At 47.1% G+C, this 144179-nt stretch overlaps 1 protein-coding gene and 1 long non-coding RNA gene across 2 annotated transcripts; both read right to left on the bottom strand.

Moving 5' to 3' along the window:
* Window positions 1-64565: 64565 nt before the first annotated feature.
* LOC144132513 (uncharacterized) lies at window positions 64566-65418 on the bottom strand. The gene is made up of 2 exons (XR_013314835.1): window positions 65185-65418; window positions 64566-64637 (listed from the first exon to the last, which is right to left on the bottom strand). It is a non-coding gene; the product is annotated as an uncharacterized LOC144132513 (long non-coding RNA).
* Window positions 65419-94028: 28610 nt separating this feature from the next.
* Window positions 94029-134986, bottom strand: LOC144128742 (uncharacterized). Its single transcript, XM_077662433.1, has 3 exons — window positions 134805-134986; window positions 121698-121865; window positions 94029-94194 (listed from the first exon to the last, which is right to left on the bottom strand). Exons 1-3 carry the CDS (start codon window positions 134984-134986, stop codon window positions 94029-94031), a joined length of 516 nt encoding a protein of 171 aa, XP_077518559.1.
* Between the last annotated feature and the right edge of the window lie 9193 nt (window positions 134987-144179).

The following is a 144179-nucleotide window of genomic DNA, read 5'->3' as shown; positions in this document are numbered from 1 at the left end:
GAAATGGGGCGACGATTTAATCGAGAGTTTGTGTTTCTGGATTTGAAGACTGGAATGACCTTCCCATTTTTCCAGTCTTGAGGAAGTTGGCCAGAAGAGAGTGACTGTTGAAATAACAAGCATAAAAATCTGGCACTGGTGGGTTTAGTATTCTTAAGAAATTTGGCGTTGATATTATCTAAACCGGCAGAAGATGAAAGTTTCATTTTATCGATTAGTGACATGATTCCAGAAGTGTTAAATTCAGCAGGCGACATGGAATCAAGAAAAGTGTTTGGCATAGGAAATGGCACATCAGATTCATTAGTGAATACTGATTGAAATGCAACATTGAACATGTGAGCACATTCGGCATGACCAAGTACGTCACCCGCTTCATTTGTGATACTGACATCGCGTTTGTGTTTTGGGTTGATAATGTCCCAGAATTTCCGAGGAGTAGTGTGTAGAATTTTAGGCAAGTCCTTGTTAAAAAAGGAACGTTTAGCGTTAAGAGCAGATGAATTATATGCCTTTTCAGCAGCGTGATACTTATCCCAGGCCGCCTGGTTATTTAGTGCTTTGGCTGCGCTAAAAAGGCGCTTCTTTCGATTCTCCAGACGTTTAAAGGTTTTTGTGAACCATGGCTTCTGAAAATTCTCTCGGAAGGTGAACTTAGGAGTGAACTGATCAGTTAGTTCAATACTTTTGTTATTAAATTTAGCCCAATTTTCTTCGATAGACCGACTATGGAAATAAGTGTGGAAAGATTCAAAGAAGGCATCCAGTTTACGTTTGATCTCTGTATAGTCATCCTTGTCGTACAAACGGATCGTCTTTTTGAAAATATGGCTCCGAAGCGGAGTTAATGCTATGTTGGCATGAATTACTTCGTGATCGCTTATTCCAGGAAGAATCGTAACCGACTTAACACTTTCGGGGTGGCTGACGAGTAGTAATTAAGTCTAAAACGTTAGCGCTCGTTTGTGTTATTCTTGTTGGATCCGGGATAACTTGTGCAAGGCCAAAGTTCAGGCAGACTTCTATGAAATTCTTGGCTTCCACCGTGCCTGATGCTGTAATAGTGTTAGTATTCTAGTAAATATCCGGGAAATTAAAATCACCAAAGAGAAGTATATGTGACTTTTGATATTTAGCAGTAATTTCACACAGCAAGTTATTAAGTTTCTCTGAGAAGTCCGGGGTAGTGTGCGGGGGGCCTGTAACAAACACCAACAAGTACTGACTGAGGAGGACAACGGCAGAAAAGGCACATTATTTCGAGATCTGAAGAAATGGAAACGATCGAAAATGGCAAATTATTAGAAAACCCAATGAGCACTCCTCCGCCACGAGACCCCTGACGATCCTTGCGGAAAAGCTTAAAGTTCGATAAGTATGCCAGGATTTCACTGTCGTTTATTTCGTGAGTCAGCCAGGTTTCGGTTATTACGAGAATGCTGCTATTGGATGAGCGAACAAGACTGGAGATTTCTTCCCTCTTAGGAATAAAACTGCGGATGTTCGTGAAAACTACGGAGAAAGAAAGTATGGACTGAGGTGTTAGTCGAGACGCGGGCCTGGAGTGATGCTGTGGGGCGCTTTTTCTAGGTGGCTGCTATAATATTTCTTTGATAGTGTCCGAGGAGTCGTCATAAACGTATCGTGCGCGGCCAATAAACAAGGTTTTGTAGCTCAGCATATAAGCCGTAGATCTGCTCTTTGCAAAGGCGATAAGTTGCTTTCGAGCCTTCCTAACAGCAGGCGAGAAGTCCTCACCGGCGCTGTATCCAGTATGTTTGAATTTTTTTTTCCATTGGACAGAATATTCAGCTCCGTTTTGTGGGAGTGAAATTTGACGATTATTGGTCTTATTCTGCCAGGTGTGTGTCGGCCGAGGCGATGCGTGCGTTCAATGTCGATTGGATCAACTGTTATATGTAGGGTACCGGAACAAAGACTGATTACAGCTTCCTCAGATTGTGCGTAAGTTTCTGCAGGATCAGTGTCAGGGATGCCATAAAATATTACATTGTTCCGACGTGACCGGTTCTCAGCATCATCAACACGAGCTTCAAGGTTCTTTATCTAAGCGCACATTCGCGTTGTCGCTGTCTCCATCGAGTCAAGTCGCGACTGCATCTCAGTGATAAGTTGGTTTTATGCCTCAAGGACACACATGCGTGCTAATAAGTCAGCGATTGTCGCATCTGTTGCCGTAAGTTGATTTTTCATGTCTTGTATCTCTGAGAGCAGTGTAGATTGCCAGGTAGACAGTTTCTTTAGCTCAGCAAGCACGGTTTCGAAATCAGGTCCCGGGTTAGATTCAATATCCCAATATCCCCAGACAAAAGTAACAAAAATCGAACGACATGAACCCATTCAATGCCAATACAGACACAGCTCTGTGGGCTCGGTAGCTGTAGTAAGAGATAATTGCTAGTTTTCTTAGCAAATAGGCTGTAGAAATTACCAACCTGCATGACGAAGGCGAAAGGGTTAGACTTTGTGGTTGCACAGCCGCCGAGTCCACAGAGCGGCGCGGATGGACGCTGCTCCTTTATAGCTTCCACTGGTGATGTCGCTCGCAGTTTCGCTTGCCAGAGGTACGGTAGTGTTCAGTGTTGCTCGAGGGGCGTTCCGGAAAATGGCGAGATGATGACTGTGGGGTTTGCAGCAGGGGCTGTTGCTGTTTCCGGCATCAGCATGCGTGGGAAGCACTGCGGTTCCAGGGCGCGCAGACAGCAGGGCGAAAATGGCCACGCTAACGATGACCAGAAGAATGTGCATGATGAAGGCGAAAGGTTTAGACTGTGTGGTTGCACAGCCGCCGAGCCCACAGAGCGGCGCGGATGGACGCTGCTTTTTTATAGCTTCCACTGGTGATGTCGCTCGCAGTTTCGCTTGCCAGAGATACGGTAGTGTCCAGTGTTGCTCGAGGGGCGTTCCGGAAAATGGCGAGATGATGACTGTAGGGTTGCAGCAGGGGCTGTTGCTGTTTCCGGCATCAGCATGCGTGGGAAACACTGCGGTTCCAGGGCGCGCAGACAGCAGGGCGAAAATGGCCACGCTAACGATGACCAGAAGAATGTGCATGATGAAGGCGAAATGTTTAGACTGTGTGGTTGCACAGCCGCCGAGCCCACAGAGCGGCGCGGATGGACGCTGCTCTTTTATAGCTTCCACTGGTGATGCCGCTCGCAGTTTCGCTTGCCAGAGATACGGTAGTGTCCAGTGTTGCTCGAGGGGCGTTCCGGAAAATGGCAAGATGATGACTGTAGGGTTGCAGCAGGGGCTGTTGCTGTTTCCGGCATCAGCATGCGTGGGAAACACTGCGGTTCCAGGGCGCGCAGACAGCAGGGCGAAAATGGCCACGCTAACGATGACCAGAAGAATGTGCATGATGAAGGCGAAAGGGTTAAACTGTGTGGTTGCACAGCCGCCGAGCCCACAGAGCGGCGCGGATGAACGCTGCTCTTTTATAGCTTCCACTGGTAATGTCGCTCGCAGTTTCGCTTGCCAGAGATACGGTAGTGTTCAGTGTTGCTCGAGGGGCGTTCCGGAAAATGGCGAGATGATGACTGTGGGGTTTGCAGCAGGGGCTGTTGCTGTTTCCGGCATCAGCATGCGTGGGAAGCACTGCGGTTCCAGGGCGCGCAGACAACAGGGCGGAAATGGCCACGCGAACGACGACCAGAAGAATGTGCATGATGAAGGCGAAATGATTAGACTGTGTGGTTGCACAGCCGCCGAGCCCACTACCCCTAGAAGCATATTTTTGTAAATTTTTGCTAGTGTTCGCTGAAACACCCGGTATATACCGGCGTGGAAACAGGCAAACTAAGCACGCTACAACTCCCCTATCGCTTCGCAGAATGTTCAGTTGGGCCAGTTGGTTGGTAAAGGTTCGTACTGAAGAAACGGCGAAAAAAAAAACTAGAGAACTAGAAGAAAAGCGGGAACAGGACGAGCGCTGGCTTTCAGCTAAAGCTTTATTCGCAAAACCTGCCATTTTAGAAAAACGAACATTCAAAGATCTGCACACGATCATATAGGGTCAAAACACGTAAAAACCACGCGCGGATGCACGCTAGGCTCATGGGTTGCCAATAAACGCTATGAGACAGGCAGATGGACGGTTTGGTAACGCAGTTTTGCTGCGCCTTCACGATGTGAAAAGCTTCAATCACTTCCCGTGTGGACTGGTCCTTGTGCAGTGTATATGCGCGTGGGACGAAACGAAACAAAGCAGTGCACACTCCCTTCGCCTAATTCCCTGTATGTCGGAATGTCTCAGTAGAAAAGAAAACCCATGCGCCTGGGTTGTCGCGTTCACGTGACAGCGTGAGGAGTCAGCGTGATTCAGGCGCTGGTATCTAACCTTTGGCACTGTATGCACCGCGTGCAAAGCAACTTCCTGCGCTGTGAAGCCGCGACCAGTTGACCGTAGTTTGGTCGCCAGTCATTCCTATCGGCTTGTATTCCATTCATGAAGCTCAAGCGATCCGGAGTAGGAACGCATCGCGAGCTTGAAAACGTTATGTGCAGCAGGCGCGATAGTCGTTGTCGTGTTGCGATCTTGGGTGCCAAATTGACCTCTCTATCTTGCGCTGAAGATCTTTAGCGAGTCATTTTCAGCGCGGCTTGTTTCAAGAATTCGTCTCACTGTAGTCAAGACAACACAGCACATAATTCAGTTTTAGCTCGCGCAAAGAGCTGAGGGATTCTACGTTGATTGTTTAATTTCGTCGGCATTTGAAAAATTAAGGTGTACTGAACACCGAGTGAGCATGCAGGAAGCGATTTCACGCTAGATCCTGGAAACATGACCGCTCTGAAAGGCGTCCCTTTTCCATTCTTTGCGCACAGAAAAAAAATTAAGCAAGGTCAAACGGGCGCGACACAGACGAGTAATATGATGCTATGAATATCTCTACATTCATTACACAGGAAACATAACTGCCGATGCAGCAACTTCTGAAGAACAGCCTGAAACAACGTGCTTTTGTCTTATCACCGTGTCGTTCCATCTGTAAAGTTTTAGTCGCATGTCGTTCCGCTGTCGAATAATTGAAAGAATAGTCGATGGCTGGGCAGTATAATGGGCGCTGCGTCCATTGTCGGCGACAATTTGCCCCCGATCTCTCGGCTACGATCCCCAATTAAATCTAACGGGCACGAGCACAGACGCCGAACTAGCAACCACGCATACTGAGAGTGGCGCCACTTCATCAGTCTCCCATTTTCGCGGTATTCCCACGAATACAATTCTGCGAGGCTGTAGCGTGAAGCGTATAAAGGTACAAAGGACAAAGCGCCGTGCGTAAAATAAACATTTAAATAAAGCGCGAGCGTGAGCAACACAGCCCCTAAGCCGTGATATTATCAATAACAGTCGCATGTGCCAATAAAAACCTCGCTTCGTATTGCATTGCGGGAAGTCACGTTTTGTTGGCCTCTATGCTGTTGTATTAGGCTCCCTAGACGGCAATGCATTTGCGAGTAAAAACAATTTAACGGTTCGCAAATAAGGACGAAATAGTTATCCGCGGGACACTATCACGCGCCCCCTGTGACCTACAAGCGCGCCCAAATGGCAGTCCAGTGCGTGCCAGCGAGCCGAATTACACATACACTCGTTGTGCGCCTCTTCGCCCGGCCGCGCATACAGCGCTACGATGCGGCGATCGATTCCGAGTGGCGGCGAAGCCGGGTGGCGCGCGGCCAGCGAGCAGTCTGTGCCGTCGAATCTCTGCAGGGCACGTGTGTGCAGTGTAGTACGAGCGGAGAAATTTCTCGCTGGGCTGGAGATGACCGCGTTATGGCTGTCACAGAGCGCCTCTTCTTCGCGGTACTTGACCCTCTCAGCGTGAAACGTCGGTGGGGCGCCAGGCGAAACGACCTGCGACTACTGGAGTCGCACGGGATCGGGCGAAACGAGTGTTTGGGCCCCTTCTCGCCCCACGCCACGTTGACGATGATACGTTAGGCGGCTCGCTGTGAACGCGGTATAATCACTGCGGCCTTAAAGGGACTATGCAAAGAATAAAAAGTCGCTTGTAAATGTTTTCAATGCTTAGGAATGATGCTAAGCAGCATTCACACCAAGTATGAGTCTTTGGAACTGAGCCGGCAATTTATTTTGCATTTTTAAAAACCGTGTTTTTCGTTTAAATTCGCGGGCCGATTGGTGTGCTCGTAATGACCGATTTTGGAACTAAAATCGTGAAAAATAACGTCACTATACCCATGACGTCACAAGGCCACCACACGCTCTCATTCGCTGCAGCCACGGCAGCCACGACGTCACGGGCACACGTCACGGGTAGCCGTAAAAATCGTCTGCTCGTTCCGCCGCGCGACCCTCTCGGGCAAGCGCGAGCTAGGGCATTGCCTTCGCGCATATAGTTTCAATTTTCCCCTGCCGCCTCCTTCTGTCGGGAGTTCCGGCGCTACTCGCAGTGGCTCGCCGAGTCGCTACTGTCGTCGCTGTCGTTCAGCCGGTACGGCGTGAACGCATAGGGCTCGATGCCCATCGCGGCCGTAAGAACGAGCAGTCGCGCCTAGCTCGAGGTCCGGGTCCATTACTGCTGACTACAACAGACGACAAGCAAAGAAACCCGACGCGCGCCGCAATCACGCCGCCGACGCTGCTGCTGGGGTGCTAGGTGCGACAACCGGAAGTTGCAAAAGGAACGTCATCTTATGACGTATTCATGGGCGGGGCCCAGTCCCAGAGCTGTTTTCTTTATTTTTGTCTGGTGGCCCGCGTGTACGAGTTGAGGGGGGAGAGGAAGAGCGTACTTTTTAATCGTCTATATCTTCGTTCTTACTGATGCTAGCTTAAAAATTCTTGTGTTGGGGTGACGAGTGATGAAATGCTTATCTCTCGCCTGCTTTACGTAATCTCAATTAATTTATTGCATAGTCCCTTTAAGAAGAAGATAGCAAAGATGCACACAAGTGAAATACGCAAACTATTCGAGTGACGCCCGCCAGGCAGGCGCATCCTCAAATCCATGCCGTGCACCCTCGAGAGAATGACTAACTACGCGAGCGGATGCGCCGAAAACCTCGCCTCTTGCAGCGGCGCCAGCTTGCCAAGTTAATATGAACAGATGCGAGCGTCCCTCGACGGCGCGTTCGCTCTGCTTAGCTCGCCGAGCCTTTGCCAGCAGGCAGAGATTGCGCTCTATCTCCTCCGACACGCATTGGTGCAGCAGCGCGCTTTGGTGAGTAAAGTGAATTTACTACGCGCTCGACGACAACACAGCCTACCGCTTCGGCGCGCCGACGAAGCGCCGAGACCGGTTTCGTGCTGTTGTCTGCACGATAGCAACAAATGGGGAGTGCCGTTAGCAACACTGCAGTTCTCTAAAAAAAAGTAGTAATAATAACGTACGAGCTGCTACACTACAGGCCTATGAGGTACATCCTAGTGGATCGATATATGTGGTTCTTTAGGATATGTGGTTTTTAGGTTCTTTACGCTTTTAAATTTCATCCCCGTTGAAAGGCAGCTGTCGAGGACAAACAACGTGCCCCAGACTCGTGCTTGAAAGTAGCGCGTGAAACAGACGCCAGGCCACCACGCCGGGTAGCAGCAAACTAAAGACAATATTTCGCAATTTTATCGTCATGATATCAACTGCGCATGGGATTCATGCGCGTGAGTGAGTGCATGTTTGTGCATGCTAAAAAGCTGAGCCTGTAGCCGTATTTCGCAACCTTTCGCTTCGTTTCCGTTACAGCTTGTGCGTGACGTCATACGTTACGAAAACAACACAGGGGAGCAAGCAAATAGCCTGTCTCAGGAAAGGCTGCTAGCCACCTATTGCCGGCGCACCCAGTTGTCACGGAGACCACAGTTTGCCCTTTAGTCCCACAACCACCGCGCGCGCGCGCATGGTGTTGTGTGTGCGCGTGCGTGTGTGTGTTTGTGCGCGCGCACACACACACATAAATATATATTCGATATTCACAGGCGTATAGGCGCCGATCCATCAGTGCGAGGCTGCGTGTGTGCGCGTTTTTGCAAGTGCTATCATGGGCGGGTCCCCCAACAGCTAGACGTCATCCCTACGACCTGCGTCACCGGCAGCAGCGACCAATGGTAACGATCAAACTTAAGAGAAACAATACCAAACAGCAAGTTTCATAACGACACCCCTCGTAGTCATTCACTTTTCTTGCCTTGAGCTAAAAGATACGGAAGCTTCAATGGCCAGCGACGCCTCCTCACTCACAACTACCACAGCTGCGGCGCAACAGATGCGCCAAAGTAAAGTAGACGCAGCCCAGCGATTGTCCTCATTTAGAGCTTCAAATTGTCTCCGAAGGTGTAAAGGTTCCGGGTTAGCGTTACACATTTATTTTAGAAACAAAAACACAAATACGCTGATAATACAAACAACCAGTGAGTACTTAAATGCAAAAAAAAAAAACAGTGGTTACTGATTTCTTGCTCAACCTTTTGACGAACCCGACTTGCCAATTCAGCGCTGGGTTTGTCTGTGTCTCCTTCTGAAGCATTTTTACGTGCGGTCCTTCGTTACGATAGACCGTTACCCCAAACCCGCTCATTTAGCCGTTCATGTAAAGATGCTCCTTTCCTTGCGCAGTATATATAATCATCAACATTCGAAATAGTTCATCGCGAAATAAACTGCATATTTCTGATAGCGTCCCAAACCACTCTGGACACACAATATTTGGAGCTATAGACCGCCATAATATGCATATGTGGCCTCCAGATTGAGTTAGAATTACCGGCCGCTGAGTGATCGAAAGACCTCTTCTACAGTGCGTGCGATGTCGCGTAGGCTCCATGTGCGTTCTAGTGCGCGAGTATAGAATCTAGACCACGGAAGACAAGAGTAAATGGCCCTGACGCAGCGTGAACACGACCGTTAGTGCGGTCTACTCAGTCTCCTGGGAGATATGTACGCATGTACAAAGGAAGCGAACTTCCTTTGCACTTCAACAATTCATCATCATCATAATCATCATCATAATAATAATAATCAGCAGCAGCAGCAGCGGCGGCGGCAGCAGCAGCAGCAACAACAACAACCTGACTACACCCACTGCAGGGCAAAGGCCTCTCCCATGTCTCTCCAATTAACCCTGTTCTTTGCAATCTGCGCCCACCCTACGCCTGCAAACTTCCTAATCTCAACCGCCCACCTAACCTTCTGCCGTCCCCTGCTACGCCTGCCTTCTCTTGGAATCCACTCCGTTACCCTTGAAGACGAGCGGTTATCTTGCCTTCGCAGTACATGCCCTGCCCAAGCCCATTTCTTCCTCTTGATTTCGACTAGTATGTCATTAACACGCGTTTGTTCTCTCCCCCACTCTGCCCGCTTCCGGTCTCTTAACGTTTCACCTATCATTTTCCTTTCCATGGCTAGCTGTGTTCTCCTTAACTTAAGCTGAACCCTTTTCGTTAGCCTCCACGTTTCTGCCCCGTAGGTGAGTACTGGTAAGATACAGCTGTTGTACACTTTTCTCTTGGGGGATATTGTTAACCTGCTAGTCATGATCTGAGAGAACCTGCCATATGCGCTTCACCCCATTCTTATCCTTCTAGTTATTTCCTTCTCATGATCCGGATCAGCTGTCACTACCTGCCCTAAGTAGACGAATTACTTTACCACTTCCAGCACCTCATTGCTAATTGTGAGGTGCTGTTCTCTTGCTAGACTGTTGAAGATTACCTTGGTTTTCTGCATGGTAATTTTTAGACCCACCGTACTGCTCTGTGTCTAACTCATTGATCATGATTTGCAGTTCATCTCCTGAGTGACTCAGCAAGGCAATGTCATCTGCAAATCGCAGATTATTTAGGTATTCTCTATTAACTCTTATCCCCAGCGGTTCCCAATTCAGGCCTCGGAATACCTCCTATAAACATGCGGTGAATAGCATTGGCGAGATCGTGTCCCCTTGCCTGATGCCTTTCCTTATTTCAATTTTATTGATTGCTGTAAAGTTGCGGAAATACAGCGTGTTCAAAATTAGACGTTCAATTGCTTTTTTCAAGCAAATAAGCAGCCGTTTCTGTACTTAGGCTATGCGGCCATTTGGATACAAACTGAGAGAATAATAATCGCTGTCACGACGCTTTTTTCACGACGTGGCCACAGGTGCGGAAGCGGGAAGAAGCAGCCGGAAATTTCGGCGATGCAGACGGGTTTGGTACTGCCATTCCGACCTCAGTATCTTGCACAATCGCAGCCCGTGGCTCGCCGAAGGTTGAAAACCACCAAGCAGGCCCAGAACATCGGGGGGCAAGAACCGATGCTGGATGCAGAACCCTAGAATCCTAGCCTTGCATGCTGCTGTTGAGATGAGGGTCGCTGAACGGCACGGTTCGACACAGAACGAAGAGAAAGGGCCCATTGTACTGGAAATTAACTTAAACAGGGTGTGTTGCTGGGCGAGTTGGTTTGACATTCTGAACACTGAAGCGCGGGCAGACGACAGACAAAGGGAGGACGAGACTTGCTTTGCCTAAAGTGGCAAGTTGCTAAGTTCAGCGCCCTGTGTGTCTCGTCCTCCTTTGGCCGTCGTCTGCCAGCGCTTCAGTGTTCACAATGTCAAACCAACTCGCGCAGCAACACACCCTGGTTTAGAGCTGTGCTTGTAAATAGATATCGAATCTTAATTTAAAAAGTAATAAACAGTAAATGGTAGAACTCTCAGAGAAAACCTCAAGTGGAAGTTTACAGCCAAAAGGTGAGCTGTCATGTTAGCGTTGGGTGTTGCGCTGGGTTGAGCGAGAGGATGGGGCATCACGCAATCTGCCTTTTAAGGGCAGCAATGGAACTGTTACTTAATCCTCACGGTACCAGAAAACATTTTTTTGCCGCTCATGCATGGTGTCGCGTCAGTGTCCTTACATGCGCTGGAGAAACCTACTTAGCCAAGTAACTGACCAAAGCGGGTGATGGCAGTGAACAGCGCTACGCTAAGAGACAACATCTGGCGAAGAGGTTGGCCCTCCCACGGTCTTATGTAACCAAGCGGAGAAATGCGTCAAAAAGCATGAGTGCGCTACTTAGTACAACGGCGGTATACCACCGTCCGACCACGCCCCAGTCTTGCGTGCTTTGTCAGAGTTCTCCTGCTCAATAGCCAGCTAGCAGTAGCTTTCATGTAAAAGGACACTGACATTTTTCGACTCAAATCGAATTTCGCAAACTGACTTTAGTAAACTATGCTATCGCCGCAGCCGATCACGCCTCGTGTTAAATTGCAACACACTATCGCGCTGTGCATTGCACATCGTCGTCTCCATAAACTGCCATCTGCGGCGCGAACAGATCAATACGCAGTGACAGTAAAATAGTCGATATTACTGGTTATAACCGGTTTCTTCAAAATCGGTCTTATGGGCATGGAGTTGGCGTCGCAGTTTATGCTAAGGGTAGCCTAACTTGTGAAATAATCTCCAATTTCACTGTGACAACAGATGACTATGAGCTTATCACCTTGCGTCATTATAATGAAGTTGTTTCCGTCTTGTACCGTCCTCCGCAAGGAAATATCAAAGCGTTTCTAAATAAACTTGATGAGTTATTGGAATATGCCAGCAGAAACAAGTTTTGTTTAATTGTTGGAGGTGACTTTAATATTAACGTTTTATCAGATAGCAATCATGCAAATGAACTCATAAATATGATTCAAGCTTCTGGCTTTACAAACTTGATCACCTCGCCGACCCGTGTTACAGTGTCAAGCTGCTCTGCCCTTGAGTTTCTAATTATCACGAACACATGTATTGTTACCAGTGCTGGCACTGTTACCAGTGACATCAGTGACCACTGTCCTGTTTTTATGACATATGTCAAAAACACAAAAATTAAGCCAAAAACTCGCAGAATTTCATTCAGTTCTCAGCATATCTCAAACGACTCGCTCGAGTCGTTTAAAAACAGTATTAGTACGTGTGACTGGAGCCCTGTGTTTAAGTCAACTAAAGTTGACGAAGCATACTTCGAATTCATAGAAATAATTACGAGAGTGTATAAAGCACATTTCCTATTTAGAACACTAAAACGTTCTAAAAAGGCGAAGAAACCTTGGGTGACACGCGGGCATCTGAAACAAATCAAACAGAAAAACCGTCTGTACTTTCAGTTTCTTCGCACACGGACGGAGGTAAACCTTAAAGAATTAAAAACTTTTAGGAATATGCTAAATACTACGCTTAGGCAGGCAAACAAAGCTTATTACGAGCATCTTCTTTCCAACATAGGCAAAAAACGGCCAGATATTATTTGGAAAACAATAAATAATGTACTCGGCAGAGGTAAAGCCGATTCGTCTCCTGAAACCTTAACGGTCAACGGCACCGACCTAATTGGTGAAGCTCTTGCTGATCATTTTATTCACCACTTTACCAATGTCTCAAATCATTACAACTACAGCTTAACAACATTGCCCAAAATTAGCATCAGTACCCCTGAAACCATCTTCCTTCACCCTACTGACGAAAATGAGGTACACAGGACATTTTTATGCTTAAAAAACAGCAAGGCCCTTGATTATGAAAACATATAAATAAAACCAATAAAGTACTCGATTGAATTTCTGTGTCCAGTACTGTCTTATATATTTAATTTAGCAATAGAATCGGGTACCTTTCCTGAGGGCATGAAGCGAGCAAGAGTTGCTGTAATCTTTAAAGGTGGAAACAGAAATGAAGCAACTAATTATCGACCGATTTCTATATTACCTGTTTTCTCCAAAGGACTACAAAAGATCATTTACTCACGCCTAAAAAATTTCTTAGATAAAACTAGGGCGCTGACCGATTGTCAGTTTGGAATAAGAAAAGGTAAATCTACGGAAACGGCGCTGCATGCAATAAAAGATAATATACTACAGAGCATTGAAAAGGGAACATATACGCTAGGTATTTTTGTTGATTTCAGCAAAGCTTTTGACAGTCTCGACCATAACATACTTCTTAAAAAACTCACTTCATATGGCATCCGCGGAAAATCTCATGATTTGCTTAACTCGTACCTCAGCAATAGAAGCCACTGTGTCTGTATTAGCAACCACCAGTCATCCTTACTTCCAATATCTTGTGGTCTACCACAGGGGAGTGTATTAGGCCCGCTTCTGTTTAACTTATACATAAATGACATAGTTCATATTGACAACAGTGTACAATTCATTATATATGCTGATGACAGTACTGTGCTTATTTCTGGTAATGATCCCAATGCCCTTGTGTCACATTGTATTGATGTACTTGAAAAATTGTGTCTGGTCCCAATTAAATCGCATAGAAATAAACACCCAGAAAACGAAAGCTATTTCATTTCGAGCCAGAAATAAGAAATTCATTCTAGAAAATTCCCTAATGATTCAAGATAAAAATATTGACCTTGTCGACACTCACAAAATTTTCGGTGTCTATTTTTCGTGCCATTTGAGTTGGGACACTCATGTCAACTATGTTGCAAGGAAAATCTCTTCAGTGACTGGAGCTATGTCGCGATGTGGTACTGTTCTGCCGCAAGAAGTTAAACTTCAGTTATATAACGCATTATTCGCCCCGCACGTGAGCTACTGCAGTTTGGTGTGGGCAAGCACCACAGAGCAAATATTGAGAAGATAATAGTTCTGCAAAAAAAGGTACCTTCGCTACTTAGCCAATATTGATCATCACTCTACGACAAGGCATCTCTTTGCAAAATACAAAATTATTAGTTTTGACTATCACTACGAACACCGATTGCAACATGCTTTCTATTTTTCTCAGCATGATAGCCAGAGTTTCCTTCGTTTCGATGGCATTGCTGCAACCTAGAGCTACTCCTTCTTTAACTCGAATTTCCGAACCCTGGTTAGTCCCATACTTTCGCACTCAGTACAAATTGCAATCATTAAAACACAATATGCCAGTCTTATTAAATCAACACAAACAGCTAGCCTTCAAATCCCCAAAAGAGTTACGAGTACACTTTTCTCAATTGTAATTGATAAGAATCTATTGTTGTGATAAATCATGCAGCAGATCTGTATTTCCTGATGCCTTCTGCTACTCAGTGCTTGTAATTAATGTTAGCGCATTCTGCCACCAATGTCTGCTGCCGCTTTGTAAACGGCTCCAGGGCCCCAGTCAAGTTGTAGGCAGCAACTTTTAGCCCTGGAGACCGTCCAGGTTTCTGGTGAATAAAGGATTAAATTGAAAAAAAAAATTGCTTAACCTCGATCAGAGCTTAGCATGAGTCTAATATCGTCGCCAGAGATGCCGACCACCCACCAGAGCAAAACCATGAGCCAATCAGACTAAACACATGCTTTTGCACGCCTACTCGGTTTATTTAGGCTAAAACTTTACCGTTTTATTTTAACACGACAGCATTAAGGAGCTCCTGTAGCGGAAGAGCCGGCGTTGGCGTTGTTGGCGTTGCTGGCGTTGTCGGCGTTGAACGAGAACCTCCAAATAAAAAATCTTGTAAAGACACGAGGAATCGGACCCAGGTATTTCCGATTGCGAGGCGAGCACGCGCAGAACACGCTACGAACGATCTTTTTTTTTTGTCTTTATTGTCTGTTTTGGCAGTTTACAACAGATCACAAACATGTTCTGCGCTGCACACTCAAACATCAAGAGCGGACATGCGTTTCACTCTCGTGAGAAAATCAAAACTGTTTCAACGAACGCAACTCTCCCATCAACTCGATAAGTTCGTCTCCAAAGCATAGCTCCTTGTACACTTTACGCAGCTTAAATATGTTTTATCTGAAGTAATCTCGGACCGACCGCGCATATTCATCGCAGTGTCGGACAGCCATCCAGCTTCGCCAAATGCTGTGCAGGCCAAGAAGGAAAATTACGTCGTATTTATAAAGATCCGGCTCAACGTCCAGGAATCGTATCTAATACGGCGTCAAGGGTAAGTCCTTCTTTATTGTACGCTGGAGCACGTCCCAAAAAAGCAGCGCATCCCAGCCATCAATAAAGACGTGTTCTATTGACTCTGGTTTGTGACACAACAAGCAATCAGCACCCCATGGTAAAAACGATCCCTTCTTCTCCATCCATGTGTTAACCGGCTACGTACCAGTGTGCAGCTTGAAGAAAGGCGTCTTCACACCCGTTGGCACCACCATTTTCCTTACTCTTTTTAAAACATTTCCTCCTCGGCCTCCACTATACAGAGATCGATGCGGAACATGCTGAAAAAGTTGTACAAAAGAACCTAAAATACATGTTGAAAGAATTATAGAGGAAAATAGAGCTCCGGGATCTTATCAGCGAAGTTAAAGCCAAGCTTGAGGCTATCGACGTGACTAGGTTTCAGGGCGCTGCAATCCGGGCACGAACGGATCGCTTGCTGGCAGATATGCCCAGTAGGCGGAATTTGACGACAGAAAAAAAGATACGCTAGAGGAAAAGACATCGTAGAAATTGAAAACAAAGGCACTCTGACGGACGATCCGAAGGTGATAAGGGAGGCTTTCAGTCAGTATTGCCGTGATTTCTTTTCTAAATTGGCAGATGTTCAGGCCTTTCAGGCTGAATTTTTAAATCTTTTACCGCAACTGACCAGTGAAGACACTGACATCCTGTCTGCCGACTTTTCAACAGCGGAATTGGAATACGCTATTGATGAGCTTCTTTTGGAAATCGCCAGGTCCTTATGAGATAACAGCGGAATTTTATAAGGCGTTCAAACGCGAAACTGCTCTCATTTTACATGTTTATGAAGAGCCATTTAGAATAGGTTTTTACCCCCGTCGTTTTCTCGTGCGCATACAGTACTTATACCGAAAACTGACAATCCTGCTAAGCTTAAGCAAGTTACTGGTTATCGGCCGATAACGCTTACTAATGTCGATTTTTGTGAAAGTATCAGCCAAACGTTTACAGTCAGTTATGAACACCTTGGTTGCCCCCCCCCCCCCCCCGGACGTGTGGAATTCAAGGGCAGACCATCTTCACAAATGTTCATGTCACTCGGAGTATACTGGAATGCTGTGACGCTGACTCTAGGCGAGTCGCAATGTCGCAGATTCATTTAGAGAAGGCCTTTGACCGTGTATGTCATGACATTCTTTTTAAAGTCCTCGAACATGTCTGTGTTGGGGAAGTAATTTTAAAAGGGGTTAAAATGGCTTATAGTAGCTGTACCACGAATCTGGTTGTTAACCGAGAGCTCACAGACAGAACTGCCGTGAGAGCATCCGTGAGGCAAGGCTGCCACTTGTCACCTCTAATTTTCGCTCTGTATGCCTAGAGCCACTTTGCCGGAATGTAATAAACAACAACTCTAATCGAAGTTTTGAACTAAAAGCATGTGAAATTAAAGTACTGGCTTATGCCGATGATGTGGCAATTTTTTGTAGCGACCACAGCAGCATAGAACATGCGATGTCGGTTGTTCGCAAGTTTTGTGGTGTAACCAATAGCGTTGTTAATCTGGACAAATATGCGGGCCTTTGGCATGGAAAATAGACATCAGCGCCTTTGTTTCATGCAAGTGTAAAATGTCACATGTCCCTTCCAAATACCTAGGTGTTCCTCCTGACAAGTATCCAGATAGCGATGACTTTTGGAAGGAGAAAATTCAAGAACTGTCCACGCGTACACAGAAATGGTCGGGAAAGGAACTGTCCATTTTCGCGCGCTCAAGCATATATAGTGTATACCTGGTTTCGAAAGTGTGCTATTTGTTGCAGGTCCTTTTGTGCTCTCGACCTAGCATTCAAAAGTTTCACGCTACGAAGGATCGTTGGTTCGTATTGAATAAAAGTGGACCTAGTGAATGCGTTGTGGTCTTTGACTTCGTAAAGTGTCTTTGTGTACTGATGCTTGGGTGAGTAATTATGAGTATGCGAATTTTGAAACGGGACCCAATAACAATCGCGTTCTACTCTATAAAGCATTTCAATTGACTACCATGAGCTGTGGCAAAGCAGCGTGATCTATGTTGTGCAGATAAAAGTAAATGCAAATAGCTTGTGCTGAGGTACGGTAGGTGGTGTTTAAGTTTGGGTTTATGGAGTTTTTTTTAAGCAAAATTTATTGCCCCAGGGCATCAATGATGGTTTAAGGTGTGGTGAATGATGTAGTAGAGGTTAAATTAATGAAAAAAGGCTAGCTGATTTGATGAACTCCAACAGAGAACGATGGTACGGTCCCTGCGTCCAGGCAATGTATGAAGATAGGTTGCTTGGTGAAAGAACCGCTACCATCCGGTGCCGGATCCTTATAGGCTTGAGAGCTGGGCAGTCCCACAGTAAGTGATGAATGTCGGCTTATATGTGCTGGTGTTTACATAGCGGACACCCTGTCCGAGGAAACAAATCTCGGTACTGAGGCCACTTCCGAGTGACGGCTGGTGTGAGGGCAACCCCGAACCGGATCCTCTGAGCGCAACCTCCTCTGCACGGGTAAGACCGCGGGGGCGGGTTACCGCACACGGCGGGATGGAGTTCTACGTTATTAGTGCCTAGTGGAGGACGGCGCAACTCAGTGACTTGTTTTCTCACAGCTGAAGCGAACCTACCTCTTTTGAGAAGCTAATAAGATGCTTAGGTGTTCTTCGATGTAACAGCAAGGCAGGAAAGCAAACGAAAGAAAAAGACAACTTGCCCAACGGGATTCACTACTTTTTTCCTTGTATAAGCGGCCATTTTTAGCTTAGGAACAAGACGTTATTAGTGCCTAGTGCTTATTAGTGCCTAGTGGAGGACGGCGCAACTCAGTGACTTGTTTTCTCACAGCTGAAGCGAACCTACCTCTTTTGAGAAGCTAATAAGATGTTTAGGTGTTCTTCGATGTAACAGCAAGGCAGGAAAGCAAATGAAAGAAAAAGACAACTTGCCCAACGGGATTCACTACTTTTTTCCTTGTATAAGCGGCCATTTTTAGCTTAGGAACAAGACGACGAGAATAGAGAATTGGTCCCATTCTCCGCTCCGTGGCCAGATTCCTCGCGCGATTTCTTTGAAGGATTTTCTTCTCTCTGCTCTCATTTTTGGCAGACGCTGGTGATGTATCGAGGGCGTTGTCAGGTGCCGTACAACAGCTGACCATCAAAAAGGACAACTGCCGTCGACGCAGTTCCCCCTTTTTTTTTTCTTGCCGCGTTGAAAAGCGCGCTAGGGAAATGCGATGAACGCCTAGTCTCAGGGCACGACATCCAGAATTATACATAATATGTATATAAAAAGAAACATGCGATCACATGAGCAACATTTCCCTCTTCGTATCCTGAGCTACAATATCGCTCATTCACATAGTTTTGGTCGCTTCTTCGCCGCTTTATCCTCAGAACTTGCGGCCGAGCTGTTGTTCTAGTTACACTGCATGCGAAGAAACATTAGCGCAGCCATTTTTTGTATATTTGCTTCATTCAAGGCGTACTTCGCAGATAACGAATTTTCCATCAATACTCTCCCTCTTGAGCAATAACATAGCTGCCCACTGATGCCGAAAAACAGCTAGTGTCGAATTCTCTCTATTAATAGCGTAGCATAAAGAACCGGCTAACAAGAGAAGGAAAACAGAAGCTTATTGCGAGGACAGAACAGAAGCATCTGCATGGGAACGAAAAAGGAAAATGTTGCGATGTTAAGCCAGGAAGAAAAAAAAGAGCCAAGATCACATCCAACCCTATTTGTTCCACGCACGACACAGGCGGTTAACGTGGGTAGAGGGTATACGGGAAAAGCCCCGCCACAACCACGAAAAACGCTCGCGGCGGGACGATTCCAGCTCGCTGGGCCCGCCGCGCGCTCTGCCGCTCCAGATGGGGCATAGAGCCGGTCGAGACGAGGAGGGGCTGGACAAAAGCCAACCAGCCGCCACGCGAGACTAGCCTGCGCACTGCTCCGACTGCGGTCCCGCACTCCGGTACAGGACGAAATTCAGCACTGCAGCGGGCGGCGAGGACGGTGCCCGCTGCAGTTCCCGTTTACAGTCTAACCGCTACCTACCCTTCCTCCTTCCTTTATAGCGGCGCGGCGGCGTCACGCTCGCATCGATTCTAGCCCGCCGCCAGAAAGAAAAAAAAATAGCGAGAGAAATGAAGTGATGGTACCAAAATTCTGGCCTCTCAAAAGCGGCCAGGACGGGAGAGAGGCTCGCTTGCGTGCAATAAATTCCCGCCCGGGTGGTCGATTGAGTCTCGTTTATCTGCGGCCGGCAACGCACGACGCCGGCGAGCGTCCGAAGCTTACCTGCCCTGCCTTCCTCCCCCGCTGCTTCGTATCAAGATATGCGTCCGGCGCAAAACCATCGCGGACGGCGCGACGCGCCCTGACCCCCGGAGAGAGGCGAACGGGGTCTGTTTTTTTAACCTGCAGAGTATGACTTTCCGAGCCGGGTGCCTGGCTCGAAACGTGAGGGAAAAGGCACCCGTCGGGAGGGCGCATAAAAATCCTCGCTGCGAATCGCCATATTTTTCTTCGCAGCGATGCTTGGCTCGAAGTAATGAGATTGCAGCCTGCGCGGGCAAAGAAAAGACAGACATCTCCTACGGCTAAATTCAACTTCCGCTAGTACTTTTGAACAGCAGCCATGCCTTATCGCCTTTTTCTTGCTTTTCCGAGAGAGACATTCCATCTTCAACAAGGTAGCCATACGGGCTAGTTGATGTGGATCAAACATAACTTGATAGTAGTGCGCTGTAGTGTGCTTCTTGTGTTTCGGTTTTCGTTGCTGGTTAGATTACATTTGCTCTTCCTCCAGCCGTTAAGTAAAGAGAGGCGAAATGTCTAGCCGCTAAGCTCAGCTGCATTGACACTGCGTTGACCTGGCTGCCGCCATCGCCATCAGCTCTTTCCAGAAAACAGCAAAACGTAGCGGCGGACCGGATAAATTATGATTATCGTGGGCCCAAGAGTCGCTGCTCCTGACCAAGCTGCGTGGACAACGCACAGGGTCGACTAAAAAGAATGCCAACAAAACCGAGTGGTGAAAACTGTTAGGAATGCGAACCGTAAACATCGTGCTTTGTCGCCGCAGCTTCAAATGAGAGATATAAAGTAATAGAAGAACCAAGCAATGATATTTCAAGCGACGTGTATTTGGCGCTTTGTGATGCCCCTTGAAAAAACTTTTTGAAAGAGAATTGTTTCAGAACAGGAAAAATAACTCAATGAGTACTTAATTTGTGTTACTTCCTTTTTTCTTAAGCACTTCCCTAAGCAGGAATATGCATCATCGCAAGACAGAACTTACCGACTACTTGAAACGTTGTAGTGTTTCATTCGTCGACGATAGTATGCGTTCCACTCTGCGACACCATTCAACACTTCAGCACGTACACACGCATCATGGTCAGCATCCACACATCCAGCAAACCACAGCAAACCTTGAGGCTGCCGTTCGTTTGCTCTTCTTACCAACAGCCGCCGCGGTGGTTCAGTGGTTAGGGCGCTCAGCTGCTGACCCGAAAAACGCGGGTTCGATCCCGGCCGCGGCGGTCGAATTTCGATGGAGGCGAACTTCTCGAGGCTCGTGTGCTGTGCGACGTCAGTGCACGTTAAAGAACCCCAGGTGGTCAAAATTTCCGGAATCCTTCACTCCGGCGTCCCTCATGGCCTGAGCCACTTTGGGACGTTAAACGCCCGTAAACCAAACCAAACCAATCTTCTTACCAACAACCCTGTACAGTCTCCGAGTTCCGTCCCAAGCAATGAGAATAGAGGCAAGCTCGATGGCTATAAAGTTACGTGAGGTTGGGCCTCATTTGGAAGCAAGCACATGAGAGCGGTGCCGTTATACTTTCGTGCACTGCATCGACCCCCGAGCGAGGCGGCATCAAGCTGCAAGCCGTGACATGCATGGACTGGCATGCGCATCAGACGGCTGTCCGCCGTACACGTTACGCACCAGACAGCCGAACTCCCTACTGTCGGATACAATACAAGGTGCAAAGGATTCATGAATTACTGAATCAATCAGTGTCTCAATGTTATGCTGCAAGGCACCAAACACTGACACCCATCGTCATGTTTCGCTCGCCCGCGCCTAATACAGGTGCTATGGCTTATCGTGGTTTCTTGCACTTGAGCTGCCAACAGAGAAAACAGACGGGGGGGGGGGGGGGGGGGGGGATTCCAGGCGACAACTGTTACTGACGAACGAGGCGGTTAGGCGTATAGTTACCACTGATATTTAAAGAATCTCTGAGAGTCTGTTGTCGACCTAACACACAAAACCGAATGAACGGGTGACGCTAAGTGTACGCCCAAGCGCCCATAATGACACAATCGTGGTTTGCTTGTCTCTTGAGCCTAGCCGAACGGAACCGAAGGGCGATGCTCGGGGAGCGGTACAGTCTTCGTAAAACCACCGGGCGCCACAAGCAGAACACAGGAAGGCAAACGGGTTATCGTTAATATTGACGCCAGAACGAGACCGTGTTTCAATGGTGATTTACTTACTATCTGAGTGAGTCTAGCAGCTTTGTTCCCGCGAGTACGTGCATACCTCGGGATGTTGTTTCTGGCGTCTGTTCATGGCAGTTTCACGTGGTCGCATTTCATGGTCGTTTTGTCAGTTATGCTCCCGATCTGTTTCACGGGCACCTGCCTCAGGGTCTTCCAGCCGTTGACGCATGCGCCCACGAGCACGTTCACGACGACCATGACCCAGAACTATTCGCTCTCTTGAAAATGCGTTAAACATCGACAAGCTCCAAAGGAGGCCGGGTAACCTCAGCGGCCATCCTTGGCTGGCCAAGGATATCTAGGCTTCCAACCAATCAATAAAGACCTCATCGTTATTCTAAGGAATGAGAAAGTGGCTGGGGTGCACCAAAAAACTAGCGAAGCAGTAAGTCAGATCTTAGTGAAGAAAACCAGCTTCTCTTAAAAAGCTAAAAACACGAGACATGCTAAGAGTTGCGTTATCACCTAACAGCATCACTCAGTGAAAATTAATGCATTCACTATAAAATTAAGTAGTTAGTTATACTGAGTTTCATGGCGCAAAAGCTCCTAAGGCTATGATGCATCAAAGACAGGGTTAGAATCATTGTGTTAAAGGCGGCACCTGTAGTTTGTATAATATACTGGCTTCCTTTAGAAACTTAAAAATACTTGAAAAATCAACAAGTGCTTGGTCACCTAAAAGCAACATGGGGTGTAATTGGGTGTATTCATTGTGAAATGAAATGACGTAAAATATTTTTTCTTAGTTCTTCAAGTTTTGTATATGAAATTGAAACGTAGTTTACAGTGAGTTCACTAACACACATCACGCAGAGAGGTTTGTCTTGTTTTGTCAGTAAGAATTGTGTAAAATGTATCCAATGTGTAGTCGACATAAAATAACTTCAGTAAAATGTTCTTGATGTCTACATGATTTTTCATTCTCCTGAAATAGACTTTACAGAATGCAGTTTGTTGTTTACCTGATCTTCTCATACAGCCTGCCAGTTATTTCTAAGTTTACTGTGCATTAACTTCAACCAATACCTGTGTGGTATGTTCACATGTTTTATTTGACCAAATTGTGCTTCTGCAGCGTATGCATCTGCTTTTTCCTTACCCACAATTCCGACATGGCTAAGAACCGAGCAGAATTTAATGTTATGTTTTTGTGGTGTGACTTTAACTGAATAAGAAACTTTTTGTGTTGTGACTACAGCGGTGAAAACGAAACTCAACAACCAAAAAAAAAATCTAATCCGTAGCACAGTCAACAAGCCGCCAGATATCAATCCGAAGCGTTGTCTTCCCGGCATGCCTCGTGCGTCCATGGTGAATGAAGTGTAGAGCCGCCAGATTTCCCTCTAGTAAATAGTAAGAAACTCTATGTAACCGATGGCCCTTAAGTGTAACGGTACGTATTCCAAGAGAAGGCAAGCGTAGCAGGGGGTGGCAGAAAGTTAGGTGGGCGAATGCTATTAAGAAGTTTGCGGGAATAGTGGGGCCGCACCTGGTACAGGTCAGGGTTAATGAGACAAAAATATGGGAGAGGCCTCTGCCCGGCCGTAGGCGTAGTCAGCGTGATGATGACGGCTATTTGGGTTACCTTGTAGGCTGAGCCCAAGGCATATGTCAGACATTTTTCAATGATGAACCGGGGTTTTATTCCGGCAGAGCTTTCTTCTACATCGCTATGTAACACATGGTATACGGGGAAAGTCTCTTTTGTTTCGGGAAGAGCGGGTAGTCTCAGCGGTGCGCACTCTTTTTTGAGGGCGATCATTTGGTGCAAAAGGAGGAGCCACGGAATGTGTATGTTCGGCCACGGCGCCAGCCGCCCACCGTGAAGAGCAACTAGGGGACGTGACAGGAACTTAAAAAAGTCCTGCCCACACCAGCTGTGCAGCCAAACTACAGCCTTTCATAGCGTAACTCAGGGTAGTTACGCTATCATACCAAATATGGTTCTCAAGACTGGAAAGTTTTCAGAAAGAGGATATGACACTGAAAGATGGACAGGAGGACTGGAAAAGGCGGCTGCCGATTCCCCCGATTGGGTGAGCCCGGGGTGCCACCGGAAAGAAGTGGGGGCAAAGTTTTGTGTTGCCACCGCCGAGTGGCCTTAAAGGTCCAAGCACCCGGCGTCGTCGAAATGACAAAGATCCCCTATTCCCGGACATGGTTTAGACGTGGGTGGGCCGAGCCCACGTGTGTTTGAGAACGCGTGGAGTCGCGAGTCATCATCATCTGCATGCTAAGGATGCTCTGCAGGGAGAAAGAAAGAAGAAATAAAGAGAAGGTTGAAAGAAAAGTACAAAGAAGCATTAAGGATCAGGTATGCAAGCGCACGCATCAACCATAAGCACATGGCCAACCTTCTCGGAACAGCTACTGCAACCAAAGCTCAGCCGTCAAGGCTTTATTAGGCGTACAGGTGGAAGTCATCCCTCTTCGTGTTCAGGTGTAAATGCCTCATTTCTATAGGTTCAAAAACTCACACATCAGAAAAATCACATAAAGGCAGCCAAAGGAAACGCACAGATTGCCGCAGTACTGCGGTCCAGCAAATAAACCGCGTAGTCAAGTCACTGGCTACCCAAGCAGAATTCATCGCCATTTCGCATACCCGACCACGGTGGCGTTCACGCAATACTGTGCTAGCTTAGTGATATGGAGGGGGGGTGGAGCTATTCAGAACATTCACACCATATTTGCTGCGCGAAATAGGAAATTCTGAGCACAGACTGTGAAGAGAAAAACAATTTCTGTGGTGGGTGCCGAACGTTGAGTCTTGATAAAGCAGCTTGCTACTGGACCCATACACTTGCTGAGATTCAGAGACAGCTACCAGCTCGACTGAAGGTGCACCTGCAGACAGAATTACCAAGTGTGCTGGTCTTGAAAGAGCAAATGTTCTCATTATGCCACCGGTTTGATGCAAACGATTCTCTGACTTGGAAAAACGTAGTGGAGCTGTTTGCGTGCATATTAAAGTTCGAGTCCATGAGCCCATTCCAGGTCAGCGAAAGTGGTCTCCAAGCTAAGGATCGTTTTGTGGGAACGTAAAAAAAAGAGCTACGCCAGACATGGAAGTGTACAAAAAATATAAAGCAAGATTTGTTTACAACATACTGCTCGCGCATGTGGTTACGACTGCAATGCTTGCATTCATAGGTGAACTTAAGGAAAATGATTGGTACCATTGACGACACATCATGCGAAGCAGGAAGCACCGCAAGGACTTCACAGTGACATACGCGTATTTTCTTATAGGTGCCGGCACTTAGTTACACAAGCCGCCATTTCCGGCGTGTAGACTACATGCAGCATAAGCAAGCGATGCAAAAACTTCCCCAGAGGGTACACTTGTAAGCATCTTGATTGCTGCTCGACAAGCATCAGCTTCTTTATCGCTTTTTTTTTCTGGACAACATGTATCTTAAGCTTGCAAGCGGGGTTAAAATGGGTGAATTAAATCGCGTGATTACCAAATCTGAACAAACATAGGTTTGCTATCCGACAAGTTTTGCGAGAAACAACAATTCGGCGCAATGAGGAGTCTAGTCATCGAACTAGCAGCCCACCCAGCGTAGGCGATGACCAAATATTTTATTACAAGCACGTTGGATTTCACTGCCTCTTCTTACGAGAAAAAGTAAAAGAAAAAAATTACACCAATCAACAATCCCAATGAGCAACACTTAGGCTACAGCGGCAAGTGTAGTAGGGTGGGCATGGGGGCTTTGCTACGATGCAGGCCACGAACCCGTTTCACCTCTGCCTTTTGCAGATGTCAACCCTAGTCAGCGCGTGCGCTGTTCCTACGCCTTATCGGTGCTTCAGCGATGATTCCCGCTGCTTGTTCCGAGAGCCCGTACGTGATATCTGCCCCGGTACTGCTTCATATGTCGCTGTGATGCAAGTCCTCGTGCCTCCCTCCGGATCGTTCGTTTCATTAGCATTGACATCAGCGACACCATCCTACATAAATGCCTACCATCGTCTTCAGGATTTCAGTGGGCATGGGGGCTTTGCTACGATTCAGACCACAAACCCGTTTCATCTCTGCCTTTTGCAGGTTAGTTACACGTCTTCTAAGCGTTCTAACGATGTTTTTTCTCATTGTGTTCCCATGCCCACAACTGCTTTTCGACTATGCGTACGAGTGTTTCTCTGTGCTAAAATATTTGTTATCGGGAGATGTGGAATTGAATCCGTGCCCTAATTATGGCAAAAATACCCGAGCGGCCGTACAGAATGGCGGAGTCTGATGATGACGACATTCTTTCATTGGTTCGTGACCTCAAATCACATACCTCTAATATTGAGGAAAGCCAAGCACGCATCCTCGACTCAATTCGAACCCTCACAGACAATCAGGGTGAATTAAAAAATAAAATTACAGGTACTCATGGTAGACTGGATTCTGTTGAAAGCAAACTTGATGCATTAGAGCACTCTCGGAATGACCTAGCCTCAGTGAAAGAATCCACCGATATGTTATTCAAGGAGAACGAAACACCCAAGGCACGTTTGAACGATCTTAAAGATAGGTCCCGCAGGGATAATATATTGTTTTACAATATTTTAGAAGAAGCAAGTGAGACATGGCCTGAGTCAGATGAGAAAGTAAAGAATACAATATTAAATTAAATGTCAATTAATGTACAAGACACCGATTTTGTTCGGGTCCACAGAATTGGTGAAGAAGTTTGCGAGAAGCCAAGGCCTATTATAGCTAAGTTTGCCACTTCTGAAGTGAAATAAAAAGTATTCAGCGCCAGGGCTAAATTTAAGGAATCGAACATCACGGTATCTGAGGGCTGAGCCCAGCTACCAGGCATGCGCGCAAAAAGCTAATCCAATTCGCCATGGAAACGGCACCCAACGAAAAGCTTAGTCTACACTACAATAAGCTGGTTCTAAAAAATAACTGTTTCCTGTACTGCCTGACCACTGATAGCATCCAGGAGATTAAAAGCGCACGTGATATACGAGCGAGGCACAATCAAGCTCCTCTCCAATAGCTAACTGGCCTTATGCGTAGATGTACACAAACGCCCCAAAATATCTCGGTCTTGTTTACTAATATACGCAGCGTCATCCTTATACAGTTGAATCCCGGTACAACGAACGCCGCTTCAACGAAATTTTCGCCACAACGAAGTAATTTGCATTCCCCGTGAAACCCCCATAGGACTTAATGTATTAAAATTTCCTCAAAAACGAAGTACTTTGCGAGCACGTGTTCGCTTCTACGAATTTTTTTTGCGAATTTTCGCGGGTGAGTGGCCCCTCCGTCTTGTCTTTCTTCAGAAGTTTAGTGCTGAAGAGCGACTTTCCCGTTCCCGCCGTTAATTTTTTTGCATCGCAGACTGTGGGGGGGGGGGGGGGGGGGTACGCACACTCAATCGCACATCCTCCTCGCGCACACCCTCGTGTGCTTTTTTTTTTTCTCCAGATGCCCACGTGATTTTTGAAGTGACGTCACGCCCCGCTCATTGGCTCTTTGCTGGGCTTCTTCGATTGATGTAGCTCGCTGTCATGGTGCTCGCGGTTTCCTGTCAAGCACGAAAGCGCGTCATGATCACTTGCTAGCGGTGTTGGCTGGTAAGCGTTCGCGGCCTCCAAGCGAAGAGGGGCTCCTCGAAAGCGCGTGTAAAATGCGCCAGCGCACGCCATCTGCTAGCGTCTTCGGCCGCGTCCTCCGTGGCCGCGCCGTCTGCTAGGCACCGAGCGCGTTTCAGGCAGTCTGTGTGGACCGGTGGGCGGAGCCATCGGTGGGCGGAGCTTCGTGTCCTGTCGGAGAAAAAAAAAAGGAAAACGCGAGAGTGCAGGAAGAAGCCCACTCCGCTTCACCATTTCTTCCTTTGTGTGTGCACCGTTTAGCGTGGTCTCGTCGCGTCTCTGCTCTGCTGAATTCCTAGGATGTCGCCGCCAGCGAAGAAGCGGAAATTTCTTTCGCTAGAAGAAAAAGCGCGTATTATCGCCGAAGCAGAAAGCGGGAAGAAGTCGATTATTGCGGCAGATTTTGGCATCGCGCCGAGTTCGTTATCAACGATACTCAAGAGCAAAGAAAACATCGGCAAGGCACTTGCGTCGGGCACTTCAGCTCAACACAAGAAGGTGACGCAGCCAACTTACGAAGAGCTCGATAAGGCTGTCTACACCTGGTTTGTCGAAACGCGAGCCAAGAACATCCCGCTTAGCGGCAGCATTGTTCAGCAGAAGGCCCTCAATTATGCCTGTTTGCTAGGCCTGGATGACTTTAAGGCCAGCACAGGTTGGCTCAATCGCTTCAAAGTGAGGCACAACGTCGTCGGGAAAGTTTTGTGCGGGGAAGCAAGTTCCGCGGACACTGGCGGCGCCTCAGAATGGGTGGTGGACAACGTGGCTGATATCATGAGCGGCTACGTGCCGTCCGATATTTATAACGCGGACGAGACGGGCCTCTTTTACGAGATGCTGCCAGCGAGGACACTGGATTTTAAAGGGCAGCGTTGCCAGGGTGGCAAGCACAGCAAGAAAAGAGTGACAGTGCTGCTGCGCACGAATATGGATGGGTCGGACAGGCGTCCCCCGTTAGTTATTGGGAAAAGTGCTAAACCGCGCTGCTTCAAGGGAAACAGACGCCTTCCCGTCAAGTACGTCGCTAACGGGCGGTCGTGGATGACCCGTGCCATATTTGCGGACTGGCTTACGGCACTTGACCGCGACATGAGCAGGCAGAACCGAAAGGTTTGTTTGCTCTTGGACAATTGTTCTGCCCACCGCATCGACGACGTCAAGTTGTCAAGCGTTGAGGTGAGATTCTTCCCCGCTGAGGTGAGATTCAGCCGCTGGATCAAGGCATTATCAGAAGCGTGAAGTGTGCTTATCGGGAGAGGCTGATTCAGCGTATTCTTTTGAATATCGAGACGGGCAGGGAGACGAAGGTGGACCTCTTCATGGCTCTGCAGATTATAGCTGCTGCGTGGAACGTGACGCGGTCCACCTTGATCAACAACTGCTTCAAACACGCCGGGTTTTGTTGACACCAGCACAGCTGCAGCCGCGGAGGATGACGCTCCATCATCGTCGACTCCGGGGATCAGTACGACCTGGAAATCCCTCCAGGATGCAGGAAACATCCCCGGCGATATCGAGCTGGACGATTTCCTCAACGCTGATGCGGATGTGCTTGTTTACGAGGAGCTCAGTGATGAGGACATACTAATTAAAAGTGTTCGCGAGCCAGAAGAGCCGCCGTCCGAAGCTGAAGACGACTCCGCCCAGGATTCATCCGCCTTGGCAACCTCGTCGCAGGTGTTGGATGCCTTCGATCTTATCAGGATGTTTCTGGGCTCTCACGACGACGACGTTGCGATGGCTCTCATAACAGAGTGTGAGAGTCGCGTGACACCGCTGCTGGCAGCAAAACGCAAGCAGACAAAGCTTACGGACTTCTGGAAATAATTTTTTTTTTCGCAAAGCCGCCTCTCCTCCTCCTCTTCTCTCAAAGCTCCTTTGGCAGCTTTTTTTTTTCAACGGTCCCTCTCGGGGCCACCAATCGCGCTTCGGCAGAGCATGCAGGCACGATGCTTCCCGCTGTGTCTCACTCGAGTTCCTCTCTACACCAAGTCGCCTATGCGCAGACACATGGTGCAGTCGTTTCGCGCCACGCACTTTCACGTGCGCGGCGACTTAAGAACAGTCGTATGCAACGCCAGCCCGGGATCAGCCGACTCGGGCTGTAATTTCTCGACAACGAAATTCCGCGACAGCGAAATTTTTCGTACGCCCCGCCGATTTCGTTGTGGCGGGATTCAACTGTATATATATATATATATATATATATATATATATATATATATATATATATATATATATATATATATATATTTATATATATATATATATATATATATATATATATATATATATATATATATATATATATATATATATATATATATATATATATATAACCGTGATTGCTTGTCCTGTGCAGCAGACACTACGTCATCTGTCATATTTGTGTAACAGAAGGTTGGCTGCATAGTTCTGTACGCGACAACGAACTTTTTTCCTCGCAAGAAAACTACAGTGTATTTCGATGTGATCGCTCGTCAGGCCGTGGTGGCGGCGTGTTAATAGCAGTGTCCGAACGCACAGAATCCTTCTATGCTCAACTTCCATGAGAAAAGGAGCGCGAAAACAAGACGACGGACGAAGACAGAACACACAGCACGAGCGACTAAAGGAAAAACACGAAACCGTGTCGGCCGGGACTAGAGCCTAACGACCAAACGCATGCGCCAAGGCTGGGAAGCGGAAAAAATTCTTAGGAAAAAAGGAATAAGAAGATAAAGGTTATAGAAAGCCTAGGAATCTCAATTCACGTTTCGATAAGAATATAGAAGGCTGGCTGACACACAGACCACGCAAAGTAGCTATTTGTGTAGCTTCAAAGATTTCTCTTGTCAATTTATCTCTGCTTCTGGCAACGACAGAGCATTTATCCAGAAATGGCGCGCACCCGCACTCTTTGCAGTGCACGGCCATGTTGCTGCCCGTTAACGACTTCATGTTGTTGTGTTCACGAAGCCTTTCGTTGAGGCACCTACCGGACTGTCCCACGTACTGCTTCCCACAGGACAGCGGGATGCTGTACACGATGCCCTCAGTGCACTTTTTTTCCGGTGACGAATGTTGCACTGCGGATAATGGGGACGTTGTTCGGCGGGCAGGGTTCTTTTGCAAATGGCACTTAGTTTATCTGGGGCTGTAAAAGCCACCTGAACATTTGCCTTCTGTCCTATTTTCTTTAGGTTGTGCGACAGGCCAAGGATATAGGGGATGACAGCTGTCATGCCTTGCGTTTTATCAGTCACTCTTCCTTCTTTCTGAAGTTTCTTCTTAAGCAAGCCTTCAGCCACGGAAACGCGGATATCATTAGGATACCCTGCTTCGAGGAATCTTCTAAGTTGTGCTTGAAAGCTGTAGCTGCTAAGGTGAGGGCATGACTTTTCAAGAGCATTTAGCATGCATAGGTTAATGATGCCTCGTTTTACGAGTTTTGAATGAGCTGACTTGTAAGGCAGAAGGGGTTTGTTAGCTCGGGGTGAATAGCACCAACAAACGTGATTGTCCATGAACTTAAGGCGGATGTCAAGAAAGTGGATCTCTGAGTCAGTGGGAATTTCACTAGTCAACGTTAGCGAGAGAAAGGACCCTTGTACAATGGCAAAAAGGTCCGATGACTCTTGCTCAAGTAGCGAAGGTGTACAGTCAATAAGGAATAAAACATCGTCAACATATCTAAAGAATTTTACCATACATGAAGTGGCAAGTCGATCTTGAAGAATCCTATTCAAGTGTGCAAGGTACAGGTCGCTGAGTACAGGGGCCAAGCAGGACCCAATACACACTCCCTGTTTTTGAATATGAGGAGTGCCCTGCCAATTAATTAAGGTGGAGTGGCGATAGAACAAAAGTAATTCCAAAAAATTTTTATCATACAGGCCAGATTTATTTTGAAAAGCAACTGCATCGTGATGAAGGATGGATTCTTCAACAATGCTGAGTAGGTTATCATGGGGCAAAGAGTAATACAAGTCTTTGACATCAATGGAAAACCCGAGAAAACTCCTGTCATTCAGAGATTTCACAGCATTAACGACTTCGTTTGAACTTCTTACAAGCTTTTCTTTAAGAAACACAGCAATAGACTTCTGCCAAGTGTCTTGTTCAGAAATGATGACTCTAAATGGTATGTCAATCTTATGAGTCTGCGCTGAAAAATACTTGTAGGAAGAGGCGCGCTTACTATTAACAATGCTTTTTGCCACTTTATCAAGATTGAGATTTTCACAGAGCTTTTTAGCTTAAGCCTTAAGCTTTTGAACACAAACATTTTTACGGCTCTTAAAACCCTGTGTGACAGCAAGGTGGGCTTTCTCATTGAAGGAATCATTGCTGAAAACAGCAAAACCTCCCTCTTTGTCGGAGGGGAGGACACAAAGCGACTGCTCATTTAGCACGGACACTACGCGATTCACATTAATTCTTGAAGGTCGAGGCTTACAGAAGGACAGGACGTCTACTCCGTCGGCGGTGCAACGGCAGGAGTCCTCTTTGTCGGCGAGGCGGGAAACGCGTCGCACCTTGGAGAGCAGTTCATGCGGGGACTTCGGAGACTCTGTAGCAAACTTGGGGCCGAGAGACAACACCTGAATGATGTCTTGGGGAAGCGATACACTGTCAGGGGATGCACGCTTTGTTGACTTTGCTGCAGCACTTAGGAGGGCAACAGGAGCGAAGAAACTTCAGCTGAACTTGCCAAAGGACTTCAGTTGTTCGGTCAGCCACTGACAGATGCTCACGTAGTTGGTTCTGAGCTGCCCTAGGGTCCAGTGCACGCTGCAGTTGCACGGCTAGTAGCACTCTCAGAAGGCGTGCGTAACGGTGGCATTCAGACTTGATGATTTTGCAGATCCTACGGCAATGCCCTGAGGAGGTATTGAAGCAGAAGAAAAGTCGTCCGACATCGTCAGGTATAGGATACCAGAGCGGATGCAAAAGGCAATGGAACGTGCTCTGCAGACGGTAGCAGCAATCAGGGACACGGTTGCACATGGATTTTGGGAGACATGTACAAAGACGCCCGAAGAACTAGAAATATAATTGACAAGGGTGGAATGTTGGGCGAGTCGGTATTGATCCATGAGACTTGATCCATGAGCCTTGAGATCCATGAGCCTTGGAGCATGCGCTTGAATGTTAGGCTCTAGTCCCGGTCGACACGGTTTCGTGTTTTTCCTTTAGTCGCTCGTGCTGTGTGTTCTGTCTTCGTCCGTCGTCTTGTTTTCGCGCTCCTTTTCTCATGGATCAATACCGACTCGCCCAACATTCCACCCTTGTCAATGTTAAACTTGTCACTTCATTAGAATTTATTAGCGTGCAGGTGACAATCATCAAAAACTTTTATTCTCCGCCTGCCATCGTGCACTGTCTGCCTCCACTGGATTCTGTCGTAATCTTCATGACGCTTTAAATATAATTTATACTAGTTTTCCCAATATTCCCGTTTTTTGTTTGTTTGGTGATTTCAATTTTCCGGATATTGACTGGCCGTGCCCAGCTATCGCAAATAACGGGTCATCCGAGTCATCAAATTTTGCATTGCTTTGTTCGAATTTTTCATTATTTCAGGTAATTACTGAACCAACGAGAATTACATCTTCTACTTCCAACTTAATGGATCTGTTATTTACTTCCCGATTTTCTTCCGAGTGTTAGTTATATGCCTAGAATAAGTGACCATTAACTGTCGCACATTACACTGAACTTACCAGTACCTGTATCGCGTAACAAAAAGAAAATTATCAGCAATTACCCTCAGGCTAATTTCTCTGCAATCAATCAGGCTCTGAAAGTTTTTCTAGACCATTTTATTCATAGATTTCAAGAGCGATCGGTAAAGGAGAATTGGGTATTGTTTAAAAGCAAACTTCTTGAGCTAATTGATCTGCACATTCCTCGTAAAACCATTGTGATGAACCGACACGGACCACGGTATAGCCGGACGCTAAAACGCCTCGCGAACAAAAAGAGGGGGCTGTTTTCTCAATTAAAGCATTCTCAAACGCACAAGCTTTGCTCAACGCTAAAAGAAACTGTCAGAACTTACAAAAACGCCCTGAAAGAAGCGAAGCAAAGTTTTTTTTTTTCAATTTCACACTACCGTCGCTTTTGTCAAATAATCCGAAAAAAATTCTGGAGCATTATAAATAAACAATACCAGTCGGCAATATAACTGCTTGATTCTGAGTTTAACCCAATCTCTATCAGTAACTGCGCTAACATTCTGAGTCAGACCTTTGCTGAAGCGTTTTCACGCGGCCATGGTTCGCCTCTTCCTATTTACAACAGTGCGTCTAAATTTCCCATGGATCCCATTAGATTTGACTACGATGGATTATCGACTATAATCGACCGATTAAAACTATCCTCTTCTTGTGGCCCCGATAATATCAATACCAAGGTGCTAAAAAACACTAAAACTTATTCTGCAATCATGTTATCTAAGATATTCGAACAGTCACTACAGCTTGAGATATTGCCTGACGACTGAAAAATAGACAGTGTAGTTCCACTCCATAAATTAGGCGACAATCATGCGACAAACAAATATAGACCAATACCTTTAACGTGCATATCTAGCAAGGTCATGAAACAAGTCATTTTTTGCACACCTAGCAAGCTTTTTGGAATCTACGTCATTTTTTCACCTTTTCAACATGGTTTAAGAAAACAATTTTCATGTGAAACACAGTTAGTGGCATTCGCAAATGATATCCATGCTTCACTTGACGGTGGGTTTGAAATTAATTGCATATGTTTAGATTTTCGTCATGCTTCTAGAAAGCGTCTCACAGGCTCCTTCTTTACCAACTGAGTAAGCTTAATATTGACCAAAACGTACTAAAATGGATAGAATGCTTTTTAACTAATCGCACCCAGTTCGTTCCCGAAAAGGCTACCTGTCCTCATCAGTTTATGTTACTTCAGGTGTCCCACAATGATCCGTGCTTGGTCCTCTGTTATTTCTTATCTACATCAACGACTTGTCTAATAACCTGAAATCATCAGTCAGACTTTTTGCCGATGATTGTGTCATATATGGCAGTCAGCGGCAATCCGCTTCGTTGTCTAACCCTGCTTTTCGCTCTTGGCAGGTGAGTTTCATTTGCCAATTGCTGTAACTGGTTGTATTGTATTTTTTTTTCGCCGCTGACTGCAAAAATGTCTGATACATACTCTGCTTGCACCAAACCCATTGACGGGAAGTGTTTGCCTTGTACTTGTTGCAAAAGTAGTTACCACTTTGGAAAGAACTGTTCTGCTATCACGAAAAATGCGTTTTCAAAACTGTCCACTGCCACCTGGGCATGCCCACCTTGCGTATCCAATTCAAGCAATCAATCCGACTCAGATGATAGTGGTGCTTCTTTTGGTCATGAATTCTCTGCAGTTAACAGCAAGCTTGACCAACTGAGAGCTACGGTTGAAGCACTCACAACTAAAGTGGAGGAACTGCTTCAATTTAAGGCAACAGGTGAAAAGATGGCTGAAACTGTCACTGAAAGCCAGACGTCAATTGAGTTCCTATCTAATAAATATGACTCTGTTATGTCCACCCTGGAAGCTAACCAAACTGAGCTAACGCAGTTACATGCCCGAGTGGAATCACTTTCTGAGACTGTGGTTGTTCAAGCTGAGCTGCTGGATAAATCAAGGTGTGCAGTTAACGAACTTGAACAGTACAGCAGGCGATGCAACTTTGAAATACATGGCCTCCGTACCAACCCTAATGAGAATTTGGTTTCTTTCAGGGGCGATCTAGCTCAGAAACTAGTTTCCAGAGTTTGAAGCTAATACAATTGCTTCAATACATCGAATGCCAATCAAGGACAGTTTGACTCCCCCTATCCTTGTAGAGGTGCGTGACGTGGCATCTAAAGAAAAATGGCTTGCTGTACGGACAAAGCTTCGCAATCTGCCTACGAATGAGTCTCATCCTCGGCTGTATTCAATGAAAATTTGACAAGGACAAACAAGGAGCTTTTCCGATTGGCCAGGTCTAAGGGAAAAGAAAAGCAGTACAAATTTGTTTGGACACGTAACGGCAAAGTTCTGGCCAAGAAATCAGAAGAAGCGAAGTCTTCCATCCGCATTGAGACGATGTCTGACCTGGATAAGATCTGCCAACCATGGGCGATCTTGAATTCCTTGCATGTACAACATTTTCTCAAGTAACAAAATTCTTCAAAAGTGACGCACAACTTGCGTTTCGTGCAACGCACGTTAATATCCGCAGTATCCGAAAGCACTGGGATGAATTCTTGGCACTAAGTACTCCTTATCGTTCGACATTTAACGTATTTGTATTGACAGAAATTGATATTTCAGCTGATATTTTCAATTAGTACGCCATACCGGTTTACCAAGCAATTTTATGTACACGACCTGCAAAAAAAAGGGGGCGGCGTCGCAGTTTTTGTGAGACAGATGGACCGTTACAGAGCTAAATTTTGACTTCCAGCAAGCAGAAGTTGTAGCATTGCGTATGAGCTCGCCAGATCTCTCTTTGATAGTTTTTGCAGTGTACCGACACCCCCAGCTTCAATGGCAGGCTCTTTTTGGCCGAACTTGACAGCGCCCTCTCAGCTCACTCCCATGAAGACTATATCTGTGTAATGGGCAATGTTAACATAGATACCTTTCGCCCATCTAAGGCTCTGGTCGCAGATTATTTTGATCTGTTATCAAAATGGGGACTGCAACCAACAATCCAGAAAGCAACGCGAGAAGAATTATTGGCGGGGCAACCTGTCGTCTCTTGCATCGATCATATAAATATAAGAGCTCCGAATTTCGTCCTACAATCTGCTATTGTCCAAGCAAAGCTGTCAGATCACTACTTTGTTTGTTGCTCTTTAACCAGGAAATCGAACCCTCCAACAGCGGATCGCGGTAAAAGAGAAATAACCATCTGTGATCCCAAAATCTTCTACAGACTGGCATGGGAATACGATTGGGAAGTGTTCTTGGAAAACGTGTCCCCGATAGACATTTATGCTAAGCTTGTTGAACTAGTACATGAAATTTTTTACAACACAGAACGCAATACGTCTCGATTGGGCGAGCAAAAAGCGCTTCTTTGCTTATAAAAGCTGGCGTTCCTCAAGGTTCCATTATTAGCCCCCTGTTATTTAACATCAACGTGAATGACCTTTCAAATGCTTGCCTATAGGCCTGTATCAGTACGCTGACGATACTGTTCTCGTATCCCAGTCGCCGATCTACTCTGACTCACTTTCTTCTCTTCAAGCTGCAGCAACTATTGCTATGGACTGGTTCTCACTCAACCTAATCAAAGTTAACAGCTCTAAGACTCAACTTATATGCTTCCACAGCCCAATGAAGAAGGTAGATTTAAACCGCTAGCTGTTATTGCACGGATCTGATTGTTCCCAATGTCAGTGTGTACCCCTGAGCTATACAACTATACAACTACAGTGAAGTACCTAGGAGTATACTTCGATAGTGCTCTTTCAAGGAATGATCACTTATCCCACGTCTGTAAAAAGCTCAGAACCGTCTCCTGTGTGCTTCATAACATTAGGTACTACATGCCGCTTTCAATACGCAAAGTTATTGTAAACGCTCTTGGTGATAGCGTACTGCGGTATGGCATAACGGTTTATGGTCACTGTGCGGTTCGCTGGAAGTATAGGATCAATTCTCTCCTGCGATCTTTGTTAAAAAATATTGGCTATGACTTAGGCCTTCACTATAATTCTGATGTCTTTAAGGTATTTTCGCTGCCAGATTTCGATCGCCTTTTGATGGAAACGATTGTCCTGAAACATTTTTGGTGTAGTGACTATATGGTTCCGTATGTTCCCACTCTGTCTCTTCGACCGAAGGAACCTTTTTGTATTCCCCGACGGTCCACAAGATACGGAAAGCGAGTAAGAGATTATTACGTTCCCTTTTACTTTAACAGGTTACCTCTAAGTGTTCGCCGGGCAAAAACTAAATATAAACTAAAAAATATGCTGCGATACACTAATTAGTGGCTTTCGACGCTGTACATATGCTTTACCACCTGTCAAGTGAATCATGATTTGACTTGCAACTGCTGTATTTTTGCACGGATTTCAGGTATTTTTATGCCATTTTTGTTTCCTGTCTATATTCATTTTGCCTCTGTACTAATTTGATATTCTGTAATTTTTAATGTGCGTTTCTGCCTGTGGGTATGTTTGCGCGGTTCCGCTACCTGTCGAGTTCTGCCACTCAAGCCCTATGAGGCTTTGGCAGGCCGGATTTTCTGTACTTTTTTTAAACATTTGGCGCAATAATGTGCTATTACTATTAATATAAACTACTAACGATGTCGGTGTGCTTCAAGTAGATATTGATGCTGTCTCCAACTGGTACTCTGCATGGACACTCAACACGACTAAATGTAAAGTATTGCGCTTTTCTCGTCACGGAATTTTTGTCCTATTTCATATAACCGTAATGGGGCTCATTAACATCTGTAAAGTCATATAAGTACGTTGGCGTTACGGTCGCATTGAACTTAACTTGGAATTAACACATCATTTCCATTATCGCAAACGCTAACCGCATGCTAGGCTATATTAAACGCAATTTTTATATGGCGCCGTCATCTGTGAAACTACTCCTTTATAAATCATTCGTTCGTTCTAAACTGGAATATGCTACGTCAGTATGGGATCCTCACACAGATTTATTAACCAGTGCTCTAGAATTGGTTCAGAATTGACCGCACGTTTCATTCTCAGTGACTATGGTCGTTTATCAAACGTAACAGTCATGAAAGACACATTATCACTAGAACCTTTGTCCCTACGCAGAAAAATCTCCCGCTTATGTGTTTTCTTTAAAATTTATCAGACTAATCCAACCTTGAAAAATTCATTAATCACGCCACCGGCACATGTCTCATCGCGTGTCGATAACACGTGTAAAGTATGAATGCCTTGTTTTCAAACTTCATCTTGTCAATATTCCTTTAAACCTAAAACTTCATCTGAGTGGAACTGCCTGCCTGGAACACTGGTGCTTGCCGACAGTGTCGATAAATTCAAAATAAACATATGTGTAAATTGCAATGTCGCTTGATTTCTCTTAGCCAAATGTTCTTACAGGTCAAGTTGTGTACTTTTCCCTGCTAGTGATCATGTTCTGCGTTGTACGCGACTTCATATCTCTTCATTTCTTGCTTTATCGAGGGCTACTGCCTGTATGTATAAATAGAGCATCTTTGCTTTTTAGGTTGCTGATTCCGCCCTGCCCGGTGTTTCTGGCATCAAATAATTTGCTACTTACGCGTGTATTTTTTGTTCTACTTGCTGTTGTTAAAATTCTATTGTGTAATTTCTGTATTTTCAAACCTCATTGGCCTTCATAAATGTTAAGGTTATGTACCCCTGTTTCACCTCCCCCCTCCCCTCCCTTTATTTTTGGTTGACAAGCCCCACTCCCCTCTATAATGCCTGCCGAGCCAAGAGGGTAACTTAAATAAATAAATAAATAGCTGCATCCATTTCGAACTTCGTAAAAACACGGGATAACTGCGAAATGACTGCTTACATTTTCTGCACCCCGCAAGAACTATTCACCTGCTAATTTGACATTTAATCATCGGTCCTCGCTTCAGATGTCTGCTCGAAAGAAACACGTTCATGCTTATGTCGCTATACGGAGCACAATCTTTAATGTGTGGGAAGCAGAATTGGTATCGCCGCTGTACTACCTGACCATTCTAAGCACGCTACGCCTTACAAGCATAAATTTCGTCTTGCAAGTAAGCCGCGTGCAATAAGAACGTGTTAAAAACGTAGGTACAGCGCACACGAACAAAATAACACTCGACTGCTCTCCGTCGTGGCCGCGCTATACCCTCATCATGGTTTCCGGCCGGCGCCGGGTGGCGGCGCTATCGCTTGTGAAAATTGCTTTTCCAGAACCCCTTTCTCCATAATGAGGGTTCGTTAGCCGAGTTCGACCATGATCATATCACATGAACAAAGAGCATCTGTCGAGGACAAGTTCTGAAAACATTCTTCTTTTTCAAGGCAAGTTGCTCCATTCTTGAAATATAGGAACAGTGCAGACACGTAACACACAAAGGATATAGGCGGGACAAAGCGATGTCCAGCCGCCCGGTATCCTATCGAAACGCTGATTGCATTTATAGGAGCTCGAGGGATTGCTAAGTCACGCAGCGAGTTCTGAATTCCGCGGGTAGCTTAATGCCTCACGAGCGCGCATTTTATTCCGGAGGGAGTTATGTCCTCCTCATTATGCGGTGATGTCTAAATGAGGCCAATGAGTAGCGCTGCGGCTCGGAGCACTCAATGGATGTGAAAACTACTTTGAGAGAACGGCGTAAGCAGAGCAGCCTGAGGGCAGACGAGGCGGTCGCCTCGCCTCTCGTCGCGGAGACAGCAGCGCCGCGGTGTTGTACGGGTTAGGGTGCCTAGATCCAGCGTTCCTAATGGTGTCTTCGACTGGTCGCTTTAGATCGCTCTAGAGCGCTCTGAGAGGCGACCGCACATTCGGCTGGTCGAAACCGGCCGCTTTGACTACATTCGGCTGGTTCTTTCTGAGCGCTCGCCGCCTCTCTATCCTACCTTTTTGAAATAAATGTTTTCTACTACTACTACTACTACTCCAGCTGAGAGCGCTCTGAGGCGCTCCGAGAAAAAAGTCGGAGCGGCTCCGAGATGAGTCCGATTGACAGAGCCACTTCCGCCATTTCGCGAAAGCGGTGCGAGGCCTCGGCGTCCCCTGCGCGTAGGCAGAAGCAAGTGTAGGCTTTTGACGCAGTAGTAGCGTCCTTGCTGTGTTGTGTTTTGCGGGTGCCGCGCTGCGTGAGGCGAAATGTCCAAGAGACGCCGGATAACTACGCTAGGAACGCGGTCTGTGTTGCTGCCGCACGACAACAGCGATTCCAGCAGCAGCTCAGACGAGGACCGACAGTGCTACCTACAAGGCGATGTTCGAAAAATGAGCGTCCCGCGGGACGGAAAGCCGGGGTAGCGATCGACACAGGCTAAGCGGCGACCGCGATGCAAACTGTGTGCGGCCACGTGCGGCTAAAGGTAATCAAGGGACTTTACGTGCGGCTACTGTTGAAATCAGCAGCGGTGCCGCGTAGTGGTTCCGGAAGTTACGTCCCCCTTCTGCCTCCTGCGCTTCCGCCCCAAATACTCGCTGACCATTCGGCTTGACTAGTCTCGCTATGCGCTCAGAGCGAGAGCGGCTCCCACTCTGCCAGATCCTAACCGGATCGCGGGAGCGACCAGTCGAAGACACCATTAAGGAAGCTACATTTAGCCACCCGTGTGTGGATCTTGCAGGCGGCACTGCTAAGCAAAAGCGGCGCCGCGTCGAATAACGCGTTTGAGGGTTTCAGCCGCACGTTTTGGCGCGACTTTCCCAACAACATGGCGCTTGCTGGGTGTCCCATAGCGAGAGCCTCCTGCTGTCCCGCTCGTAAGGTCTAAGTGTGAATATACTTTAAACTTAAATCACCCTTAACAATGAAAACGTATTCTGCACTAACTTCTACAATGTCGAAAACATGCCACCCATAGGCTAAGACTCAGTGATGTCCTGGGAATTTTAAAGAGACGCTCACTGTGGGAACATCCTGCAGGTCTATAGACCCCACGTGCAGTTGCAAAAACGCGCAATATGAGTTTTAGTATAGGCTTCCACGAGGCAGCGACTATTTCAAAGAACAATACCAGAATCTGTGTGCCTAAATGTTCTCGAATATATGATCCAAGTGTGATCTGCAGGTGAACACAATACCGTAACCTGGTTCTGTGGGAGTGTATTTGGGGTGTGTGTAACTGATAACTAAGTGTGACCTTTAACTGGTTTTGGTATGTGTGTCATTCATGACCCTATTGAATTGAGTAAAGTCTGCATATCGCTGTATTTTATGACTGCATATGTGTACGCGGAACTGCGTAGATGGATGAGGCCCACTTTATTCCTTCCGCAGTTGTGCTCTTTGTTTTTGCACGCATTCATTGCAGAGTGCAGTACGGAAGAAATAGCGGACGCCGATAGAAGTCTATGCTCTACTCCCATTAAAAAAAAACTAATCAAGGCTCGCAGGATCTCACTGCGCTGCGGCTGCTGCAGCGAAATGTCCAGCGGCGATATTATTGCTTTTTGACGAGAAAGGGAACGCGACCAACGAGAGAGAAGAAAAATTGAGCCAAAGGTTAAGATGCGCATCGGATTCCACTTTAAATCAATCAATCACTCAATCGGTTTATTCTGCACTGCAAAGTCACTTTACAGATGGGTAATGAAAAGCTATCTTGTTTACGCAGTGGACTTTTATAAACAGAAAAAATAGTTCAGATACTCATTTTCGCACCATAAAAGCCGGAGGTGTATTTAAAGAAGGAAATATTGGGCGCAACTACGCATGACTTTGCAGTGACAGGGGGCAGTCGTCGATCGCAGACGGTAAACAAAAGGCAGCTAGCTTGTTCACACAACACGGCGTTTTACATCTGCCTTGAGGGTAAAAGGGAACGGAGAGGAAAATTTGTGGCATGCACTCACTCGCTGCACAATGTGCGCGCTGAACCATCAAGACGCCATGACGACTTGCAGTCGGCGACATTGCGGAACGGAAGTTGCTGCTGTGATCAGACTGTTGTGCAGACGGTAATTTACGTTTTTCATTGATTTTATGCAGGCACTGAAAACATCGCGAGATGCCGCAGTGAGGTTTTTAATTTTTCTGCAGCACATAAATGAAAGGAATGAGTTATATATATGTATACTTACGAAGGGAGCCAACAGTCACCGCAACCAAGGTGCATAGGGGTATGCTTAATTTTTTCTTAATGTGTAGTGCTAATCAGTGGGATAATAATACTTAGATTAATCTATCGCTTAAAGAAAATTACTTATAAAGCAGCAGAAAAAACAACCATGCCGCCGGAGGGATCCGAACCCACGACCTCCGAATATCGCGTCCGGTGCTCTTACCAACTGAGCTACGGCGACGGCTGTCTAATCTGCTGCTCTCGTGGGTATTTATGTTTACAGGGTGTGAGCGAACCTTGAGAGTGTTCACCAACGCCACCCTCGTCCATAATGGCGGACGTAGCACGTCCTGTATTACCGCAAGTGTGACGTGGAGCGTCATCTAACGGCGAGGGCGAGGGTGATTAGCACTACACATTAAGAAAAAATTAAACAAACCCCTATGCACCTTGGCTGCGGTGACTGTTGGCTCCCTTCATAAGTTTGTCAAAGCGAGTCCCTCATTTCCTTTACGTTGTCTGGTGTGTGTGTGTGTGTGTGTGTGTGTGTGTGTGTGTGTGTGTGTGTGTGTGTGTGTGTGTGTGTGTGTGTGTGTGCGTGCGTGCGTGCGTGTGTGTGTGTGTGTGTGTGTGTGTGTGTGTGTGTGTGTGTGTGTGTGTGTGTGTGTGTGTGTGTGTGTGTGTGTGTGTTACGAACGCAGGTTGCGTTGGCTCCGCAGAATAAAGAAGTGGGCACTAAAACAGCCACGCCAGACCACCAGTGACACAGCAGCAGCACACTCCCCTACAGCAAGCACCTCAGCACAGGCGAGCACATCAAACAAGCCATCGTGTCGAGAGGCAAGCCCGAAGAGAAGTACGCAACCGAGGCGGAAACCTGCCGTGGATTCTGCACCAGAACAGCAACCCATCACCAGCAGCCCGTCATATAACTGTGGACTGATCCCCAGCACCCCTGTTTTACCATATGACCTCCGGAAGCGTTGTGGTTCCGCCCAGCGAGTGCGCCGGGACTGATACACAGGTCGCGTGAGTACCCCGCCTCCCTTGTTCTCATATCACCGGCAGCCTTGTTTCGAATCTTCAGCTTTTCTTAAATTACGAAAAATAATTGATAAGCGGCTTAGACATGACCTTCATGTTAAAACCTTAAAAACGTACCTTCGGGCTAATATCGTACCGAAAGGTCTACAAGTGAAGCTGATACCAGCAATGAATAATCTATCAGAAGGAGACAAAAAGAAATCACAATTCGGCACTCTGAGAAAGCTTCGGTGATACTGGGAACAGAGGAGCGTCGGGCTCGGAATAATCTTCTTGTTTCCGCGCTGGAGGCCGAGGAACTAGAACGTTTCAAAACAAAAAAAAAACTTCAGCAATAGGCATAATCAAAATTAGAAAATTTACATGGGACAAAGTTCCCCATGACGAATGGATGAAAGAAGTACTAAGTGCGGTTGGATCAAATTCTCCCAACCCCGATATCGCTCAGTCAAAGGTCAGCCAAGGGCAAACACTCTCAAAACAGGGCCATCACAGTGTACACAACATCAATTTATCTCTAACACCGCTCACAGAGTATGAGCGGGCCGTCCTATCTAGAGGGCTGACTTTTTGCCCCCGCACAGGCAAATACAATGAATTCCAACTCCTGAAAGATCTTGACGACTTCGCCAAAAAACTTCGCCTGAGAGAATATTTCTTTGATAAGCCCGAAAACCCCCACCAAAACTCGGACTTCCACCCAGCAAACCAAAATTGGACTCCCAACATCGGGCGGGAAAAACACTTGGATATCTATATTAAGGCAGTTCAAAATGACATTATTGAAAATTTTAAGAACCGCAGGTTAGGACCAGACAATCTTCCTAAAAGAGAACGTACTGCTCTCGAGGCGCTCCGCAACCGTACCGACATCGTCATAAAGCCAGCTGATAAGGGCGGAGGCATTGTTATCTTGAACAGGGATGACTATATAGCAGAAGACATCCGACAGCTTTCTGACAACCATTTTTATAAACAACTGCATGGCGACCCCACCGACGAGCACTCAAAAGCTATATCTGACATTCTCCTCGACCTCACAAAACACAATGAAATCTCCCCGAAACTATGCAAGGCACTCACGGCTACCCATCCTTCTCCTGGGCGTTTCTACATGCTCCCTAAATTACATAAAGCCGGTATTCCTGGACGGCCAATAATTTCAGGAATCGGCACTCTCACAGAACCAATATCAAAGTACATTGACACTCTAATTAGCCACATTCCCGCCACACATCCATCCTACATCAAAGATACAAACCACTTTCTCCGCCAGATAGACAATATAACATTACCAGAAGGAGCCTTTCTTATGACCATGGATGTAACATCATTATACACAAACATTCCCCATGCCGACGGCATTGCAGCCCTTTTAGAATCTTATGAACAGCAGAGACCTCATGAATCTCCAAGCTCAAACGTGTTAGGAACACTAGCCAAAATTGCGTTAGAATATAATAGCTTCGAATTTGATCTTCAATATTATCTGCAAGTAAGTGGCACCGCTATGGGAACTAGAATGGCTCCAAATTATGCCAATATCTTCATGCATCATATAGAGTCCAAATTTCTTTCTTCTTGTCGAATTCAGCCGTACTTTTACAAGCGCTATTTGGATGATATTTTTATAATATGGACAAACACAGAACAACAACTTATCCATTTCATTGACAGTTTCAACTCCGTGCACCCAAACATAAAGTTTACGCACACCTACTCAGCCAGTCAAATCAATTTTCTTGACGTTGACATTCTGGTGTACAAAGGGTCAGTTCGTACAACCGTTTATAGAAAACCAACCGACTCACAAAAATATCTACATTTTCAAAGCGCCCATCCCCGTCACTGCAAAACCAGCATCCCTTATTCGCAGGCCCATCGTTTTCGAAGATTCTGCTCTAACAACCTAGACTTTCATGAAAACTCCGAACACATGCGCAACGTGCTCTTAACACAGCGCTATCCACGTTCCCTTATTGATGACGCCATAAGCACAGCTTCAAATCTTAACCGTAGTCAACTACTCCAGGGGCACCGAATAGATAACCGAAATGATTACACTACAAACCTTATTCTCACATTTAACAGTAACGCACCGAACATAAACAGAATTCTTAATAAGCACTTTACCATCCTCCAGCAAAGTCAACGACTATCGAAAATATTTACATGCGCACCCCGCGTGATTTACAGGCGTGCCAAAAACATTCAGAACCATCTAGTCCACTCCAAGGAACACAAACCCCCAAAATATGGATGCCAGCCCTGTGGTAAAGGTCGCTGCAAAGTTTGCAAGCACATGCATACTACGTGTTCCGCAACTAGTACGAGGTCAACTTTCCAGCATTCAATCAACGGTAACTTTGACTGCGACTCATCAAACATTATTTACCTTCTTGAATGCACTGTGCGTAACCAGCAATACATAGGACAGACAAACACTGCATTCCGCATTCGATTTAACAATCACCGCGCACACGCCAAGTCTCTCCCAAACCTTCCCCTATCCAAGCATGTAAACGCAGGACACCCATTTGACCAACTAAAAGTAACAATTATTCAAGGGGGCTTCAAAAACAAGCGAGAACGTGAACAACGTGAATCCTATTTTATCCACAAGTTTAATACTATTCAAGAAGGTCTTAACGAAAAGCCTGGTGCCCTTTCTTTTATTCACGACCTCCAAACAAAATAATACTACACTTCTCGTTAATTGGCTAACTCAGATATATCTTTTATAACTCCTAGTGTATATCCCAAGCAATCATACCACTCCTTACTTACACTATCCTGCCTCGTGCAGTATTGATAAGCTTTTGACGTTCTTTCCTTACATTTTCCGACAATTTGAAATCTTTGTACACAGCTAGCCCAGCCCTCCTCCCCTACAAACAAGTATTCCCGGCGAGGTCGGTTCAACGACCCGCCCAGGGAGAGGGATGTACCGTTCAGTGAAACCCAGACCCCCTGAGTAAGTTCTTACACATGTGCTCGTTAACGTAGCCCACTCCTTCCTTAACGTTCTAGCCATCGGCTCACCGGAAATTAGTGAGGCCCCCAAAAGGCGCCTGGTTTGGCCTGTTTGTCGCTGCCAGTGTCATTTGCGCAGCGGCTCCTCTTTGGCCACGCATCTGCAGCGGCGCCCTTTGTGTTTGTGTATTTTGTTTGTGTGTTTTGTTTGCACGTTTTGCTTTCGTACGCCTGTGGTTGCCGTGCTGCCCATGTCCCCCGTACCGTCTTCCTCTCCCTTTCTCTCGTTTCGCCATCTCCTTTTGTACCCCACCCTTCCTTACTATACTAGTTTTCCCCTTTTTTTCTTTTATTTCTATTTTTTGCTTCCTCCCCCAATACTGTCCCTGTCTGCTCCCCGCACCCGCATCTTTATTTTACTTGTTTATTTTTTTCCAATTTTTTGAACGGTTGTTGCTATTTGCGTGTTACACTCCTTTCTCCCTCCTCTTGAGCTCACAAACTTAAAACGTCCATCTGACGCGAGACCACTACAGTCCTGAAGAAGACCGCACCGCGGTCGAAACGTTGATAAATAAAAGTGTCTTTGTAGAAGTGCCCACTTCTCTTAAATCTTTATATATATATATATATATATATATATATATATATATATATATATATATATATATATATATATATATATATATATATATATATATATATATATTTGGTGTGTTCTCTTCATATATGCGTTGGGAGACTTCGCAGACGAATTTTTCATAGGTTCGCCATGGTACGAAGCGCACGCATGCCCATACTGGCGCCTGAAAACTAACTTTGAAGTTAACTCGCGAGCTCAGAGTAGAGCCACGCCACCGCGGCAATCGAGAAACGTAAGGGACGCCAAAAAACCACCTCTGGCATGTCAAACGCGTAGCGCTTCGCTGGCGACTGACCATCCGTGCACATGAGCGGTTTCACGTTGCCACACATTACACACGATCATGATGCAGGACGCATCACCAGCTAATAGAGAGTTCTAGAATAGATTATGATGATGAATATGGATTTTTATGGCGCAAGGGCATCTATGGCCAAGAGCGCCATGGCACAAGGTATTTTCGGCTACTCAAGGTGGGGTCAAAGACCCGTTTTGCAAGCATTTCAACCCTGGTAAGCCGAGCACAAGGCAGGGGAAAGCTTGTACCCATTCTGTCACCGGTGGGTAGCCGGCGGCATGCGAGGCGGATGGTCCCGCATGCGACGCGGATGCTCAACCACTTGGCCACCGCTGTGGTTTGTTCTAGGATAGAAAATGCATGTTTGCGCGCAGTAAACGCAAGCATTTTGCGGGATATTATGCTTTATGTACTACGGTTACATCATTCAACGTACGCATACGAGGTAACTCCGGTGATAGTGGAGCCATACGGTTTTGGATGAAGAGAATAATTTCTGCAATAAACCGGTGCTCGTTAGGCCTAGGAGCTACTGAATCGACCAACGAAACAAAAAAAAGGGCCAAATTTATCGTCCAACAAAGTTGCTCTAGGCAAGATAAAACGAAGCGAAAGCCACGTACCCAGTTTATAGCCAGTTCACGTGCCGAAAAACGCAGTAACACCGACGAGTTCACTTCGAATCGAGACTCCGCTTAAAAGCACGCCGCCATGTTGGCTGTCCTTGAGCGTCTGCTGCTGGAGGAGTGTACGCTGTGTGTTTGACGTCACCGTCCGGTTTCTTCGACCCTTTTCGCTGCACCAGAACCACCTCATACGCTTCCGGCGTTTCGACCGAGCAGGCGTGGCCGCTGCAGCAGATTATGACGCTTTTTATTATGACACAAACTCGGAATACGGTCCCCATAGAGTTCCTTTAGTGTACCCTAGAGGTAGGGAAAGCTGGCGGCTTTTCCCTTCATCCACCACGGACGCCCGAAGCATGCTGGGAAGACAGCAAACTGGATTGACATCCAGTGGCTTGTTGACTGTGCTATGGATCAGATTTTTCGGTTGTTCAGTTTCGTTTTCGTGATTGTAGTTTTTACTGACGTTTTGTGCGCTTTGTGGTTGTGTAGCGCAGCTACGCAGAAAGTTCATTTCAGATCTGAAGCATCCGAAGGCGCTTGACTCGAAGTGAGCTGAGCACAGTGTCTGGTTATTGCTAGGCCTATATTCCTTTTGCCCCCTCACTGGGCACTTACTTGTGGTAGGAGAGGTTTCGCTTCCTAATTCATGTTTTTCTTCGCACAATCTGTAAACGCCTCCCCAGGACATGCCGAGAGCCGCCACTTCGTGCGCGCAAACTAGCTTCTCATAGAAAAGCGGGGGCTAGGGCAAGTTTCTCACGGCGCGAACATAGCCTATGCACGGAGAGAGGGTGCGTCCCGCAGTAGCAGACGACACCAATGAAACGTTTCTATTTTTCACAATACGAAAACAGAAGCTTCTAAAGCGTACTATTTTAAGCGCTAACAATTTTTTTAAAGAATATTGGCTGTGAATAGTGTGTCTCTTAAAAGCAAAAATGATTTCCCACGATCAGCTACATTTGGCGGGATGAAGAGAAAGCCCTCTCTAGCCATGATCAAATTCGGTGATCGTTTGCTTTTCTGCTCATTTATTTCAATGTACAGTAAGCATATTTTATTACAGGACATAGTGGTTGCAGAACAACGCTTCCTTGCAACATATAATTTGAGAAAATTTGCATTTCTGCAGTCGTAGTCACGTTTTAGGTCGAAGCCCAGTACAACATGAACTGGTGGGCGAGTTGGTCAGACATAGTTCTTGTAAACCAGCGCAACGGCTCGAAGCCAAACATAAAGGGACAAAACCCAGCGCTGTGTTTTGTGCCTTTCTGTTTGGCTTCGAGCCGTTGCGCTGGTTTACAAGAACGAAGCCCAGTACGTCTTGCTGTCTTCCCGGCATTCCCGCGGTGTATGAAGTGCTGTTTCAAGGCTCTTTCAGAAACTCGATCGCATAGACGGTGACGCGAGCTTTCCCACTGGGTAATACTTAGAAACTCTATTACGGAGCCTCATCTGTTCGCGCCGCAGACGGAACTTAATGAAGACGACGACTTGCAATGCACAAAGCGAGAGTGTGTTCGGCTGCGGCGATGGCCCAGTGCTCTCGCGCAGTGGTCTGCGAAGCTGATCTGTGCGCGCCGGCGCGGGTTCAACTCCCAGTCATGAATATTTATGCAATTTTTGAAGTGAATCGACACGCGGTTGGCGAAGAATGTACTAGTTTTATTGAAATGTTAGTTGGTTTTATAGCCCCCCTGGCTAGGGGTGTCGCCGATACCTCAGGCGATAACGTAGCTTATCCGGGGAGCCCGGAGTAGATAAGCACGGCACGTGTCGGCAGCGCATGCGGCTTCACAACAATTTCCTTTCAACATAATACCGCGTCGCTGTTCCTGGGCAAAGGCACAGGAAAGATTGATACAAGGTTCATGGACGGTGTTGGTGAGCGCATGAGTGCTTTCGCAATAAAAATTAGTAAGAGAACAGTCCTGCGAAATATACAGCCTACAAAGAACTATCTGTGCAAAAATGAAGCTTGCGGGAGCTATTCCTCCTCGCATTGCTTTAGAAGAGAAACCTGGGTATCACAAGTCCCACCGGTGACTGGGTTTGAAACAGTCACCTGCCAGGGCAGTGGTACATCGCTTAACCATTGTGCCACTGCGCCGGTAGTGGTATGAGGACTCGACGCGATCTATGAATGTGACACATTTTGCGTCCTTGCGTGGCAGGTGGGATAGACTGGAGAGTAAAAGACAATGCGCAGAAATGAAACTGAATCGCCCTTGAATTGATCGCCCTTATTTCTGTAGCTCAGCTTTTTGAGAAGCGTTCAGCGTCACTCATATCTTGCAATTAAGGTCCCTGCTAATTGTGTGCTAAGTGCATGCGAAGACTTGGCAGCGGCGTTTCCCATCCGTTTCCGACCATGGTAAAGTATGCGTGTTTCCTATGAAAGCGGCGCGGAGCAACGCCGTCCAGATCGTTACACCAAGCGCCGCTAGGGTTTTGCATCAATCGCGCAAAAGGCAGATTGCCTCAGGTTATAACAAGCGCTCGAGATGAACCACTTTAACGCAACAGTGTTCAGGGTCCCGTGTCGCAGAAAAGTCGCCGTCGTCGGCGTTGTTTGCCGTGAGCGAAATATCCAATGGAAGCAAATAATTCACAAAATTGAGCTGGAAAGAAAACTGCGTTCGGGCGGGAAACGCTCCCATAGGCCATGAAGGCTTGTTTGTTCAAGCTGAATAAAGGTCGACCTAGCGAATGCGCTGAGGTATTTGACTTTGTGAAGTGTTTCAGAGACATGTCCTGATGCGTAGATGAGTAATTAAATATAGGCTAACTGGGAACGCTATTGCATTGAGTTCTACACTTCAAGGCGAAGTTTAAGCTTCCCTCAAACTTTTCGTGAGAGCATCGGGACGTATGCGTCAAAGTTCATGCGCGAGCTTTAGTCTACCTGCGCCGGTGGGTACGTGCGTGAAATTTCTATGCGTGCCCTCCCGCTCTGAAGAGTTCGGGCTTACCAGTACACGAGTGCCTGAAAACCTACCGCTGCCCTGCTCATAAGCGCATTTCTTTTTGTTGCCTTCGCCAAGTCGAGGATTCCCTTTCGAATCAATGGATGGATGGATGGATGGATGGATGGATGGATGGATGGATGGATGGATGGATGGATGGATGGATGGATGGATGGATGGATGGATGGATGGATGGATGGATGGATGGATGGATGGATGGATGGATGGATGGATGGATGGATGGATGGATGGATTGATGGATGGATGGATGGATGGATGGATGGATGGATGGATGGATGGATGGATGGATGGATGGATGGATGGATGGATGGATGGATGGATGGATGGATGGATGGATGGATGGATGGATGGATGGATGGATGGATGGATGGATGGATGGATGGATGGATGGATACGGCTGAACCCTTTACATCGGGCGGTGGCTCAAGCCACCTAGCCATGTCTTGTGAAATTTTACTCCTGTCTTGCTTTTAGCCACCAATCAGATAACCTTCGCTTGGTTACTTCTAACCTCTTAAAATCCACTTTCCCTTCACTATCCCTAAACCCCAATGCCTTGGGTAAGTCAGCCCCGCTGCTTTCCACTGTAGGGTGAAGCCCTTTACAGAAAAGTATCAAGTGTTCAGCCGTTTCCTCCTCCTCTCCGCACGCAATGCACAAAGTGTCTATCTCCTGGCACCTGACTCTATACGTCTTAGTCCGCAAAACTCCAGTCCTGGCCTCAAACAACAGAGCTTCCCCTACAATTATCATAGATATTTTCTTTGACAATTTCCTGTTTAAAGGTCCGATATGTTCCGAGTGCCGATTTCGTCAGCATCCCTGTTTTCCACAAAGCTCTCTCTGTTGCTGTAACCTTTTTCTTAACCGATAATTGCTGACTTGCCCCCTTACTGCTGTCCAGATAAAGTAAGGCCGAGTAGCGACACCCCACGACAAAGAGCGCAACTCCGCTCATGGAATATTACTTCAGTAACCAGTGGAGATATGGCGCTTCCCGAGTCAAGGCAAAACTCTTGGAGTGCGTTCGAATACCTCCGAGTAGACGGCGTCTAGCCTACAGTGAACTAGAATACCATCCTAGTGGCGCAAACGGAAAGGCGTGGGTACAGTGAACTAAAATATTGGGTAGTGTGCTCACTCCGCGGCGGCTCCGGGGAAGAGGTGGCCCCGCGAATGTCGACAGGCTTGTGCTTCGCGGCGTTGACACGAGGTAGCGCCACAGTAGACTTCACGGTAGGATTTGCCGTCGCTGGCAGTGCGCCGTGTGTATTTGTGGGCTCGTTGTTCAGCTGTGCGGTTTTGCGCTGGCTTGAGTGCTTCTCGGGGATCATTTCACGTTTTTGTTCACGTATGGTGCCAGTGCTTGTTCAAGCTCCTGTCGACAGTGAAAGTGTTGTTTACAACAAATTCTACTAATAATCCATTTACGTCTGTGTGGTCGTGTTTTGCCACGTGGTTGGACCGCTGTCATGCTTTTCTTTCACACACGGCGTGGTAACAGGACATCTGGCGTTTGCTAGCTGGTTGCTGCACTGGGACTGACTGCTAATATGCCGGCCCGCCGCCAAAACCACTGTTACGCGCCTGGTTGCAAGACTGGTTATGTGCATACCAAAGGTGGCCCAAAGACAGACAAACACTGCATTCCGCATTCGATTTAACAATCACCGCGCACACGCCAAGTCTCTCCCAAACCTTCCCCTATCCAAGCATGTAAACGCAGGACACCCATTTGACCAACTAAAAGTAACAATTATTCAAGGGGGCTTCAAAAACAAGCGAGAACGTGAACAACGTGAATCCTATTTTATCCACAAGTTTAATACTATTCAAGAAGGTCTTAACGAAAAGCCTGGTGCCCTTTCTTTTATTCACGACCTCCAAACAAAATAATACTACACTTCTCGTTAATTGGCTAACTCAGATATATCTTTTATAACTCCTAGTGTATATCCCAAGCAATCATACCACTCCTTACTTACACTATCCTGCCTCGTGCAGTATTGATAAGCTTTTGACGTTCTTTCCTTACATTTTCCGACAATTTGAAATCTTTGTACACAGCTAGCCCAGCCCTCCTCCCCTACAAACAAGTATTCCCGGCGAGGTCGGTTCAACGACCCGCCCAGGGAGAGGGATGTACCGTTCAGTGAAACCCAGACCCCCTGAGTAAGTTCTTACACATGTGCTCGTTAACGTAGCCCACTCCTTCCTTAACGTTCTAGCCATCGGCTCACCGGAAATTAGTGAGGCCCCCAAAAGGCGCCTGGTTTGGCCTGTTTGTCGCTGCCAGTGTCATTTGCGCAGCGGCTCCTCTTTGGCCACGCATCTGCAGCGGCGCCCTTTGTGTTTGTGTATTTTGTTTGTGTGTTTTGTTTGCACGTTTTGCTTTCGTACGCCTGTGGTTGCCGTGCTGCCCATGTCCCCCGTACCGTCTTCCTCTCCCTTTCTCTCGTTTCGCCATCTCCTTTTGTACCCCACCCTTCCTTACTATACTAGTTTTCCCCTTTTTTTCTTTTATTTCTATTTTTTGCTTCCTCCCCCAATACTGTCCCTGTCTGCTCCCCGCACCCGCATCTTTATTTTACTTGTTTATTTTTTTTCCAATTTTTTGAACGGTTGTTGCTATTTGCTTGTTACACTCCTTTCTCCCTCCTCTTGAGCTCACAAACTTAAAACGTCCATCTGACGCGAGACCACTACAGTCCTGAAGAAGACCGCACCGCGGTCGAAACGTTGATAAATAAAAGTGTCTTTGTAGAAGTGCCCACTTATCTTAAATCTTTATATATATATATATATATATATATATATATATATATATATATATATATATATATATATATATATATATATATATATATATATATATATATATATATATTTGGTGTGTTCTCTTCATATATGCGTTGGGAGACTTCGCAGACGAATTTTTCATATTTTCGCCATGGTACGAAGCGCACGCATGCCCATACTGGCGCCTGAAAACTAACTTTGAAGTTAACTCGCGAGCTCAGAGTAGAGCCACGCCACCGCGGCAATCGAGAAACGTAAGGGACGCCAAAAAACCACCTCTGGCATGTCAAACGCGTAGCGCTTCGCTGGCGACTGACCATCCGTGCACATGAGCGGTTTCACGTTGCCACACATTACACACGATCATGATGCAGGACGCATCACCAGCTAATAGAGAGTTCTAGAATAGATTATGATGATGAATATGGATTTTTATGGCGCAAGGGCATCTATGGCCAAGAGCGCCATGGCACAAGGTATTTTCGGCTACTCAAGGTGGGGTCAAAGACCCGTTTTGCAAGCATTTCAACCCTGGTAAGCCGAGCACAAGGCAGGGGAAAGCTTGTACCCATTCTGTCACCGGTGGGTAGCCGGCGGCATGCGAGGCGGATGGTCCCGCATGCGACGCGGATGCTCAACCACTTGGCCACCGCTGTGGTTTGTTCTAGGATAGAAAATGCATGTTTGCGCGCAGTAAACGCAAGCATTTTGCGGGATATTATGCTTTATGTACTACGGTTACATCATTCAACGTACGCATACGAGGTAACTCCGGTGATAGTGGAGCCATACGGTTTGGATGAAGAGAATAATTTCTGCAATAAACCGGTGCTCGTTAGGCCTAGGAGCTACTGAATCGACCAACGAAACAAAAAAAAGGGCCAAATTTATCGTCCAACAAAGTTGCTCTAGGCAAGATAAAACGAAGCGAAAGCCACGTACCCAGTTTATAGCCAGTTCACGTGCCGAAAAACGCAGTAACACCGACGAGTTCACTTCGAATCGAGACTCCGCTTAAAAGCACGCCGCCATGTTGGCTGTCCTTGAGCGTCTGCTGCTGGAGGAGTGTACGCTGTGTGTTTGACGTCACCGTCCGGTTTCTTCGACCCTTTTCGCTGCACCAGAACCACCTCATTCGCTTCCGGCGTTTCGACCGAGCAGGCGTGGCCGCTGCAGCAGATTATGACGCTTTTTATTATGACACAAACTCGGAATACGGTCCCCATAGAGTTCCTTTAGTGTACCCTAGAGGTAGGGAAAGCTGGCGGCTTTTCCCTTCATCCACCACGGACGCCCGAAGCATGCTGGGAAGACAGCAAACTGGATTGACATCCAGTGGCTTGTTGACTGTGCTATGGATCGGATTTTTCGGTTGTTCAGTTTCGTTTTCGTGATTGTAGTTTTTACTGACGTTTTGTGCGCTTTGTGGTTGTGTAGCGCAGCTACGCAGAAAGTTCATTTCAGATCTGAAGCATCCGAAGGCGCTTGACTCGAAGTGAGCTGAGCACAGTGTCTGGTTATTGCTAGGCCTATATTCCTTTTGCCCCCTCACTGGGCACTTACTTGTGGTAGGAGAGGTTTCGCTTCCTAATTCATGTTTTTCTTCGCACAATCTGTAAACGCCTCCCCAGGACATGCCGAGAGCCGCCACTTCGTGCGCGCAAACTAGCTTCTCATAGAAAAGCGGGGGCTAGGGCAAGTTTCTCACGGCGCGAACATAGCCTATGCACGGAGAGAGGGTGCGTCCCGCAGTAGCAGACGACACCAATGAAACGTTTCTATTTTTCACAATACGAAAACAGAAGCTTCTAAAGCGTACTATTTTAAGCGCTAACAATTTTTTTAAAGAATATTGGCTGTGAATAGTGTGTCTCTTAAAAGCAAAAATGATTTCCCACGATCAGCTACATTTGGCGGGATGAAGAGAAAGCCCTCTCTAGCCATGATCAAATTCGGTGATCGTTTGCTTTTCTGCTCATTTATTTCAATGTACAGTAAGCATATTTTATTACAGGACATAGTGGTTGCAGAACAACGCTTCCTTGCAACATATAATTTGAGAAAATTTGCATTTCTGCAGTCGTAGTCACGTTTTAGGTCGAAGCCCAGTACAACATGAACTGGTGGGCGAGTTGGTCAGACATAGTTCTTGTAAACCAGCGCAACGGCTCGAAGCCAAACATAAAGGGACAAAACACAGCGCTGTGTTTTGTGCCTTTCTGTTTGGCTTCGAGCCGTTGCGCTGGTTTACAAGAACGAAGCCCAGTACGTCTTGCTGTCTTCCCGGCATTCCCGCGGTGTATGAAGTGCTGTTTCAAGGCTCTTTCAGAAACTCGATCGCATAGACGGTGACGCGAGCTTTCCCACTGGGTAATACTTAGAAACTCTATTACGGAGCCTCATCTGTTCGCGCCGCAGACGGAACTTAATGAAGACGACGACTTGCAATGCACAAAGCGAGAGTGTGTTCGGCTGCGGCGATGGCCCAGTGCTCTCGCGCAGTGGTCTGCGAAGCTGATCTGTGCGCGCCGGCGCGGGTTCAACTCCCAGTCATGAATATTTATGCAATTTTTGAAGTGAATCGACACGCGGTTGGCGAAGAATGTACTAGTTTTATTGAAATGTTAGTTGGTTTTATAGCCCCCCTGGCTAGGGGTGTCGCCGATACCTCAGGCGATAACGTAGCTTATCCGGGGAGCCCGGAGTAGATAAGCACGGCACGTGTCGGCAGCGCATGCGGCTTCACAACAATTTCCTTTCAACATAATACCGCGTCGCTGTTCCTGGGCAAAGGCACAGGAAAGATTGATACAAGGTTCATGGACGGTGTTGGTGAGCGCATGAGTGCTTTCGCAATAAAAATTAGTAAGAGAACAGTCCTGCGAAATATACAGCCTACAAAGAACTATCTGTGCAAAAATGAAGCTTGCGGGAGCTATTCCTCCTCGCATTGCTTTAGAAGAGAAACCTGGGTATCACAAGTCCCACCGGTGACTGGGTTTGAAACAGTCACCTGCCAGGGCAGTGGTACATCGCTTAACCATTGTGCCACTGCGCCGGTAGTGGTATGAGGACTCGACGCGATCTATGAATGTGACACATTTTGCGTCCTTGCGTGGCAGGTGGGATAGACTGGAGAGTAAAAGACAATGCGCAGAAATGAAACTGAATCGCCCTTGAATTGATCGCCCTTATTTCTGTAGCTCAGCTTTTTGAGAAGCGTTCAGCGTCACTCATATCTTGCAATTAAGGTCCCTGCTAATTGTGTGCTAAGTGCATGCGAAGACTTGGCAGCGGCGTTTCCCATCCGTTTCCGACCATGGTAAAGTATGCGTGTTTCCTATGAAAGCGGCGCGGAGCAACGCCGTCCAGATCGTTACACCAAGCGCCGCTAGGGTTTTGCATCAATCGCGCAAAAGGCAGATTGCCTCAGGTTATAACAAGCGCTCGAGATGAACCACTTTAACGCAACAGTGTTCAGGGTCCCGTGTCGCAGAAAAGTCGCCGTCGTCGGCGTTGTTTGCCGTGAGCGAAATATCCAATGGAAGCAAATAATTCACAAAATTGAGCTGGAAAGAAAACTGCGTTCGGGCGGGAAACGCTCCCATAGGCCATGAAGGCTTGTTTGTTCAAGCTGAATAAAGGTCGACCTAGCGAATGCGCTGAGGTATTTGACTTTGTGAAGTGTTTCAGAGACATGTCCTGATGCGTAGATGAGTAATTAAATATAGGCTAACTGGGAACGCTATTGCATTGAGTTCTACACTTCAAGGCGAAGTTTAAGCTTCCCTCAAACTTTTCGTGAGAGCATCGGGACGTATGCGTCAAAGTTCATGCGCGAGCTTTAGTCTACCTGCGCCGGTGGGTACGTGCGTGAAATTTCTATGCGTGCCCTCCCGCTCTGAAGAGTTCGGGCTTACCAGTACACGAGTGCCTGAAAACCTACCGCTGCCCTGCTCATAAGCGCATTTCTTTTTGTTGCCTTCGCCAAGTCGAGGATTCCCTTTCGAATCAATGGATGGATGGATGGATGGATGGATGGATGGATGGATGGATGGATGGATGGATGGATGGATGGATGGATGGATGGATGGATGGATGGATGGATGGATGGATGGATGGATGGATGGATGGATGGATGGATGGATGGATGGATGGATGGATGGATGGATGGATGGATGGATGGATGGATGGATGGATGGATGGATGGATGGATGGATGGATGGATGGATGGATGGATGGATGGATGGATGGATGGATGGATGGATGGATGGATGGATGGATGGATGGATGGATGGATGGATGGATGGATGGATGGATGGATGGATGGATGGATGGATGGATGGATGGATGGATGGATGGATGGATGGATGGATGGATGGATGGATGGATGGATGGATGGATGGATGGATGGATGGATGGATGGATGGATGGATGGATGGATGGATGGATGGATGGATGGATGGATGGATGGATGGATGGATGGATGGATGGATGGATGGATGGATGGATGGATGGATGGATGGATGGATGGATGGATGGATGGATGGATGGATGGATGGATGGATGGATGGATGGATGGATGGATGGATGGATGGATGGATGGATGGATACGGCTGAACCCTTTACATCGGGCGGTGGCTCAAGCCACCTAGCCATGTCTTGTGAAATTTTACTCCTGTCTTGCTTTTAGCCACCAATCAGATAACATTCGCTTGGTTACTTCTAACCTCTTAAAATCCACTTTCCCTTCGCTATCCCTAAACCCCAATGCCTTGGGTAAGTCAGCCCCGCTGCTTTCCACTGTAGGGTGAAGCCCTTTACAGAAAAGTATCAAGTGTTCAGCCGTTTCCTCCTCCTCTCCGCACGCAATGCACAAAGTGTCTATCTCCTGGCACCTGACTCTATACGTCTTAGTCCGCAAAACTCCAGTCCTGGCCTCAAACAACAGAGCTTCCCCTACAATTATCATAGATATTTTCTTTGACAATTTCCTGTTTAAAGGTCCGATATGTTCCCAGTGCCGATTTCGTCAGCATCCCTGTTTTCCACAAAGCTCTCTCTGTTGCTGTAACCTTTTTCTTAACCGATAATTGCTGACTTGCCCCCTTACTGCTGTCCAGATAAAGTAAGGCCGAGTAGCGACACCCCACGACAAAGAGCGCAACTCCGCTCATGGAATATTACTTCAGTAACCAGTGGAGATATGGCGCTTCCCGAGTCGAGGCAAAACTCTTGGAGTGCGTTCGAATACCTCCGAGTAGACGGCGTCTAGCCTACAGTGAACTAGAATACCATCCTAGTGGCGCAAACGGAAAGGCGTGGGTACAGTGAACTAAAATATTGGGTAGTGTGCTCACTCCGCGGCGGCTCCGGGGAAGAGGTGGCCCCGCGAATGTCGACAGGCTTGTGCTTCGCGGCGTTGACACGAGGTAGCGCCACAGTAGACTTCACGGTAGGATTTGCCGTCGCTGGCAGTGCGCCGTGTGTATTTGTGGGCTCGTTGTTCAGCTGTGCGGTTTTGCGCTGGCTTGAGTGCTTCTCGGGGATCATTTCACGTTTTTGTTCACGTATGGTGCCAGTGCTTGTTCAAGCTCCTGTCGACAGTGAAAGTGTTGTTTACAACAAATTCTACTAATAATCCATTTACGTCTGTGTGGTCGTGTTTTGCCACGTGGTTGGACCGCTGTCATGCTTTTCTTTCACACACGGCGTGGTAACAGGACATCTGGCGTTTGCTAGCTGGTTGCTGCACTGGGACTGACTGCTAATATGCCGGCCCGCCGCCAAAACCACTGTTACGCGCCTGGTTGCAAGACTGGTTATGTGCATACCAAAGGTGGCCCAAAGATAGCCCTGTTCGAAGTTCCCAAAGATGACGCTCTAAAAAAGCAGTGGGGAAGCAACCTCCGTCGGTCAGACAAGAGGCTAGATGAGAGCTGCGCTGTCTGTGAACTTCATTCCGAACCGTGTTTCGTTCTACGGGACTATGTTCATATTGTGAAAGGAGATGAAGTCGGCCTTCCTCGTGGGAAACCAGCACTATCCCCTGATGCCGCAACAACGCTGTTGCCGAACCTGCCGGTCTACCTTTCAAAGAAGCTACCGAAAGAAAGGCAACAAAGAAAGAGGAGTATACCCACTGATACTGAATCTCATGGGCCCTCGAAAACCAAATTTTCAAGTCCGCCCGCTGTCTCTCTACCAGTACCAACAGAAGAGCAGGAACCGGCCTCAGACCACCAGAAGCAAACGGAAGATCAATCCTCGGAGTGCCCAAACTCGGAACATGATGACTCAGCATGCGTCTCCATTAATCATTCTAATGCCTGCGCATCAGAAGAATATCCTGGAAGCCTGAAGATGCCATCGAATTTTTGGGCAAAACACATGCTTCCGGACCCTGATGGCTCAGTTTTCTACTGCACTTCAGTATTAAGTTCTAAAATGGAAGTTGTCTCCGAAAAAGTTGTGATATTTCTTCCTGGCCATTCTGTCCACTCTTGCAAAGAGTATGTAAGTTCTAAAATGGAAGTTGTCTCCGAAAAAGTTGTGATATTTCTTCCTGGCCATTCTGTCCACTCTTGCAAAGAGTATGTAAGAGGCCTTTTGCTAGAGGAAAAAACCATTTCTTCAAAATTGGAAGCAGAAGGTGTCCTTGAGCATGTTGATGCACTTCAACTCTGTGCAGGAGCACTGAAGACCCAGGAATACAACAGCGCCTACCTCACTGAAAAGCTTAGCGGTCATGCTATCACACGTGTTGACACATGCTTCAGCAATACCTGCTTAACAACAGTGACTGAACCAGCTACTCACACAGTTTTTTCTTCTTTTTCAATTGAACATCTTTTTTTCTGTAAGCGTGGTGCGGATATTTTGAGACCATTTATAAACAATTAGAAATAATGTATTGCTTTGCTCTTTACAGGTAGACGATGCGTCTCCTGCAAATACTTCAGAAGAGCTGTGCTGACACGCCGGTCTAGGGTTCAGCGGAAGATTGCCACGTCAGCTCGCTCATCTGCACAGAAGGTTAAGGCCCTGTCACGGAAGAACAAGCGACTTGTGAGGCGTCTTCAGAGCGTGACTGCAGCCTTGGAAAAAGCGCAGGAACGTGCAGCGTCTACAGGGGAGAATGTTTTCAACGAAAAAATCACATTGCTACCCCCAAAGCAGCAAGAGGCTGTCCGTCAATGCTTTGCTGCTGCACGGTTGAAACCGAAAGGCATGCGCTACAGCAGGAAATGGGTGCTTGAGTGCTTAATCATGAAAATGAAGAGCCCACAGCTTTATCAGAACATTAGAAAAAAATGACATCCTCAGTCTCCCAAGCAAGTCTACTCTGAAACGGTACCTTGCCTCATACCGATCATCATTTGGCTTCGATGAGAACGTTCTGAAAAAGATCAGGGCAAAGGCTGCTGAAATTGGCCCTTACAGGAGGCATGGTGGCCTCACTATTGATGAGCTGAAGCTCTCTGAAAGCCTGACCGTGAAACGTGGTGGCTTCATCGAAGGCTTTGTAGACTTGGGCCCTTTCACCACACCCAACCAACAGCGTCTGCCATCTGATCATGGGATGGTTGTCCTCTTTGTACCCTATGTGGGCAAATGGAGCCAAATAATTGGCTGCTTTGCGACTAGAGGCAATATGAAGGCAGAAATACTAACAAAGGTAGTCATAGAAGCTACTATTCTTGCTGAGAACAGTGGCCTTTTCGTTGACTTTATTACGTGTGATGGTGCGACGTGGAATCGCAAGATGTGGCGATTAATGGATATTCAAGGAACTTCTGATTCTGTGAAATGTAAAGTTCAGCATCCAGTGGAACCCTCAAGGAGCTTGTTCTTTATATCAGATTTTCCTCACTTATTGAAGTGCCTACGGAACTGCCTTCTGAAGAATGGATTTCACACTCCAGATGGACAAGTAAGTTTCACTCAATATGACCGTTCAGTTTCAGATAGTTGCCACATACATTGGTGTCTAACTAGAATCCTTTTTCACAGGTAACTGTGGAGCATGTGAAGGAGGCATTCAGAATGGACTCTACCACTGTGGCACTCAAGGCTATGCCTGGAATCACGCGAAGCCACATGGAGCCGAACAATTTTGAGAAGATGCGAGTTTCGTATGCGTTCCAGCTTTTTGGAATGAAAGTCCAGCAAGGTCTTCACCTGTACGAGCCGGAATTGAAAAAAAATATGGATGTATTGCTGGAACACAAGCATTTTTCAGGTGAGCAGAACTGTTGGTCAATTTAATTCAATTTGCCTTTTTTTTATTTACATGAACAATAAAGGAGAAGTATGTGCTGCCTAGCGGCTCTGGCTACTCCTTTTCAAGAATTCATTGCAACCAATTGGTCCCAAGATATACAGTTCAACATAACATGACAGAAACAGTACACAACATACAAAACAAAGTGCAAGCGTCAGGAGAAGTAACACTAATGAGCGAACAAAAACACTGTTAATGTTAAGACAACAGTACACAATACAATATACATAAGAGATATGAATAAACAGGACAGAAGAACGAAAAATAAGCTTATTTTCAGTACACACAGCAAAAGCAAATAACAAAGATATTGAAGCACTCACGCTCTGAGAGGTCAGAGCTCTAGCATTGGCTCCTATTCTACTAAACTAGTATTGCCGAAGGATGCCGCTGTCCTCAAGGAATGATATCAAGGGAACAAGTGCTCGCTTTTGCAGTTCACATGTAGGCCACGGGCCTAAGAGCTTTTGTAGACTTATGGGTCTTTTGTCAAGAGCGCTCGCGCACCTTCTTCCTGATTCTGGTAAATATCTGTTATGCTCAATACTACTACAAAATAATACACTACTATCAGCCAGCTACAAACCTATGTACATATGTAGAACTCTGTTCAGAAACTCTCCAGGCTAGTGTTACAACGAATGTTTTGTCATTTTGTCATGTGCTGAGGGTCTCTTTATTTTGTGTGGTGCAGACGGATCCACGAGCTCATAGAGGCCATGACTTCCCGGTTTCCACTAGAGGCTCTGCGGCCGGAATCAAAGCGTCGCAATGTTTTGAAGACATTTTTAGCATTCCTCGACGACTGGGAGGCACTTGTAAAAAGTGGTTGTGGTTTTCTTAGTGCCTCAACAGCCACTGGTCTTCGTGTGACTATTTCCAGCACACTTCAACTGTTAACATACCTGACAGAAAAGCTAAAGTACAAATATATGATGACTGCAAAGCTTAGCCAGGATCCTCTTTAGAATCTGTTTGGAATAATAAGGCAGTCTTCAGTATGTAACCAGCACCCTACACCAACCCAATTTTTAATTCTAGTTAATTGCCTTTCATTTTATGGGCTCACTAAAATGTATATCACAAGGCAACCATCCTGAGAGAGTGCTAGATTCTCTGCTATATTTTGAAGACGGAGATGATGGAGCACGCCGAGATAAGCAGCCTTCAAATGCACTGTCAAGGCCCTCCACACAAGAACATATTTCAACTTGTGAGCCTGCACATGACCACGATGAGCACGTAGCTAGAAGTGACAGTAGACTTTTTTTCTACCGAGCAGGGTATGTTGCACGGAAGTGTGTATTGAAGAGAAATTGCCAAACGTGCATAACGTTGCTTACAATGCAGTCTACCGATGATAACTTTTTCCTTGCGAGGCTGACAAAGTACCGCGACCACGGAGGACTGCTGTGCCCATCGGCGCAGCTTTATGGCTTTGTTTTGAAGCTAGAAAACCTCTCACAGAATGCTTTAGCTGCAATGAATTACATCCCGAAAGCATTCTTGATGTGTTGGAAGTGGTCAGATGTAGACTGCAGAAAGAAGTTGGTTGCCCCGCTCACGCAGAAGGCCTCTCTGAGGAAATAATCAGGTTTTATTTGGTAACTAGACTGTACTTCTATGTTAAAGGAGTTAATTTAAAAAAAGCAGAGAAACGCGAACGAGCGAAGCACCTTAAACTCAGCCGTTGCTAACGCTGCTCTAAGTGCTAGAATAAGTTGGGAAAAATAACAGGCTAAATTGTTTGGTTTTGGGGGGTTTAACGTCCCAAAGAGACTCAGGCTATGAGGGACGCCGTAATGAAGGGCTCCGGAAATTTCGACCACCTAGGGTTCTCTAACGTGCACTGATATTGCACAGTACACGGGCCTCTAGAATTTCGCCTCCATCGAAATTCGACCGCCGCAGCCGCGTGCGAACCCGCGTCTTTCGGGTCAGTAGCAGAGCGCCATAACCACTGAGCCACCGCGGCCAGAGGCGAAATGAGCGAGTATAAATGTAAGCAGTGATGACAAATAAGCCTCATTTTTTTCAAATAGCAGTGGCGGTTGCATGGCTGTCCAAATAAATGTGAAGTTACTGTTCTGTCCACTCTTCGTGTTCAGCGCAAAACGCCAGGTGTAAATAATGTACATAACCTCCCCCCCCCCCCTTGTACTTTGTCTCACTTAGGTGTCTTCCTTCTACCTATCGTCTCCCTGCCCCTCTGTTTTCTGTGTGCTGCAGTTTGGCTCCTTGCAAATAAATATAATTGTCGCCGTCGACACTTTTCATTCCGCGTTTGTCCCTGGCATGAATCAAATGCCGCTACACCACATGCTACTACTATTGACTTTGAGTATAAATAGAAAAGCTGCATGACCCCTCGGCGTGCAGTGCATTATAACTCTAGGGAAACATTGCAGGCACGAGTGACAATACGTGATCATCCCTGCGTACCAAACTTACTGATAAAAGTTGCTCGTGTAACCCCCCATCAATGTCCTTTGTGGACCTTTGAGAAATAAACAAACATGTGCATATGCCAGAAATAAAGTTGCAATCAAGATCCGCTAAGCCATTTCGGCGACACCCACGCGAATGTTGCGATAATAATTCAATTCGTCGACGCGGCTACCACGGCTACTGCGACGCCGGCTGAATGCGCCGCTCGTTTCTACCAGTGAAGACGCGTGCAGCGCCACCACGCGCCGCCGCTCCCTGTCGACAACGGTGGGGTCACCCCGAGCGGGGCCTGTGAGCACACTACCCAGGCTGCGTTCCAATACTCCCAAGTAGACGGCTACTTAGGCTGCGTTCCAATACTCCCAAGTAGACGGCTACTTAGGCTGCGTTCCAATACTCTAGACGTCTAACAAGACGTCTAGTGTGACGTCTAGGAAGCAGTCTACATGTCCATGTATTGGAACTTGTCTACTGCTCACGCCGCCTCGCGGCATAATAATGTAACTAAAGCTTATGAACAGTTGTACTACTATTTTTCACAAAGTGAGCAATAACGATAATTAAAAACGTGTTTTCAACAAGTTTACACATTTCTTCTGTAATGACTTTGCGCGTAAACCGGACTGGTGGATGTGCCTATCAGTCAGTCTACTTGTAGCAGACGGGCCCGCTCTCCGAAGACGACGCTAAAGAGATATGCGATTATTCTTTTATTATTGATGCTCAACTGTACATGCTCCTCGAACGTGCTCGTTCAGACGGTCCTGTAAAGATAAGAAAGAATACGAAAGACTGTAATCAATATGCGCGAAATGCGATACGGCTAATATACACTGCAAAAGGAAAACACATACGTGACATTAAACCTGCTGTCTGCCCTACGTGGCACTCGGAGACAGCGAGAGACCTAAATACAGCAGCGATCTTTAATCCTGCAAAGACTAAAATCAATTCGCAACATGCCGGTGTATTTGTTCTGAGAGTGTAGAGATAAAAAAGAATGCACGCGAAAGAGTTTGTGCAACTAATACAGCAACAGAAGAACACATTTGTTAACCGTCACGCCACCCGTCTTATCGCCCGTCGAGGAAACCAACGACAGCGACCAGTATTCTCTAAAATAAAGGTGCTAATTAAGATCCGGCATCGTCAGATGCCGGATCACGTAAACAGACCTACAGCGTCCGCTGCTGTAGCAAAGCTCTCAACTGCACGATTTTCTCCTGCGTGATTCACTTCTAGGAATCGCACGTCCACGAAGATTAATTAGCCACTAGTTTGCGTACCAAATAACATAATAGAATGACTCACATTTTTCCTTTCCTATACTCCGTGTACAGTCCGACGCCCGCAAGAGCACGACTCGCTCATCCGCGTACATCAGCTCCGCCATCTTTAGACAGCAAGTTAGCCTGCATCGATGTGGACTTCGGCGAAGCAGTCTTATGAGACTGCTTCGCCGAGAAATGGAACGCGTCCCAAGATGGCGGCTGTCCGGCTAGACGTCTAAGTAGCCGTCTACTTGGGAGTATTGGAACGCAGCCATAGACGTCTAGCCGGACAGCCGCCATCTTGGAACGCGTTCCATTTCTCGGCGAAGCAGTCTCATAGACTGCTTCGCCGAAGTCCACATCGATGCAGGCTAACTTGCTGTCTAAAGATGGCGGAGCTGATGTACGCGGATGAGCGAGTCGTGCTCTTGCGGGCGTCGGACTGTACACGGAGTATAGGAAAGGAAAAATGTGAGTCATTCCATTATGTTATTTGGTACGCAAACTAGTGGCTAATTAATCTTCATGGACGTGCGATTCCTAACAGTGAATCACGCAGGAGAAAATCGTGCAGTCGAGAGCTTTGCTACAGCAGCGGACGCTGTAGGTCTATTTACGTGATCCGGCATCTCACGATGTCGGATCTTAATTAGCACCTTGATTTTAGAGAATACTTGTCGCTGTCGTTGGTTTCCTCGACGGGCGTTAAGACGGCTGGCGTGACGGTTAACAAATGTGTTCTTCTGTTGCTGTATTAGTTGCATCAACTAGCTCTTTCGCGTGCATTCTTTTTTATCTCTACACTCACAGAACAAATACACCGGCATGTTGCGAATTGATTTTAGTCTTTGCAGGATTAAAGATCGCTGCTGTATTCAGGTATCTCGCTGTCTCCGAGTGCCACGTACGGCAGACAGCAGGTTTAATGTCACGTATGTGTTTTCCTTTTGCAGTGTATATTAGCCGTATCGCATTTCGCGCACATTGATTAGTCTTTCGTATTCTTTCTTATCTTTACAGGACCGTCTGGACGAGCACGTTCGAGGAGCATGTACAGTTTAGCATCAATAATAAAAGAATAATTGCATATCTCTTTAGCGTCGTCTTTGGAGAGCGGCCCCGTCTGCTACAAGTAGACTGACCGATTGGCCCATCCACCAGTCCGGTTTACGCGCAAAGTCATTGCAGAAGAAATGTATAAACTTGTTGAAAACACGTTTTTAATTATCGTTATTGCTCAGTTTGTGAAAAATAGTAGTACAATTGTTCATAAGCTTTAGTTACATTATTATGCCGCGAGGCGGCGCGAGCAGTAGACAAGTTCCAATACATGGACATGTAGACTGCTTCCTAGACGTCACACTAGACGTCTTGTTAGACGTCTAGAGTATTGGAACGCAGCCCCAGTATTCTAGCTCTCTATAGCGTGGGCGTGCCGTTTGGCGTAGAATCCCCCAGGTGGCGCCACTGCAACTTTTTCTAGCGGCGTCGCGGCGTCGTCGCTGGAGCTTGTGTGTGTTTCTCTGAGTCGTTGTTCGGTGTGGTGCATTAATACGCCTGTAGTTAACAAAGATGCATGCCATTTGCTTCAACTAGCTTCAACGTAACCTCATAGGCACCTTTTTTTTCCCCTGCCGTGCCCCTTTGAGCATTTCGGCGATGATGAAAAATCGCGCCGTCGTATGCCGTCTGCTACCGAGAACGGGCGCCGGGCAATGAGAGAGGCTCACGGATTTGCCGGTGGATGTTAGTAGTCCAGTTGCATCTTTTGCCAGGCTGATATTGTTTATCTGCGATTATAGTTTGTTTCCATGGGTTATAACGTCCTAAAGCAACTCAGGCGATTAGGGACGCCGTAGTGGAGGGCTCTGGATATTTCGACCACCCGGGTTCTTTAACGTGCACTGACATCGCACAGTACACGGGCCTCTAGCATATCGCCTCCATCAAAATGCGATCGGCGCGGCCGGGATCGAGCCGGTGTCTTTTGAGTCAGCACAATGACCACTGAGCCACCGCGGCGACTTAATTATAGAGAACTACACCCCTTATTCATCTGTGCGCGCGCCTAGGCGCACGTAGCAACGTGTGATCTACTCTTACGGAAATCAGTTTTTTCCTGAGACGTTTTAGCGGCCTCAGAAACGCATTTTGTTCAGAAAATTTTACCCACGGCTGAAAATATTTCCAACCCAATTTTCGGCAAATTTTACTTGCAGTGTATGCATGACATAAGCCAGGTTGATAAATAATACACGGGAGGCGAGCATTATACCTTTAGTGGCAAGTGCGGACATGTAAAAGAAAAACTGAAGCAAATATTGGTTTGATGGCAGGCCCATTATTGGCGTAACCAGCCTAAATTAGGTTACATAGAAATTTCATCCGTGGAAACAAGGCTGGGCTTGCAGCTACCCTAACAGGGTGCTTCGGAAATCGAAGTGCATCGACTCATTTTCAGGTACTTAAGCTTGGCATTTCCGGTTGTTGCTGCTATTGATGCTTTTCATAAAAAAAAGTGAAGGCGGGTTGTTATGTAAAAAGCAGTGAGCTCGGCTGCAACATTCTCACAGTGGTCTGGACAGCCAATTAAGTCGAAGCTCTGTTTTTGCTTTAAACACATCTACAATATCAATGATACTGTCTGCATGTAGTTCCAGGAGGCTAAAACATGTGAAAGCATTTTCTAGGTCAGCTACAAATTTGTACAGGGCAGCAGCGGGATACAGAAGACCACCGTTGTCTTTAATGCGAGTGAACTGGACTAGGTTTAAGTTCCCAGCCGCCTCTTTGGTCAACAAAAGCAAATTGAGGCAGCTTTCACAGCCCGTCTTCAGGACACATTTCCTGGCCACATAACCAGCTATATAAAATATTAGCCGGCTGTCACTTGATGCCACAGTGCAAGTGGAATGGTCTGGGGGTAATTTCGGGAGCACCGCATTTGCTGCATCTATGTTGCCTGCATCGAGCAGTTTATCAACAAGTTCCTGCCTGCAACTATGGGAGCTAAATTTGCTGGCCAGCATCTGCATCCAAAAGGGAACAGCACGGGTTTATAGTGAAGAATTTCAAGTTTGGTGTCTCTTCGTATCGATGTTGTTGCGAAGAGCACGCTGGCGTCACTGTCGCAATTTATCCGGCACCAGGTCTTTGGGGGAAGCATCACTCCTCGAAGCATGTTAACTGTGAAGGGCTCACTCTCGGTGGGTCCTGCAGCTTCGTTTAGAGCGTTCAGCTCGGAAATCGAAACATCGGTTGCAGGCTGACGAAGCGCTTAATGCGCGACACCTGCACTTTCATTCTATGCGTCCTGTCGCTTGCTGTTGCTCCATGGCCTTCTTTCTGGCCTGTGTTTCGCTCTTCGGACAGAAAGGTAACATGGACAGTCAGGCAGGAGGGTAGGCACCGCACCATGTCCTAGTGACGGCTTCCCACAGGGAAGTCGCACTTCGGAGCCATTTATCATGTGTATGTAGTCCCGCAATATGCACTCGGGCTCAAAGTGGCGCTCAAAGTGGCGCTCACAGACCGCTGAGGACTCAGTGAAAGGTTTGTCATCTCTTCGCAGATTGAGCTCCCACTTCTTCTTAAGTTCGTCGTCCGTGGGAGCGGCGAACAAAGACGCCTTAGGAGCTCCTGGATAACCGCTCCGACAGCCCGGGGCAAAGCTTGGGAGTCCGTCTTCCTTTTCGGTATCGTGCCTCTCTGTAGTGTCTTTATAGCACGAACTTCACACACGCAAGACGATTTTCTACGGATCACTCACAGTTTACAGCTCGAGGAGCCACGCCGAAACGTAGAACGCAGACAAAACACTTCGTTTCAGCCAGCTCAGCGCCCGGAGAGCCGTTCCGAATGTGAGAAGCAACCCGGCAGCGGCAGCGCGGGGCTAGTAAAAGGCGCAGTAGCGCCCCTTGCGGCGAGGAGAGGCGTTGTGCCTCAGCCGCTACGCTGCCGCGCGCCTCCGTTCGCGCCACTAGACAGTGTTCTAGTTCACTATACCCAGCACTCTCAAGCCATGGCTACAGTGCTCTAGAATATGGGTAGTGGGTTCAGGAGCCGGCGCGCTCCATGCGATGCAGTAAGGCGGCGAGTGTCGACAGGTCCCGGATGTAAGCGGTGGCGCTGTTGTAGCGTGGGCTGTAGGCTCGGCGCGCCCGCGCGCGCGGCTAGCAGTCCCGCCAAGCTGCCTGCAGCTGTTTGTTGCTTTTTGTGCGGTGCATTTTTCCTCTTTGTGAGTTCGCGGCGTTAAGACTACGGTCATGCCGAATCGTCGGCGTCAACGACATTGTTTTGCTCCCGGGTGCAAAACGGGATACCAGTGGAAGAAAGGCGATCAGCCGTCGCTCTTCGCTGTGCCAAAGGATGAGAACCGACGGAAGCAGTGGGAACGCAACCTTCATCGAAAATATAAGGTTTTGGACGAAAACTGCTGTATGTGTGAGCTACATTTCGAACCATCATGCATTGTGAGGGACTTTATACACATCATTGACGGCAAAGAAGTCCGCATCCCGCGTGGAAAGCCGGAACTTTTACCTGATGCGGTGCCAACTTTGCTGCCGAGCTATCTGTCAAAGAAAACACCGCTACAGAGACCACCTAGAAAGAAGAAAAGCACAAGTACATATCCTAATGAAGCGAAAAGACCACAAAGTAATGCTTCCGACGTTAACAAGGAATCGAGGTGTCCGGGCATTGACACTGGAGAGTAGCGTGTTGGCGAACGACTAAGACCCTTGTGAAGTTGACGAAGCATCGGTGCCGGACGGTTTTTCTAAACTGGATGTTCCTTCAGAATACTGGAGCTGCCATCGCATACCTGATTACAGTGGTACTGTGTACTGCAAGCTAAGAATGGGCGAAAATCAATGCGTGGAGCCAGAGAGTTTGCAGTGAGTTTACTGCAATTTGTGACAAAGGAGGGTTGCTCTACCCGTCTCGTGTGCTTTTTTTGATGGTGAGAAGGCTGGAAAACCTTTTCATAACTTTTTTTAGTCAGGAAAAGCTGTGCAGTAACAGCATAGTAGATGTTATGGTGCTGGGAAAATCTCAGATTTCATGTGGTGTAGGGTGCAGCCAGCACTCAGAAGCGCTCACAGTCAGCATTCTCAAGTTTTATGTTTTGACAAGGCTGCATTTTTATGTTAAATCAATCAATGAGTCGCGAGAAGCTCGCAGGAAAAAGAAGCTTCATGCTAAGATGGGCAAATAAGTGCTCATAGTCGCGTGGCTAAATGTACTGTGCAAACAAGAAAACACGGCATTCCTTTGAGAAAATCAAGAATATGTCTCACACTGTGCATAGTTGGAGCGCTGCAATAAAGGAGTGCTTTGTTTTATAAAAGTTATTTTATCTTGTCTTGCATTCATCAGCGTTTATACATCGGCGGCAATTGACCCTTCGTTTTGATGAAAAAGATGCATGCATCAAAACAACAATTAAAACAGGGGCATGAAATCTAAAGTTCGACGAAAACTCGTCCGGTCAGGGAGAAGATTCATGTAAAAAGGAAAGGAACGCCGACCAAAGGTTGTTAGAAAAAAAGACTTTTCGGCTTCCCTACGGAAGCCTTGATCAGAGTTATCAAGGCCTCCATAGGGAAGCCAGAACGTCTTTTTTAACAACAACCTTTGGTCGGCGTTCCTTTCCTTTTTACAAAACAGAGGCATGCATACCACATTTAAAATTATCGCATTCACATGTAGTACGCTGTACACACAACGGTCTCTAAGTGAAGCGTTTTTTTTATTCCAATTTCTTGTTGCCCCGCCCCTCTACTAAAACACTTCCGATGGCTCAAGCTGGAGTACACTCGGCCACGTTTGCCGACAGCTTCGAGTTGGCCGCTGGATAACCCCGATGATCGATAGAATGTTTGCTCCTCTCCCTGTACTCAGCATTTCCTATGGGTGGCGATAATACTAGTATGCACTAACGTTGAAATATGGGAGCCGTACCTGCAAAAGAGCACGATCAGCGTTGCGAAGCATTAACGGGGCCGCTCGTCCGCACCACCGCGCTATCGGCTGTTGGCTACTACTACATCTAATTTTCTTTATTCGCCGACAATATCTGTGTACAGCTTCACCTATTTGTAGGACCTGTTTTAAAAGACAGAGCCTTGCTTATTTCAAGACGATTCTATGCACAGCGCGCATCCAAGGCGCGGCGCGCCGCATTTCATACAGCCCATGCTCTGGTGGCGCCATCTGGTATCGTCGACACAAGTCGCCTCACCGCTGGCCGCTCCCTGAACCCACTACCCATATTCTAGAGCACTGTACCATGGCGCCAGCATGCTGCTACACGACCTCACGTGACGCCGTCCAACTAGTTAGATGATCGTATTTGTGGCGGTTTCTTGCCACTGGACAGTGATAAAAAAACTGTAAAGGTAAAAAGTTTATTAACAAACGTTTCGGTTTCGGAAGGTAGGTGGTAAGTGGGTTTCGGCCCAATCAGCATGCCGCATTTTAAAACGAGGGGTAGCACGGTGGCAATCGCGACCAATGCCTCCTGAAGAACATGCCTGAAGCGTCAGCTCGATTTCAATGGGCGCCGAGATCGCCACGACATTGCGCAGACTGGCCACGAGGCGGCGCGAAAAGATGACCCTCAATTTTGGTTTCAATGGCTGGGAGACTGTGACGCGTGGATCCCGATGATGCTGTTTCATCTTTTTGGGGGGGACTTTTAGCAACAACACTAGGTTCGTTAGCGGCAAAAACATGTTTTTGGATGTCTCAGCATGCAGCAAATGCTTAAAAAGTATAAGCTGACCTCCACATAATACTGAAAGAAGATCATCAGTTTCGATTTCGAAATCTAAAAACGTGTTGTGCTCCGCGTTCTATCACGCCATTACGACCTTTCTTCTGCTGCATAACCAGTAACTTTGGGACCGTTTACAACAAAAAGAACATGTTCGAAACATCCATATTGCAGCAGGTGCTTGAATTAAGTGGCTAGAAATGCCGCAAATTAAGTATTTACACTGCATGATGCATGGTCGCATATATTGTACTGTTGCCAATTGTAAGAAATAAACTACTTTGGACAAGCAAAAAGGGAAAATAATCCATGAGATAGAACAAGGACAGGAGGAAGTCCTGAATTACTTGAGCTCTCAAATGTAGCCAAGTGAACCGTGGCCATGGAGCAAGACTATATATAGGAAGTGAAACTCCCGACAGCGCGAGAGAGCGCAGACGACCAGATAAAGTCGCAATTGTATGCGCCGACGGGGCCGTATGCAGTGGCGGCGCCATGCGGCGCATCGTAGAAGCAGCAGGGGAAAAAAAATGCAGCGCCCGGGCAGGCGGCTCCGGCGCTTAATGCAGGGACACGGGTGTTTGCTCAACACCCTCTCAATGCTAAGGCCTCTCCACCGGCCGCGTGACGTCACGCCAAGGGACCGTGCAGGCCCCGCGCTCCGCGATTTCAGCGCGCCGCGCCCGTCTGCACTATTCGGGTACTGCCGTACGTAGCTGCCTTATAAGTGATTCCTTCATTTTCATTTTTGTCGTTGCTGCAGAAAAGAAATTCGCTAGTTTGTGCGCGCCTTAGGCTATCATTTTATCTGCTTTATATATTTTTTTTATTGCAGAACACCTTATTGTCAAGAAAGTTCGAGCTGCTAATACAGTTTTTTATAATAAACAATTTAGCATACGGCCGCCAATTTCGCATTATTGGTCATTATAATAAAAAATTGATTAGTTAATTTCAATTAATCATCTAATTATTAGGTTCTATCACGTACATGATGTCTGCCGTGCGGTAAAATCCATCCGCACAGACCGCACATGCGTATATCTAGTTGTTAAAGTAGAAGTTCGTGAACATTGAAAAAAAAAACACCGTCTACTGCGCATTGTGTTAGTTTTATTCTGTATTGTGTTTTGCTTAAAGCTTTCACACACAGCAATAATGACACTCACAATAATGTTGCGCTGTTGAGTATTTGTACAGCTAATCTGACCCTTACAATAAAAAACGACGAGACACCAGCAATGAAGTGTGCGCAAAGCATTTTTATTGCTTGGGAATAAAACTTACTTCTTCTTAAGCGTTGCTGCTTTCCGGGCTGCGGCCTTCTGCTGCGCATTGTCTTGTTAGCATCATTTCTTAGTTTGCAAAAGTTGTTTAGAACAACGTTGGTTGCAACGCGTACTACCAAGCGCAGGAGAGTTTGTGCAGTGTGGCCATTTTCACATGTCTCAATGTCGTGTTCGTCCAGGAGGGAAATCGTCTGTGAAATCACGACACCACGTTGATTTCTACAGGAGAGAAAATCTTCCGCGGTTGCTCCAAAAGACAACTTCTCTGCAACTAGTTTAGTCATCAGTACCATGTGAACTGTGCATGGCTGGGGAAACTTCAGCCCTCCTCTCGACAGGTTAGCTATCATGGCAGTATTTTCCGCTTCGATCTCTCGATTTTCAATCACCAATGTGCTGAAGCAAGCAGAACATGAAAGCTTCTTTAAAGCAGCATGAGCAGCGTATCCTGCAATGTAGACAATAGCATCCATGTCAGAGTGGGCGTGTGTAATATCGTCGTCGCTGACAGCCACAGAAAAGTTGCATGGGACAAGATCCTCACTTACGTCTTCAAACTCTGTTTCCTCGCGTGGAAATGTCAAAAGTTTTTGAAGACGAAGCTTCTTCTCACATTCGTAGAGCTGACGCACGGAAATGTGGTACTGTGATCCTGCCAGCTGGCGGTAACGGCCGAACCGGTCTTCTAGCGCATCCGTCTGAAATTTGCCCAGCAGTACGTACTTGAAGTGAAGTTCTTCTAAGCAGTAGCGCGAGAGTTCTACCAGAGAATAGCATGTCAGTCGCAAAGCACTGTGAGTCTCTTTCGTCAGCGAGCCACTGGTGATGTTTATTCTTGCCCAAGCGTCCAACCAGTCCACAACGCCGCTCAGGAAAGCTAACTGTGTGTCATCAACAGACCCTACAGGGTCTTGCATGCTGTCCCTTAGCCTCTGGCCTTTGCAAGGGGTCTTAACATTGACTATTTGCCACCATGTGAGGATAACGTCAATGAAAAGAGCAGTCGACTCAGCTTGAGGAATCTTGAACGCGGAACCATGTGTCCTGAGGGCATTTGAAACAAACTGATTAATGACGTCGAGAGCGAGCTTTACATTTTGCCGCTCCATTGAGGTTGGATTCACGGCTTTTGCGTTCAGTCTGTAAGCAGCCTTCACAAGCGACGTCTTCTCTGAAGAATAAAGCTGCCGCACAGCTGCGAAAGAAGCAGCTTTCATACGAGGAGGCCCTTCGGGCATTGCTCCACTCAAGTCCATTTCAGGGAAATAGAGGCATGTTCCAGGGTTTTTCTGGTTAATCCAATTGTTCTTAATGCACTTCAAGAGATGCACAGGATCGACCACGTAGAAAAGAGGGCGAGCGTTATCGGCTGGATGGGGATAGACAATGCTCACCTGAGGACTTGTAGCAAATAACGACATCATCTTGCGGTTCAGAGCATTGTTGTCCGTTATCACAGCGATAATTTTGAGCCCCATTTTCTCAACATTAATGATTATGTTCTTAGCATGCTCGTGCAAAATTTCTGCGCTCAGTTTGCTCACAGGTAATATGTGAATGACGTCCTTGTTTGCAGAAAGGAGTGATTGTACCATGAACACATGGGCTGTTGTTGCTGGTTCCGTTGAATGAACCGACGATCCTACTATTGTGCCCCCTTTGTAGTCGAAGTATGGTTTTATGTGGATCTCATCGATCATCAGGGTCACTGTCTTCTCGTGGTCTTTCATTGATTTGACTCGTTCTCGGATGTAGGAGAGACAGTGCGGTTGATTTTGCTCCACAAGAGGGTCAGCTTTGTAATTTGAGCAAACACGGCGCAGTGTGGAAGGATGGGGCAGAATGATTCTTGATGCAGCTCTTGTGAAGTGATATGCGTGAGGAGAAATTGAATTCAAAATACTGGCGAATACCAGCAGCTCTGCGCTATACACATGCTGTTTCGCGAGGAGAAGCTCTATCTGCTCAACCAGAAATTTCAGCAAAGAAGACTGTTCTTTCGTCGTATCACTGTCCTCAATGAGGTCTGCAAGCAGTGAACCGACAAACTGCAATACTTTAGTATGTTTCGACTCTTTCGTCACCTCAGGTATATTATGCAAGCCTATCTCGAGTTCTTCTAGCAGCAAGGACAGGCTGGAGGTGTCGCATACTTGAGCTGGCAGAATCCTGCCTGAAGGAAGCGACAGAAGCTTCACTCCATTCAAGAAAACAGAAAGTGACAGATCAGGGAGAACTACCAAGGCGCATTTCACATTAGGTGAAGGATCATTCTCGATGAGAAGGAACCTAACGCACTGCTCATCGACAGAAACGGTCCAGAATTTCGTGTTGCAGATTCCAGGCAACTTAGATTTGAACTCCTCGTAAGATGAAACTTTGTTTCTTTTCTGTTCAAGCTCATTAGACTGAAGTGACTTCCTCATAGCCTCCTGCAAAGCAGCGTTTTCCCTTCTTGCTTTTTTCGTCTCTGGCGATTCACTCCGTCCAGGCGTTGAGGACAAGTATTTTGGGCAGTTTGGAAAAACAGAAGGCGCAGCATCAATCTTCAACTGTAGCCTGTCACGCTTCACCTCTATTATTTTCCCTGTCAGTTCATCTTGGTGTGACAACGTCGTAATGAAGTCGCCTGCGTGGAAGTGCAGTTCACACACCTGCACGAGAAAATGAAGCAAGGCCATTCGCCATGACTCTCCATTGCCTAAAACACTAAGTAAAAAGAGTCTGAATAGTGAACAGCTTTTACATATTTACACAGCTTTTACACAAGCCTTATGCACATCCACAGAACTAAATGCTTCCTGGACAATTCATACATAAGTGTAAGAAGTGATATCATTGCCTACAAAGACAGCATGCCTTTCCGGGAGCGACAGCTCACAACTAAGATAATTACCAGCGCCTATTAAGCAATATTTCAGAGTCTTACCCTCGAATGCTCTGTAGGTGTGAAATCCTTCCGTGGAATGGCTCGCAACCAGGCTTTTCTTCGTACTTCGTCTCTTGGGAAGCAATAAACACGTACTTTGGGACCATTCTGGTAGTTCCCGCGGCACCCGGGAACACAGCACCGGCCCATGTTTCACGAAGTTGCACTCGCTACACGGCAGGCAATCAGTTTCCCATTCGTGCGCTAGCACAGGTACGCACGCCACACAAGAAACGGCCACACGAAACAGACACAGCCGTGCGAGGAGCGAACGGAAATGCACCCAACGCCAGGCTGAAAGACTCAAGCAGCAGCTAGACGCTCACTGCAAGACTGCGTTCGTGTCTGTGCTTGCCCGGGCAAGCGCGAGCACATCGAGGGAGACAACCGAGCGGAGCGGAGCCGCGCTTGGTGAGCAGCCTGACCGGACACTTGGCGTGACGTAGCGCGTGTGGAAAGGAGGGCCTGGAGAGGCCTGAAGAAAGTATTTAGAGGGTGTTGGTTTGCTCAACACCCCATTTAGAGGGTGTTGGTTTGCTTCAGCGGGCATGCCGTGACGTTGTATTTCAGTAGTTTCTTTCTAGGCCGCCAGGCGCCGCTAGCATGATAGTGGCGCCGCGGGCATGTGACCTTTTCTGGTCGCCGCAGACGGGTGAGTTTCCGCTCCTTATAGTCTTTCTCCGTGCCCGTGGCAGAGGAGGAGTGCATATGGCGCTCAATGGATGGAAGCTGAGACGTCGCGGTAACTTGCCTGGGGAGTCGTTGGCCCGCAGGGGGCCCAACTCTCATATCTAATGTTCTCAGAACTTTGCGAAGCGCGCGTCTGTTACAATCTTGCTGCGGAGCATTGCGAGAGATGTTTCGATCGGGTGGAGCAGATCTTGGTGGGCAGCTTAGCTGCGCTGTTTCTGGTCATTTTTCCGACGAACTTTCGCCGAACGGTACCTCTTTGAATAACGCTGACAAATTTCAAATAAACCCATGCCCCTCTTCTCTATTCTTTTCGCTAGAAACACAGCTCACTAGGTTCCTGTGTGATGCACACGCGCACAGTGACGTCGGGAGTAACACACAGGCTGCCTGGCTGACCGGATTTCTCCAAATGACAAGCACATGCGTTGATGAAATGACAACTGGAACAAGGAGAGTATCAATCATGGCTAGCAGCGTGTGAATATTAAAAAAAATACTGCGCTTGAAGGCACAGACACGTGCGCGCTTATAAGAAAAAATGGCATGCGTCGGTGCGATGAAGGCGGCGGAACTCGTTTCTTAATGCAGTTTCAAGAATTTTCGGGAAAGAGGTTTCTTGTTGTACATCTTCGCAACTGTGTTCTTGTCTGTTGTGTCAAATGCATGGCTTGTTAGCAACGGTTTGATGAACTTCTTGCATATAATATGCCGCCATCCTTGTTCGCACAGGTCAGGACAGGCAAACCCGCGATTTTATTCACACTGTAGCGCAAGCATGTGTCCAGTGGCTTCTGAAGACGCGTTCGGTCTTTGAACTTCTTGAGGCCATGTAACACTCTTCGGAGCGCTGACGTCGGTCAAAAGAGTACACCTCTGTCTTGGTGGGCAGTCAAACTGTCTACACTAGCATTTCCGTCTGTGTCTGGAAATGCAAGCTACAAACTGCAGAATAATTTGATGTTGTGTTTGGCTGCCAGTTCTTTCTTCGAATTACATTGAGCGGTCTTTCCCGGAGTTATAAGTCGGCACGAATTTCCTGGAACGAAACGCGGGGTTCTTGTTTCGCTGACTGGACATGCAAAACGGAACGCAACAGCAAGGCATTTTCGTTCGCTACTCCCTCCAGCAACTGCAGTCATCGACGCGTCACTTGCCAAACGGTAACACTAAACACACCACGCTAATCATATAAAAAACAGCGCACCAGAAGGCATACTTTCTGCTGCAATGGCAATCACAAGAAAATTCTGTGCTGCCTGCGTGTCGTCTGCTAGAGGGTTATCTGACAGCGCCGCCATACGACGGACGCACGCTCTACGGCGGGCAGAAAAACCGCTGACGCTTCAGGCATGTTCTTCTCAGTGCTGCCAACCCTAGAGATTTTCTCCTAGATTTAGGGAATTTGAACGTTGTTTAGGGGAAAGGGGATTTTTGTTGTAATCTAGGGAAATTTTACTTTCCGCATGGACCTTTTTATTTTTCGATGTGAATCGGTTCCTTATTCACTGTTTCTTCACCATCTTGATTTTGAGAATCTGGCTATGCGCCATGTGCACGAGGGGAAAGCGTTTTTTGGATCGAGGTGGCGTGGTCGGGCCGGGAGGAGGTACGAGGTACGGCAAGCCAGATATTAACCAGATTCCCATTGGACAACGTCCAGATGAAGAGACTGGAGGCAATTGACCCGCAAGTTGTCATCGAAAAGCGGATTTATTCAATAGCCCCACTTGCCACCTCATTTCCTTCTCTGGTGCCAGAAAGAGAAATGAACAAAATTGACGCAGAATGGAGACTGCTCCGCAATACAGAAATGGACCTGCCGGCAGATGCGAGCGTTCAACGCTTTTGGAAACGAGTGAGAGACGCCAGGAAAGGAGACGGGAGCCCAATGTTCCCTCTCTTGAGCGACTTCGTCTACAAGCTTCTCTGTTTGCCGCACTTCAGTGCAACAGTGGAGAGAGTTTTCTCTCTGATCAACCTGATGAAAACAAAGACCAGAAACAGCTTGGTGACGCAAACCCTGGCAGCTACGCTTCACACCAAGCGGGTTCTAGGAGGGGCCAACTGTTATGACTTTGCAGTGAACGAACGCTTAATTGGCCTCATGAAAAAAGAAATGTATATACAGGAGTGAAACTCAGTCGGGATGCCAACCGAATGACGTGTCTTAATTATGTTTTAGCGTTTGTTTGTTCACGCCCACATTTGGGCACAAAGTGGATTTCTCTCGCTCTTTGACTGCAGCCGGTGAGCGTAAGTGTTCACTGCGAGATTTTCATTCATTTCAGGGCTTAGGCCAGGATTTATTAGGTTTTGGTATTAACAAATGTTTACCTTACCCGTGATCACGTGGTACGCGAGTTTGCATGGGAAATCAATGTTATTGTATTCAAAGTTGCTGCCAAAGTGCGGTAAGAGGGTCTCTCCGAAATAAAAGAGTTCACAATTCAACTACGCACCTTTTTTCCATGCTTGAATATTATTTTTCGGATCTAGGGAAATCTAGGGAAGTTTGAGTGAAAATTTGGGGGAGAAGTGGCTTTCGAGGTTGGCAGCACTGGTTCTTCTGGAGGCATTGGGCAAATGGCGTTGCTGCGCGCGAAACTTGTAGACATGCTTGCAATGGTGAATTGTGTAGTCGGTGCGAACAGTTGGAAGTTAATCGACTGAAATTGCTCAAGGAAAGTCAGCGGCACTACATTTTTATTGTTTCTGTGCATCGCGAGTGACTTTGGCGGCAGCCACACGGCAACGTCTCCTGTTTGACGAACTTGTGTGAAGGTGAGCATATTCTAAAATTTTGAAAGCGGTTTTTTGTTTGTATTATATCCCTGCTACTCGCCGCTTGTTATGTTCACGATAACATCAGTACAACGTGAATGCGCTTTCTGTCTCTATTTGAAGTAACATTGGTCGATCAGCATAAACTTTTGGATTCAATTAAACACAAACTGCCCACGTTGGTACTGCGTGTCGAATGTGTCTTTGGATGATTCTGCGCACGAGATGTTCTTCTGATAATTGGTTTACTGCCAGATATAGTTTAGAGATTTGGACCCATTCATCCCACTGAAGCAACGTTGGAAAGCTGTTTTGTGTTCATGCATCTGCTGTCCTTAAACTCAACTTTTCGGTAATCATTCGCATGGTTCCTTTGGATCTGGACAATCGGCTACTGTTGCTAGGGGCGCCTGGTAGCAGAGCCTCTGGGGACGCCCAGTGGTCAGCTGTTTGTCCAGGTGCCAAGTACCAAAGGTACCATTCCTGACTTTTTTTCCCAGTCCATGAACCTCATACCTTGCAAAGATTACAGTATGTAATCAGGTTGTAAAAAAATTGGTAACTTGTACATATTTCAGAACAGTTCAGAGAAATGCACATGCAGCATCAGTATTCTCTCGGTATACTTTCTGAGACCTGGATTCATTTCTTCTAGGACAGTGGCAAGCAGTAGGTCAACTGTACACAAATTTATTTTCCCCTGGTGCAAAGTAAAGAATGCAAACATCATAAGACAAGTCTCTAGTCTGTTTCATTCTCACTGCATTTGATCAAAGCATAATATGAGATTCTGTATTTCTTATACCCTAGTTTTCTTTGCTTTGAGCAGTAGATATTGACAATGAACAGCAAGGTAACTCCACTCGCTGACGATTTTTCCTTCGGCAGCAAAACAGGGAATAGCTTACCCAATGTGTTTTCTCGACAGACTCAAAACTTCGATGGACAGCTGCGTCCACAGCTGCAATCACCTCTCAGGTGCATGCACTCGTAAGACACATAAGGGTCATTCAGTTTATAAATTCCTGTTCTTTGTCCAGTGAATCCTCTTATGTCATTTTCAAGCCACTGAGTCATGGCTCCTTTCACTCGGCCACCCCGGGCCAACACTACAGTGCTTCTCATTATCATCATTAGCAGCAGCCTGACTACATTCACTGCAGGACAAAGGCATCTCCCATACCTCTCCGGTTGTTCCTGTCCTGTGCCAGCTGTGGCCACCTTATCCCCACAGACTTCTTTATCTTATCCACTTAGTTATCATGCTTTCTTTCAAGATGTAGCACACCATGAGGAACTTCATGTACAGTACAGGTATTGACTGATATTTAATGTGTCCAGGAACCTCGAAGTGCCAGGGGATAGTTAGATGGCAAACAAGTGCAACATCATGCTGGATGCTGTGAGTTACTTCTTAGTACTTTGACATGGAAGTGAATTGAGGGCTGATCACAGTTTAGAGTGGAGCCACCAGTCAGTCTAATGCCAGCGAGAAGGGAGCTAGAATAACTTCCTCCCTTTTAGTTACTCAAAGTATAGACATTAAACCTTTAAGCCATAGCTAATTTAAGCAGCATTGGCTGTAATTGCTTGTTCTTTTGATAGAAAAATGAAAAATGCAGTGATTTTTTCTGTAGCCGCACATGATACTCTTCATGATGATATTTCGAGCATTCATCTCAGTCCGAAAGAAGTATTGTAGAGCCACCGCGGTGGCTCAGTGGTTATGGCGCTCGGCTGCTGACCCGAAAGACGCGGGTTCAATCCTGACCGTGGTGGTCGATTTTCGATGGAGGAGAAATTCTAGAGGCCCGTGTACTGTGCGATGTCAGTGCACGTTAAAGAACCCCAGGCGGTCGAAATTTTCCAAGCCCTTCAAGATGGCAACCCTCATAGCCCGAGTCGCTTTGGGATGTTAAACACCTACAAACCATAAATGAATTCTGTAGCCTTCTGAGAATTAAACACTTGTGCTTTTTTAAAGTTTTCATTCTGTTCTCAACCAGTTTTAACACCCATCTTTCTTGGTGACTAATGCCTTGATGTTTGTGCACAGGCAGTGGCCAGAAAAGGTCACTGTACAAAATAAATATCAGGTGAATGGAATGAGCAAGAAGCATGGACCGTCAGGAATTGTGAAAATCACTCAACTGACCCAATATCACAGCATGGCAAATAAAATTTTAATGATAACCTGATGTCTTATCATAGGGTACTGAAAGGACTATAGACACCTAATTTTAATGCGCATTTTATTCTGTCAAACGATGCGTTAGACGTTAGAATACATGGGTTACTGGGTGGTATTTGCCTACAACCGCTAAATAACTTATGATTGAATTTCTTCTCTTCTGCTATTTCGATTTCCTCAACTGGACGACTGTGACGTCAAGTTGATGTTTTGGTCACGTCATGCACTAGAAAAACTAATTTAATCGCTAATACATAGTTTTAATTCACTATGACATTTAAACCAGCCTCTTCCAATACCTGGAATTACAAAAACTGATGTGTCAGCAATTATATAGCCCAGTTTTTGTGCCACATGCAACCTAAAGACCAACTACGCGTCACAGTCATCGTTCGACTGATTACACCGAAACAGTATTCGGACGAAATTCAATTATAAATTATTTAGCGGTCGTACACGAATATCACAGAGTACTCCATGTATATAAATGTCTAACGCATCGTTTGAAAGAAGAAAACACACGAGCAAAAATTTAGTGCCTATAGTCCCTGAAGAAGTGAAACAATGTAACTGTCAAACTTGTCCCATTTTACTTCACATGATTGCTATTGGTTGAAAGATTCAGGCTACTTCTAGCACTGCCTTGGTACTGGGTATAGTGCGGGACTTGCAGGGGTAAAGCTATTCTGCTTCAGGTATGATTGGTACAGTATCATTTTGTTTCTAAAGTAATGGTGGCCATTCCACTCAGATCCCAGGCAAGGTCTCAATTGAATTGCACTTATTTCTGATTTTCTGCAACTCTGGATTGCCATTTACATTGCATTGCTCATCCCAGTTGCCGATCAGCACCTCATACATAACTTGTACTATTGAAATCTAAAGTCTGACGAAAACTCGTCTGGTCGGGTAGAAGATTCATGTATAAAGAAAGGAACGCCGACCAAAGGTTGTTAAAACGAAGACGTTTCGGCTTCCATACGGAAGCCTTGATCACTGGGTGTAAAGCCCAAAGCACTAAGCTTAAGTGCGTCGCAGTAATCGCCCCAAGCATCTTGCGTACGTAGACGGGAGATTTTCTGCATTGTGGTTAGGGTTTTTTCTGTTGTTTGGATTATAAGCGATTCCAGGTGTCGACGTGACAGCCAATTCTTTTCTCTTGCGATGATTGATGCTTCTTCCCAGGCTATATTGTGCGTCATGGCTTCCACATGTTCCACGATTGCATTAGATGCAATCTTCTTGTTGCTTACGTCGTTCTGGTGGTCCCTCAATCGCCTTTCGAAATTCCCGCTCTTTCCGAGTAGTCGCAGTCTGCGCAGGGAATCTTATAGACGACGCCAGGAAACTTCTCTTTCTTTATCTTGTCTTTGACGGCCACCAGTTCGTGCCTCAGCTTGCACGTGGGAACGTGAGCAATGTTCACACCGTAAATCCACAGCACGCGAGCCAAAGACTCGCTCACGCCCGGCACATAAGGGATAGCGACTTGGGCTTGGCAAGGAGGACCAAATGGTTCAGACGGGCGTGATGACCGTTGAAAAACGGAATCCACGAAGTGCTTGGGGTAGCCACATTCACTCAGTTCTCGGCGCACTTGGCGTAGGTCAGCCGCTCGATCTTCTGGCCTTCGGCAGATGTTTTTGGCACGTTGGACAAGGGAAGCCACGACGGAGCGTTTGTGGCAAACCGGGTGAACAGAATTAAAACGAAGGTACCGGCCTATGTGGGTTCCCTTTCTATAAACTTTGAAATCGAGGTGGTTGCCACGGCGTTCAACCAAACCGTCAAGGAAAGGAAGACAGCGGGTAGTCTCCTCCTCTACAGTGAATTGAATGGAATCTTCCATGCTATTGATGTGACCTGTGAAAGTGCCTAACGCGTCTTTTTGATAACACAGAAGCATTCATCGACATAATGTACACAAAGCTTATATTGCTTCCATGGTAAGGTTTGCGGTTGTCACCGTTGAGAAAATGACTGACCTTCTGCAGGACGACAGTACGTACTTGCCGCTGAAACGGGACCCTACGCGTAAGGTAGAAAGAAACTTGCAGATTCATTTGACTGACGTCTTCCGATTTATTCCATCGGACCACAAGTCACTCTACTTCAATCTCCTCTGCCACAATGGATCAGCTCCCGCCTTGTATGGTCTCCCGAAGATCCATAAGCCAAACGTGCCGATGAGACCAGTAGTTGACTTTACACAGTCGCCCTTGTACCGCTTGTCGGGCTACTTCCACAAGGCTTTTCCACCACTTGTTGGAAAGGGCTCGACTTTCATACGTGACTCCTTCGATTTTATTGAAAAAGTATGTGATGTCACGGTGGAGTACGACGAGATGGTGGTGTCCATTGATGTGAAGCCGCTGTTCACCAGCGTAACCGTGGATCTGGCTGTGAAGATGTGCCACTCAGCGTTGCAGAATGACGACGGATTGTGTGAAAGAACCCCTATTGAAGCATCGGATCTTCTGAAGCTGTTGCAGTTTTTCCTTGAAAATACTTATATTGTTTTCTGGGGTGCAGTCTACAGACAAGTTAAAGCCACCGCTATGGGCGCATCTATATCGGTGACAACCGCAAACCTTACCATGGAAGCAATAGAAGCCCGCGCACTGGCTACCTTCGAACAACACCCAAAGGTTTTTGTACGTTACGTTGATGATCGCTTCTGTATTATCAAAAAAGACGTGTTAGGTGCTTTCGCAGATCACATCAATAGCATGGAAGATTCCATTCAATTCACTGTAGAGGAGGAGACTGTCTGCTGTCTTCTTTTCCTGGATGTTTTGGTTGAATGCCGTGGCAACCGCCTCTCTTTCAAAGTTTATAGAAAGGAAACCCACACAGGCCGGTACCTTTGTTTTAATTCTGTTCACCCGGTTTGCCACAAACGCTCTGTCGTGGCTTCCCTCGTCCGACGTGCCAAAAACATCAGCCCAAGGCCAGAAGATCGGGCGGCTGACCTACACCAATTGCGCGGAGAACTGAGTGAATGCGGCTACCCAGGCACTTTGTGGATTCTGTTCTTCAACGTTCGTCACGCCCGTCTGAACCAGTTGGTCCTCCTTGCCGAGCCCGAGCCGCTGTCTCTTAAGTGCCGGGCGTGGGCGAGTCTTTGGCTCGCGTTCTGCGCATTTACGATGTGCACGTTGCTCACGTTTCTGCGTGCAAGCTGAGGCACGAACTAGTGGCCGTCAAAGACAAGATGAAAGATAAGTTTCCTGGAAGCCGGGCTATACGTCGCACCGGAATATAAGTCGACCCCCTAACTAACCAATTCTAAAAATGGAAAAAATTTTTTTCAATGGAAAAAGTACCGAAAGGCACCCTTACCTTGAAACAAATACGACTCGACAGGTTGCACAACGGTGACAGTATTTATTTTCATTTAAATGCTGATCGTATGTACACCCAGGAAATTTTTTAACAATATCGAGCACCCATCGACCCGCTTGTTTGTTTTTGGCACACACAAGTACGGCGCCGTAGAGCAAAGCCCTTCCTCTTCATGAATCGGCACACCCAGGATGGCGAGCCTTGGAATTGCGCCCTCGTGAGTCTAGAGGCATGCGTGATCTCTACCGCTTTCATGCAGATGCATTCGGCAGTCACAGTCATCTTGCATGCAACACAACCTTTCCTTCCAATTCTGCTGGATACACTGCAGTCCACCCACGAAATGATGTTTTCTTCTGGTTGCTGCAAGTTGTAATACGCAGCTTCTGCCTCCGCCAGTACAGAATGCTCTTTTCGGATACTCCAAATTCGCGCTGTGCCGCCAGGTTCCCATGAGCTTCCGCATACTCAATTGCGTTTTTCTTGAAGGCGACGGTAAGTTGCCGTCAGCTTCCGCTTTGCACCCACGAAAACGCAAAATGGCGGAACTGCTGCTGATGGGGTTAGTGATGGAGGCTATTGACTTCAGCTGCCCATAGTTGCAAGACTTCCGTAGTTTTTCCACCAATGACCGGTATATAAAATGGGGGTCGACTTTTCACCATGGTCTTTTGAAAAAAAGTTCGATCTATATTCTGGCTTTTACGGTAATTTGGCACTGCATGCGATGTCTCCGCTCGCCACTTCGCTGTAAGCGGGTCAAGCTCTTCGTGCACTTCGAGTAATGCTGCTTAAAATACATGCGTTTGTGTCGGGACCAGAAGAAATTTTGAATAAAGTGATATTTCAAGTAAAGCGATTTCGTTATAACGAGGGATTACTGTAGTTAAATTTGTGCACAATGAAATTCTATTCAAAAAGGTGAAACCCGTTAAATTGTGCATTTTGTGTGCAAGGGTGCTGATCCTTGCGTGCAACTGAAAACATTCGTTCATGTTATCTGGCTAGCTTCCTTCTTCCTTGCGCCAGATTTTTTTATATAACACTGCCAGATTTATTTCAATCAGAATTTCTAAGAACATAATAATTACACCAAATTTCATCATCATCATCAGCCTTACTACACCCACTGCAAGGCAAAGGCCTCTCCCATTTCTCTCCATTAACCCTGTCCTTTTCCAGCTGCATCCACCCTTTGCCTGCAAACTTCTTAATCTCATTCGCCCACCTTACCTTCTGCCGCCCCCTGCTACGCTTACTTTCTCTTGGAATCCACTCCGTTACCCTTAAAGGGACTATGCAATGAATAAAAAGTCGCTTGTAAATGTTTTCAATGCTTAGAAATGATGCTAACAAGCATCCACACTAAGTATGGGCCTTCGGAACTGAGCCGAAAATTTATTATGAATTTCTAAAAAACGTGTTTTTTAAAATCCACGGGCTGATTGGTGTGCTCGTAGTGACCGATTTTGAAACTAAAATCGTGAAATAAGACGTCACTATACCCATGACGTGAGCAGGCCACCACACGCTGTCATTCGCTGGAGCCACGGCAGCCACGACGTCACGGGCACATTTCCGGTAGCCGTGAAAATCGTCTGCTTATGCCGCTGCGCAACCCTCTCGGGCAAGCGTGAGCCAGGGCATTGCCTTCGCGCATATGGTTTCAATTTTTTCCTGCCGCCTCCTTCTGTCGGGAATTCCGGAGCTACTCGCAGTGTGTTTTCGTCCGCCCGAGATGAATACGCCTTGATGTGTCGGCTGCCAACCCGATGACTGGCGAGGTGTTGAACTCGGGGCATGTCATTCCTAGAGACGCTGCTGCTGGGGCACTGGGTGCGACAACCGGAAGTTGCAAACCGAACGTCAGCGGATGACGTAATAATGGGCGTATTAATGGGCGGGTCCCAGTCCTAGACCTGTTTTCTTTATTTTTTTTCTGGTGCCCCACGTGTACGAGCTGAGGGGGGAAAGGAGGAGTGTAATTTTTAATCGTCTATGTCTTGGTTGTTATTGATGCTAGCGCAAAAATTCTCACGCTGGGGCGACGAGTGGTGAGATGCCTATCTCTCATCTGCTTTACGTAATCTCAATTAATTTATTGCATAGTCCCTTTAAGGACCACTGGTTATCTTGTTTTCGCATTACATGCCCTGCCCAAGCCCATTTCTTCCTCTTAATTTCGACTAGGATGTCATTAACCCGCGTTTGTTCCCCACACATTGCCTGCTTCCGGTCTCTTAACGTTACGCCTATTATTTTTCTTTCCATGGCTAGCTGCGTTGTCTTTAACTTAAGCTGAACTCTTTTTGTTAGCCTCCACATTTCTACCCCGTAGGTGAGTACCGGTAAGATAAAGCTGTTGTACACTTTTCTCTTGAGGGATATTGCTAACCTGCTATTCATGATCTGCGAGAACCTGCCATACACGCTCCACCCCATTCTTGTCCTTCTAGTTATTTGCCTCTCATAATCCGGATCAGCTGTCGCTACCTGCCCTAAGGAGACGTATTCCTTTACCACTTCCAGCACCTCGCTTTCAATTGTGAACTGCTGTTTTCTTGCTAGACTGTTGAACATTGCCTTGGTTTTCTGGATGTTAATTCTTAAGCCCAGCGTTCTGCTCTGCCTGGCTAACTCATTGATCAGGATTTGCAGTTTACCTCCTGAGTGACTCAGCAAGGCAATGTCATCAGCGAATCGCAGATTATTTAGGTATTCCTCATTTGCTCTTATTCCCAACTGTTCCCAATTCAGCCTCGGAATACTTCCTGTAAACAGGTGGTGAATAGCATTCGCACCAAATTTGGTGATCATATATGATAAAATTCAGTGTTACGATCATTGGTATTGTTTAGTCTGGGGCAGTACAATGAGAAGTACATAGTATATAGTAAAATTAAATATGACCAGTCTAACATAAGCAAAACTACTTTTTTTTTTACAGGAAAGTTTTACTACCGAAGTTCTGAATGGCATAGCACGATGAAGACGTGGACAGTGTGCATTTAAAAGTACCTGTATTCTTGATGGCATGGGAACTTGCAGACTGTGCTTCAAGCAATCGGTGAGTGCACTGGTACTATGCTTCTGCTTATGTAGCCAAATTATGTTAATAATCTAAAGAGAGTGTGTATCTGAAAATTGAGCAAAAATTCAGTAGCATTTAGATATTCTTGTACGAGATACCACTCTGAGAATTGGTTATTAAGGATGTGTCTCACATGTACACTTGTCTGCTGAATATAATAGTAAGCATGCCTTGCGAGCTGAGTGACCCCGATGTATGAAAAAAAATGGCCAGGTTACTGCATGACATGTGGAGCAGCGCCGTGTAGCACATTCAGGCTTCATAGAGTGGAGAATGAAGGCAGTAATTATTTTAAAAATAGAGAATGCAGCACAAACCACAGGACCAGGAAGCTGACAGAACACACTGACCTTGAACACACTGCGCATGAAGGGCGTTATGGAGTTGCCTGTCATGTAATGAAGATGGAGGTCGCTCAGGACGGGTGTTAAACACGAGTCGATGCAGACGCCTGTCATCGCATCATACCCACTGCAGAACTGAACAAGCAAGAAGCAAAGGTAACAACAGAGCATGGTCAGACTCATGCTTTCCTCCACAAGCAGTCTGGAAGCGCACTTTGAAATCTTGTATGCTTTCGCTCGACATATACATCATTGCAGCCTGTGGCGAGGAAAAGTACATACCTTGATGTCAAGTGACAGTGCACTCGCAGGGCCCGTTAACAGCTCACTGAGGTGTTCTGATACATCTACAGGGCACCTCATAAGAAATTCTTAGGCTTCAGAACACGGAGCCCTTGCAGAAATTGTCTCAAAGTTTGTTGCCACATGGACCTCTTCGTAATGATGACCCTCAAAGGCGAGCCTTCCTTTAGTGTCACAAGAAAAGGCCTATGACATGGGTCTTTTTGCTTCTCCATTAGTGCCAAAATGTTTGCGAGGGAGATCTTTCACAGATATGGAGTGATTTCAGAAAATGTCAAAAAGGAGACTGAAGCTGTGTGAAGCAGTACCAGTAACAAACGTATCACAGCTGTTGAAGAAGCAGGAAGACCCATGCCTTCATTCTTTTTTTGCACCAGACACGTGAGGATACTTCGTATTTCTGGGTCATCATTTTGAAAAGGTGCACATGGCAACAGGCTTTGGTTAAACTTCTGCAAAGAGCCGTTTCTGGAAACTTCAGCATCCATTTCTCGTGAGGCACACTGCAGAGATAATGGAATACCTTAATGACCTGCAACCGGTACCTGTGACTGCATTTTCACTGACATCAGAGATTAGTACATTTTCTAGCACATGCTGAGATAATGGAAACTGTAAGTGAAAGCATAAGGTTTGGTGGAAGTGCACTTCCTGATTGGTTGTGGGCAAGTGCCGGGTACCCACCGGTGATACAGTCGAGCGTGCTTATAACGAACATGAGCGTCACGTGGCATCCGTTCGTTATATCCCAAAGTTCGTAGTAAGTGGACAATAGTTTTAAAAACAGTTGCTTGTCAAAACACAAATTTTTTTCTTTGCAAAAATGTCAATGATGCACGTCTGCTTTCGCAGCGCAAATCCGATGGGGGAGGTTTGCAGTTCATTTAAAGCAGAAGCGTGCTCTTCGCCGAGGCCCTTGGCATAGACCAATTGACTGAGGCTCTCAATGTAGCCCGTTCCTACAGGCGTGCCTATGGGTACTGGCTCCAATGTTTCATCCTGATTCCTCTGCGTCACTCTCGTCCCGCACTTCAGAAATGGTGCCCTCATCCGTGCGCGGTTCTGCGGTGTCGACGTCATCGACAGAAATAAAATTATTACAACCAATGTCATCACCCCTCATGTTGGATTCGACGACGCGCTGCCACAAGTCGCCACCGGGCTGGTCATCTTCCGAAGCATCAGGCTTGGCATCAGACACTGTCGACGAAGCCGGCCTTGCGGAAAGAGTTCCGCACGCAAGTGGCCGTCACCTCTGCCCAGGCTGCTTTCATCACCTCTACTGCTGAATACAATGGAAATGTACACTGTGTTCTCGTCCGCCATCCCGAATTACAACCAGGGCCCGAGATTTAAACAAAGCCAATGAAGCGTCTGCACCTCAACAAGTGACAAAAGCATGCGATGGGGCAGACATGAAAGGTGCCCAGGCGGAAACAAGCTAAAGACACAGACGCACAGCGCCAGCGGAGAGACCCAAGAGGGCCATCCGTGAGCATCATTGTAGCCACCTTTTGGCTCGCATGGAAGGCCTGCTTCACGGAGCGGGGCCTCCGCGATTGGCATCGGCAGCGGCGCGGTTGATCGTGAAGGCCACGCGCCGATCTGTAAGAGAGTGATAGGAGTGGAGTTGCGCGGAGGGGTGGGATGGCGATCTTGGAAGGCGCGTCGGCGGGGAAAGGGTAGCTCGCTTGAGAGCGGCACGAAACGGGGCGGGCAGTTCGCCTGCCATGAGGCTCGGGAAAAACATGCCACGTGCTAGGCGCACAAAGGGGTCGGATGCAGGTTATCTCGCATCACGGCGCCGGGTTTACGCCGTGCATGCACTGTAACCGATCAGCAGGGCTTAATGGCGTTCGTTATACGTGTGATTTTGTGCCATTGAAACAATGTATATTTTGACGGTCGTGCAGGTCTCGTTCGTTATAAGCGAAAGTTCGTCTTAAGTGGGGCCGTTATATGTGGGCTTGACTGTACAATGGGTACAAGCTTTCCCCTGGCCTGCTGCTTGGCTTCTTTAGGGTGAAATGCTTAGGAAATGGGTCTTCGGCCCCACGTTGATATGAAGAAAATACCTTGTGCCATGGCGTTCTTTGGCCTCATGTGCCCTTGCGCCATAAAATATCACAATCATCATGCTTTTCGCCACAATCGCCAGCTTTTCGAGCCGTCAGCGGGGCAGCAAGTTTGGCCTTGAATGTATCTAGAGGTTGCCGTAGCCGTATGTTCTGCCTTGAATGTAGGTAGAGGTGAAACCAAGAACGTAACTGGGGGTAGTCAGGTTTGACACACGACATCAGCTACAGCAGCGACACCAGCGGCTGTTACACCAACTATCTCGACCTTTGACCTTCGTTAAAAGTAAAGCGTCTTCCGGCAGCGCATGCACAGGTCATGAAAGTGGTTTCTTTATAAAAACCCCCCGCAGTGGCTCAGTGGTTAGGGCGCTCGGCTACTGATCTGGAGTTCCAGGGTTCGAACCCTACCACGGCGGCTGCGTTTTTATGGAGGCATAACGCTAAGGCGCCCGTGTGCTGTCCGATGTCGGTGCACGTTAAAGGTCCCCAGGTGGTCGAAATTATTCCGGAGTCCTCCTCTAGGGCAGCTCTTTCTTCCTTTCTTCTTTCAATCCCTCCTTTATCCCTTTCCTTATGGCAGATTTCAGGTGTCTGCCGATATACGAGACAGATACTGGGCCATTTCCTTTCCCCAAAAGACGAAGCATAAGATGGGATGCCCTTTGGTGCGTTCAGCGGAGCGCTAGGTGTGACCGATGCGAGGCATGCCGGGGAAACCACATGACTACCAACCTGACGAGCACCGCTAATATTAAGCAACGTAACATCAGCGGTCTCACGTATCTTGGACACCCGAATCGTGCCGTAGGGGACAGAAAGTGAAATTAGAGTTGGTTCTTCGGGGAAGGAAATTATGCCTGTCTCACATATCTTGGTGGGCACCCGAAATGCGCAGTAGGCGAATAATGACCCTTGGTTTCAAGAAAAGGAAATGATGCCTGTATCACATTGCACCATTTCCTTTCCCCCCCAAAAAACGAATTCTGTTTTCAATTTTCGCTTTTTGAAATTATCTGCAGGGTTTGCACGTCGTTTGGAACTGGATTTGATTCCATATCTCCGTGTTACAAAGAACAATAATACAGTTGCAAATATCACCTAACCCATAATAAATATATAGTCTTGTGTGAGTACATTTAATGTTGTTTCGAAGAAAGTAAGATGTTTAACATATAAAAAATTGCTGATGGCCTAGCTCTGTTAGGCCAGGATATACATAGCAAAAGCGCTGCGACTTCTGTATCAGAAGAGTGCGTTCCCTAGATGCGTCTTTATTAATGGTTAAAGCTTGAGCCGTCGCAGCAATTTTTTTTTTTCGTAAGGGATGTAACGGCTCAGCTGAGCAAGCATCTTGGGGGGCTAAAATTGGCGGTGGTTTAGCTCTTGTTAACCCTGGAGTGACACAATAGCTACAGGTGGCTGAGCGGAATTTGATCAGTTGAATTGCAAAGTCAGTCTTTCGTCGCTACATTTCGCTGGGCATTCCTTCATCTTTTTCCCACTTGACATGGAGCATACGCACAGCTGTGGCAGCTCGGCTTCGCGGCGCGCCGCGCTGCCGGCAGCAGCTGCTGCTCCGCACCAATTGGCTAGTCACGTGACCAGCCAAGTGGCGAACCATGTGATCAGCCACGGCGCCGCACCACCGGCAGCTTCTCCGCACCACGTGACAGCGTGGCTGCGCCGCCACGGCTCTGCCACGCTGAAGGCACGAAATGCTACCTTAATGTAGCTATCGCTACAAAACATCGATTTGAAGCGATTACTCACCTATTTCAGGCTGCACATGACCTTGTGCATGTACACTGCCAGTTCCAGGTTCTGTTCACCCTCCACGTTTTCCTCAGCACTCTTGTACCGGGCTTCTTTTCTCCACAAGCATGTCTGCCGCTCTCACAATGACCGAATGAGGGAAGCCAGCTAAAAGCTGTCTCCTCAGTTGGTGATTAAAACTTGCTTGTATCTCAAGGACACACGAATTCTGGAGAGTGGACTCTAATTTAGCCCATTGCCATGATGCTGAAAATCATCCAGTACACTTTTTAGTCTAACCTCATTGGAAGTGGAGCGCTGTTTGTTCAGAACAATTAAAATGTCATCCATGTAATAAAAACACTTTAAAGACATTGTCAGTGTTAAAATTATGAAAACAACTTTGTTAAGAATCGTGGATGTGTCTCAAAAATATAATATTGCACAGACCGGGAGTGCATGACGCTATATATCATTGCATTTGCGGCAGGGAACTATAATAAAATTCTAGAAGCGCTAAAAAGCTCTCAGATTCTTGCCAATTGCACTGTGGAAATCATTCCCATTGTTTTCATCTTGCAGTCTTTTATTGCATTTTACACTTCATGATCAGGCATGGAGAAAAACTGTAGCTGACACCTTTTCAAAAATTTCAAGTTACGCCGTTCGTTTGATCGTAGATTGCAATGATATAGGTTACAATTTCTCTGCTGATGTCAAAGAGTTGTTTTGGCAGTGCCTCAAGACCACATGGCATTCTTCTCGTCTCAGCGCATGGAATTTTGAGTGTTGATCCAACTAGACAAAACGCAATTCGCCATTGCAATCACACTACAGCACCGAACGGCAATAATATACAGTGCGGCATTAATTTCTAGACACCCTCAGCAGACGGCTCCCGGACTAAAATGAGTGACAGTGCATTTAAAAATGCGTAACAACATTGTGATCAACTTGCGATGGTGTGTTGCGTCTCGGTGAGTTTGAGACCGGGTGAGAATGAGAAAAAGGACGAAAAAGGTGTCGTGCTGGCCCAGAGGACTGTAGCGCCACCTGGGAGCGCACCCTCACTGAAACTGCTCCATAGTCGCTGAATTGTCTTTTATTCAGCAGAATCATGGCAAGCGGCCAGATGGCGTTTCAGATGCTTAGGGCAATGTAGACACATACCACTGTACATCCTGTGCAGTGGGTGCCTGTGGCGTTCATATTTGAATTTCAGAGCTCCTTCGAGCGGCCAGAGCACAGGTGCTACATAGTCCCGCCATCGACGAGTGCTGCCGTCTGCGGTGACGCGCCAAGAGATACCCTCAGCTGAAGCACTGGCCACATTCGGGGCACTGGTGTGGCTTCTGCCCCAAGTGCATCAGCATGTGCCTGGAAAGATTCCACCGCTGTGTGAAGCCCTTGTCGCACACCTCGCACACCAAAGGGCAGTCGCCTGTGTGGGTCCGCTCGTGTCTGGTGACATGGCTTCTGAGTGGGAGAAAGACGAATGAGGGAAGAGGGGTGGCATATAGTAAACATGATAAACTCGTTGACGGCTCACAGGAGAAAAAGTAAAATAATAGATACCTTTAGCATTCCGTGTACTGTGTTACCGTTACTGGAGTACCTGGAGCCCGCTTACCGTCGGTGAGGACACGCCGATTGGTCCCGATGCTCCTGGTGGGTGCACTTCTGCCGTGTACATGGCGCCATCTGGCGCGGCCGAGGCGATATGCCCAAGCGCATTCGCTGCACGTGGGCTCCTGGTACTCCGGTACACGGTATGCTAAAGGTGTCTAATCATTGAATCATATAAACACCAAGTGAGGCCACTATCTTGAGGGGCGTTTATACATGTCTGTAGAAAAAGCACGTTGGAAACAGCTGGCGTGACAGACCGTACGATAAACCAGTTTAATGAAGCTTTTATTAATGCTTAAACATCATATTTTTCTTGTCATTAGACCTGCAAAAAAAGAAAACGTGAAGCACACTCATTAGGCTTATGTCATACATGTCTTGGTGGTTGCAAACTGCCTAAATAGGTCACGTGCGCACATTTTTTTCCAGACAGCGGGTTCGCGCAATGGAAAACGCACACTCGGGATCTGTACGAGCTACACCGCCAAAAAGCGTCAGTGGTGGGAGAATTGCCCGAGTCCCTTGCAGGCGCACCGACACCAGTGCTGCCACTCTATCGCAGCTAGAATTTAGAGCCCTGCTACATCACTTCCCCGTACGAGTTCACCGATTTCCGCTGCCTTTGACTGCTCGTGCGACTTTTTGCGTCTTAGCAGTGAAGTGAGCCGCTTACATGACACATTGGCTGTTTACATGAGCCCGACAAAAGTCTGGTTGACTAGGCTGTCGGTTCGAGGTAAGCGACAGTCGAGTTGGGCTGGGCCATCCCGACTACAGAGGGGGTGTTGACTAGCAGCCCGCTCCGCAAATTACACTTAATTCTCTTTCGCACCTGGGAAAAGCATTTTCTGCAGGGGAGAACAGAAGCGGGCGCAGGTTCACTACATGTGTGGTCGCGCCTGACAGGGCGCACCGCGAGAGTAAAAATTGGAAAATTGGTTTTTGGGGACAGGAAATGGCATAGTATCTCTCTCACATCTCGGCTGACACCAGAACTGCGCCATAAGGGAAAGGATAAAGGAGGGACCTAAAGAAGACGGGAAGAAATAGGTGCCGAATAATTTTGACCACCTGGTGATCTTTAATGTGCACTGTCATCGCACAGCACATGGGCACCTTTGCGTTTCACCTCCATTGAAAACGCGGCCGCCGTGGTAAGGTTCGATGGAGGCGAAATGTAAAGGCGCCCGTGTGCTGCGCGATGTGTCACGTTAAAGGTCCCCAAATGGTCGAATTTATTCCGGGGCCCGACTGACTAGTATCGACATGTAAACAGTCATAAAGTTGGGTTGATCTTGCTCAACTGGCCTGTCTCGCCCTGCCACTGTCGGGTTCATGTAAAGTCTTCAGACGGGAGAGAAACTGGTGTCCCTGCTGCTTCGCCGCTGCAATGTAAACGCTGTTGTCACATCTTCGTACTGAAGGAAGACGGATGTTTCGTTGTGGATTGCCACGCCATACCATGCACTCTGCTGTAACTGCGCATTTGCATCTTGAATTAACAGACTACCAAATTTTCTCCCATCTTCCCTTATTTACGCAAGCAAAAAGAGAGTAACTCCTGTGCACGCTGTGAAGGTGGTTGGACAGCAAAGCAGACAAACGACGCCGAATTATGTGCTGCGACGTCACTTGAAAATTCCCACACGTGTCTCTACAGAGTGAAACCAGAGACATGCGAAAGGTACTTAAGCTGTATGCTATATGCCTTATTCCCAAGGAGATATGCTGTTTCTATTCAATTCTTAGCCTGGCGCTTTTTGCTTACCACAACGACACGAATGCACAACCGTAATCTTTACAGGGAAACACATGCTAGTAGAAGGAACACAGTGATGGTGGCGGTAAAACTTTATTGGATGCACTGGGGCAAGTTTTAGAGGAGAGTGGAGGGTTTCACCGCTCCCTTGCCTGGGTGGTAGTCCTCATTCCGGCATACCATTGGCAGTAGCCTCTGCCCATGCTGTTTTGGACCAGAGCCCTCTGGGACTCCAGGTCCAAGCAGCCGGACAAGGTCGCCTTCCAGCCCTCTCGCATTGGCTGATTTACTCTCTTTATTTGCGGATCTTTCTGGCAGGCTCAAACCATATGACATGTGTCTGCCCACATCTCACAAAATATATAGTACCTCGAAAAAGTTGGGTCTTTGTGTTTTAGAATCGCAGAACTTAGAAACAACCCCGTTTGCAGCCTTGTGAGATGTCGCTCCTAAGTTCTATCCAGGCCCTTAGCAGGCTCTGGGAACATCTGCCTACTGAGGCGCAGATATTTTGTAATGTCCGCATATGTGGGAAGCGGATTCGGTACAGGAGTCCTGACAGAGTCTGGGAATTGAGAGGAACTCCGTGGGAGAGACGCTCAGGCGGCTGTGTGAGCAGCCTCGTTCCTTTCTATTCCCTGGTGTCTGGGCACCCATACCAATTGTTTTGTTCCCTGTATTAAGCTATGCTGCGCGTTTGCTAAAATTCTGCTTTCAGGCGGCGCTATTCTTCCTCTTATGTAATTTTGACAGGCGTGTTGAGAATCAGAAATTATGTGCATGGCGTCGGAGTGAGCGGCTGCCAGCGCTATCGCCAGATTCTCGGCTAACGCAGCTTTACTAGTTTTCACCGAGAGTCCATCCACCAGCTTTCCCATGTGTATCACCGTGACGGTGCTGATGCCCTTTTGCGTAGGGCCCACCACGTGTACATAATACCTGCCATTTTTGCTGCCGTAATACTTCTCTATCGCTCTAGCTGTGGCTTCTCTCCTACCTTGATTGTGCTCGGGATGCATGTTTTTTGATATTGGTTTAACTAGTAGTTTATCTCTCCAGTCCATGGGAATGTCCCCTCTGTCTTCTGTTGTTGGTGGCAGTGCTATGTGCAGATCATCGAGGACTCGTCTACCAACTTTGGTCGTTGATAACCGCATTATTTGGCTTGTCTGGTTAGTTTCGAGTAGTTCTTCCAGCGTGTTATGCATTCCTAGGTGGAGGAGGTGATCAGTGGACGTCTTGGAGGGGAATCCAAGTGATTTCTTGATGGCCGCTCTGACTATTACGTCTGATTTGTTCTTGTCGCTCTGCCGCAGTTTGAGGTAGGGCACATCATATGTTATTCGGCTAATGACGAAAGCCTGCACCAGGCGTAACGTCTCCTTTTCCATGAATCCAACGTGCTTGCCAGATACCCTGCCAATCATCCTACTGATTTGCTCGCACGTGGACTTTAGTTGGTTAATCACTATGGCATTATTACTTTTGTTGTATTTGTAGCCCTAACACATGGATGTTTTCTACCTTCGAGACCTGGGTTCCATCTATGTGTATTTGAATTTTGCTTGCCAATTTTTTATCGCCCGTGATATTAAGGAGCTCTGATTTATTTGGTGCACACCTAAGGCCACGCTCTTTGACGTACTTACGTACCGCTAATGCTGCCTCCTGCAAGGCGTCCTCTATCTGTCCAACACTGCCACATGACTGCAGAGTGACGTCGTCCGCATAGATGGCGTGCCTCACGCCATCTATCGCGTTGAGCCTCCCGGGAAGGCCCATCATGGCTATGTTGCAAAGCAGTGGTGACATTACGGCCCCTTGAGGCGTGCCACGTGTTCCCATCTCTGTGGGTCCGAATTTACTGTTGTCTATCCTGATGTAGGTCTTCCTGTCCATGAGAAAGTACTTGATGTACTGCTAAGTCCGCTTTCTGCAGTTCGTGGTGTTGAGATTTTTTAGCATCTTACTACCGCCGCTGCGATGGCTGAGTGGTTACGGCGCTCGGCTGCTTGCCCGAAAGGTGCTGGCTTGATTCCGGCTGCGGCGGTCGAATTTCGATGGAGGCGAAATTCTAGAGGCCCGTGTGCTGTGCGATGTCTGGGCACATAAAAGAACCCCAGGTGGTCGAAATTCCCAGAGTCCTTCACTGCGGCGTCCCTCATAGCCTGAGTCGCTTTGGGACGTTAAACCCCCATAAACCCAAACTCTAGTATCTTACTGTGTTTAACGTTGTCAAAGGCCCCCTTCAAATCCAAAGATAGCTCTGTCCCGTCGACTGCCGTGAAGGGGGCCTATGACTTCCGTGTTAGGTTGTACAAGCACGTCTTGGGCTGACAAGCATGCCTGGAAGCCGAACATAGTTGTAGGAAAAAGCTGCTGGTCCTCCATGTACTCAGATAGTCTTTTTCTGACCATCGTTTCCATACGGTTGCTTGCGCACGACGTAAGCGAAATGGGTCTTGATTTGTCCGTGTTGATTTTCTTACCCGGTTTGGGTATGAATGTCACTATTGATGTTTTCCACTCTTCTGGTATTTGTTCCCCTTCCCATATCTTAATGATGAAGTCTGAGAGGTCCTCAATAGCTTTGTCTTTGAGCTTTGCCAGTAAACTGACCATTATGCGATCATCTCCCAGTGCCGTGCCTTTCTTCATACTGGCTAGTGCCGCTTTGACCTCCTATGTAGTGAATTTCGCATCCAGCTGTTCATTTTCTTCCCCGGCGTATATCAGTGCGTCCGTGTATTGGTTTACTGTGGTGCATATGTACTTGTCTTCTAGCGCTCTAGCGAGTTCTTCATTTGTACCTTGAAATTCATGTAATGCTCGTCTTAAGTTTCTACTGTTCTGCCCCCTCGTTTGACTTGGTTCAGTGAGGCACCTCAGTAAGCTCCACGCGCTCTTCTAGCCGAGAGTGCCGCTCATGGAGTTATGCTTGGCTATACAATTATTTTTTGTGAGAGACGTCGCGTATGCCTCGGCCTGCTTGCTGAGATCCGCTATCCTAAGTTTCAATATCCGATTATGTTTTTGTCTACACCATCTCTTAATGAGAGCCCTCCTGGCCTTCCACAGATGCATGAGGTGGTTGTCCACTGCCGATGTGTCCTCATTTGTTTGTACCGTGGTCGTATATTGTTCTCTGCTGTCTATGACTGCTTCAGCCCAACATTGATACCCCCTTCCTGACTGCGCTCTGGAATTCTCTAGTCTCTGAATTCGGTCCACTCAGTGAGTCGCGCTCGACCCCTCTTTTTCCCGAGTTTGTTTACCTGAATCGCTACCTTTAGGAGACAATGATCACTCCCTAGCGTCTCGTCAGTTTTACCCGTTTACATCTTTTTGCGTTTTGCACTAAGGAGAGGTCTGGGCATGTGTCATGAGTCACGCTGTTTCCTATTCTGGTCGGATGAAGGGGATTTGTGAGAATGGTGAAACTCATGTCAGTAATAGCCTTTGCTAATTTCCTGCCTTTAATGTCTTCCTTGTGGTACCCCCATTGTTAGCTGCAGGCGTTAAAGTCCCCCACCACTAGGAACAGTGCCCTACCAGCTATTCGAATGGCCTTGTGGAAGATCTCTGAGAAAGTGCCCTTACGTCTTTGAGGTCTACTAGTTGTGTTTAAAACAAAGGCTCGTTGCTGGAGACGCTTGTTCGGAAGGACTTGCACGAATGTGTGCTCAATTTCTTGTTCTAATTGTAAATATACACTGTTGGCCATGCGATTTTTATGTACGAGGATACAGATGGATGGATCTGCTTAGTGGGTGTTACACAATCTAATTTTGACTTCTGTACCAGCGTCTTGTATTGCAATGACTTCCGGCATCCTTTCTAAGTCTTCCAGATATTGATATAGCGTATCTTTTTTCTTTTTAAAACCCCTGCAATTCCATTGTATAAATTGTAGCCTGTACTTATTTTTCTGAGATTTTGTTGCTATTTCTGTTTGCTTTCCTCTAGCTTGGTATTCGGCTAGCGCACCGTATACGGTACTGGTCTGTAGACCGGTACCCTATACATGTGTATAGAGCCGATACAGGCCCAGCTCAGTGCCTGGGAAGTCAAAATTAACAGGAAGCTGGGGAGAGTACCGACAGAAGGAACGTGCTTCACATTTTCTGCAGGCGCCGTTATCATACATTATGCTATTTGCACTTCACACGAGGGCATCGAATAACGTAAACCCCCTTTCGAAGCAGCTGTAACTTAATGTTTACCAGAACGGGTAGTTGTAGTTGTGGGCACCACATGTCTGAAATATTAAATATTCCTTCCCTTACGGCGCCGTTTAGGTGTCCACTGAGGTATGTGAGACAGGCGTCATTTCCTTTCCTTAAAATCAATTTTTATTTCATTTCCCTTGCTTTACAGTCCTGTTTGGGGGAGGAGGAGGAGGGAAAACATTTATTAAGAGCATAAATACTGGGTGGGTTCAGTGGGAGAACCCAATGGTTGTCATCGTAATCCTGTCCCTCTTAGCTTGCGATTTCTGGTCGAGGGGACTGTGGCTATGAAGGGTTGCCTCCCAGCGCTCATACGTCGGATCGTGATTGCTGTCCAAACCTTGGTTTCATGTCATTCGCAAACAGCGTGAAAGAGTGTGCCTACTGCACCACAGAAGGGGCAGGACGAGTCTTATGTGTCTAGATACCATTTACTCAACAAGTAGGGATTGGGCAGTGTATAAGTTTGTAGTCGCCTGATTATGTGCTCTTCAAGTTTGCTAAGGGTTTTGTGAGGAAGAGGATATTTCCTTATGATCTTATAGTATTCCGTAATTTCTGCGCAGCTTAGTAACGGTGAGGAGTTAACTGTGTCAGAGAGAGGCAGCGTGCCAGATGCTCGGAGGAGGAGAGCTCGAGCAGCTGTGTTGGCCGCCTCATTGCCAGTCGTTCAGAGGTGCCCTGGCATCCAGATGATCTCGACGTCGGAAGGATTAGACGTTTCCAACATATCCCAACATGAAGCGACAACGTGACCTCTGAGCTAGTTGCGTACCGCTGCTTGTGACTCGGACGTAACCGTTGCCTTGCGGTTCTTTGATATCGCTAGTGCGATAACTGCTTTTTCAGCCGATGTGGTATCCACCGCTTGGATAAGACTGCTTGCAATTATATCCCACCGGGGTGAAACTGCTGCAATTGCCGCGACCCCGTTAACGGGTCGAGCCACATCGACGTAGATCGTGTCCTTGCTTCCATCCCAGCGCTTAGAGAGACATCTAGTTCTGGCTAGTCTGCGTCCTCTGTTGTATTCCTCATCCATGCGTCTTGATAAGGGGTGATTCGTGATGTGTGATCTCATCTGCATGGGCATGTCGATCTTGTTGGCGACTTCCTAGGATGGGTGGATTCTCAGCTTCTGAAATATTTTCCTGCCAGGCTTAGATGTTGAGAGCCTGACAATTTTGTTGACACGGTGGGCCTCTATTAGTTCCTCAATGATGTTATAGATCCCCAGCTGTAGTAAGTGCTCTGTGGATGTGCATAAAGGGAGTCCCAGCGGCGTCTTAACTGCCTTTCGTATAATAACATCCAGTTGGTCTTTCTCCTTTTTGCCAAGCTGCAAGTACTGGATGGCGTATGTTATCTTAGAGAGAATGAAAGCCTGAACTAATCTTAGGGCCTTCTTCTCTCTTAGCCCATTGCTTTTCTTGATTACCCGGTGTAGCATTCTAGAGACTTGCTCAGAATAGGCTTGGAGCTGTCCGATTGTTGCAGTGTTAGTGTTGCCACTCGGTATGATGGCTCCCAGGATCTTGATTTCTTTCCTGATCGGAATGCTAATATCCTGGACCATAATAGCGACAGAGGGAGTGGACGCCAAAAGTGCCTTATTCTGTTTCTTGCCCCGGTAGATCAGAAGTAACTCAGATTTCTCGGGAGAGCGCGTTAAACCATGCCTCGCCGCATGCTGGCACACGACGTTCGCTGCTTCCTGAAGCCGGTCTTTAATTTCCCCTTCATTACCACTGCAACAACAGATCGTATTGTCGTCAGCGTAGATAGCATGTTCAATGCGGCGGATGTGGTTTACCTTCTCTGGTAGCCCACGCATGGCCAGGTTTAAGAGAAGCGGAAACATGACCGCTCCCTGCCGAACCTAGATTAAACGGAGTGGAGGTCCGATCACTGATGCTTATGGATGGTTTCCTATTGTAGAGAAAGTCTATCACATATTTATATGTACGGTCACCACAGTTAAATCTGTTAAGCTCCTCCAGTATTCTCTGGTGGTTGACATTGTCAAATGCCCCCTTTTAAATCGAACGCAAGGATGGCCTTGATCTGACATCTGCCGGGGTCGTCCAGAATATCCTCTCTGATACGAAGAAGAATATCCTGTGTAGACAGCTTTCCCTTAACCCATTCAGCGTGTCCGGGAAAATATCATTATTCCCCAGGAGTCTTCATTCGGGAGTTCACGACCCTCTCGGACAGTGTACCCAGACACGACGTCAGAGAGATCGGTTGTAAATGATCAATATCTCATGGCTTTTTGTGCTCTTGGGATTCAATCGTACTAAAGCCACTTTCCAGGAGTCTGGGATCTGGCCCTAGTTCCAGCACTACGTGTTGAAGTAAAGGAGGTGTCATCCATATTACAGAGCATATTGGTGTTTGATCTGGTCCGGTCCAGGAGCGGTGTTCTTACGCATGACTTCAAGCTTCTCCCTGATTTCCTCAACCATTACCTCTTGGTCCATCTCTTCATTTGGTGCGCTGGTGTATGCAGGGAGATGGTATAAGGATCCCAGATCGAGGAATTTCTGTGAAAGTTCTGTAATGACCACTTCATCATCGTCATCAGCCTGGCCACAACCACTGCAGGGCAAATGCCTCTCCGATGTCTCTCCAATTACCGTATTTACTCGAATCTAGGCCGGCCACGATTCTAAGCCGAGACCCGAAAGTTGAAGGCCACAGAAAAAAAAAACTTACCTCGATTGTAGGCCGGCCGAAAAAACAACACTGTTTATACCTCATTATCACAATTATTTTTATGACGCGACACGACTGTTCTTACGTCGCCGCGCACGTGAAAGTGCGTGGCGCGAAACGACTGCACCATGTGTCTGCGCATAGGCGACTTGGTGTAGAGAGAGGAACTCGAGTGAGACACAGCGGGAAGCATCGTGCCTGCATGCTCTGCCGAAGCGTGATTGATGGCCCCGAGAGGGACCGTTGAAAAAAAAAAGCTGCCAAAGGAGCTTTGAGAGAAGAGGAGGAGAGGCGGCGTTGGGCGAGGAGACATATGCAACGCCAGCCCGGGATAAAAACTACGCACGAAAACTTCACTGCTGCGAATGTGCTCACGCCACCGCACGAGAACAGAACAAGGCCAAAATGGCAGCCAGTGCTCATGTGTGCTTTGATCAGTATCGGCTACGGATAGCAACGGCTACAGTGCTGTCTTTCGTTGGCGTTTTGTGGGGGCGCCACCTGCGTGCTACATTTATTCGTATTTTACGAATACGAAACCTCGAAACGAAATCCTCGAATCTAAGCCGACATAAGAGTTCTACATCTCGTTTTTTTGAAAAAACTATCGGCCTAGGTTCGAAGAAATACGGTAACCCTGTTCTTTGCCAGCTGCATCCACCCTATGCCTGCTAACTTCTTAATCTCATCCGCCCACCTAATCTTCTGCCACCCCATGCTATGCTTACTTTCTCTTGGAATCCACTCTGTGACCCTTAAGGTCCAGCGGTTATCTTGCCTTCACATTACATGCCCTGCCCAAGCCCATTTTTTCCGCTTGATTCGCTTTGAAATTACCGGCTATGACGAGGGGGTCCCTACCTGCCCTCTTAATAAAATTGTTTAATAGCGTGATTCTGACTATATGAGTCCCTGGGGCGAGTGAACACGTTAAGTATGTGCAAACTGTATTTTCCCCTGTTTTGGGGAAGAATTTTAACGTAAGCATGTTCATATTTTCCGCTAGCGGTTCTTGCAGCGTTGCGGTAAACTCATTGTGAACAAATATTCCTAGCCTATGCTCGTCTTGGAAAGTTTTGTACCCCTTCATGCTGATGACTGTATTTCCTTCTGGAAGTACTATTACAGCAGGTGTCGTCTGCGACGTGTCGATAATAAATTTTAGGCTTGCTTTTTTCTTTTGGAATCCCCAACAATTTCATTGCCAAATTATTGTTTCCTGTCCCCCTATGCGCCATGTCCTTATTTGTCCTCTTCTGGAAGGGGGTTACTGTCTTTGTATTTGGATCTCCCATTTCGGGAATTGCACTCGTTGAGTTTAGATTTGAATTCGTCTCGGACTGTGGCAATGGCAGAGTTAATGTATTTTTTAGTGTTGGCGGACTCATTTGCGAGCTCGTTCTTCACCATCTGGATAACTTATAGGAACTTTTTATCCTGCTTCTCTCTGTCAGCCCTCAGCTTTGCAATGACGCGGTCAAAAACTGAATTTGACGGGGTTTCGCGTGTTTTGCCGTGAGTTGTGACTGCAGCCTGACCAATTTAAGTTCAGCTGTCAATGCTTCGTTCTGTTTTTTTAGCTGAATAATTTCTGCTTTCAGGTCGTTGAATTTCATAGATATCGTGCTTCCGGGGAAGGATCGAGGCAACCCAGCGTAGCCCACATTTAAGATGTTTTTTAGTCTTCTTGCTTCTCAGCAGAAGGACTGCATTCCCGGGTGCGTGCCGTCTTCTCGACAAGGGGATCCCGCTGAGGTGCAAAGGAGACCGACCTGGTGGTCCTCTGCTCTTTATGATGTCTTGGCTCTCCCGTTCCGGATCGACCTGACGAGTTGCGACGCTGTCTAGACTTAGATCTTGATCTGGACGTAGAATTGGAGGCCGGTCTTCTGGATTCCTTCTTCTCGAACTGCTCTTTTCGGCTGGTGCGTACAGCTGCCGTGTTGCTATTGCTGACACCACTGGTTGTCGCTTTCTCTTCCTGATCGTCGAGATGTTGATGCTTCTTAGGCTTACTGATGGGATCCAGGAACTTTGCTTTGATTTCCGTCGAGTAGGTGTGGTGATTCCCCTCGCATGCTGCACAAGTTGGGGTGCAATCGTGAGCTTCCCCGGGATTCAGCTTGCCGCACGAGTCACATTTCGGTTAAGCTGGGCTGGGGCAGACGTCCGGCCTGTCCTTCCCTGCCGCACAGCGTGCAAAATGGTCTAGTCTTCCTATAAAGATAACATTTATGTTACGGCTTTGAGGTTGTACTTTTTTGCTTCCAGGTTTATGGGATCAATCTTTGCAAGTACAGAGGCTTCTTCGAGATAGGAAGTTGCCGCGATAATGATGCTTTGCTCTTCGATAACTCTGATGTAAGGTTTGGCACGTAGCGTCTTGCCACGTAAGCCTGACTTGATCGGCGGCGAACGGCCGCCCGGCAACTTGCATCCGGGCGCCGGCGGCTGGACACCAGTTTTCCGCAAGAAAAACGCTCCATGAGGGTCGCCCTTATTGCTTTTTCGAACGCGAGGTTAAGTGCGTGTACACTGTCGCCCCACATTTTTAGGTTCAAATGGTCTCTGGGCTTGATAATTAATTTAAATTCATGCTGTTCGAGGTCAGGCAGTCTCGGGGGCGTTTTGTGGCTCGTGGGATCCGCCGCTGGTGACTACTGGTCATATCCGTACGCCTCTGGAGTCGAGTGCCCTTTTGCACGCTGTCCTGCCCTGAGGTGTATCGTTTTCCATCTAGGTTCTGGCTGTGAATTATCAAAGTTCATCTTGCCTTGCTTGCTGCTGCTCGATCGGAACACTTCCGATTCCTCCAGACTCGGGGTCGTAGCCAGGGGTGTGGTCTACATCCATCGTCGAAGTCATAGCGGAGTAGCTGCTCACCCGTCAAGCCGAACGCAGCGACGGACGCCCGGCCCGGTGCCAAAGTGCTTGCGAGGCTTAGCGATCCCAAATTTTGGCGTGAGCTTCGAAGTCTCGTATAATGTCAAAAAGGTCACTCCCTGCAATAAAAACGCATCCTCGAGTAGCTCTCGACGGAACAAATATGTGGATCTACGAATGGAACCTGAGCGCACTGGACAAGAATATCACGCAACCGCAGACAAGCTGCATCCGCTCAAAACAAGATTCCGCGTTCCTTCCGGCGCTGTTCGGTTGTCCACCAAAATATGTTTCTTTTCTTTAAACTGTCCAACCTACCTCAACTCGACCCCTGACACGACTCTCCGCTGTCGTATTATGTCATCAAGTCTACAGGCGGGAGAAAAAACCGATCTCGCTACTGCTCCGCCTCAGGAATATGAACACTGTTGTCACATCTTCCTAATGAAGGAAGACGGATGTTTCGTCGTGGATTTCCACGCCATACCATGCACCCTGCTGTAATTGCACGTTTGCCTCTACAATTAAGGTACTACCAAATTATAGCCAACATTTTCTTATTTACGCAAGCAAAGAAAAACGAATACACTTCTAATTGTGGGTATATTTTTATGTAGCCTTTCCGTCAAAGAGCACCGTACGGTAAAATTCTGGCTTACTTTGAATCTCTGGAGAAGTCGTAGTATGCACAGCGGTGCCTTCCTTGTGGCCTTGGCGGGTGCATTCTAGACCGGTGCATTTCCAAGAGGTCTTGCACTGGGAACAGGGCGCCGCACGTGTCGCAGGAGAAGATCCTTGGCGAGGCGGCCGATCTCTTCCCATCAACGGTGGGCAAGGCTTCCATTATGCCTGCGCGTTTATCTTCACTGGCCCAACACGATTACACTGCTACTGCTGCTGTTGCTGACAGCAAGAGAGAAAAGGAAAGTGCACGGGCCTGCCTACTGTGCTGAAAGTAGGAGTTTTCAAGGACAGAATAGCAAAGATAGAAAGAAAAGGCGCGCGCTAATATGGCCCGGGCTGACCCGTGCCAGAGTGCTTCAAGCCAAGCACTCTGCCAATAAAAGCACTTCTAACCTGCAAACGCTACCTTCGCGGCCGTTCTATAAGCATGGGCGAGGGAGAGGAGGTTGCATAGAATGCCACCAGCAACGAGGCATGAAATGCGAGCGTTGCAACCGGCATACCCGCCGTGGTGGCTCAGTGGTTAGGGCGCTCAGTTACTGATCCGGCATTTCCTGGTTCGAACCCGACTGCGACGGCTGCGTTTCAATGGAGGCAAAACGCTAAGGTGCCCGTGTGCTGTGACGTCAGTGCGTGTTGAAGATCCCCAGGTGACCGAAATTATTCCGAAGACTTCCACTACTGCACCTCTTTCTTATTTCACTCCGGCGCCGCAGTGGCTGAGTGGTTCTGGCGCTCAGCTGCGGGCATGAAAGGCGCGGGTTCGGAGGCGAAATTCTAGAGGAGGCGAAATTCTAGAGGCCCGTGTGCTGTGCGAGGTCAGTGCACGTAAAAGAACCCCAGGTGGTCGAAATTTCTGGAGCCCTTCACTATGCCGTCCCTCATAGCCTGAGTCGCTTTGGGACGTTAAACCCAATAAAACCAATAAAAAAATTTAAAAAGCATATTGGTTTTGGGGGAAAGGAAATGGCACAGTATCTGCCTCACATCTCGGTTGTCACCTTAGCCGCCCCATAAGAGAAGGGATGAAGGAGGGAGTGAAAGAAAAAAGGAACGAGGTGCCCTAGTGGAGGGCTCTGGAATAAGTTCGGCCTCCTGGAGATCTTTAACCTGCATGACCCTCTTTCTTCCAGAGTCCCTCCTTTGTCCCTGCCCTTCAGTTTTCCCGCTGATATGCGAGACAGATACTGCGCCATTTCCTTTCACCAAAAACCAATTTATCCTTATGGCCGCGGTTGCATGGATCACACCTCAGCAGAATGCATCAAAGTGCACCGGCATTTTATGAATAATAACAAAATAATAATAATAATAATATTCTTATTATTAATATTAATATTATTATTGGGGGAAAAGAAATGGTGCAGTATCTGTCTCACTGTATGCGCAGGCACCTGAACTGCACCATAAAGGAAGGGATAAAGGAGGGACTGAGAGAAGAAAGGAAGAAAGAGGTGCCATAGTGGAGGGCTCTGGAATAATTTCGACCACCTGGGGATCTTTAACCTGCACTGACCTCATACAGTGCTTTTCGCCTCCATCGAAACTTAGCCGTCGCGGTCGGGTTTGAACCTGGGTACTCCGGATCCTGTACAGAAAGGATTGAGCTTGTGTCTCTGAGAGAAAGCAACCAGTCTAAATACTGTGTAGGCAGCAATGAGACAACTGTGTGTTACTTTACTGATCATCGGGCAGTGATAATCTCTGTCAAAACAATTGAATAAATAAACAATATGTCTCACTGAATACTTCTTGAATGCTTAACATTTTAGTCACAACAACAAACTCGAAACATGCGTAACCAGCGGAGAACTACAGCTCGCTACATATGTCCTGGCATAACTGAGCTAAGCCACTGCCAATTTTTTGTGTCATGTCACTGGTCATCTTTGGCCTCACAAGAGCAATCGAGTCTTCATCTTCTCAAAAACAATGCGGCCGATGTCTTTCCGGGGACGTGTGTGGTGTTGTTCGATAACAAAAGAGAAAGTTGTCTATTCTGTGCTGCAAGGTTCTTGTGCTACCTTTTGTCTCTCCTCCAGCAACTGCTTAAACAGTGCAGTCTTGGTAGTCTGTACAACACGCTCTGCCATTCCGTTCAACTGTGGGTGTTATGGTGGGGTGCACATGTGTTTTACACCGTGCGCTTTCAGATAGCTTTCCAACTCAGCAGCACGGAATTGTGGCCCGGGTATCGGTTACCACTTCCAAAGGTAGACTATGTGCAGGGAACATAGATCTAACCATTGCCACTGCCATAGTGGCCGTCGTCGTGCAGCACACCTTCACTTATAATAAACTGTCATCTCCAACCAAAAATTTTAATTTGAGCCCAACGTTTCGAAGCCGACTCGGCTCCTTCATCAGGGGTGACTAAGTATGGAGGGGAGAAGGGGTTCAAGGGAACGACAGCTTTGATGCGAAAGGCATGGGGGAGGGGGGGTTAAGGCTGTTACTCACGTCGCAATGCAGGAAGGTGGTCAATGGCGACTTTTTGTCGTTGAGTTGAAGAGCGAAGTCCCTGGGCAAATACTGGGGGCAGGTTTCCTTTTGTGCAGTTGATGTTGTTCGGGGTGGTTTGGATGTACCAGGATTCCAGGAGGAGCCTTTTGTGGTAATTTGTTTCGGTTCCGAGGATGCGGGTTTCTTCGAAGTTGATTCTATGGTCGGATTGATTCTATGGTTGGATTGAGAAGTTGATTCTATGGTGGAATTCTTTCTTTGCAATTTGTGGTTTCGCTGATGTAGCTTGTGTTGTAGTTGGCACAACGAATTTTGTAGACAATGCCTTGGGCTCTTTCTCTCCGCGGCCGGTCTTTGGGAACAGGTAGGCAAAGCGCAACATTGTTTGTGGGCTTGTGCGCAACCTGGAGACCCGCTTTTTTCAGGATTCGGGCGATGGTTTTGCTGACATCTTCGACATAAGGTAAAGTGACGTATTTTGGTGGTGGCATTAGTTTTTGTGTGTTGATTTCTTGGCGAATGTTATGTTTTTGACGTCGAATGGTTTTTTGAATAAGTCTTTTGGGTAGCCGTTCATTATCAGTTCCTTGAATATCGTGTGTTGTTCTTTTTTTCTGTCAAGTTCTGTGCTGCAGTGTGTCTCAACTCTTCTGAACAGTGTCTTCACCACTGATGCTTTATGGACTGTCGGGTGGTTCGAAGAGAAGTGGAGATACCGGCCTGCGTGAGTTGGTTTCGGGTGGAATCTTCGGGAATCTTTGGTTTCGGGTGGAATGAATTGAGCGTTCGTTGTTCTGTGTTCCATGGTTAAATTGGCCATGACGACAGAGATGGATGCTCCCATTGGTGTTCCTTTCACTTGTCTGTATAATTGCTCGTTTGACGAGAAGTATGTGTTTGATAGGCTTTACTTCCAACCACTTGCTATGCACGAATAGTAAATGTCATTCTGTCAGGTTCCAAGTCTGATACATGCATTTCGAGCAACAACCATATGCATCTCTCCTTAGAGCATCGATCAACTTATCATAATGTGTGTGCACGTGCATGTGTGTGTATGTGCGTGTTTTTCTTACTGCTTTTTCCCTCACCTCCTACCTGCTATGTTTTCTTTACCTTCTATGTTTGTTTAACCTCTTCCTTAGTGTAACGTATATGAACCAGCACAATACTCAGGCTATCACACAGTTTTGTGGCTTGCGACCTCAATAAAATTTTACTTTCCCGCTTATCATGCACGCAAACATTTGAGATCGTCTTAAAGAAACTCAGATACATGCCTGCCGGACAATGGTCCTTTAAGATTAAACCTCTGTTCACCGAAGTCAGTGTTTGACTATTTGTTCAAGAAGTTCATTCTGGGTGCATAAATTCTACTACCTCATCTGTGCCTCTCTCTCTCTCTCTCTATATATATATATATATATATGTGTATATATGTAAACGAAGCCAAGGTGCATAGGGGAATGTTTTGTTATTATTATTTATAGTGCTTACTAGTGGGAGAATAATACTTCGATTAATCTGTTGCTTAAAGAAAACACTTTACAAAGCAGAGAAAAAACAACCGTGCCGCCGGTGTGATCCGAACCCGCGACCTCCGAATATCGCATCCGGTGTTGTACCAACTAAGTTACAGCGACGGCTGTCCAATCTGCTGCTCTCGTGGGTATTTTTGTTTATTACGTGCAAGGTTACCTTGAGTGTGTTCACCAGTTTGTCAAATGAGCCCCTCATTTCCCTTACCTTGTCTGCAAATATATATATATATATATATATATATATATATATATATATACAATGCAATATACGTGGAGCAAAGGAAACATTAAAGTGGGATTGATGAAATGGTGCCTTGACTCGCCGCCCTCTCTGGTCCTACAATAGTGAACTCATCTGCAGGGCTCAGACGTGAGCAGGGTAGCAAATTGACTTGAATTTCAGGCTTCGGCAGCTTTATATGCTTATCCCGAGATTTTAAGTTGATTCTTGAACCCCTGCTATTGTTAATTTGTATTATTAAGCCAATCATCAATACAATTTTAAGCTATCAGAAAAGAAACGTTTGGCAACGATTTTCGTTCTCTAAAGTACGTGCCCACGTCAGTGCCAAGGACAAGACATAAAAAATTCCCGGGCCGCTGTTTTGCCTTAGACATTTGGTTACTCATCGGTAAACCATGTCACGCCGTAACTTAGGCATTTTGTTTTGTGCTAAACATTGCTCGCTCGTGCTTAGCCTTGCACGAAGCCAGATTAGACAACTGATAATTTGGTTATTTGTGTTATGAGAAAGTCTGTTTCTCGGGCTACTTTCATTCGCGTCTTCTATAAATGTCCAACATTCGGCTTGCACCTTTCTTGAAGTATCCGTCATTCTCTTTACCGCACTGCAAAGACTCTCGCACATTTCATTACGTTTCTCCCCAACAACTTTGCACTCTGGTGTGCATAAGTGCACTCTTCCTGAGCTGTGAGGAAGAATGTAGGCTATTCAAAACCTTCAGTTTAAAAACAGCGTCATCAATGGTCATGTGCGCTTCGCTATGAAGATGATACAGCGTCCTTTCAAGGTTGGCCCGAAAGACGCGGGTTCGATCCCGGCTGCAGGGGCCGAATTTCGATGGAAGCGAAATTCTAGAGGCCCGTGTACTATTTGATGTCAGTGCACGTTAAAGAACCACAGTTGGTTGAAATTTCCGGAGCCCTTCACTACGGTGTCCCTCATAGCCTAAGTCGCTTTGGGACGTGAAACCCCCATAAACCAAACCTTTCAAGGTGTTACACTCAATCAGAGGAGGCCCCTAAATGAACAGGAAGGGAGGGGGGGGGGGGGGGGCAGTGATCGAGGTACACTGCACTTGCGAATGCAAACACATAAAACAACGAGTCGGAGGCGATTATTGGTTCCAACCTCTTTAAACCAATCCTTGAAAACTCGGTACGGCTCAACCTTTCGGCTACAGTATGCATATGGACAGTGAACAAAAGCGCATGACTTGTTGGGACGGGAAGAACACATCAATTGATACGTCCGCCTATAAACAAAAGTACTGGCGAGCCTCTTATTGCATTAGCATTGTAAATCAGGCAACCTGTAGTATCTGCCCGAAAGCGTTCTGCTCTGCTTACTTCGCCTCCATACAGCCAGTCGGCGCAGCTGAGCCGACTATAGATCCACTTCTGCTAAAAAGCTATTCGACTTGTGTGACTGCCAGCCCCCCTTGCCTGAGTAGCTTTGGGACGTTAAACCCCATAAACCATCTTAACGCACCCCTCTCAAAGCCTTGCCCAGCAATTTATTAATCTCTAACAAAAGGGCTGGGTTGTAGTACATTGCAGATATACAGGCAACTGTATATCTGCAGGAAAGCAAAAAGGTAGGAAAGCTGCAATTGATGTTCTGCCAGTCTATAAATCAGCTATGCCCATCTGTGCGCACGAGTCTGTCCTATACAAGCAAAATTTATCCGCCTCCTCCATGCCTTGCAAAGGTATTCGCATAGCGAGCGGCTAGCCGCCAACACTGTTCACTAAAGCTCTCCATTGACCATGTGTTCTCTTACGTCGTGTATCGCCGCATCATATAATGAAGCATTACTAAGGCTCATAAAACGGGGGGCACCCGAGATGAAGTCGAAGCCTATGGGGATGATTTGTGGAGTTTCGGGAGAAAAGACGGGTTGGCGCCAGGGAAAGAAGATTAGGCGGGAGAGGAGGAGATTGCTGCAATGGGGTTGGCTGTGGTGCAGCGCGACTGTATTGTTCGTTGGTTAGGAATCGAAGACAAACATGGAGAGAGCCATAGGGAAGGGGGAGGGCTGTTTTGTGCCTTGACAAAGGGCCTGTATCCCTTCTGGGTATGGCGGCTAAGGCTTGCGTGCAATAACTGAGGGAAGAGGTCCAAAGAAGGTCATCACTCCATCTGACTTGAGCGGCACTTGCTGCAGTGGCATCGGCGATATTTCTTTGGCACTGTTTTAAACGGTTGTATCCTGGACAATGGGAGTAAACTGCTAAACGGCTTCTCTATAACTTCACATAGCAAAAATAAACAACACTGAAGAAGGAACGTTTTTAAGCATGTAGCTTCAGCGCATGTATCGATGAAAAGAAACCGTAACCGAGAGAAGAAATAACAATTGTTCTTTCTTTTTCTTGCTTGAAATCAGTTGCTGTGTGAGTTGGTATTTCATGTTTTCATTCACAGCGCAGAGACGAACACGGACAAGAGGGGAGGCACCACAAAGTGCCGTCATGAAGTTGTCTGGCTCGATCGAAATTCGCCGGCCGCTTTGTGAGGGATCTTTCGACCGTCGCCACTTCGACCCCATTAAACTTGATTTATCTTTAAATCTATGTTTTGCGCTCCTTCCTAGTAAAAGTTCTTTTGGATGCTTTGTTGTTTTTTTTTTCAGCGGTTGAACAACTTTGACGCGTTGACACCACGGGTGACTAGCCTGGATGGGGAATCTCTTTCAGCTTAAGTTCGTCGGCGTACAAGTTAGATCCGGCGCTCAGAGAGCCGGGTGGCATATGATTCCCGCCATTGCTGCGGGGTGCACCGAATTTAACGCCACGTTTGGTACCAGCCCCGTGTTTCTGCTGTAGTATCGGTTTAAAGTTTATGCGTGCCCTCCATTCTCGAGTTTTCGGAAACGAACCAAATAAGATGTTTGATGTTTACTTTTATTGCTTTATTTTATCAACAGGTCTTACACACGGCATTTTGTAGGGAAGAGGGCAAAAGTGAAGAGAAAAATTCAGCTAAGAAAATTACAAAAAAAGCATAAGCTGAAAAAAGAACAAGAAAAATGTCAATTGTTTGGGGGAACCATTTATGATGCGAAGCACGCGGAAGCGCATGTGAACTATTGTTGACCTGCGAACTCTTACAGTGCTATCAAAAAACACAATAGAAAAGTTTCGTCGCAATAGATTTTTGTAAAGTTTGTGCTAACAACTGATTTTTTTGTACCAATAACAGAATTTGGTTTACTTATAACAGAAAAATACTACAGAACTATAGGAACATACTACAGAAAAAACTAGAGTACTATAAAAAGACTACAAAACAAGAGAAAATTGTTTTTACGACAAAACTACCAAACATTTTTCATATTTGTGACACGATTCTCCTGTATTTTTTTCGACTGGGATGCGTCGCACCTTTATTTAGGCCATGATCACTGAATCACCGATATATAATTTTTCTAATGGAGAAAAATCACCAGGAGGAGCCACTCGTTATAAAAGGACAAGATATTTCTTTCCTCGTTAGTCTTATCATTGTGCCTGCCGTTATGTGGCACAAAAAAGCACTCCGTGATGATTGAGTACATTTTCTATATTTCATGCAAGAAGGCATGCATGCAATTTACACTAAACAAGTAACTAAATGGAAAAGCCCATCTTTTGACATCTAATACCAAGGCCTGTAGGGTGAATATAAGCTGTATTTGAATTTAGTTTCATTGTTCTTTCGTATCCGCTACACTGGTCCAGCGACAATACTGGTACGCTATTGAGCACAAGGCCGCGGTCCCAGCAGCGGCTTGAGCATCTTTATCAATATTTTAATGTGGAGCATACAGCGGTCCTTGAAGGCCTCAATGAGGCCGAAGTAGATATCAAGTGCTTCAACTATGTCAAAAGATTCTTAAGCAATCGAGGGACCACTATAAGCTTTGTAGGGCTCTCCTCAAAGCAGATTGGGCTCGGCAATAAGGGGACCCCTCAAGGCTCAGTCCTCTCTCCAATGCTCTTTAATTTTGCCATGAGAGGAATGCCCCACAGGCTAAATAAAATTGAGGGGCTAAAGCACAACATTTATGCCGATGATATAACAATTTGGACAGCAGGGGGAATGAATGCTGACATCTCATACCTGCTGCAGGCAGCGTCAGAGGTAGTTGAAAACTAGGCTCTGGAAAGAAGGCTTTCTTGCTCCCCTCAAAAATCTGAGATCTTCTCGCTTAATACCAAAGACCAGATGAAGAAAGAGACTTGCTTCCCTCACCTATACGGCCCGATAGAGGTTGTCGTTGGGGGTAGGTTAGTACCTAGGGTTGACACTATAAGAGTCCTAGGATACTTTCTCCAGACCAATAAACGTAACACAACCACTATCAAGAGGCTTAGGACCTATGTCGCCTAAGTTATGGGTATCTTTAGGCAGATCTCCCTCAGAAACAAAGGCCTGTGAGATCACTGTCTCCTGAGATTAGTACAAGCATTCAAAGTGAGTAGGATTGCATACGCGACTCCATTTCTGAATCTTAGTCAGCAAGAGGAGGGGAAAATAGACAAGTTAATACAAAATGCATACAAAAGAGCTCTTGGAATCCCACCTAACTCCTCAACGAAGAACCTGCTTAGTGTGGGAGTCCGCAATACCTGTGCGGAGATCACCAGGGCAGTAAGAGAAGCGTAAATTTGGAGGCTTAGCTCCTCAATAGCAGGCAGGCAGATCCTCAGTGACATAGGGGAGAGCGAGACGAAACCCCCGTATAGTGCAGAGCTAATCCCTTTAGACATACGGAAGCATCTCAAAATTGCCAATATACTTAAGAACATGCACCCGGAGCATGATAAAGAAAGAAGACAGAGCTCGAACAATAATGAACAATCTTGCCCGGGATCTGCCGGGTAACATAGCCTTCTACGACGCAGCCTGTGGGTCCGATGGCGCCTCCGTTATTGCCGCCGTTGATGGGATTGGGGAGAAAATTACTGTAGCATCGATTAACACTAGGAATGTGTTAGTGGCAGAGGAGGCTGCTATTGCCCTAGCGTGTGTCAGTACCAAAACCAAGATCATCTTGTCTGAGAGTAAGGCAGCTGTTAACAACTTTTGTAAGAACGTAACTGTTGAAGAACGGAATCCACGAAGTGCTTGGGGCAGCCACATTCACTCAGTTCTCGGTGCGGTTGGCGTAGGTCAGCCGCTCGATCTTCTGGCACTGGGCAGACGTTTTTGGCACGTTGGACGTGGAAAGCCATGACGGAGCGTTTGTGGCAAACCAGGTGAACAGAATTAAAACGAAGGTACCGGCCTGTGTAGGTTTCCTTTCTATAAACTTTGAAAGTGAGGCGGTTGCCACAGTGTTCAACCAAAACGTTCAGGAAAAGAAGACAGCGGGTAGTCTCCTCCTCTTCAATGAATTGAATGGAATCTTCCATGCTGTTGATGTGATCTGTGAAAGCGCCTAACGCGTCTTTTTTGATAATACTGAAGCAATCATCGACGTAACGTACAAAAACCTTTGGGTGCGGTTCGAAGGTAGCCAGTGCGTAAGCTTCTATTGCTTCCATGCTAAGGTTTGCGGTTGTCACCGTTGGGAAAATGACTGACCTTCTGCACGACGACAGTACGTACTTGCCGCTGAAGCGGCACCCTACGCTCAAGGTAGAAACTTGCAGATTATTTTGACTGACGTCTTCCGATTTATTCCACCGGACCACAAGTCACTACTTCAAGCTCCTCTGCCACAATGGATCAGCTCCTGCTCTGTATGGTCTCCCGAAGATCCATAAGCCAAACCTCCTGATGCGACCAATAGTTCACTTTACACGGTCGCCCTTGTGCCGCGTGTCGGGCTACTTGCATAAGGCTTTTCCACCACTCGTTAAAAAGGGCTCGACTTTCATACATGACTCTTTCGATTTTATTGAGAAAGTATGTGACGTCACGGTGGAGGACGACGAGATGATGGTGTCCATGTAAAGTCGCTGTTCACCAGCGTACCCGTGGATCTGGCTGTGGAGGTGTGCCACTCAGCGCTGCAGAATGACGACAGATTGTGTGAAAGAACCCCTATCGAAGCATCGGATCTTCTGAAGCTGTTGCAGTTCTGCCTTGAAAACACTTATATTGTTTTCTGGGGTGCAGTCTACAGACAAGTTAAAGGCACTGCTATGGGCGCATCTGTATCGGTGACAACCTCAAACCTTACCATGGAAGCAATAGAAGCCCGCGCACTGCCTAACTTCAAACAACACCCAAAGGTTTTTGTACGTTACGTCGATGATTGCTTCTGTATTATCAAAAAAGACACGTTAGGTGCTTTCGCAGATCACATCAATAGTATGGAAGATTCCATTCAATTCGCTGTAGAGGAGGAGACTGCCCGCTGTCTTCCTTTCCTGGACGTTTTGGTTGAACGCCGTGGCAAGCAACCGCCTCTCTTTCAAAGTTTATAGAAAGAAAACCCACAAAGGCCGGTACCTTTGCTTTAATTCTGTTCACCCGGTTGGCCACAAACGCTCCATCGTGGCTTCCCTCGTTCGACGTGCCAAAAACATCTGCCCAAAGCCAGAAGATCGGGCGGCTGACCTACGCCAAGTACGCGGAGAACTGAGTGAATGCGGCTACCCCAGGCACTTCTCTTTGGCAGACTCTCAATGTAGCCTGTTGCTACAGTTGCTACAGGCGGGCTTATGGGTGCTGGCTCCAAGTTTCCTACTGATTCCTCTGTGTCACTCTCATCCCGCACTTCAGGAACGGTTTTTCGTCCGTGCACGGTTCCGCGGTGTCAACATTGTCATCGACAGAAATAAAGTCATTACAACCGATGTCATCACCCCTCATGTTGGAGTCGACGACGCGCTGCCACAAATCGCCACCGAGCTCGTCATCTTCCGAACCATCAGACTTGGCATCAGACACTGTCGACGAAGCCGGCCTTGTGGAAACAGTTCCGCATGCAAGTGCCCGTCACTTCCGCCCAGGCCGCTTTCATCATCTCTACTGCTGAATACAATGGAAATGTGCACTGTGTTCCTGTCCGCCATCCCGAATCGCAACCAGGGCCCGAGATTTAAACAAAGCCAACGAAATGTCTGCACTTCAACATGTGACAAATGCGTGCGATGGGGCAGACATGAAAGGTGCCCAGGTGGCAATCAAGCTAAAGATACAGACACACAGCGCCAGCGGAGAGACCCAAAAGGGGCGTCCGTGAGCATCATTGCAGCCATCTTTTGGCTCGCATGTAAGGCCTGCTTCAAGGAGCGTGGCCTCCGCGATTGGCATCGGCAGCGGCGCAGTTGATCGCGGAGGCCACGCGCAGATTTGCAAGAGAGTGAGGGGAGTGGAGTTGCGAGGAAGGGTGGGATGGCGATCTTGGAAGGCGCGTCGGCGGGGAAAGAGTAGCTCGCTTGAGAGCGGCACGAAATGGGGCGGGCAGTTCGCCTGCCATGAGGCTCGGGAAAAACATGCCACGTGTTAGGCGCACAAAGGGGTCGGATGCAGGTTATCTCGTATCACGGCGCCGGGTTTACGCCGTGCATGCGCTGTAACCGATCAGCAGGGCTTAATGGCGTTCGTTATACGTGTGATTTTGTGCCATTGAAACAATGTATATTTTGACGGTCGTGCAGGTCTCGTTCGTTATAAGCGAAAGTTCGTCTTAAGTGGGGCCGTTATATGTGGGCTTGACTGTACAATGGGTACAAGCTTTCCCCTGGCCTGCTGCTTGGCTTCTTTAGGGTGAAATGCTTAGGAAATGGGTCTTCGGCCCCACGTTGATATGAAGAAAATATTTTGTGCCATGGCGTTCTTTGGCCTCATGTGCCCTTGCGCCATAAAAAATCACAATCATCATGCTTTTCGCCACAATCGCCAGCTTTTCGAGCCGTCAGCGGGGCAGCAAGTTTGGCCTTGAATGTATCTAGAGGTTGCCGTAGCCGGATGTTTCACCTTGAATGTAGGTAGAAGTGAAACCAAGAACGTAACTGGGGGTAGTCAGGTTTGACACACGACGTCAGCTACAGCAGCGATACCTGCAGCTGTTACACCAACTATCTCGACTTTTGACCTTCGTTAAATCGGTAAAGCGTCTTCCGGCATCGCATGCACAGGTCATGAAAGTGGGTTCTCTGTAAAACCCGCCGCAGTGGCTCAGTGGTTAGGGCGCTCGGCTACTGATCCGGAGTTCCAGGGTTCGAACCCTATCACGGCGGCTGCGTTTTTATGGAGGCATAACGCTAAGGCGCCCATGTGTTGTCTGATATCGGTGCACGTTAAAGGTCCCCAGGTGGTCGAAATTATTCCGAGTCCTCCTCTACGGCACCTCTTTCTTCCTTTCTTCTTTCAATCCCTCCTTTATCCCTTTTCTTATGGCAGAGTTCAGGTGTCTGCCAGATACTGCGTCATTTCCTTTCCCCAAAAGACGAAGCATAAGATGGCGATGCCCTTTGGTGCGTTCAGCAGAACGCTAGGTGTGACCGATGCGAGGCATGCCGGGGAAAGCACATGGCTATCAACCTGACGAGCACCGCTAATATTAAGCAACGCTAACGTCAGCGGTCTCACTTATCTCGGACACCCGAATCACGCCGTTGGGGACGAAAAGTGAAATTAAAGTTGGTTCTTCGGGGAAGGAAATTACGCCTGTCTCACATATCTCGGTGGGCACCCGAAATGCGCAGTAGGCGAATAATGAACCTTGGTTTCAAGAAAAGGAAATAATGCCTGTCTCACATTGCACCATTTCCTTTCCCCCCTAAAAAATGAATTCTGTTCTCAATTTTCGCTTTTTGAAATTGTCTGCAGGGTTTACGTGTCGTTTGGAACTAGATTTGATTCCATATCTCCGCGTTACGAAGTACAATAATACAGTTGCAAATATCACCTAACCCATAATAAATATATAGTCTTGTGTGAGTACATTTAATGTTGTTTCGAAGAATGTAAGTTGTTTAACATATAAAAACTTGCTGATGGCCTAGCTCTGTTCAGCCAGGATATACATAGCGAAAGCGCTGCGACTTGTGTATCAGAAGAGTGCATTTCCTAGATGCGTCTTTATTAATGGTTAAAGCTTCAACCGTCGTAGCAATTTTTGTATTCGTAAGGGATGTCACGGCTCAGCTGAGCAAGCATCTTGGGGGCTAAATTTGGCAGTGGTTTAGCCCTCGTTAAACCTGGAGTGACACAATAGCTACAGGTGGCCGAACGGAACTTGATCAGTTGAATTGCAAAGTCAGTCTTTCGCCGCTACGTTTCACTGGGCATTCCTTCTTCATCTTTGTCCCACTTGACACGGAGCATACGCACAGCTGTGGCAGTTTGGCTTCGCGGCGCGCCGCGCCGCCGGCGGCAGCAGCTCCTGCTTCGCACCAATTGTCTATTCACATGACCAGCGAAGTGGTGAACCACGTGATCAGCCATGGCGCCGCACCGCCGGCAGCTTCTCCGCACCACGTGAGAGCGTTGCTGCGCAGCCACCCTGTGGCTCCGCCGCCACGGCTCTGCCACGCTGAAGGCACGAAATGCTACCTTAATGTAGCTGTCGCTACAAAACATCAATTTGAAGCGATTACTCACCTATTTCAGGCTGCACATGACCTTGTGCATGTACACTGCCAGTTCGAGGTTCTGTTCACCCTCCACGTTTTCCTCAGCACTCTTGTACCGGGCTTCTTTTCTTCACAAGCGTGTCTGCCGCTCCCACAATGACCGAACAAGGGAAGCCAGCTAAAAGCTGTCTCCTCAGTTGGTGATTAAAACTTGCTTGTATCTCAAGGACACATGAATTCTGGAGCTTGGACTCCAATTTAGCCCGTTGCCGTGATGCTGAAAATCATCCGGTACACTTTTTAGTCTAACCTCATTGGAAGTGGAGCACTGTTTGTTCAGAACAAATAAGATGTATTCCATGTAATGAAACACTTTAAAGACATTGTCAGTGTTAAAATTATGAAAACAACTTTGTTAAGGACCGTGGATGAGTCTCAAAAATGTAATATTCCACAGACCGGGAGCGCATGACCCTATATATCATTGCATTTGCGGCAGTGAACTGTAATAAAATTCTAGAAGCGCTAAAAAGCTCTCAGATTCTTGCCAATTGCACTGTGGAAATCATCCCCGTTGCTTTCATTTTTCAGCCTTTTATTGGATAAACTTCATCATCAGGCATGGAGAAAAACTGTAACTGACACCTTGTCAAAAATTTCAAGTGACGTGGTTCATTTGATCGTAGATTGCAATGATATAGGTTAGGATTTCTCTGTTGATGTTAAAGAGTTGTTTTGGCAGTGCCTCAAGACCACATGGCATTGTTCTCGTCTCAGCGCATGGAATTTCGAGTATTGATCCAACCGGACACGACGCAGTTCGCCATTGCAATCACACTACAGCACCGAACGGCAATACTATACAATGCGGCATTAATTTCTAAAGACAACCTCAGCAGACGGCTCCCGGACTAAAATGAGCGACGGTGCATTTAAAAATGTGTAACAACATTGTGATCAACTTGCGATGGTGTGCTGCGTCACGGTGAGTTTGAGACCGGGTGAGAATGAGAAAAAGGATAACAAAGTTGTCGTGCTGGCCCAGAGGACTGTAGCGCCGCCTGGGAGTGCACCCTCACTGAAACTGCTCCATAGTCTCTGAGTTCTCTTTTATTCAGCAGAATCGTGGCAAGTGGCCAGATGGCGTTTCAGATGCTTAGGGCAATGTGGACACTGTACATCCTGTGCAGTGGGTGCCTGTGGCATTCATGTTTGAATTTCTCTCAGAGCTCTTTCGAGCGGCCAGAGCACAGGTGCTACATAGTCCCGCCATCGGCGAGTGCTGCTGTCTGCGGTGACGTGCCAAGAGATACCCTCGGCTGAAGCGCTGACCACATTCGGGGCACTGGTGTGGCTTCTGCCCCAAGTGCATCAGCATGTGTCTAGAAAGATTCCACCGCTGTGTGAAGCCCTTGTCGCACACCTCGCACACGAAAGGCCGGTCGCCTGTGTGGGTCCGCTCGTGTCTGGTGACATGGCTTCTGAGTGGGAGAAAGACAAATGAGGGAAGAGGGGTGGCATATAGTAAACATGATAACTCGTTGACGGATGACAGGAGAAAAAGTAAAATAATAGATACCTTTAGCATTCCGTGTACTGTGTTACCGTTACTGGAGTACCGGAGCCCACTTACCGTCGGTGAGGACACGCCGATTGGTCCCGATGCTCCTGGTGGGTGCACTTCTGCCGTGTACATGGCGCCATCTGGCGCCGCCGAGGCGATATGCCGCAAGCACATTCGCTGCACGTGGGCTCTCGGTACTCCGGTACACGGTATGCTAAAGGTGTCTAATCATTGAATCATATAAACACCAAGTGAGGCCACTATCGTGAAGGGCGTTTATACATGTCTGCAGAAAAAGCGCATCGGAAACAGCTGGCGCGACAGACCGTACGATAAACTAGTTTAACGAAGCTTTTATTAACGCTTAAACTTCATATTTTTCTTGTCATTAGACCTGCAAAAAAAGAAAACGTGAAGCACACTCATTAGGCTTATGTCATACATGTCTTGGTGGCTGCAAAGTGCCTAAATAGGTCGTGTGCACATTTTTTTCCAGACAGCGGGTTCGCGCAGTGGAAAACGCACACTCGAGATCTCTACGAGCTACACTGCCAAATAGCATCAGTGGTTGCAGAATTGCCCGAGGCCCTTGCAGGCGCACCGACACCAGTGCCGCCACTCTATCGCAGCTAGAATTTAGAGCCCTGCTACATCACTTCACCTTCCGAGTTCACCGATTTCCGCTGCCTTTGACTGCTCGTGCGACTTTTTGCGTCTTAGCAGTGAAGTGAGCCACTTACATGACACATTGGCTGTTTACATGAGCCCGACAAAAGTCTGGTCGAGTAGGCTGTCGGGCTGATGTAAACAGAAGGGGTTCGAGGTAAGCGACAGTCGAGTTGGGCTGGGCCATCCCGACTTCAGAGGGGGGTTGACTAGCAGCCCGCTCCACAAATTACACTTAATTCTCTTTCACGCCTGGGAAAAGCATTTTCTGCAGGGGAGAACAGAAGCGGGCGCAGGTTCACTACTTGTGTGGTCGCGCCTGACAAGGCGCGCCGCGAGAGTAAAAATTGGAAATTTGGTTTTTGGGGGCAGGAAATGGCATAGTATCTCTCTCACATCTCGGCGGACACCAGAACCCACCATGAGGGAAAGGATAATGGAGGGACTGAAAAAAGCGGGAAGAAATATGTGCCGTAGTGCGGGGCTCCCGAATATTTTTGACCACCTGGGGATCTTTAACGTGCACTGACATCACACAGCACATGGGCACCTTTGCGTTTCGCCTCCATTGAAAACGCGGCCGCCGTGGTCAGGTTCGATGGAGGCGAAATGTAAAGGCGCCCGTGTGCTACGCGATGTGTCATGTTAAAGGTCCCCAGGTGTTCGAAATTATTCCGTGGCCCGAATGACTAGTATCGACATCATGTAAACAGTCAAGTTGGGTTGATCTTGCTCAACTCGCCTGTCTTGCCCTGCCGCTGTCGGGTTCATGTAAAGTGTACAGGCGGGAGAGAAACTGGTGTCCCTGCTGCTTCGCCGCAGCAATGTGAACGCTGTTGTCACATCTTCGTACTGAAGGAAGACGGATGTTTCGTTGTGGATTGCCACGCCTGTAACTGCGCATTTGCATCTTGAATTAACGGACTACCAAATTTTCGCCCATCTTCCCTTATTTACGCAAGCAAAAAGAGAATAGCTCCAGTCCATGCTGTGAAGGTGGTTGGACAGCGAAGCAAACGACGCCCAATTATGTGCTGCGACATCACTTGAAAATTCCCACACGTGGCTCTACAGAGTGAAACCAGAGACAAGTGAAAGGTACTTAAGCTGTATGCTATATGCCTTATTCCCAAGGAGATATGCTGTTTCTATTCAATTCTTAGCCTGGCACTTTTTGCTTACCACGACACGAAAACACAACTGTAATCTTTACCGGGAAACACATGCTGGTAGAAGTAACGGGGTGGTGGTGGTGGTAAAATTTTATTGGATGCACTGGAGCAAGTTTTAGAGGAGAGTGGAGGGTTTCACCGCTCCCTTGCCTGGGTGGTAGTCCTCATGCCGGCATACCATTGGCAGTAGCCTCTGCCCATGCTGTTTTGGACCAGAGCTCTCTGGGACTCCAGGTCCAAGCAGCCGGACAAGGTCGCCTTCCAGCCCTCTCGCATTGGCTGATTTACTCTCTTTATTTGCGGATTTTTCTGGCAGGCTCAAACCATATGACATGTGTCTGCCCACATCTCACAAAATATATAGTACCTCGAAAAAGTTGGGTCTTTGTGTTTTAGAATCGCAGAACTTAGAAACAACCCCGTTTGCAGCCTTGTGAGATGTCGCTCCTAAGTTCTATCCAGGCCCTTAGCAGGCTCTGGGAACATCTGCCTACTGAGGCGCAGATATTTTGTAATGTCCGCATATGTGGGAAGCGGATTCGGTACAGGAGTCCTGACAGAGTCTGGGAATTGAGAGGAACTCCGTGGGAGAGACGCTCAGGCGGCTGTGTGAGCAGCCTCGTTCCTTTCTATTCCCTGGTGTCTGGGCACCCATACCAATTGTTTTGTTCCCTGTATTAAGCTATGCTGCGCGTTTGCTAAAATTCTGCTTTCAGGTGGCGCTATTCTTCCTCTTATGTAATTTTGACAGGTGTGTTGAGAATCAGAAATTATGTGCGTGGCGTCGGAGTGAGCGGCTGCCAGTGCTATCGCCAGTTTCTCGGCTAACGCAGCTTTACTAGTTTTCACCGAGAGTCCATCCACCAGCTTTCCCATGTGTATCACCGTGACGATGCAGATGCCCTTTTGCATAGGGCCCACCACGTGTACATAATACCTGCCATTTTTGCTGCCGTAATACTTCTCTATCGCTCTAGCTGTGGCTTCTCTCCTACCTTGATTGTGCTCGGGATGCATGTTTTTTGATATTGGTTTAACTAGTAGTTTATCTCTCCAGTCCTTGGGAATGTCCCCTCTGTCTTCTGTTGTTGGTGGCAGCGCTATGTGCAGATCATCGAGGACTCGTCTACCAACTTTGGTCGTTGATAACCACATTATTTGGCTTGTCTGGTTAGTTTCGAGTAGTTCTTCCAGCGTGTTATGCATTCCTAGGTGGAGGAGGTGATCAGTGGACGTCTTGGAGGGGAATCCAAGTGATTTCTTGATGGCCGCTCTGACTATTACGTCTGATTTGTTCTTGTCGCTCTGCCGCAGTTTGAGGTAGGGCACATCATATGTTATTCGGCTAATGACGAAAGCCTGCACCAGGCGTAACGTCTCCTTTTCAATGAATCCACCGTGCTTGCCAGATACCCTGTAAATCATCCTACTGATTTGCTCGCACGTGGTCTTTAGTATGTTAATCGCTATGGCATTATTACCTTTGTTGTATTTGTAGCCCTAACACATGGATGTTTTCTACCTCAGAGACCTCGGTTCTTCTATGTATATTTGAATTTTGCTTGCCAATTTTTTATCGCCCGTGATATGAAGGAGCTCTGATTTATTTGGTGCACACCTAAGGCCACGCTCTTCGACGTACTTACGTACCGCTGACGCTGCCTCCTGCAAGGCGTCCTCTATCTGTCCAACACTGCCACATGACCGCAGAGTGATGTCGTCCGCATAGATGGCGTGCCTCACGCCATCTATCGCGTTGAGCCTCCCGGGAAGGCCCATCATGGCTATGTTGCAAAGCAGTGGTGACATTACGGCCCCTTGAGGCGTGCCACGTGTTCCCATCTCTGTGGGTCCGAATTTACTGTTGTCTATCCTGATGTAGGTCTTCCTATCCATGAGAAAGTCCTTGATGTACTGCTAAGTCCGTTTTCCGTAGTTTGTGGTGTTGAGATTCTCTAGTATCTTACTACTGCTGCCGCGATGGCTGAGTTGTTACAACGCTCAGCTGCTTGCCCAAAAGGTGCTGGTTTGATCCCAGCTGCTGCGGTCGAATTTCGATGGAGGCGAAATTCTAGAGGCCCGTGTGCTGTGTGCAATCTCAGCGCACGTAAAAGAACCCCAGGTGGTCGAAATTCCCGGAGTCCTTCACTGCGGCGTCCCTCATACATAGCCTGAGTCGCTTTGGGACGTGAAACCCCCATAAACCCACTCTTGTATCTTTCTGTGTTTAACGTTGTCAAAGGCCCCCTTCAAATCCAAAGATATCTCTGTCCCATTGACTGCCGTGTAGGGGGCCTGTGACTGCCCTATTAAGATGTACAAGCACGTCTTGTGCTGACAAGCGTGCCTGGAAGCCGAACATAGTTGTAGGAAAAAGCTGCTGGTCCTCCATGTACTCAGATAGTCTTTTCGTGACCATCATTTCCATACGGTTGCTTGCTTGCGCACGACGTAAGCGAAATGGGTCTTGATTTATCCCTGTTGATTTTCTTACCTGGTTTTGGTAATCCCTGTTGCTTTTCTTATCTGGTTTTGGTATGAATGTCACTATTGACGTTTTCCACTCTTCTGGTATTTGTTCCCCTTTCTATATCTTATTGATGAAGTCTGAGAGGTCCTCGATAGCTTTGTCATTAAGCTTTGCCACCAAACTGACCATTATGCGATCATCTCCCGGTGCCGTGCTTTTCTTCATACTGGCTAGTGCCGCTTTGACCTCCTATGTAGTGAATTTCGCATCCAGCTGCTTCCCCGGCGTATATCAGTGCGTCCGTGTATTAGTCTACTGTGGTGCATATGCACTTGTCTTCTAGCGCTCTAGAGAGTTCTTCATTTGTACCTTGAAATTCATGTAATGCTCGTCTTAAGTTTCTACTGTTCTCCCCCCTCATTTGACTCAGTTCAGTGAGGCACCTAAGTAAGCTCCACGCGCTCTTCTAGCCGAGAGTGCTGCTCATGGAGTTACGCTTGGCTATACAATTGTTTTTTGCGAGAGACGTCGCGTGTGCCTTGGCCTGCTTGCTGAGGTCCGCTATCCTAAGTTTCAATACCCAATTATGTTTTTGTCTACACCATCTCTTAGTGAGAGCCCTCCTGGCCTTCCATAGATGCATGAGGTGGTTGTCCACCGCCGGTGTGTCCTCATTTGTTTGTACCAAGGTCGTATATTGTTCTCTGCTCTCTATGAATGCTTCAGCCCAACATCGATACCCCCCTTCCTGACTGCGCTCTGGAATTCTCTAGTGCCTGAATTCGGTCCAGTCAGTGAGTCGCGCTTGACCCCTCATTTTCCTGAGTTTGTTTGCCTCAATCGCTACCTTTAGGAGACAATGATCACTCCCTAGCGTCTCGTCAGTTTTACCCGTTTGTATCTTTTTGCGTTTCGCACTAGGGAGAGGTCTGGGCATGTGTCACGAGTCACGCTGTTTCGTATTCTGGTCGGATGAAGGGGATTTGTGAGAATGGTGAAACCCATGTCAGTAATAGCCTCTGCGAATTTCCTGCCTTCAATGTTTTCCTTGTGGTACCCCCATTGTTAGCTGCAGGTGTTAAAGTCCCCCACCACTAGGAACGGTGCCCTACCTGCTAGGCGAATGGCCTTGTGGAAGATCTCCGAGAAAGTGTCCTTACATCCTTGTGGTCTACTATTTGTGTTTAAAACAAAGGCCCGTTGCTGGAGACGCTTGTTCGGAAGGACTTGCACGAATGTGTGCTCAATTTCTTGTTCTAATTGTAAATATACACTGTTGGCCATGCATTCTTTATGTACGAGGATTCCGATGGATGGATCTACTTGGTGGGTGTTGCACAATCTAATTTTGACTTCTGTACCAGCGTCTTGTATTGCAATGACTTCCGGCATCCTTTCTAAGGCTTCCAGATATTGATATAGTGCATCTTATTTCTTTTTAAAACCCCTGCAATTCCGTTGTATAATTTGTAGCCTGTACTTATTTTTCTGAGATTTTGTCGCTATTTCCGTTTGCTTTCCTCCAGCTTGGTATTCGTCTAGCGCACCGTATACGGTACTGGCCTGTAGACCGGTACCCTATACATGTGTATAGAGCCGATACAGGCCCAGCTCAGTGCCTGGGAAGTCAAAATTAACAGGAAGCTGGGGAGAGTACCGACAGAAGGAACGTGCTTCGCATTGTCTGCAGGTGCCGTTATCATACATTATGCTGTTTGCTCTTCACACGAGGTCTTCGAATAATGTGAACCCCCTTTCGAAGCAGCTGCAAACTTAATGTTTACCAGAACTGGTAGTTGTAGTTGTCAGCACCGCATGTCGGAAATATTAAATATTCCTTCCCTTACGGCGCGGTTTAGGTGTCCACTGAGATATGTGAGACAGGCGTCATTTCCTTTCCTTAAAATCAATTTGTATTTCATTTCCCTTGCCTTACAGCCCTGTTTGGTGGAGGAGGAGGAGGGAACACATTTATTAAGAGCATAAATACTGGGTGGGTTCAGTGGGAGAATCCAATGGTCGCCATCGTAATCCGGCCCCTCTTAGCTTGCGATTTCTGGTCGAGGGGACTGTGGCTATGAAGGGTTGCCTCCCAACGCTCATACGTCGGATCGGGATTGCTGTCCAAACCTTGGTTTCATGTCATGCGCAAACAGCGTGAAAGAGTGTGCCTACTGCACCACAGAAGGGGCAGGACGAGTCTTATGTGTCTAGATACCATTTACTCAACAAGTAGGGATTGGGCAGTGTATTAGTTTGTAGTCACCTGATTATGTGCTCTTCAAGTTTGCTAAGGGTTTTGTGAGGAAGAGGATATTTCCTTATGATCTTATAATATTCCGTAGTTTCTGCGTAGCTTAGTAACGGTGAGGCGTTAACTGTCAGAAAGAGGCAGCGTGCCAGATGCTCGGAGGAGGAGAGCTCGAGCAGCTGTGTTGGCCGCCTCATTGCCCGTCGTTCAGAGGTGCCCTGACATCAGATGATCTGGACGTCGGAAGGATTAGACGTTTCCAACATATCCCAACATGAAGCGACAACGTGACCTCTGAGCTAGTTGCGTACCGCTGCTTGTGACTCGGACGTGACCGTTGCCTTGCTGTTCTTTGATATCGCTTTTGCGATAGCTGCTTTTTCAGCCGATGTAGTATCCACTGCTTGGATAAGACTGCTTGCAATTATATCTCACTGGGGGGAAACTGCTGCAATTGCCGCGACCCCGTTATCAGGTCGTGCCACATCGACGTAGATTGTGTCCTTGCTTCCATCCCACCGCTTAGAGAGTTGTCTACCTCTGGCTAGTCTGCGTCTTCTGTTGTATTCCTCATCCATGCGTCTTAATAAGGGGTGAGTAGTGATGTGTGATCTCATCTGCATGGCCATGTCGATCTTGTTGGCGACTTCCTAAGGTGGGCAGATTCTCAGCTTCTGAAATAGTTGCCTGCCACGCTTAGATGTTGAGAGCCTGACAATTTTGTTAACATGGTGGGCCTCTATTAGTTCCTCAATGATGTTATAGATCCCCAGCTGTAGTAAGTGCTCTGTGGATGTGCGTAAAGGGAGTCCCAGTGCCGTCTTAACTGCCTTTCGTACAATAACATCCAGTTGGTCTTTCTCCTTTTTTCTAAGCTGCAAGTACGGGATGGCATATGTTATCTTGGAGAGAATGAAAGCCTGAACTAATCTTAGGGCCTCCTTCTCTCTTAGCCCATTGCTTTTCTTGATTACCAGGTGTAGCATTCTCGAGACTTGCTCAGAATAGGCTTGGAGCTGTCCTATTGTTGCAACTTTAGTGTTGCAACTCGATATGATGGCTCCCAGGATCTTGATTTCTTTCTTGATCGGAATGCTAATATCCTGGACCGTAATAGCGACAGATTGAGTGGACGCCAAAATTGCCTTATTCTGCTTGTTGCCCCGGTAGATCAGAAGTAACTCAGATTTCTGGTGAGTATGTTGAACCATGCCTCGCCGCATGCTGGCACACGATGTTCGCTGCTTCCTGAAGCCGGTCTTTAATTTCCCCTTCATTATCGCTGCAACAACAGATCGTATTGTCGTCGGTGTATATAGCGTGGTCAATGCGGCGGATGTGGTCTAGCTTCTCTGGTAGCCCACGCATGGCCAGGTTTAAGAGAAGCAGAAACAAGACCGCTCCCTGCCAAACCTAGATTAAGCGGAGTGGAGGTCTGATCACCGATACTTATTGATGGTTTCCTAATGTAGAGAAAGTCCATCTCATATTTATATGTACGGTCGCCACAGTTAAATCTGTTAAGCTCCTCCGTATTCCCTGGTGGTTGACATTGTCAAATGCCCCTTTTAAATCGAACGCAAGGATGGCCTTGATCTGACATCTGCCGGGGTCGTCCAGAATATCCTCTCTGATACGAAGGAGAATATCCTGTGTAGACAGCTTTTCTCTAAACCCATACAGCGTGCCCGGGAAAATATTATTATTCCCCAGGAGTCTTCATTAGGGCGTTCACGACCCTCTCGGACAGTGTGCCCAGACACGATGTCGGAGAGATCGGTCTTAAATGATCAATATCGCATGGCTTTTTGGGCTCGGGATTAAACCGTACTCAAGCCACTTTCCAGGAGTCTGGGATCTGGCCCTAGTTCCAGCACTGCGTGTTGAAGTAAAGGAGGTGTCCATGTTACGGAGCATTTTGGTGTTTGATCTGGTCCGGTCCTGGAGCGGTGTTCTTACGCATGACTTCAAGCTTCTCCCTGATTTCCTCAACCATTACCTCTTGGTCCATCTCTTCATTTGGTGCGCTGGTGTATGCAGGGAGATGGTATAAGGATCCCAGATCGAGGAATTTCTGTGAAAGTTCTGTAATGACCACTTCATCATCGTCATCAGCCTGGCCACAACCACTGCAGGGCAAATGCCTCTCCCATGCCTCTGCAATTAACCCTGTTCTTTGCCAGCTGCATCCACCCTATGCATGCTAACCTCTTAATCTCATCCGCCCACCTAATCTTCTGACACCCTATGCTATGCTTACTTTCTCTTGGAATCTGCTCCGTTACCCTTAAGGTCCGGCGGTTATCTTGCCTTCACATTACATGCCCTGCCCAAGCCCATTTTTTCCTCTTGAATTCGACTAGGATGTCATTAACTCGCGTTTGTTCCCTCACCCACTCTGCCGCTTGCGGTCTCTTAATGTTACACCTACCATTTTCCTTTTCATGGCTCGCTGTGTTGTCCGTAATGTTATTAAGCTGAACCCTTTTCATTAAGCCTCCACGTTTCTGCACCGTAGGTGAGTACCTGTAAAATACATATGTTGTACACTTTTCCCTTGAGGGATATTAGTAAACTGGCATTCATGATCTGAGAGAACCTGCCATATGCGCTCCACCCCATTTTTATCCTTCTAGTTATTTGCCTCTCATGATCCGGATCAGCTGTCACTACCTGCCCTAAATAGACCTTTACTACTACCAGCCCCTCGCTGCCAATTGTGAACTGCTGTTCTCTTGCTAGACTGTACAACATTACTTTGGTTTTCTGCATGTTAATTTTTAGACCCAGCGTTCTGCTCTGCCTGTCTATTTAGATCATAATTTGCAGTTGCTGAGTCACTCAGGAGGTGAATTGCAATAAGGGCTTCGTTGTCCCCTTTATAGCTGTGCAGGGCCTTACAGCGCGTGTCTGTTTGCTCTTTCCGGTTTGAGTTCGGCTCGATAAGGGATCTGAGAAGTCCCCATGCTTTAGCCGTTCCCATTCTACCGTTGAGCTCATCACATAGCTTGAGTCAGTTTTAGTTAGCTAGGTTATGTACGTAGTCATCCGCTTACTCGGTGAGTTCTGCAATCTTGACCTTCAGCTTGTGATTTAACTTTTGCCTTTTCCGCCTCCTTGTCAGAGATTTCCTGGCTTCCCACAGATGTAACAGGTGCGGGTCAACCGCCGGAGTTTCCTTCGTGGTGTTCACTGTCGCAGAGTGCCTGGCAACGGTTTGCATCTGTAGCGCTGTCCATGCCTTAATATCAGTGATATCTTCATCCGGGAGACGTGCGATTTCCCCTCTCCACTTGTCCCATTTCACAATCTTAGCCTTGCCAAACGGTTTCCGACATTTCATACAGTGAGCAGTGCATAAGACGAAATGATCGCTGCCCAGCGACACGACAGTGTTAGACCAAGTGGCCTGCAGGCAGCTTCTCACAAGCGTGAGATCTGGACAGGTGTCTGTGCTGACGCTATTGCCCACTGTGGTGGGTTGCAGGGGTCCGTTAAGATTGTGAGCCCTTCTTTGTTAGCGATCTCAAGGATCCTCCTAACTTTCGGGTTGTTGAAGTGATACTCCATGCTTGATGGGGTGCATTGAAATCACCGGCTATGACGAGGGGGTCCTTACCTGCCCTCTTAATAAATTGTTTAATAGCGTGACTCTCTGACTATACGAGTCCCTGGGGCGAGTGAACACGTTCAGTAAGTGCAAACTGTATTTTTCCCTGTTTTGGGGAAGAATTTTGACGTAGGCATGTTCATATTTGCCGCTAGCGGTTCTTGCAGCGTTGCGGTAAACACATTGTGAACAAATATTCCTAGCCTATGCTCGTCTTGGAAAGTTTTGTACCCCTTCATGCTGATGACCGTATTTCCTTCTTGAAGTACTATTGCAGCAGGTGTCGTCTCCGACGTGTCGATAATAAATTTTAGGCTTGCTTTTTTCTTTTTGAATCCCCGAAAATTCCATTGTAAAATTATTGTTTCCTGTCCCCCTATGCGCCTTGGTCCTTATTTGTCCTCTTCTGGAAGGGGGTTAGTGTCTGCATATTTGGATCTCCCATTTCGGGAGTTGCACTCGTTGAGTTTAGATTTGAATTCGTCTCGGACTGGGGCAATGATGGAGTTAATGTATTTTCTAGTGTTGGCGGACTCATTTGCGAGCTCGTTCTTGACCATCTGGATAACATACAGGAACTTTTTATCCCAATTTTCTCTGCCAGCCTTCAGCTCTGCAATGACATCGTCAAAAACTTGATTTGACGGGGTTTCGTGTGTTTTGCCGTGAGTTGTGACTGCAGCCTGTCCAATTTAAGTTCAGATGTCAATGCTTCGTTCTGTTTTTTTTTAGCTGAATAATTTCTGCTTTCAGGTCGTTGAATTCTATAGATATCGTGCTTCCGAAGAAGGATCGAGGCAATCCAGCGTAGCCCACCTTTACGATGTTTTTTTAGTCTTCTTGCTTCTCAGCAGAAAGACCGCGTCCCCGGGTGCGTGGCATCTTCTCGGCGAGGGGGATCCCGTTGAGGTGCAAAGAAGACCGACCTGGTGGTCCCCTGCTCTTTATCATGTCTTGGCTCTCCTGTTCCGGATCGACCTGACGAGTTGCAACACTGTCTAGACTTAGATCTTGATCTGGACATAGAATTGGAGGCTGCTCTTCTGAATTCCTTCTTCTCAAATTGCTCTTTTCCTCTGGTGCGTACAGCTGCCGTGTTGCTATTGCTTACACCGCTGGTTGTCACTTTCTCTTCCTGATCGCCGAGATGTTGTGCTTCTTAGGCTTACTGATGGGATCCGGGAACTTTGCTTTGCATTCCGTCGAGTAGGTGTGGTGATTCCCCTCGCATGCCGCACAAGTTGGGGTGCACTCGTGAGCTTCCCTGGGATTCAGCTTGCCGCACGAGTCACATTTCGGTTAAGCTGGGCTGGGGCAGACGTCCGGTCTGTCCTTCCCTGCCGCACCACGCAAAACGGTCTAGTCTTCCTATAAAGATAACATTTACGTTACGGCTTTGAGGTTGTAATTTTTTCCTTCCAGGTTTATGTGATCAATCTTCGCAAGTACAGAGGCTTCTTCGACATAGGAAGTTGCCGCGATAATGATGCTTTGCTCTTCAATAACTCTGATGTAAGGTTTGGCGCGTAGCGCCTTGCCACGTAAGCCCGACTGGATCGGCGGCGAATGGCCGCCCGGCAGCCTTCGTCCGGGCGCCGGCGGCTGGATGCCAGTTTTCCGAAAAAATAACGCTCCATGAGGGTCGTCCTTAACGCGTTTTCGAACGCGAGGTTATGTGCGTGTACACTCTCGCCCCACATTTTTAGGTCCAAATGGTCTCTGGGCATGATAATCAATTTAAATTCATGCTGTTCGAGGTCAGGCAGTCTCGGGGGCCTTTTGTGGCTCTTGAGATCCGCCGCTGGTGACTTCTGGTCATATTCGTACGCCTCCGGAGTCGAGTGCCCTTTTGCACGCTGTCCTGCCCTGAGGTGTATCGTTTTCCATCTAGATTCTGGCTGTGAATTATCAAAGTTCATGCCTTGTTTGCTGCTGCTCGATCGGAACGCTTCCGATTCCTCCAGACTCTGGGTCGTAGCCATGGGTGTGGTCTACATCCATCGTCGAACTCGTAGCGGAGTAGCTGCTCGCCCGTCAGGCCGAACGCGGCGACGGACGCCCGGCCCGGTGCCGAAGTGCTTGCGAGACTTAGCCATCCCAAATTTTGGCGTGAGCTTCGAAGTCACGTATAATGTCAAAAAGGTCACTCCATGCGATAAAAACGCATCCTCGAGTAGCTCTCGACGGAACAAATATGTGGATCTACGAATGGAACTTCCGCGCAGTGGACAATACCACGCGAGCGCAGACAAGCTGCGTCCGCTCAAAACAAGATTCCGCATTCTTCCCGGCGCTATTCGGTTGTCCACCAAAATATGTTTATTTTCCTTAAACTGTCCAACCTAGCTCAACTCGACCCCTGACACGACTCGCCGCTGTCGCATTATGTCATCAAGTCCACTGGCTTGAGAAACAACCGGTCTCGCTACTGCTCCGCCGCAGGAATATGAACGCTGTTGTCACATCTTCCCACTGAAGGAAGACGGATGTTTCGTCGTGGATTGCCACACTATACCATGCACTCTGCTGTAACTGCGCGTTTTCCTCTTCAATTAAGGTACTACCAAATTATCGCCAACATTCTCTTATTTACGCCAGCAAAAAAAAACGAATACACTTCTCATTGTGGGTATATTTTTATGTAGCCTTTCCGTCAAAGAGCTCCGTATGGTAAAATTCTGGCTTACTTTGAATCTCTGGAGAAGTCGCAGTAGGCACAGCGGTGCCTTCCTTGTGGCCTTGGCGGGTGCATTGTAGACCGGTGCATTTCCAAGAGGTCTTGCGCTGGGAACAGGGCGCCGCACGTGTCGCAGAAGATCCTTGGCGGGGCGGCCGATCTCTTCCCATCAACGGTGGGCAAGGCTTCCATTATGCCTGCGCGTTTATCTTCACTGGCACAACACGATTACACTGCTACTGCTGCTGTTGCTGACAGCAAGAAAGAAAAGGAAAGTGCACGGGCCTGCCTACTGCCTGAAGCCGAGCCACGCTCGCTGCCGCGTGCTGAAAGTAGCAGAGTTAAAGGACAGAATAGCAATGATAGAAAGAAAAGGGGCGCGCTAATATGCCCCGGGCCGACCCGTGCCAGAATGCTTCAAGCCAAGCACTCTGCCAATAAAAGCACTCCTAACCTGCAAACGCTACCTTCGCGGCCGTTTTATAAGCATGGGCGAGGGAGAGGAGGTTGCATAGAATGCCACCAGCAACGCGGCATGAAATGCGAGCGTTGCAACCGGCGTACCCGCCGTGGTGGCTCAGTGGTTAGGGCGCTCAGTTACTGATCCGGCGTTTCCAGGTTCGAAACCGACTGCGATAGCTGCGTGCCAATGGAGGTGAAACGCTAAGGCGCCCGTGTGGTGTGCGACATCAGTGCATGTTGAAGATCCCCAGGTGACCGAAATTATTCTGGAGACCTCCACTACTGGAAGGAAGGAAGGAAGGCCTCAGACGTTGCTGGCACATACCCACTACGGGGGAGTGGCCAAGACACAGGCGGTTAATTACTGGATACAGGAAAGTTTTGGCGGGAAAAGGCGTGGTAATAGTATGTAGTCTGAGAGATTGGAAAAGGGAAGGAAAGGGGTCCAGTTAACTTGGAGATCAAAGACGGGACAATTGCTTAATGTGCATAATAGTACACAATGCCTGTAATGTTGCAATGTCGTACTGATTGAGGGCGGGAAAAAGAAATTAGAATGGGAGTCGCTGCGTTTCTTGAAGAAAATTTTGCACAGCAGAGCGCACACTCCGGTCGCTTCGTCCAAGCAAAGAAACGCCAATGGAAAGAACAACCGCGGAAGACACAGGCAAGCCCAGTTGATGAAATGGAATCTGCAAAATACTCTTCCTCAAATGAGAAAAGCGGCGGCAGAACAGCAGGAAGTGATCTATTGTCTCAGGTTCGGCACAAAAAGGGCACAGTGGGGAAGCTGCCAGGCCAGATCTGTGAAGGTAGAAATTTAGAAGGGGAACCCGGCAACGCAAGCGCGTGAAAGAGACCTCTAGTCTGCGTGAGCGCCAGTCTTTGCTACTCCAAGGATGCAGAAGATGCTGATATTCGGGAGATGATGTAAGAGCCGAGGCAGCAAATTCCTGAAATATTGTGTAGCTGCGAAACCTCACCGCAGCTGTATATGCACATGATGGCAGGACAGCAACAATTGGGCCGCTGAGAGAGGCTCTTGCTAAGGAATCTGCAACTTCATTTAAGTGAAAGCCCATGTGACCGGGTACCCAAAGCAACCTTACCGAATTTAGATGGAGCGGAATCAGGAACTTAAAGAGGCGTAACGGCCGAGAGTCAGTGGGTGAGGATAAGGAAGAGCAAATGGACAGAGAGTCTGTCATAACCACGACCTGGGAAACTGTAGATTCTAATTTTCGTAAGGCTAAGATTACTGCTAATAATTCAGCCAGAAAAATTGGAGTGAAGTCAGGAAGACGGAGAGAAAAAGACCAATCCAGTGAAGGCGAAAAAATTCCCACACCTGCCTTTTCGCGATCCTGCGAGGCATCAGTAGCAATAAGAACATGAGAGGGAAAGGACCTTAGGTGGTCCTGCAATAGACCCTGAAGAAGTGGGAAGGGCTGCAGCTTTGCATTCGATGGGAAAATATCATCGAATTCAATCTGGACAGATGAGGAGTTGTTAAATATTTGGCGGACATTTGTGAAATGAATATTTATGCGATCAAGGAGGGACTGCACGTAACATATCTGCGGGGTATGAAATCGAGACCAGGCAGCACTAAAAAAGGCGGAAGGTTGACTAAGAAATATTATACTGGAAGCGTGAAGAGGTGAGTCGCACAATTTTAAAAATGTTTGAACTGTTAAAAGGCGAAACCTAGCTGATAACGAAGGCATTCGCGCCTCAAGGTGCAGAACAGCATTGGCGACATATTTTGGAAGCCCCAGACAAAGGCGCAACGCCTCACGCTCCAAAAGCACAAGAGGGCGAAGTTTATAGGCAGGAGCTCCTGAGAATAAAACACACCCGAACTCCAAAATTGGGCGGACGTACATTTTATAAATCATCAGAAGCGTATGCCTTCTCATGCCTGACCTAGCACTACAAAGCCTGCACAGGATGCCAATGGCCCGAACTCCTTTTGCAGAAACTTGCTCAATGTGGGGCCACCAGGAGAGAGTAGAGTCGTATATTACACCGAGATACTTCACCGTCTGAACTTGAGGTATTATGTTATTTCTATAAACCAGGCAGATATTTACTGGAACAGAAACTGGAAATACTAACAATGCGCATTTCTTCACATTAAGGGACAGATGAATTCTTCCTAGCCAGTTGTCAAGAACATTGAGGTAATTTTGTAGGGTTTGATAAAGAGTGTGAATGTCACTTTCTGATGCAAAAAATGCAATATCGTCGGCGTACACATAAGTTTTCACATTTTGAATGCATGGAATTGAGCTTAGAAAAATGTTAAAAAGAACAGGTGAGAGAACTGATCCTTGCGGAACACCTCTGGTCTGTGGAAATCTCCTTGAGGAAACACCATTTTGGCAGCAGTAAAATTCTCTATTTTCCAAAAAAACAGATATCCAGGCTACAAAATAGCTTGGGAAGTTGAGTTCCTGTAATCTTAGTTATAGAGTCGAGTGCTCCACGCTGTCGTATGCTTTACTGACATCCAAGGTGACAAGCGCAGCAAACTTTTTTCTATTGCGAGCTAATTTAATACGACTGCACCTTTTTCTTATTTCACTTCCTCTTTTTTCTCTTTCCTTATGGCGCTGTTGAGGTGTCAGCTGATATGCGAGATAGATGCTGCGCCATTTCCTTTCCTCAAAAACCAATTTTTAAAAATAGGGCTGCCGCGGTTGCTTAGTGGTTATGGTGCTCGGCTGCCGGCCAGAAAGACTCGGGTTCTATCCCGGCCGCGGTCGAATTTTGGAGGCGAAATTCTAGAGGCCCGTGTGCTGTGCGAGGTCAGTGCACGTAAAAGAACCCCAGGTGGTCGAAATTTCTGGAGCCCTTCACTATGCTGTCCCTCATAGCCTGAGTCGCTTTGGGACGTTAAACCCAATAAAACCAATAAAAAAATTTAAAAAGCATATTGGTTTTGGGGGAAAGAAAATGGCACAGTATCTGCCTCACATCTCGGTTGTCACCTTAGCCGCCCCATAAGAGAAGGGATGAAGGAGGGAGTGAAAGAAAAAAGGAAGAACGAGGTGCCCTAGTGGAGGGCTCTTGGAATAAGTTCGGCCTCCTGGAGATCTTTAACCTGCATGACCCTCTTTCTTCCAGAGTCCCTCCTTTGTCCCTGCCCTTCAGTTTTCCCGCTGATATGCGAGACAGATACTGCGCCATTTCCTTTCACCAAAAACCAATTTATCCTTATGGCCGCGGTTGCATGGATCACACCTCAGCAGAATGCATCAAAGTGCACCGGCATTTTATGAATAATAACAAAATAATAATAATATTCTTATTATTAATATTAATATTATTATTGGGGGAAAAGAAATGGTGCAGTATCTGTCTCACTGTATGCGCAGGCACCTGAACTGCACCATAAAGGAAGGGATAAAGGAGGGACTGAGAGAAGAAAGGAAGAAAGAGGTGCCATAGTGGAGGGCTCTGGAATAATTTCGACCACCTGGGGATCTTTAACCTGCACTGACCTCATACAGTGCTTTTCGCCTCCATCGAAACTTAGCCGTCGCGGTCGGGTTCGAACCTGGGTACTCCGGATCCTGTACAGAAAGGATTGAGCTTGTGTCTCTGAGAGAAAGCAACCAGTCTAAATACTGTGTAGGCAGCAATGAGACAACTTCGTGCTACTTTACCGATCATCGGGCAGTGATAATCTCTGTCAAAACAATTGAATAAATAAACAATGTGTCTCACTGAATACTTCTTCAATGCTTAACATTTTAGTCACAACTACAAACCCGAAACATGCGTAACCAGCGGAGAACTACAGCTCGCTACTTATGTCCTCACATAGCTGAGCTAAGCCACTGCCAATTTTTTGTGTCATGTCACTGGTCATCTTTGGCCTCACAAGAGCAATCGAGTCTTCATCTTCTCAAAAACAATGCGGCCGATGTCTTTCCGGTGGACGTGTGTGGTGTTGTTCGATAACAAAAAAGAAAGTTGTCTATTCTGTGCTTCAAGGTTCTTGTGCTACCTTTTGTCTGTCCTCCAGCAACTGCTTAAACAGTGCAGTCTTGGTAGTCTGTACAACACGCTCCGCCCTTCCATTTGACTGTAGGTGTTACGGTGGGATGGACGTGTGTTTTACGCCGTGCGCTTTCAGATAGCTTTCCAACTCAGCGGCACGGAATTGTGGCCCGGGTATCGGTTACCACTTCCAAAGGTAGACCATGCGCAGCGAACATAGATCTAACCATTGCAACTGCCATAGTGGCCGTCGTCGTGCTGCACACCTTCACTTATAATAAACTGTCATCTCCAACCAAAAATTTTAATTTGAGCCCAACGTTTCGAAGCCGACTCGGCTCCTTCATCAGGGGTGACTAAGTATGGAGGGGATAAGTTCAAGGGAACGACAGCTGTGATGCGAAAGGCGTGGGGGAGGGGGGTTAAGGCTGTTAGTCACGTTGTCGCACTGCAGGAAGGTGGTCAATGGCGACTTTTTTTCGTTGCGGTGAAGAGCGAAGTCCCTGGGCAAATACTGGGGGCAGGTTTCCTTTTGTGCAGTTGATGTTGTTCGGGGTGGTTTGGATGTACCAGGATTCCAGGAGGAGCCTTTTGTGGTAATTTGTTTCGGTTCCGAGGATGTGGGTTTCTTCGAAGTTGATTCTATGTTCGGGTTCGGAATTTGATTCTATGGTCGAATTCTTTCTTTGCAATTTTTGGTTTCGCTGATGTAGCTTGCGTTGCAGTTGGCGCAATGAATTTTGTAGACAATGCCTTGGGCTCTTTCCGCGGCCGGTCTTTGGGAACAGGTAGGCAAAGTGCAACATTGTTTGTGGGCTTGTGCGCAACCTGGAGACCCGCTTTTTTCAGGATTTGGGCGATGGTTTTGCTTACACCTTCGACATAAGGTAAAGTGACGTATTTTGGTGGTGGCATTAGTCTTTGTGCGTTGATTTTTTGGCGAATGTTGTGTTTTTGACGTCGAATGGTTTCTTGAATAAGTCTTTTGGGTAGCCGTTCATGATCAGTTCTTTGAATATCGTGAGTTGTTCTTTTTTTCTGTCAAGTTCTGTGCTGCAGTGTGTCTCAACTCTTCTGAACAGCGTCTTCACCACTGATGCTTTATGGACCGTCGGGTGGTTCAAAGAGAAGTGGAAATACCGGCCTGAGGCAGTTGGTTTGCGGTATACAGAGAAATGAAGGGTACTGTGGTTTTGGGACACGAGGGTGCTAAAAACGGCAGGGAGTTTTGTTCTACCTCTAGCGTGAACTGAATGTCAGGTTCTACGGAGTTTAAATGGGAAAGGCAATTTTGAATCTCAGATCTTTTGATGATTTCGATGCAGTCGTCGACATACCTGAGGAAAATTTTTGGTTTCGGGTGGAATGAATTGAGCGTTCGTTGTTCTGTGTTCTATGGTTAAATTGGCCATCACGACAGAGATGGATGCTCCCATTGGTGTTCCTTTCACTTGTCGGTAAAATTCCTCTTTTGACGAGAAGTATGTGTTTAATAGGCTTTACTTCCAACCACTTGCTATGCACGAATAGTAAATGTCAGTCTGTCAGGGTCCAAGTCTGATAAGTGCATTTCGAGCAACAACCATATGCATCTCTCCTTAGAGCATCAATCAACTTATCATAATGTGTGTGCACGTGCATGTGTGTGTATGTGCATTTTTTCTTACTGCTTTTTTTCTCGCCTCCTTGCTGCTATGTTTTCTTTACCTTCTATGTTTGTTTAACCTCTTCCGTAGCGTTACGTATATGAACCAGCACAATACTCAGGCTATCACACAGTTTTGTGGCTTGCGACCTCAATAAAAATTTACTTTCCCACTTATCATGCCTGCAAACATTTGAGATCGTCTTAAGAAAACTCAGATACAAGCCTGCTGGACAATGGTCCTTTAATATTGAACCTCTGTTCACCGAAGTCAGTGTTTGACTATTTGTTCCTGCCATTAGCATCTCTAACATAACCGTAGTTCTCAAATCGTCTTCACGGTCGAGAAGTTCATTCTGGGTGCATAAATTCTACTACCTCATCCGTGCCTCTCTCTCTCTCTCTCTTTATATATATATATATATATATATATATATATATATATATATATATATATATATATATATATATATATATATATATATATATATTGTGAAGAAGATGATGACCCAGACAAAGCAGATGACTCGTGAAACCGATGAAGATGGCCCTGCGCGCGTTCGTGGCGAGGAGCGGTGTATCATCGGTCTCCTCTCGGATGAGCAGAGATGCGATGGGCTGCACACTGCCGAGGCATTCACCATGGCGCAGAGCGGTAGGGCAGGAAAACGTGTTAGAAACCAAAAGTATCGAAAGGCCAGCGGACACAGTCAGTACGGCGTATGGCAGAGGGAGACACTTGCGATGCAGAAAAGTATGGCCTGGAGTAAAGAGGACAGTGTCGTCACCGATAGAGTCGCAAGACAAGTGTACAAGAACGGAAGAGCACGGGGGAATGTCGATGTCTCCGGCAGCGAGGGCTTTAACACAGGCAACAGGAGGAGTAGCGTCCAGAAAAGGATTGGGCAGAGAAGAGAACCCGACTTCCGCTCGAGCACAGTCGATGATAGCTTCATGGACGGAAAGGAAATCCCAGCCCAGAATAATAGGATGGGAACAGGAAGGCAGCACGGCGAATTCTGTCATGTAGAGGCAGTCGTGAATCACAACTCGAGCGGTACACGCTGCGGACGGCTTGATGTGCTCAGCGCTGGCCGTACGCAGCGACAGTCCAGCAATCGGCGTCTTTACCTTCTTCAACGAACTACAAAACTTTTCGTCCATAACAGAAATTGCAGCACCGGTGTCCACAAGGGCCAAGACAGTAATGCCCTTGACAGAAATTTCGATCAGATTAGCAGGGGATATGTGAGGCCTTGGAAAGTTCGACGGGGACGCAGTTCTCACCTCAGGAACTACGGCAGCTAGTTTTCCTCCTGAGGGAGATTGGGGCGACGTCGCATAGGAGAAACGGAGCGGCGCCTCGGTGAAGGTGAACGGCGTCTAGAAAGGGCTGAACGGTCAGGTGAAAAAGGACGACTAGACAGCGGCTCAGCAGATCCGGAGTACTGACTCGTGGAAGGCCAGTACGTGGGAGCTGGAGGAGGTGGCGCGTAGACTAGGAGACGGCGGCGGCAAAGCCGGGCCACATGACAAGGCAAGCCGCAATTGTAGCAGATAGGCCGGTTGTCGATGGTGCGCCAGGGATTGCTTAGTCGCGGAGCCGGCTGAAGAGAAGGAGCCACCGCTCGCGCAGGTGTTGGAGGCAAAGCATAGGTAGGCGGCGATCATACACCGCTCCTTGCCATGAACGCGCGCAGGGCCATCTTCTTCGTTTTCACGAGTCATCTGCTTTGTCTGAGTCATCATCTTCTTCACAATATATATATATATATATGTAAAGGAAGCCAACGGTCACCGAAACCAAGGTGCATAGGGAAATGTTTTGTTATTATTATTTATAGTGCTGACTAGTGGGAGAATAACACTTCAATTAATCTGTCGCTTAAAGAAAACTCTTTACAAAGCAGCAGAAAAAACAACCATGCCGCCGGTGTAATCCGAACCCACGACCTTCGAATATCGCGTCCGGTGCTCTACCAACTGAGCTACGGCGATGGCTTACCCAATCTGCTGCTTTCGTGGGTATTTATGTTTATTACGTGCAAGGTCACCTTGAGTGTGTTCACCAGTTTGTCAGATGAGCCCCCCATTTTCCTTACCTTGTCTGCAAATATATATATTGTAAGGCGGGGGTTTATTTAAAAGAGCTGGGAGGAAGGGAGCAGCAGCGAGAACAATCCGAGGGCAACGAGGTCGGGCACAGACACACGTGGTGATAGCAATACGGCTGAAACGCAGGTCCATCTTTTTCGTTTTCACGAGTCATCTGCTTTGTCTGGGTCATCATCTTCTTCACAATCACCCCCGGGGCGAAGAGGAGCCATCCTGGCGACTTACGGCGACTGCAATATGGAGGGGTTGTAGTAAGGCTTGAGACGCTGGATGTGAACTGTCTCGCGGTCGCGGCGGTGGAGATCGGGAGATGGCGTGAGGGGTTCGACGACGTAATTAACGGGAGATGTGCGCTCCAGGACACGGTAGGGGCCGTGATATTTGGTGAGAACAATCCGAGGGCAACCAGGTCGGGCACAGAATGCCTTACGCAGGAGTGCCTTGAACTCGGCCTCACACAGTGCTGGGATTTGAAGGCGCGTGCTCCCTTCCCAAGCCATGCACCCTGAGAAGCCGAGCACCAGGCCGGGGAATGGCTTGTACCCATTTTGAGGAAACCGGTGGGTAACCGGCCGGCGGCGGGAGTCGAACCCACCACCTCCCGTAGCCGAGGCGGGTGCTCTACCACGAGGTCACGGCTACGGTCTTCACAATATATAGGTACAATGCAATAGACGTGGGGCAAAGGAAACATTAAAGTGGGTTTGATGAAATGGTACCTTGACTTGCCGCCCTCTCTGGTCCTACAATAGTGAACTCATCTGCAGGGCTCAGACGTGAGCAGGGTAGTAAATTGACTTGAATTTCAGGCTTTGGCAGCTTTATATACATATCTCAAGATTTTAAGTTGATTCTTGAACCCCTGCTATTGTTAAGTTTGTATTATTAAGCCAATCATGAACACAATTTTAAGCCATCAGAAAAGAAACGTTTGGCAACGATTTTCATTCTCTAAAGTACGCGCCCACTTCAGTGCCAAGGACAAGACATAAAAAATTCCCGGGCCGCTGTTTTGCCTTAGACATTTGGTTGCTCATCGGTAAACCATGTCACGCCGTAACATAGGCATTTTGTTTTGTGCTTAACATTGCTCGTTCGTGCTTAGCCTTGCACGAAGCCAGGCGAGATAACTGATAATTCGGTTATTTGTGTTAT

Source organism: Amblyomma americanum, chromosome 1, assembly GCF_052857255.1.
Source record: "Amblyomma americanum isolate KBUSLIRL-KWMA chromosome 1, ASM5285725v1, whole genome shotgun sequence".
Taxonomy (NCBI): Eukaryota; Metazoa; Arthropoda; class Arachnida; order Ixodida; family Ixodidae; genus Amblyomma; species Amblyomma americanum.
The sequence above is the reverse complement of the archived record's forward strand: the minus strand, read 5'-3'. Positions and strand labels throughout refer to the sequence as shown.

Bases quoted from the DNA above. Each gene is read 5' to 3' on its own strand.
- LOC144128742 (XM_077662433.1), bottom strand. From the start codon at position 134,986: ATGGAAGCCTTGCCCACCGTTGATGGGAAGAGATCGGCCGCCCCGCCA. The intron at 121,866-134,804 runs GTAAGCCAGAAT...TCTCCCACTCAG, and splicing joins GACTTCTCCAGAGATTCAAA to AAGCCATGTCACCAGACACG. The intron at 94,195-121,697 runs GTATCTCTTGGC...TCTCCCACTCAG, and splicing joins GGTCAGCGCTTCAGCCGAGG to AAGCCATGTCACCAGACACG.